Source organism: Peromyscus californicus, unplaced genomic scaffold, assembly GCF_007827085.1.
Source record: "Peromyscus californicus insignis strain IS unplaced genomic scaffold, ASM782708v3 Scaffold_18__1_contigs__length_77618521, whole genome shotgun sequence".
Lineage (NCBI taxonomy): Eukaryota > Metazoa > Chordata > Mammalia > Rodentia > Cricetidae > Peromyscus > Peromyscus californicus.
This window is the reverse complement of record NW_026294480.1, coordinates 50,697,077-50,841,255: the sequence shown is the minus strand read 5'-3', so window position 1 is coordinate 50,841,255 and position 144,179 is coordinate 50,697,077. Positions and strand designations below refer to the sequence as shown.

Genomic DNA, 144,179 nt, shown 5'->3' with positions numbered 1-144,179 from the left:
AATCTAGAGTCTGAGGTAGCCAAGAAGGTCAAATCAACTCACAGCTAATGTTAATCACTTTTACAAAGTACTTGCATAACAACATCTGGATTAATATTTGACAAAAAAAAAAAAAAACTCAGCAAGGTAGCCTATCCACATTGAAACATGAAATTAGGACAGTCCTGGACACTTGGAACTAATCAAGCCCCTAGGAATTTTTCTTCAGCCAAACATCACCTAACACGATGACTCAGCTACACCCAACCACCCTGGATTTATGTGATTTAATAAAATGGTTGCTGTTACAAGTCATTAAAAATGGCGTAGCTTGTTGGGTACAGCAGATTAAAAGGAATTGAACTCCCAAGCCTTGAGGACATGAGGTGGAGCATCTGATTTGAGTGCCATCTCTGTGAGGAGGCCACTCAGATGACTCAGCCTCATTGACTTCAGAGCCTGTTGTTCAACGTCCTTCAAGCATCTACCAGACATTTACTTATCAACCTCCCCCTCAAAAAAACACCTGGATTCTGTTTGATGAGCCAAGAAATAGACTCCCTACATGGCCTAAACGTATATGATTTTTGACTACAAAATCAGCACCTCCCTGGTCAGAGTAATTGATTCAAGAGAGGACATGTGATCTCTGGCTGTTAAGGGCGATTCAAGTGAGGGCATGTGATCTCTGGCTGTTAAGGGCGACAAAGATATTCTTTCTGCCTGGCTGAGTGGCAGTGAGGAAGCATTTAGCTCCTTTTAGAAGCCAGTGGCAACCGTGGGTGACCTTGATGGGATTCAAACATTAATCCAATAGGCTGGGACCCAGAACAGAACCGATGACCCACTTCCTGTGCTACCATGCTGCTTCCTCCAAGTCAGCCTGCCCTGAAGCTTCCTTTCTGTTGGCTTTTCCTTTCTATGAACTGACAAGTTTCCTTTATTACTGAAATCTATTTAGGTTGTGCTTTCAAGGCTTTGCATCTGAATGTCTCTATGTATCCATCCCAAAAGAAGAGACCACTACTAGGAAGTGTCTACATAAAGGAAAGCAGTCTCTTCCACTCTATCAATGACTGCTTCAGAGTCAGGTAGAGGTGGGGATGATGTGTGAGAGTCACATGACGTCGTCTGTCCTGACATTACAACTCTGGTTTCCACATCACCTGTTAGGAAGGGAGGACATCAGAAAAACAGGACTGTGACTAAGACAGATTGACCACTCATTGTGTATGAAGTACTAACTAACCATGTTTACATGTATTACTTAGTGAATCTCTACAGACACCTCAGGTGGGCCTATTCTAAATCTTGGGAATGTGGGAGCTGAAGCTGAGAAAAAACAGTTCAATTGACCAAAGTTATGGTCCTCAGTTTCAAACAGGCTTCATTCTCAGCTCCACCTGATTTGAGCAGCCCTCCCCAGCCCTTTGCATCTCTAAAGCAGGCTCCCAAATCAATCCCATTATCACCACAACAGAGACAAACAATAGGGCAGATAAGGAAATGAAGACATAAATGTTGTCTGGTTGTTTTTTATTCTTTGCTCTTTACTCTTTGGGGCGCCTACCACCCAGCTCCCACATAAACACACGGAAGCTTATTCTTTCTTATGAATGCCCTGCCTTAGCTTGGCTTATTTCTAGCCAGCTTTTCTTAACTTACATTATCTCATCTATCTTTTGCCTCTGGGCTTTTACCTTCCTCTATTTCTGTATATCTTTTCTTTCCTTCTTATTCCGTGTCTGGCTGTGTGGCTGTGTGGCTGTGTGGCTGACCCCTTCTTTTCTTGCTCCTCGATGTCTTTTTTTCCAGATTTCTTTTCCTGTTTATTTTCTCTGCCTGCCAGCCCCACCTATCCTTTCTCCTGCCTTGCTATTGGCCATTATTAGACCAATCAGGTGTTTTAGACAGGCATAGTAACACAGCTTCACAGAGTTAAAACAAATGCAGCATAAAAGAATACAACACATCTTTGCGTCATTAAACAAATGTTTCACAGCATAAACAAATGTAACACATCTTTATTATTCTACAGCACATAAGAGCAACTCAGAGCACATAAACCCATGTGGTGAAGACAGAAAGGTCGGAGAGACACAAGCCACTCCCAGCATTACTCTACTAGCTGCACAAGGCAAATATTGCAGCCATGTGCTCCACTCAAAAATCTCTTGAGTGCTGGAGCAGGGTCTCTTCTGACCTCCTTTTCCACTAGATAGAAACGAGGCCAAAGAGTTTCTAAAGCCTATTTCTAAAGACTATTTCTAAAGCCACAGAGCTAGATGCAAGATGTAAACTAGAACCAGAGCCTGTTTTGGCACCATCTCACTGGTCCACAGCAATGGAGTGTTAATTTGGGAAAAATGGTGACTAGGTTCTCTGTTGGTCCACTACTTACTGAGCTGAGTCATTTAATCATTAAAGGTGTTAATTTCCTTACCTGTTAAATAGGAGGCAATAATAGCACCTGTCATGTACAGAAATCACATAAATCAGTAGTGGGAGCATGGTGAGTGATGCTGTTAAGCACTGCTGAGCCACTCACACCTTATGCCCTACAGTAATGACTCTCTACCCATCCAGCCTTATCTTAAGTGCCCCTTGGGAGTCTTTTCCACTCTGGTTACTTCCAAAGGGACTTCAATGTCAGTTCGTCAGGGATCTTCTCTAAATAAGACTTTCAATTACTGTGCCATACAGTAACAAAGAAGATAAGATGAGGGGCCTAATTCCCAGCTCAATTTGTGCAACCTTTGGTCTTCTTTGCTCTTTTCTCATTGGTAGAAAATGGGGAAGAAGGCCTTTCCACATCTTTCTCCAGCCGTGCTCCCACTGCTGACCTTCGCTGACAGAAAGGGTCTAAGGCATTCAATCAGTGGTGACTTGTGGATCGGTTTAACCTATGTCATCTGCTTTTCAGAGTATTTGGTATTCCACCGATGTCAAAGCTCAATGACACTCCCCAAGGTTGGGATCTGGGTGTCAGTCAAGAGTGGGATGTGTCTGTGTTTGCCTTGGTTCTGCTGGTGTGGGGTCAGGAGAAGGAAAGGGGGGAACCTGGACTCTTTTCCAGGTCCAGATTCTGCCCTCCAGGATAGAGGTAAAGAGGGAAGAGAGGGTGCTAGATTCTTCCTAGGACTTCATGAGACAGCCTGGCTAGGGTAGAAATTGCTTTCATTTGAACCAAGAGATAGGGATAGAAGGGGTAGAAGACACATGCACTTAGAACCAAGTCCTTTATCAAGGACAAAAATAAATAAACAAAGGTTAATAAAAGCAGAATAGGACAGAGTGTCTTATGAACAGCCTCAGGATGAAGGAAGAACCCAGAGCTCACACTTGATTGCTACCCTGCTGTACCATGGGTGTGGACAGATTCAGGGCACCAAGATGGCTGGCGTACTCTATTAATAGTTACTGCCCACTCTTGCTACTCTCAGCTGGATTGGTACACCTTCCTAAAAGGTTGCTGCTGGTAGAGGCAATGACCAATGTCACCAAGAGTCTCCCTTGAACTTGAGAGCATTCTTTCAGGTCAAATCCCAGGCTACAGTGGATTCCTTCTCATGGTGGTTTGTGGTGAAGGGAGGGAGAAAGGGATCCTTTCTGGATGTCTGGGTAGAGTGGTCCCTGTCCTAGGAGTCCTAGGTGAGGAGCAGAGGGCTGAGCATGGGTGTGGGATATGGCAGGGGAAGCAGGGTAACAGTGTGTGTCTTCTTAAGGTCTCAGGACTCACTGCAAAGTTCCTTAACAGAGCACACACTCCACATAGTCTTCATAGACACCTATCTTCACACAGGCCAGCCTCAGGCTTTTCACATGTGCACAGAAGCTATAGTATGAATATTATATGTATGTATGTATATATATATATACATATATATATAATATTATATAATGAATGATCTGGATTTGACAATCCAACTGTAAAAAGACCATATACTCTCTCTGAGCTAAGGCTACAAGTTGTTGACTATAATTTGAAGACTGGAAGCAGAGATAGAGAATACCCAAGTGGTATTAAATAAATCATTTTGAGAAGAATAAATCATTGGGAGAAGTAAGACTGTTGTGAGAGTGATAGGCATCCCTACCAGAAAGGCCACAGTTTAAAGATAGGGTGATTCTATAAAGAACCTTTACAAACTCTGCTTCAGCCAAGAGGCCGTGGTCAACATCTATAGTCATACATCATAGTCAACCGTCAACATACCAATAATGTAATGTGAAAACCTGTCATTGTACTTCTGTGGTCTTCCTCCCCCAAATCCATTTACATCTGCTCTAATTGTGAGGAAAAACAAAACAAAATAAAATATCAGACAAATCCCAGTAGACGACGGACATCTGACCTCTTACAAATCAGTTATCAGGGCTCCTTAAAACCATCAAGGTTACCGAAACTGGACCATCTTCTGAACTCTTAAAAACTGTACAGCCCAGCCAAGACAATGTGACAAGTCAATTTAACATGGGGTTCTACAAGGGATCACAGATGGAGGCAGTGTGGTGGCTCACAACTGCATTCCCGGCATTTAGGAAGCAGACTCAGGAGGATCATCAGGAGCTCTAAGCCAACCTGGGCTACAATAGTGAGTGGCCAGCCTAATCTACAGAATGAGGCCCTGTCTCAAGCCAATCATCAAGTAAAAATCAAAGAAGCAATTAAAATAAAAATAAAAAACAAAGGAGATGTGAATAAACCATTGTTTACCTTCAGTTAGTATATCAATATTAATTTTTAAATTATAACAAATATATATGACTAATGTACCTTAAGGAACCAGGAAGACAGTTTGCAAAGCTCTTTACACTATTTTCTTTAGATTTCAAACTGTTGTAAAAAAATTATTTTCCTAAACTTTGTAAGTGTTTGATTATTTAGAATAAGATCAAACGACCTATTAGCCATGGAGCGCTTCATGCAAGCTCATAAGCCCAGGCTGAGAAATATTTACAGGGAAAGGAGGTTTTTGTCACATGCATAGTTTCCCAGAATTGTAATGTAATTCTCTGTCACAAGAAGAGTAGACAGTGCCCTGTATCTGAATCATAAACTTATTCTGTGTTCCCATGGCCAGGTCACCTGTCCTGGCCATAACCACCTGGTGGCTTCAATGTGGACTCTATGAATTATGAACTTTCCCATAGGAAGTGACGGTTATTTTATAGTTCTACTGCAGCTGGGTTTCTGTCTGGAACATTTATAAACTGTGTAACAAGTTTGGAGAGATTAACCTCTCTGAAACTCTCTTTTGTCTTTTGTTAAGAAAGGAAGGAAAGGCGGGAGAGATGGCTCAACAGTTAAGAGCACTGACTGCGCTTCCAGAGGATCTGGGTTCGACTCCCAGCACCCACATGGAAGCTCACAGCTGTCTGTGACTCCAGTTCCAGGGGACCCAACACCCATGCAGAAACACCAATACATTTCAAATAAAAATAAATAATTTTAGCCGGGCGGTGGTGGCGCACGCCTTTAATCCCAGCACTCGGGAGGCAGAGCCAGGCGGATCTCTGTGAGTTCGAGGCCAGCCTGGACTACCAAATGAGTTCCAGGAAAGGCGCAAAGCTACACAGAGAAACCCTGTCTCGAAAAAACCAAAAAAAAAAAAAAAAAAAAAAAAAAAAAAAAAGAAAGGAAGGAAAGAAAGAGGGAGGGTGGATGAAGGAAGGGAGAGAGAGAGAGAGAGAGAGAGAGAGAGAGAGAGAGAGAGAGAGAGAGAGAGAAAGAAAGAAAGAAAGAAAGAAAGAAAGAAAGAAAGAAAGAAAGAAAGAAAAGCAACAATCAAATTTCGAAGGGCTGTGACCACAGAGGAAATGAATATAAATTCGATGCCTGGCACATAAAAGTTCTCGGTAAACGATATTCGATGATAAACACAGTTATCCTTCCCAAGCAGGAGAAGGTAATCCCCTTTGGTCCTCAGGAAATACGGCCGGCAGCCCTCTCCTCAGCATGTTTCCTAATTTAACTGCATGAGGCATCTAGAAGGCTCTGCCAGCCAGCGGCAGCCTCTGCTTTGTATCTAAGAAAGTCTTGGTCATTAAGCAAAGTCAGGGTCTTTGCCATCGTTTTCATCATCACTGGCCAAGCAGAGAAAGGCCAAGCCCCAAGGGTCGGGTACATCTCTACCCACCCATCTTCTCTGTTCTTGAAACAAAACGCAAAAAAAAAAAAAAAAAAAAAAAAAAACCAACCCAAACCCGACAGTTAGACAGTTAGTGTCAGACCCCCAGCCCAGGCTGAGGACCGAGTGGGAAGGCTCCTTCCTCTGCCTGTTCCCCAGCACCTGTCACGGAGACGGGATGCAGGCCGGCGGCCGCTTCCTCCTGCCCCCGCCGCCCGGCAGACCCTCGGCTCCCGGCAACGCGCCCGCGGCCCACGCCGACTAGAAAGCGCCCATTGAGTGCCTGCAGCTGCCGGTGCCGCTTGCCCAAAAAACTAAATAAAGCCCCGAGTGCAGTTCCAGCGAAGAAGACACTACTGTGTTCTTCCCATCCCAGTCACGGCTATAAAGCATTAAATGCAAACTGCTGATTGTTAACGCTGCCTTTGTTTACACCCCGAATCTTGAATCACTATGGGGTGGCTCTAGGGCTGCCAGGGCCGGCCAGAGCCGGCTTTGTCCTGAATGATGCAGCCTGTTCCTGACCGCCTACACAGAAAAGAAGCTGAGTAAATAGCATAGCGTTTGGGGGGGGGGGGGGGGGGGGGGGGGGGGGTTTGGATACATGTTTGCTCATGGAGACCTCAATGAGATTTTGTTCCCGGTGGGATTGAAGGAAATGTATTGCAGAAGCCTTAACTATATTCGTGGATGTGTAAAAAGTTTGGGGATTTGTAAGATCTCCCAAAGGAGAAAACCTGGTGCTGTATGAAATAGATGCGAATGAATGAAAGGATGGCTGGGATCCTCTTATAGAACGGCAGAACTGAGGGGAAGGGAGAGGGATGGATGACGGGAAGTGTGATTCAATCGCTAAGCTGACTGATGGGCAGCTGCAGTATTTACCCACCCCGAGCGCCAATCATGGCCATATGCTTTTAATATTCAGCAGCCACTCAGTACTCATGAATTTAAAGGATTTTCACTTGGAAATATTGCAGTGGAAAAGGCCCTTTGACCCTCTGCCTTTCCAGGTAACAATAGCTTTTCTTCTTAGTGTTGAAGGTTTTTAGGTTGGCCATGCTGTTTTCTGGTCAAAAATCACGTGACTGAAGTAAATGAGAAAATGTAGGCAAAAAAGTAGTGAGTTGAATTAGAATGTGTTTGTATTTTTATGCAGTTATTATCCATCTTCATACATACACCAAAAAAGTTAAAATGCCTAAGTGAAATTTCGTTCTGTTTTGCTTTGTATCATGCTCTGCTAGCTTCCAGCGATCATTCCCTATGCCATTAGTATTTTTACAACAGTAATTCATAATGAGTTTCAAGTATTTCTGCCCTATGCTTCTCCATGGTAGAAAACAAAACAAAACAAAAACACCTCAGAATAGAGTTTTGCTTACACGGGCTGTACTTGAAACCTAGAATGGGCTACTCACAGCTAGCAACTCCAAGACATTTATCCACACTGGAAACACACCACTGTCTTCAGAATAATTGCAGAACCGTAGTTGGTTTCAGCATAGTATTTGGAAAGAACACACACCGTGGTGAGATGACAACTTTCTCACCTGCAGATGTGATCCAAAGGGAAATGAGAAAGAATGAAAAAGAGCACAGGACGCAGTGTGGGTGTGGGAAAAAGCTGAGAGCCAGAGAGCCAGAGATGACTCGGTCCACACAGGCACATGCTGGCTGCTGGCATCTTGCACTGGCTGACACAGTCTCATAGTGAGGAGCTTAATATCAAAATGCAGAAGGATTCAATGAAAATCACGAAGGGGCCATCTTGGAAGGGCACATTAAACAAAGCAAATAGACTACGGGCACATTAGACAAAGCAGTGGCAAGTGGACCATGGGCACATTTGACAAAGCAGTGGCAAGTGGACCACAGTCACAGTAGACAAAGCAGTGGCAAGTGGACCACAATCACAGTAGATGAAGCAGTGGCAAGTGGACCACGGGCACATTAGACAAAGCAGTGGCAAGTGGACCATGCACGGTGCACTTGGTGGTGATTGAGCACCTGTTCCACGTAAAGCTGTCACTGGCTGTGAAGAAAAGAAGAGAACAAAGGATCTGCATTCTTGGGTGATGCCTTGGGTAGGGGACTTCCTGTCTGATGAGAAGATAGGATATACACAAGTCATATACACACAGCACTGGAGCTGCGTGAATGGAGGAAATCGAAGGGCTAATGAATGGTAGACCAACTGATGAGACACCATTCACAGAGAGAAGATCGGAAGGTCTCCCACCAGAGAGAAATGGTAAAGCAAAGGGAGAAGACTGAGACCTTGCCCACAGGGAGAGTTTTCACAGCTGGGTTAGAAACGCAACTGTAGTTTAAAGTGTCTTCAAAGCCGTGTTGGGATCCAACACTAACACTATTAGATGCAGACAGGCTTTCCTCTTCTGCCATAGAGAAATTTCCAGAACAGCTTGCAAAAGATGAACTTAGATATTTTTCAGCACATTCCATATAAGAGTAGACCCACCATGTCAAAGAAACATATCATGAATTTATTACTTAAATAACATCTCTCTCTTTCTCACATGGATTTTACATCCCACCTGTACTTCATGCAATCATGAAACAAGTGTTTCCCGACTCTTCCCATGAATTAGTATCAAACCCACTAGAATCTTGCATAAGGTTTGTGCTTACCCATCCCACCCCCCACGCATGCATAGACATTTGCTTACTCACAGAGTGAATATTCCATTCAGAAGGCAAAGTGTCACAGGTAAATGTGGCCACAATGGATGCAAATTACTAAATTAATGTTTTTGCAAAGCCAATTTATTTCTAATGAAATTTGAAAGCTTACGTATTTGCAGAGATGGTTTAGTATTTAATTCTCAGACTCTTCCTCTTAAAGCCAGTTTGCTTCCTTTTCAAACCTACATGGTGACTCTTAAGGTCATGCAAAAATGCAATTACAGCTCTTCAAATAAGGAAGCCAAAAGGAAGAGGCAAGGATAGCTACATTCCCAAGGTAGGACCTTAAACTGTCCCCTATTACACAGCAGACAAGAGCAATCTATCTAGTCATGGAGCAGTCATTGTGTGTGTGTGTGTGTGTGTGTGTGTGTGTGTGTGTGTGTGTGTGTGTGTGTGTATTTGGTTTTTCAAGACAGGGTTTCTCTGTGTAGCCCTTGCTGTTCTGGAAATCACTCTGTAGACCAGGCTGGCCTTGAACTCAGAGATTAGCCCGCCTCTGCCTCCTGAGTACTGGGATTAAAGGTGTGTGCACCCCCACTGCCTGGCTGAAGCTGTCATTCTTAGGGGCTGGGTCATGGTCTTTCCCTAGAGCTTTTGAATCTTTTTTTTTTTTTTTTTGAGTTTGTCTTTTTTTTTTCTTAAGAGACTTTCTATTCATTTTACATGTCAACTTCAGATTCCCCTGTCCTCCCTCCTCCCACCCCCCAGCCTTCCCCCCCAAGCCACTCCCTATTCCCAACTCCTCCAAAGCAAGGTCTCCCATGGGGACTCAGCAGAGCCTGGTACATTCAGTTGAAGAAAGGTCCAAGCCCCTTCTCCCTGCACCAGGAGCCTTTGAATCTTGATGACACTGAAAATATCTGTTAAGATTTTTTTTAAAAGATAGAATGCATCTATGAATTTATAATGGAAGGATCACATACCACAACAATTGCACACCAGGGTAGGAGTCTGTTCTTATCTTTAAGTAGTTTTAGTCTCATCACCAGACCAGAATGTGTCTCACTGTGGTTAGAGTAAATAAAGACTCAGGGTGACATTTTTTTTTTCCAAATACAAACAAAATGCCCAGTCATCCTAAAGCACACTAATAATGTGAAATAGAAAAATAACTGTAATTTAAAGACTCTTTTCCATTATTAAGTTGAAATGTTCCCCTGAATACTCGTATCTCATTTGTGCATTTCTAGTTTGAAGAAACATGAACCATGTTCCAAATTTGCATTTTAAGAGGTACAGGATGTTTTAAGACATAGCATAATCCTATGTTCAGAAGTTTTAGGTCAATGAATGATTTTTTATCGTCTATCCATCTGTCTTAGGATTTCTATTGCTATGAAGAGACACCATGACCACGGCAACTCTTACAAAGAAAAACATTTCATTGTGGTAACTCGCTTACATTTCAGAGGTTTAGTCCATTATCATCATGACAGGAAGCAAGGCAGCATGAAGGCAGACATGGTGCTGGAGAAGGAGCCGAGGGTTCTTACATCTTGATCCCACAGGCAACAGGAAGTGATCTCTCACTGGGTGTGGCTTGAGCATGTATGAGAGCTTCAAAGCCTACCGCCACAATGGAACACTCCCTCCAACAAGGCCATACCTCCCATTATCGCCACTTCCTTTGGGGGCCATTTTCCTTCAAACCACCACAGTATGTATGTATGTATGTATGTATGTATGTATGTATGTATGTAGGTATGTATGTATCTGTCTATCTATCTATCTATCTATCTATCTATCTATCTATCTATCTATCTATCTATCCATCCATCCACCTATGTATCTATCTGTCTATCTATCTATCTATCTATCTATCCATCCATCCACCTATCTATCTGTCTATCTATCTATCTATCTATCTATCTATCTATCATCTATCAGTATCTATTATCTCTGAGGGGGCTACACCTCATCATTAAAAATTTCATGATAATGTGTTGCAACAGTATCTTTAATTCCGGGTTCTTTTTTTTTGTTTGTTTTTTGTTTTTTTGAGACAGGGTTTCTCTGTGTAGCTTTGTGCCTTTCCTGGATCTCGCTCTGTAGATCAGGTTAGCCTCGAACTCACAAAGATCAGCCTGGCTCTGCCTCCCAAGTGCTGGGATTAAAGGCATGCACCACCACCGCCCGGCTAATTCTGGGTTCTTTTAAGAATAATATTGGTGAAGACATTATTGTAGTTACAATTAGTGCATAATTAATTAACCTCAAACCATCAGCTTAGGTCTGTCCTTTCATTTTGTTCTCAGCTTTATGGTTGAGAATTCAAGCAGGGCTTCGTAGGCTGGTCTCTCTTAGGACCTTTCGTATAGATGTATGTAGTCAAACAGGATCTGGGGCTTCTGCCCCAGATGAGACATGCACTGGGAGCTCAGAGTTGCTACTGATGGCCTGTTGATTGTTGACTCTTACACCAGGCTAGTGTTGAAGGTTAGCCAGACTTCCCATGTACCTAGAATATGCAAGAGAACAAAGCAGGACTTTGTCTGACCAGCCTCAGATACTGCAGTGGCTGTTCTCAGTTGCCACTGAAGTTGGTGAGCTCCCGGTGGGAGGAGTAACAGATTCTTTGAAGGCATGTTTTGAAGATGTGGTAGATTTTCCTTTGGTTGTATTCTTTAATGTGAAGAATTTGGTGCTTGGTTTCTTAAACTAGACTATGGATCTTCTTCAAGACCCTACATATTTGTGAGTTCGCTTTATGCTTCTAGAATTTAGCACAGAGCTGTTGTACAACAAGTACTACACAACAGAACCAAAGGCCTACAGCCCCAAATCCCTGCCATCAAAGCAACAAGTTAGAAGGCTTCTCATGCTAATAATGGCACTCTAGAGAAATAACCAGAATACCTTAGGTTGCCTGAGTAAAAGAGTCTAAGCAATATTCTAATCCAGCTCTCCTGTCATGGCACAGCCAAGTGGCAAAGGGTGCCCAAAGTCTAGTCATGGCTTCTTGTCCACCCCACCCCAAAGCATTGTTTTGTCAGTTACTGTTTGAGGGTACAGCTTTATTAAAACTGAGAGGGGCTGGGCAGTGGTGGTGCACGCCTTTAATCCCAGCGCTTGGGAGGCAAAGCCAGGCAGATCTCTCTCTGTGAGTTCGAAGCCAGCCTGGTCTACAGAGCGAGATCCAGGACAGGCACCAAAACTACACAGAGAAACCCTATCTCAAAAAACCAAAAAACAAAACAAAACAAACAAACAAACAAAAAACTCAGAGGGACTCCAGCAGCTTAGATCATTTTTATACACGAGAATGAGGCAAGACTTATGTTAATCTGCTGCAGGAGCATTTCCCTCCCTGACCTTTCTGTACATTCTAGAAAGATAAAGAAAAGTCCCAGAGGTCTCACCAGGAGGCCTTGGGACTCAGCATTGATCTCTTCAGATATGGGTCTTAAAAAATGAACTTCCTGACATTTTCTTCATGTCCCCCAGTAAGATCTTGTAGTCTGTCTGCCTGGGGCCAAGCTGAGTTAGAAAGGCTGCTTCCTGTGATTTCCACTCGGTTCATGAGGAAGTAGAGGCGTCACGGAGTCCTCCTGCAACCTTCTCAGTGTTATGTTTCAGGCAGGGTCTGTGACTTAGAACTGTGATGTAGGGCATCATCCTGGCCCTTTGGTGGCAGGAAAGCAGAGTGGTCAGTCACCACGTTTGCCTCATAGAGATACAAACTTGTAAGGAAGAATGGAATTGTTAAAGAGACCTTGCAGTTGGCTGGCAGGAGGGAAGAGGTCTTACTTTCTGGCTTAAGGTTTGTGTAATTTCCCTGAGCAGAAGACTTTTGCTTCAGTGTATACTGTGACCGTAATCAAGTCAATTCAGTCAATTCTATGTTTATTGGAAAAGGAGAGGATGACCTTACTCTCTGGGAGTTGCTCTTCCACATTTTTCGAGGTCATAAAATAGAACCTTAATTTATGTCATTGAGTTGATCTTTATGTAAATGACTGGCTCACAGCAAATGCAAACACTCAATTCATGTTAATTCCCCTTTTACCCACAACACCATACAGGAAGTGATTCATGTTCACAATGTTCAGTATTTATCTAAAATACTCTACATCCTCATTAGAAAGAAAAAAATCGTTAACATGTGTCCTCCCGAACTCACTAAAGTGGAGCACCCCTCTAAGCTCCTTGCACTATTAGGGTTCTCCAGAGAAGCAGAACTAATAGTGTGTGTGTGTGTGTGTGTGTGTGTGTGTGTGTGTGTGTGTGTGTGTGTTATGTCTGGTGTGTGTGTGTGTGTGTGTGTGTGTGTGTGTGTGTGTGTGTGTGGTGTGTCTAGTATGTGTGTGTCATGTGTATATGTAGTGTGTGGTATGTGTATGGTGTGTGTGTGGTGTATGTGTTTGTGTGTGTGTGTGTGTGTGTGTGTGGTGTGTATAGTATATGTATGTGTGTGTGTGTGTGTGTGTGTGGTGTGTATGGTATATGTGTGGTGTGTGTGTGTGTGTGTGTGTGTGTGTGTGTGTGTGGTACATGTGTGTGGTGTATGGGTGCAGTGTGTGTGCACATATGCAAAGAGATTTGTTACAAAGAATGGCTGATAGAATTATGGGAAGCTGAGAAAGCTCAGAGTGTCAGAGACGCACACTAGAGCCTCAGGAAAGCCACGTTCATCATTCTGGGTCCCAAGGACTTAGCCAGAGGCCAGATAGAGTATACTGCTCTAGGCAAATGCCAGGAAGGCCAGAGAGCCAGGGTGACTGGTACTGCAGTTAGAGCCTGAAGACAGGGAACGAGGCAAAGCAATGCTTCAGCTCTGAGCAATCCGAGGGGAGGAACCATCTTTCCTGGAGTAGTCAGCCTCTTTGTTCCAGACTTCTGTAATCTGGTTGAGTCTCACTGGCGTTAGAGAGAACAGTGTATTACCAAGTCAACCGGTTCAAGTATTGCTTTCATCAACAAACACTCTCATACTCAGTTAGACTTAATATCTGGGAAATCTCTAGCACAGTCGGTTTGATACAATTAACCACCACAGTTATTTACAATGGAGGGCTAATCAAATAGAAATCTCAGACGAATCTGCACGATTGTAACAGGAACATCCCTCTGTTGACGCTGACCTAATAAGCATGTATAATATATATAATATATATATATAAAATGTTCTTCCTGTTTGCTGTATGCCCACAGCATTTTGATTCAGGACATGTAACTAAATGGGACAGCCCATTTACTATGTTTGACCTTCATTGTCATCTTGAATCCATTTAGAATCATTAGGAGACACATCTGTGGTATGTCTGTGGGACATTTCCAAGATATTTAACTGAGGAGGCAAGACCCACTCTAATTGTGGGCTAAGCATGGGCTGGGGTCCCAGGCAATAAAAGGGGGGGAAACATAGGTTGCTTTCTGCAACTTTAACAGCAGCACCCACTCTTCTAACGTCGATGCTGGAGCTGGTGTTGTCCTCAATGACCACTTTGTCAAGCTCAGCTCCTGGAGTGACCAGGAATTTGGCTAGAGCAGCAGGACAATGGGCCTTATGGTCCACATAGCCTCTGAGAAGTGAGAAAGCCAAGATCACCCTCCCAAGCAAGGACCCGAGAAGAAGAGAGAAGGCCTCACCTGCTGAGGAGTCCCTGTCCCAGCTCAGTCCTCATGCACTGCAATTCTCTCCTCACAGTTCCATCCCAGACTCCTAGAGGAAAAGGAGGAGCTATGGAGCCTGACTTTGTTGAACATCATTAATACATTTCACTGCACCCCATAAAGAGGAAAGCAGATAAAGCCTTCATCTGTCTGTTTCATGACTGCAGCTATGTCTTCCTTCAATTCCTGCCATTGTGGCTTCCTGATTATGATGGACTACTGTGCCCTTTGACTGTGAGCCAAAGTGACTTCTTTTGATAGCTTTTTGGCAGGTATTTTGTCCCAATATACCTCCTTTATCCCTGTCCCTAGAAATATGTTCAGTGATAACAGGGGTCTGGAGGAAATGTTCTGTGTATCATGGTGACTCTGTGGCCATGTCAGGAAGAACACTCATACAGACTCTTATTTGTACAATAGAAGATGCTAGGCTTGCTGGCATGGAGAGTGGAGTGATCATGGAGTAGAGATTTAAAAACAAAGCTTCACAGTCTCAGACTGGAAAATAAGTCATGTGTCCAGTTAGGATCTTTGGGAACTTCAGGAATCATGAACAGCCTTCAGCTTGATCTGAGTCGTAAATCGGAGGTCCATTCTCATCTGATGGCAGGAAGTTTGGCTTGCTCCCCAGAGACTCTGTGTGTGTGTGTGTGTGTGTGTGTGTGTGTGTGTGTGTGTGTGTGTGTGTGTTTTAAGAGTGTGCAGTTGCCAAAGCACCCACCTGTATTCACGGGAACAAGAGCAACAGTGAGGAGACTGATAAGTTACAATACAAAATAAAATTATATTAAGTGGTGGAAGAAGGGGGTTGGCGCTTGTTTAGAAAGAATTTGTTATGTAATTCATTTGTTATGAGTCCATGCCATAGAAACTCCATAGAATATTATGCACATGCTGTGAAATGGGTACTGCTACTGAAATCTATATAATCTAATGCATACACTGTGAGGTGGGGGCTGTTATCATCTATATAATGTGAACATGTTGAGGCAGGTGCTGCTATTGTAATCTATATAATCTAATGCACACACTATGAGGTGAGGACTGTTATCATCTACATACTTCAGTTTGGAAGTAGGAGTATAAGGAACACAGAGAAGCTGCCCTGAGGTCACTCAGCAGAGCAACCTACAGAGATGTGAAACTAGGAAGTCTGGCTCCAAGTCTAAGCCTCAAGTTAGCTACACCACCCTTAGTTTGGGAGTTTTCTCTCTGTCACCAAGACAACCCCACTACATGCTCTGCTGCACCCTCTGCCTTGTGCTGTCAAGTCCAATGGGATGACTGGGATGAATGCTTCCTTTCCGCTGTTGTGCCATATCCCTTTAGTCACAGGCAGAGAACCATCGAGGGCAAAGTGGACGACCAGATCTGACTACCAGGAGTCTCCTCCAGGCCTCCCATCATTCTATGGTCCAGTCCACCAATAGCCCACCTTCCTGTGTCTTTACCCTGTGGTTTAATGGAACCCTCCCTTCCTGTGGACATTGTTGTTACTTTGATAACAACCCAGCTCCTTTTGGGCTTTACCTGTCTTTCTACTGAATACCTGGCTTTTCTCATGGCCATGTTCGTTAAGTTGATGGCAAGAGTCTTGTTGCAGAATTTGAATCCCACAACCAGTGGAACAACTCTTCCTTCATTGAGTCACTTGGGTTAGGGTTAGGGTTAGGGTTAGGGTTAGGGTTAGGATTAGGGTTAAGCCCTTTGCCCTTCCAGCTGGGAGATACAGTGGTGAGGAATGCAAACAGGGTCTCGGCCCTCAGAGATTATAGTCTAGTAGGGAAGTCAAACAGTATTCAAAGAATGACACATAAATGTAGAACTGGGTGGAGACAGGTGTGCTGGAAAATAATCCTCTTGTACACTGTAAAGATTTGTCACTTGAATTTGTTTAATAAAACACTGATTGGCCAGTAGCCAAGCAGGAAGTATAGGCTAGGCAACCAAACTAAGGATGATGGGAAGGAGAAGGGCAGAGTCAGGAGAGTTGCCAGCAGATGCAGAGGAAGCAGGATGTGCAATAATGAGGTAACAAGCCATGAGCCATGTGGCAAAGCATAAATAGAAATATGGGTTAATTTAAGTGTAAGAGTTCACCTAGTAACAAGCCTGAGCTATTGGCTGAGCATTTATAATTCATCTTCAGCCTCTGAATCAGCTATTTGGGACCAGAAAACCTCTGCAGACACAGGTCTTACCAAGAAAGCATATGACTTGGGATGAGCCCACTCTGGAAGTGGAGGTAATAAGGAAATGCAAGCAGGAGCTACCACCACAGGAAGCACAATCTTCAAGCAGGTGGAAGAAGGCTGGGCATAGTACAGGACAGAGGATGGGCATGGTGGGAGAGGGAGACAGCAAAGACAGCCATGCTTGGTATTTGAGCACATTTCCCTAGAGCTGTTTGTTCTCTACTCAGGCTGAGTACTTTAGACTATCGGCAACAGGGTCCCACTCTGAAACTACTCAATCCAAAGCTCTACAAATGAGAGGAAGAGGCATGGTTTGCCATTGTTATTTTGAATTTTCCAGGTAAGAATACAGTAAAGGAACAGGTGAGGCTCATTAGCACTCCACAGAGTTGTCCAAAGAATACGTGATGTATTTTGGAAGATAGATAGCACCGCTTTAAAAAAAAAAAAAAAAAAAGACTTATACTTAAAAAAAAAATCCTTGGGCTGGAACTGCAGAGATAATGGGAATGTGGAAGATTTAGGAGTATCAGAAAAGATGCCAAGTTGGTGACTAGTAAGCCACGTGAGTTTGGGCTTGGGTAGCAGTAACAATGTCTAGGAAAGAACAAACACATTTCAGATGCTTCTGGTTCAAACTCCTGAGAAGAATGATAATTCCAGAATGGCCAGGGCCACATAGAGAAACCCTATCTAGAAAAACAAAACAAAAACCGTGGCCAAAACAACGTAAGAAAGAGTTTGTTTGGGCTTGTAGTTCCAGAGGGCGAGAACCCACTATGGCAGGGAAGGCACGGTATGGCGGCAGAAGCAGAGAGCTGAACACATTTCATCAAAACCCAGGAAGCAGAGAGAGTAGCAGGAAGTGGAGTGAGGCTATACACCCTTAAAGCTCACCCCTAATGGTGTGCCTCCTCCATCAAGGCTCCAACTTCTAAAAGAGCCATCACAACCCCTAAGAGCATCACCAACTGGCGACCAAGTGATCAAATACATGAACCTATTCAGGACACTTCTCATTCAAACCATCAGAGATGCAATGACAGAGTGACTGAAATAACAGACTCTGTGAGGAAAATGGGAGTGAAAGGCACTGGCTTCTGGTGAGGCTCACGTGTCCTTTGTTGAGATAGGAGCAAACATCGGAGCCAGAGAGAGCTAATGGATGGACTTTGAGTTTAACAACGGTACCACGCTATTCATTTTATTTGTATATTATTATAAAATTTATGTTTATATATTATTTATATAATAATTATAAAATATATAATTTTATATATTATAAAATATTTATTTATTTATTTATTTTGAGATGAGATCTCATGTAGGCAGGTATTGCCCTTTCATTCCAGCATACCTTCTTTACTTTTCTCCTTGGGTCATCAATACATGATTTACAAATCCTTGGTTCTTATTCACTAAAGCAAACCACCACAATAACATCGGCAGAAGCAGCGAATATGACTGAGCTTGCAAAGCCCTGGCCTTGTGTCAGCCCTCAACCGGAACAGGAAGGAGTTTATTGACAAGTACATTTTCCACACACTACACATATTTTCTTAGCATAATTGTTTACCCCCGTTTTGTCTTTAAAATTATATACAACATCTGGTGCCAAATATTAGAAATTGTACTTCAATGAGCTAGAAGATCCTCCTACCTTAAGGGCATAAAAATATTTTATACACTACATTATAGGAATTAATGTACAGGTAAGACTAACCAGAAACCAGCACTCTGAACCCATGATGTTCTCTCTCTTCATCTACCCTTCTCTGTGCCTGTACCGTTCTTTCTCTCCTCACAAATCAGCTTCCATTACATTTCTTGACAATATAAAAGAAAACATAGCAAGTGACAGCTGCCAGGGGTTCAGTCCTAGACTTCAGACATTTTGTCTTTTGCGGCATGAAAGCCACACCTGACCTCCTCTGGACCGATCAACTGTGCCAGGAACTGGGCCCCAGGAAATGTGAACGATCACCCCACTCGGATTCACACACCTTGATAAACTGTGGCCAAAATAAACGCTCGTATGATAGCTCCAGCTGCCTGTGCTCGGACTGGGAGAACAAGACATGAAAAAGAAGCAGCAAAGAAATGGTGAGCGCTGGCCAATGCATCCTGCTCTCGTCGGGTTCTTCAGTGTTGTCTATAAATCCACGAGTAAATACGTGCTCCTCAGGGCAGATGAGAGAGGCCTGTGAGAGACAAGGCCTTGTGGGAAGTCTTTACACCGTTGGGGGCGGGCCCTCAAAGGGAATCATGAGACCATGCTCCCCTTCTATCCCCTTTGCTTTCCAGCCAAGCGGTTAATGGTTTTGGTGTGTTACATGCTCCACTGTGATGGATTACCACTCTCCCAAAGTGATAGGGCAGCCTATCATGAACTAAAACTGCCAAATATGTGCAATTGATTGACTATTTGACAGAAAGTTCACCCATGCAATTCCCACTGAGTAAATTAATATGTATAAGCCATATGATTTAAATGAATATACCTCTAGGAATGCTTGAAATTTTACAAAATATTTCAGTTTTTTTAAAAATTATTATCATGGCATCTAATGTTTCCAAAATGTCATATGAATGCCGAGAGAGTGGTATTTATATGATTTGGACTATGAGGTTAGAACTGATTCTTTCAACAAAGAAAATTCCTCATTCTGAAATTATGCTGATTTAAAGTATCATTTGCATTTCCATAGACAGAAAATTGTATAACGAACTCCAGTTCTTTTGGTTCTCATTTGATGAACATGAAGACTCCTCAGCATGCTGAGAGACACAGCAGACAAATTCCAGGGCTTTTGGGAAAATACGGACATGTGAGATAACAAGTCTAAGGATGCTGGTGTGGATCCTGCATTCTTTGATGCTCTAAGATAAGATGAGGGCTGTACATGCTGTGTGTGATGGAAAGGGTTGTAAATAAAGATCTCCTGTGGGTTGTTTTATGGACAGCATCGGAAAAAAGCACACACACCAGAAAATAGTTATGCCAGCATTTCCTTCTGGCTTCCAGGACATGGCTCTGGGAAGGACAAGGAGACAGATGGCCTACTCCAGGTGTTATTGACCAATTGACCTATGGACTTTCCCCCAAGGAATCCATGGCCATTGTGGGGAACACATATATGAACAAAAACATTTATAAAATAATCTATTGCTGAGTGCTCAGTAGGCAACCTACATTAGCATACAGAGACCTTAGGAACTGAGACACCAAATAGGCTTGGATAGTCCTGCCGAGGGTTAGCCTGGGCAAAGCTATAATTTGTCTCAGTGCCTTGTACCCTGTTACCAGCAGAGGCTGCAGTCTCTCCCTTTAGTCTTCCTGCATTTACCTGATATTCCTCCCAGTCTTACTTTCTGAACTGAAAGGGGATGATTTCCCCTCAATGCTGTCCTCGACGGTGAAGTGTGAACGTAATAGACGTGTGGTGTCCTCTCCCATAACGTAACTCAGGGGCAGGTTGTTTTTTTAATCTTTCTCACATTAGTCTAAATGGGTGAGGAATTAGATAGATGATAAACTGTCCCCAGTTATTAAACCGCTGCCCTATATAACAGGAAGCCAGCAGGATGGGTCAGCAAATAAAGGCACTTGCCTTCAAGCCTGATTACCTGAGTTTGATCCCTGGAGGGAGGGCCATTTCTCACAAGTTGTCCTCTGACCTCCACATCCACACTGTGGCACACACTTCTCTTCCCCCAAATAAAGAAATAAATGTAAAAAAAAAATAGAGAAAAAAACTGCCCTCAGATGTGTTTGTACCTTTGAAGGTTGACAGAGGGACTGTCTCTATTACTCCATAGTATAAATTACGGCAAGAGTCCGTGCACTTCCTGAAAAGAGCCAAACAGTGTCGATCTTGAGTGTTGGGAGTCATTGGTGTCCACTGAAACCACTGACCCACTGCGCTCAGTTCTTTGGCGGCAGCAGGAAAGCAGCCGTCACATCAGGCCAAAGCTGTAGCTAAGTGGAAGGTCACTTGCTTTGCTTTAGGGTCTGAATCTGATGTCCAGAACTGCAAACATGAAGCAGGCCTGGACCTAAGTCACTCTATGTGGCATATACAGTATGCAGACCCCTGTCTGCAGCACATTCGCTTGAGCTCCATCCAAGTTTAACTCTTTTCCTTTGCTGTAAAATGAGAAGATGGCACTGTAGCACCCTCCTAGAACATTGGTGGGAAGGAAATGAATTAATATATGCAAAGCATTCCTCTGTTCAGGAACTTTCTACTTGAGAGCACAGATACAATCAAACTTTCTTATTACAGCAAAGTGCATGCCTCAAACGTAACGCTTTAACGATCATGTCACAATACCCCTTTGACTCCATGACACAGGGCCTTACAGCCTTTGGCAAGGTACCCTCATAGAAAGCCAAGATGCTCCCGAATCCCTTCCAAGAAAGAATGAAGGAGAAAAAAAAAAAACAAAAAAAAAAAAAAAACAAAAACCAAACACGGTGAAGTTCCCTCTGCCACAGTGCTGACCACTGGTTGGGAAAAGTCACTCATCTTGTACTTTTACCGTTAGTGACAGTGGGCTTTTGGCATGATACAGAGCTTGTAAATGAAAGAGGAGGATGTGGGCAGGAAGTTTTAATGGGGTCTGATCTGGGTTGAATGATAGAATTGGGAACAAGGATGTGTGCGAACATCCAAGGTCACATGCATGTTTAGGGAGGAGGGATGGGTATTGTCTTTTCCTTTCCAATTCAGCAGCTGAGGAAAAGAGCAGGAACCCACAACTCCTTTGCACAGAATTCTGTGGCAGAGGCTTTTATAGCATTTCAGGTCTGGGTAAGTTTTACCTTGGATTGCATCATCGGTTCTATTGTTCCTTGTGTTTTTCTTGTGGCACAGCGCCTGAATTTTGTACACAGTTATTAATCTTTTACAAGGGCATTGTTGACATTTCTTGTAATCATTTATTTGAGTCATAAAGCTCTTCTTCGGTAAGTTGATGGTGCCTGCTGTGTTCAAGTATTGCCAGGCACTAACCGATCCAGAATGGTATCGTAAGGCCAGAGCTCACACAGCCAGATTGGGGGCCAGAATGGACTTAGCTCTTGTCAAGGTTCTGCCACCAGCCAGTTCTATGACTTGGAAGAGCAGCAAATACCTTGGTAGCAGAGAGACCGTTGTCAAACTTTGTTAGAGTTCAGTTTCCTCATCAGAAATCCTAAAGTCAAACCAGTAACGTATGACATCTGTCCATTATACAAAGATGGGGTGAAACCCCCGGAAGCCCTCTTAGAACCCCTCAAAGCTCCCTCCCCATTTGTGCAGACAGTAAGCTAGTTAATAATGGTCTTAGATGAAAGTGTCTGGATGTGACATGGCAGCTTACAGATGCAGAATTGGGAACAAACTGGGCAGCAGGTGGTGTGGTCTTCAAGCGGGAAGCAGAGGTTCTGTTCTTTCATGTACATCCCTGGGACCAGGGCCCAAAGATGTAACCTCCTTCCTCTGTGAGGTCATCTTCAGAATGAGAATCGTCATACATTTTCTGCTTATGATCTAGGGCCAGTGCATCAAATAAAACAGTTTTTTTGTAAAAGCCCCTTTAGACATTAAGTATTAAAGTATGCTATGAAAGCCATCATAAATAGAGATCCCTGAAGACAAAAAGACATAAAGTACCCTTTCAAACACTGCAGTAGTTAAAGAGATCAGTATCTCATGAAACATTCTAAATGACTGTTAGTCACGCCTTCAGAACACACTTTATTTATGGCTGCGGGAAGCAAATCCTCGTTAGCATGATGATGCATTCCCCCAGTGAGGACCTCGAGTTAGATTCTAACGCTGTTGGAGAAATCCACGAAGTCAAAACAGTCTCACCTGGTCTGAAGTGTTTTCTCAGCATGCATATCATGGCGGGACGAGAGAAAGGCTATGTGATTGGGACTAGATGGAGGAGGCTGATAGTCATGTGTTTCCTGCATCCCGAGAGGCTGTGTGAATACTCCTGACTAGGTTGTATCAGCAGTCCCAACAGCTCTGGGTCCCATCCAATGGTGGGAACAAACACTGGGGTTTCTTTTAGAAAATGTCTATGAGCAGTGACATTGTCCAACACAGTTTCTTTGATAAAGGGCTCATTATCTATCCGTGTGACTTTGCTCTTGGTTTTTATACTGGCAGTGCCAACAAGAGCATATTTAAGCAAATCCTTTTACCCCGACAGCTGTAGCAGCACCCTAACAATGTGTGCCAGTGCTCAAGGCTTGGGTGTGGAATACAATCAACCATGGGCTAAATTTCCAATTAGCTGAATCACCAAGGAATGTAATTTATTAGCTTGCTTTTCCTTGTGCTCGCCTCCCTGTCACTTTTCTGATGCAAGCTCATTTTCAGATTAAAAAGAGGAGAGAATGCCTTGGAATTGTTTCTGGAACTGAACTGGCATGCTCCCTGTGATCTCAAGGGGTTGCTTGGGTCAAAATAGGGCCACTCTAGAACACTGGGAAAAAAAATGACCTCAAAGAAAAGACATCAATATAATAATTAATACACAACGGAATCGTTCTGAGAGATGGTCTGTGAATAGTAGTGGGGAAAAATCTTATACCATCCCAGTCTGAAAGAAGTAATTAACATTTCGTCTCTAAGAGGTGGGACTGAAATCTGATGGTAAGTCAACAAGCCCGAAGCTAGGAGAATTGCAATTTTTGTGAGAAAGGTTTTAATTAAAGTAAAGTAACTGTGTGCCATCCACAGGATAGGAAGGGAGGGAACCGGGACATGTTCCTTTTCCTCAGACAATCTACAGAATATGGTCCTGGGCACACTCCACCAGGAACTTGGGAGATTTCAACAGAAGTTTTCATAGTCAGGGTGAAATATTCAGCAAGACCTGCTACCACCATTTACCTGTAAACAATAAGCTTTCAAACCAGTCATGGCAGGGCAAACCTGTAATTCCACCCCCACCTTGGGAGCCCAAGGCACCTGGGCAGCTAATCTCAGGCCAGCCTGGGCTACACAGTGAGACCCCTTCTGAAAACAGCAGCCACAGAAAGAGCAATCTCCCGGTGAATCACTCTGCTTCTAAGTTTCCCTAGAATCAGGAAGGGATTAAGGTGAACAAGGAGGGTTTTCAGGTTGCTATGCAGGCCATGTACTAAACGAGGGTACCATATCAAAGAGAACATCAGTAATGGCATGTACTTTGTAGATGTGAATATTTATGACGGCAATTTTATGGAAGACATTAGAAAACTCCCATTGTTTTCAACAAAATCAATAAATCATCGCACCTCCTGGGTGCATTGAGAATGCTACGAGGAAAGATATCCTTTTCTTTTTTCTTATATTGCAACTATGGTATAATTGACACAATAAACTGCACATATTTAAAGTGTAAAATTTAGTGCGTTTTAACAGACACCCGAGGCCAAGAATCCATTAGCATAACAAAGACAATGAACATAGTCCTCATGCCCCCAAATTTCTGCATGCCTTTGCTTAGACTTTCCATCTCTCCACACCTGCATCACCCAGCAGATCAGCAATCAGTCATTTATCACAGGTTAGTTTGTATTCTCTAACATTTTAAATACATTAAATAAGCCCTTTTAGACCACTTATTTTGAACTTTTCTCTCGGCATCGTAATTTGAAATTGATCTGTGTTGTGTGTATCAACAGTTTGCTCCCTTCTCCTTCTTCTTCTTCTTCTTCTTCTTCTTTTTCTTTTTTATACCTGTTGACACTACTGACAAGCAGGAGTGAATAAGTGAATACCAAAGTCTGTTTACTCACTTACCTTCTCATTACTAGTAGTACTACAAATAAAACTTGCACGACCATTTACAGTCTTCTTGTGGGCCTATGCTTTCATTTCTCTTAACTAAATATTTTGAGAGGAAGAGCTTGATCTTATTGTAGATGCACATTTAACTAAGTAACCTACTTCACTGTTTTCTCGACTGGTCCATCCACATCACCTCTGCCAGTGTCATGGAATTACACTTGTCCCATATCCTCGTCACCACTCGGTGTAATCAACTTTGGTGATTTTAGTCATTCTACTAGGCATATCAATAGTATCTCATCAAATATTCTTTTTCAATCCAATCGTCATTTATTGAGAACTTAGAAAATGCAAAATTGTGGGAGCCCGTTCTCGGGTTCCTCGTGGCTTTACCCAGCAGGTCCGCATAGAGGATGATTAGGACCACGGGCCTGGGTGCAGGTGTCCCGTGTTGGTCTGCACTTGGCTGTGCTGGGGGAGGAGGTCTTTTGCTCCACCCCTTGGCATCTCTATAAAAACCCTGGGGCAGAGATAGTCAGGGGCCTTTGGAAAAGGTTCCAGGCCCTCTCGAGGCTATCCTTTATTTTCTATCTGTTTATCTCCGCAAGATTCTCTGCAATAAATCTTTCTATCTAATATTTCCTGCTGCTCGCACTCAAGAAAACTCTGGGGAACTGTGGGGGTGGTGGGTAAACGCCCCCCACAAAATAACATTTCTTAAATAAATTTGGTCCTTAATTTTGAAAAATGTGGTGGTGTTAAGATGGATACAATGTAAAGTTAATCGTTTTGTCCACTGTAAACGTGCCGTGCAGTGGCATGAATTCCATTTACAGCATTATGCAGCCATCACCAGCTCGCTTCAAATGGAAACATATGTACCCACTAAGCCTTTCCTGCCTTCCTACTCTGAAGCCTCTTGCTCTCAATGGGTCGGCCTATTCTAGATATCTCATGTCAATGGAATGATATTTCTGTGTATTTTTCTCTCACTAGGCATGATGTTTTAAAAAGTTCACCTGTGTTCAGCAAGTTCACCAAAAAATATTCTACCTTATGTATACGTACATGTGCATTTGTTTTCTGTGTTACACGGAGGTGTTTATCCACTTATGTGGTGATGGTGGTGATGGACATTTAGATGGCTTCTGGCTTTGGGCAATTGTTAAACATTGTTCACAGCTCCTGTGAATATGATATGTACGTGTCTGAATGGACATTTGTGGTTTTTTTTTTTTTTTTTTTTTTTGGTTTTTCGAGACAGGGTTTCTCTGTGTAGCTTTGTGCCTTTCCTGGGACTCACTTGGTAGCACAGGCTGGCCTCGAACTCACAGAGATCCGCCTGCCTCTGCCTCCCGAGTGCTGGGATTAAAGGCGTGTGCCACCACCGCCCGGCGACATTTGTGGTTTTAATTGGTACTTGCCCATGGGTTTTTATATGTGGGTTGGTTTTTCATCCATCTATTTTTGTTGTGGTTGAAATTTTGTTCAAAAACTTTTGACCACTTTTCAAAACCACAATTTTTATTCTTCAGTTGTAAAATTTTCAAATGTACTTTTACCAAGTTTAGTTTTTTTTATTTTCATAGTAGTATAATTTTGGGAGAAAAACTTTGAACTTTGATAGGGTCCAACACATTAATTTTCTTTTCCTTTCATGCAATTCAAATTTTTGTGTCCTAATATTTGGAAAGTTTTTCCAGGCCTTCCCTAAACTTTGAGATGTTGTTTTGCTTTAGCTGTTAAATTTAAGTTGATGATCCATTTCAAGTTAAATTTTAAGTGGTGAGAGGTAAGGTTAAAGCTCTCTTTTCCTTGTCCATAACTTCCCACATGTCCCATGCCCGATGATGGGTGACAACACGTGTAGATTGGTGGTATGTTGGCCCCACTGACATGTGCTCAAGTCTGGATCTGGTTTATCAGCCTTTCAGATGTGCTGCCTGAACAGTACTTACAGTGTAATATTTTAACAGTCACAGATATAGGAATTTAGCAGTGTCCTATTTAGTCGGACACAAGGTACTAGATACTTTATCATCTGATGAAGCCATAAAAAAGAGAAAATGTACTTGGTTTACAAGGAAATGCATAAAAGTTACTTCTTTTATATTTATTTACTTAACTGGGCTTACTGCTTTGAAGTCCTACCTTCTTACTGAAGATGGTTTGGAGAGAAAATATTGTGCAAAATGTTATTGAAATGCTCACTAGAGTGCCTCATCACTTCTATTTCATACCTGTGGGGTCAGTCACAAAGCATGAAGCCCTGGGTTCCATTCCCAGTATCATATATGCACTCATGCATGATACACACACTTACAAAAAAGCCAAGGTTCCCCGGAGCATACGCCATTATCAGAGATCTGTAAGCATGCAACTATGCATCGATTCGTTCTCTAGAATACAGTGGGAGGTTCCCTCTTTCAGAACTTCATGTGTAATAGCTTTTATAGGCTCACTACCACTAAATGAGAATGCCGGGAATGCTAGCTTCTTGAAATCTTGCTCTGATATTAAGCATCCTGGTCAATGATTGCTTTCAGAGACCTGTATAACATGTATTTAACCTAGATACTGTAGCTAGAGTTTTCCTGCCTGGCCCACAGTCAGGGCAAATCTCTCTCACCTGCCAGTCCCACAGCAGTCAGACCTGACCAAGTAAACACAGAGACTTGTATTGGTTTCAAACTGTATGGCCATGGCAGGCTTCTTGCTAACCATTCTTTCAGCTTAAATTAATCCATTTTTACAAATCTATACCTTGCCACATGGCTCGTGGCTTACCGGCATCTTCACATGCTGTTTCTCATCGTGGCAGCTGGCAGTGTCTCTCTGACTCAGCCTTCCACTTCCCAGCTTTATTCTCCTCCTTGTCCCGCCTACACTTCCTGCCTAGCCAATGGCCAATCAGTGTTTTAATTATTGACTAATCAGCAACACATTTGACATACAGAACTTCCCACAGCACTTCCCCCTTTTTTTTTTTTTTTTCAAAAGGAAGGTTTTAACCTTAACAAAGTAAAATTACATACAATTTGGGAATTTGGGCGTAGCTTCTCTTACTACTTCCTGCTGGAGGGGGGCGCTGTATCTTATGGGGAAACAAAGAAAATTTTAGGATTATGGAATAGTCCATGAGGGTGTATCGTCTGAGCCAGTTGCCTTCAAACCATTCTGGATGTTGGATCATCTGGGCCATGGTGTCATCGGAGACCTTTCAGGGGGTCTTGGCTGGTCAAACCTGATGTATCTTAATCTGGAACAAATCCATAGCCTCTGGCTTTCTGTGGGAACAAAAGCAGAGTCTCCTTTCCAAAGTAACATATCCTTATATTCAAATTTTGAAGTCAAGGTACCTTTAAAATATACATATTGGCATAACTCAACAGCTTTTACAATCAAATGTTTTTCTGCAGTTAAAAGTCCCAAAGACAACACAATGCAGATTCTCTGTGTAATATCCATTTTTACGTGGCTTATTTTTTATGCTACCTTTACTGTCTCTTTAAAGACTTTATTTTTTAAAACTATGTTTCTATAACTCTATATATCATCTTTTTTGTCTCTTTCAAGCCTACGTATCTTTTACACACATTGTAAACTATTACATCTGAATCTGTCTTATTGTGAATCTATTGCCTTAAACTGCAGCAGCTATAGCTGCTGGCTCCACCCACCTTAGCTTCCCAACATGGCATTTTCCACCAGCTCTGGAGCTATCGTGGGTCTCTATGCTTTTATCCAAGCAGCGTGTAGCCCAGAAACCTCTTTTTTTTGTTTTGTACCTGCAAAGGCTAAATCCACCATGCAGCTTAATGTGCCACTTGCAGAGGTCTTATTCCCGCCATAGGCAGGTCGAGCAGTAGCTCAAACCGGCAGCTGCCGCTCATTTGAGAGAGACAATTAGGAACTGTTTTTAGCTCCGTTTTAGAATCTTTTCTCAGGTTTTAGGTGGAAACTCTTGCCACCACGTTGGACGCCATTTGTAGCTAGAGTTTTCCTGCCTGGCCCACAGTCAGGGCAAATCTCTCTCACCTGCCAGTCCCACAGCAGTCAGACCTGACCAAGTAAACACAGAGACTTGTATTGGTTTCAAACTGTATGGCCATGGCAGGCTTCTTGCTAACCATTCTTTCAGCTTAAATTAATCCATTTTTACAAATCTATACCTTGCCACATGGCTCGTGGCTTACCGGCATCTTCACATGCTGTTTCTCATCGTGGCAGCTGGCAGTGTCTCTCTGACTCAGCCTTCCACTTCCCAGCTTTATTCTCCTCCTTGTCCCGCCTACACTTCCTGCCTAGCCAATGGCCAATCAGTGTTTTAATTATTGACTAATCAGCAACACATTTGACATACAGAACTTCCCACAGCAAGATACTCATAATAGTTTGGATTCACCCCAAGTATTTTTCAACTATCAGACAGGAAAAGGGGGAAAGAAAAGTACTAGGCAAAAGGCCATAGTGTTTGATCCCAAGACCATAAGCCATGGTCCTCACCAGTCACTAACTCTGAGTCATCAAGTGCCTACAATGTCCATGGTATTGAAGAACAGAAGATGTGGGATACATGCATCTTCAGATCAGCATTGGAACAACCTGAACATTCTTGGCCTAACTTACTTAATTTAAATTCACAAAGTCGTGACCATCATACTCTTGGCTTAACCCACATTTAAGAAGACAAAAATCAAAAATGATGATTTAATTGTCACCATGTAATAATTGGGATATTTCCCACAAACATAAATTTCCAGTGTCTCTCTGAAAACTGTGTAGAAAACCTGGGCTTAGTGTCTAGCCTCCAACATCAGTTGCTCTTCATGAGATCAGATGTTTCGACACCTGTCTGCACTCCTGAAGACAGTTTTTCTACTTGCATTCTCCACGGTAGTGGTTCTCAGAAGCTGTCTTCAGCTTGGTGTTATGTGAGGATACTTAAAAATAATTGATGCTCATGGCTCACCTCTAGACATTTTATATGTTACATCTTACATAATACATACAGGGCAGATCCTGGATTTGGGTAAACTCCCTAGGCAATTTTGTTATGTGATCAAAATTGAGGGCCACTTAGGTACATCATTTAACCTGCATATGTATCACCTGGCCATCTTGTTAACTGCAGTTTGTCAGCCAGTCGGTCTAAAATAAGATCTCGTATTCTGCATTTCTAACATGCCCTTAATTCTGCCAGTGCTGCTAGTCTGTGGGTCCCACATTGAGCAAGACTCCAGGACATTTGTATTCATTTGGTTTGTGTTTGAATCCCTAAAATCCACACACATTTCAAGCCCAGTGGAAGCATATTCTAACATCACAATTCTAACATCACAGTTACAGCAGTGGCTGGAGTACAGATGGCCAGTAAATGCCTCCTGCTGGCTTTTGATTGTTGAGGATATTATCTCACTTTGTTTTGTCTCTATAATGTAGGTCCTTGATTGACTCTGATTTCCAAACCATCTTTGCTGCTATGCATTATAAATGACATTCCTGTATCCCTGTTGGGAATTGCACATCTTCTGATACTTTTAGGCACCAGTCAACGCCAATGCCAAGTTTGACCAGTACCAGTTGAACTGTGTGGGCTGGTTAGTTTTTGTGTGTGTGTGTGTGTGTTTTTTTTTCTCTTCTTCCGTTTTTGGTCAGTTTGACACAGGGTGGAGTCTTTGGAAAAAGGGAATCTCAACTGAGACGATACCTTGATTATATTGGCCAGTAGGCAAGTCTGAGGGACATTTTCTTGATTAATCATTGATGTGGAAGGGCCTAGCCCGCTATAGGTGATATCACCCTGGGAGGTGGTCCTGGATTGTATAAAAAAGAAAGCCAAGGGATGAGTGGAGAGCAAGCCACAAACAATTCTTCCATGACCTCTGCTTCAGTTCCTGCCTCGACTTTCCTTTATGATGGACTGTAGGATATAAAGTGAAATTAGCTCTTTCCCCTAAAGTTGCTTTTGGTGGTGGTCTTTATCCCAGCCATAGAAAGCAAACTGGAACACTGTGTCTATATGACATAGGAGCATTTTATTGGGTTCCGGTATGTCCCAGAGGCCCCAGGGCAATCATTCTCAAACCCCAGGATGCAGCAAATGGCTTAGAGAGTCTCCTAAAACAGCTTTTCTTCACTCCAATCTGACATCTTTGGTTTAGTGAAGACACAGAATTTTTTATTTCCAGCAAATTCCAAGGAGGTGCGCATGGTCCTGACTCCAGTATCTAGAGGTTTGGTATAAAAGAAAGGCAGGCAAGTGACACAATGGGCCCCTTGCCTTATCATATCAGCTTCTTGCTTTATAACTGTTACATTTTGTGTTTCCAGATAAGATTTTACTCAAGAGAAGTTTACCAAAAAACACAAGTTTAAGGCTGAGTCTCAAAGGCTAAGAACTTGTCATGCAAGGGTAAATCCCTGAGTTCAGATCCTAGAATTCAAGTAAATGCTGGGTGGGCATAGGGGCTCAACTGTAATCCCTACGCACCGGAGGTAGAGACAGACAATCTTTGGTGCCAACTGGCTAGCTGGACTATCTGATGGGGTGCTCGGGGTTCAACTGAGAAACCTAGCCTCAAAACATAAAGTGGAGAGTGATTGATGAAGACTTCATTGTCAACTGGACACATGCACCCACACATGCATGCATATACATGTGAGCATGCATAGATACACACACACACACACACTCCACATAAAATACCGATCTTATGTTGTCATTGCTTTTAATTCATAGAATCTATGGGAACTGAAAATAAAATACTATACTAATGATGTGTGGGAAGGTACTAATTTAATACACAAATGAAACAGACAGGCTATTTGGTGCTGTGTATGGAGAGATAACTTTCTCTTCCTCCCATGTGACCCCCCTCTGACATTAGCTGTGTGTTGTGTTCAGCTATGATGGAAACAGGTCAAAGGAAGTCTAAGCACACAATAAATTGCTGAAGACTTGTCTAAAAGAGAGAGTGTGATTACAGATTATGCGCTGTTATTGGGTTGAAGAGACCCCTATGGTGGAACCTCTGCCCAAGACTCTGGTGAGCACAAAAAGAGGAGCTAGCTGCAATTTCAGTTTCCTCAGAGGTAAACCTAAGGAAAACATCATGAATGTTTTATTATTTTAGTCATCTTAGTTTGGATTAGATCCAAGGACTTCTACCACAGGAAAACACATCATTGCTATCTACCAGAAGGCTCTTCATTTTACACAGTACCAAAAATGTACCCTGGTATCTTATGGCTGTGATAAAATACTCGGACCAAAGCAACTTAAAGGAGAAAGGGTTTAGCTCACAGTTCAAAGTGGTCTGTCATCATGGGTAAGTCAAAGTCACAGGAGTTTGAATTAGCTGGTCACATTATGTCCTCAACCAGAAAAAAACAAAAAGAATGTGTGCACACATAGTACTTGGTTTGCTTTCTCCACAGGTATAGACCAGAATCTCCTGCCCAGGGAATGGTTCTACTCATAATTAAGATGGATCTCCCTCCACAAATGAATATATTCAGTATTTAGAGAGATTCTACAAACTCTAGGCTGCCTTGAACTTCAGACTCTGTGGCCTCAGCTTCAAAGTGCTGGGATTACAGGGGTTTGTCACCACATCCCACGTGACTGGTGGATTCTTAAATGTGCCTGCTTTTGTCTTCAATAGATACCAGGAGTAAGAGGAGCATTAATTCCTGAATAGTGTACCAAGGAGATCTCTGAGCTAGTAGAATGTGAGTCACCTTTAAAAAAGAGATTGCATTTGCTAAGGACAAGCTGTGAAATTCATTTTTCCCCCTTTGCTTCCCAACACTCACACTAATACACTCCCAAAATGAGAATTTGACAAAAGACTAAGTTCTTGGTTAAGAAAAAGTAGGATTCTTGCCAGAACCCTGGAGAAGAGCTGCAAAAAGGAACTTTAGGGCAAGAAGGGTGGGTGGCTGCTGATCTCTGAACTGCAAAACAAGCCATATCCTGGGAGCAATTTTTTTTTTTAAAGTTCAAGAGTTCTTGAACGTTTTCTGGAGAACAAAACACGGGCTGGCATCTTCTCATATCATGGGAAGGTCGAGCCAACACCACTTTTTTTGTTTTTGAGGAGCTTCAGGTGTGGTTACTCCTCCAAGGATCTGCATTTTTACGTTTTAGAAACCATAGAATTCATCTGCGCTCCTGCAGCCTGTCAGAAGCATTAAAGGGCCTTGGGCTGGCTGGCTGACCTACATAGGCTCTGTGGTCCAAGGCCCGCCAGAGATCCTTCCTCACAGAACTCTTCCTTTTCCCCTAGGTCCCGCCTGGGTCCGGGAGGCGGCGGTGCCAGGGTTTTATAGGCGGCCTCAGGCTGCGGGGACTCTTTGCTCCGGCTCACCCTTTCACCCCTCCTTCACCCCGGGAGTGCCACGCTGGGTGGCGCGGTTTTTCTGACCACTAGGGAAGCTGTGCTGGCGAAGCCAGGAATTACAGGGCCTCCCTTCTTTGGCGAGCGTTGGCATCTGCGTCCTCCTGACCCCAGGCACTGTGCTGAAGCTCTAGCGGGTTCGAAAGACGCAGGGTCTCGTAGGTAGCAAACCCGGGCTCCCCGGGAGGCCTGAACTTATCTTCCACCTCCCTGGGCCCCCACCTCCACTCCCTGCTTCGGGCCTGGGAGACGCCCCGCAGACAAACCAGCTGCAAGCGCGCAGAGGTAGAGCGCTCGGCAGCGGAGACCGCCCGCCGCCCGCCCCCCGCCCGCCGTCCGGTCGCCCGGGGCATCCCTGTGCAGGAGGCGGAGGCGAGGGCAGCGGGGGAGGGGGTGGGGGTCGGGGCGGTAGGCACCGAGTACAGCGCCTGGACCCTGGTGGCCCGCCCGGAGACTGGTAGAGGCGGAGGGCGCGGCTCGGGCTCTGGGGGCGGGGTCTCGGGCGCTGATTGGTGTGTGTCTGGGGGCGGGGCGGAGGGGCGTGTCCGGGGCGGGGCTGGCGCCAGGCGCTGGAGCTGAGGGCGCACGCACCGCCAGGAGTAGCGAGCAGCTGAAGCCGAGTTGGAAGGAAGCAGCGGCCGCGGCGAGGACCGCTGTGCAGCCGAAGAGCCCGGACAGCGAAGCGCCGGCGGGTCGCAGCTAGATCGCAGGCGCCTGGGAGCTGTAAGCCTGAGAGGACGCTGAAGCCCAGGCGGGCCAGAGGAAGGAAGCGAGCCGCCCCGGAGGTAGGTGGCGGCGGTGGGTCCCGGTGTGCCCGGGAGGGGGAGGCGGTGCGAACGCGCTCGGCCGCTGCTCTTCCTGTCACCGGCAGCCGCTTCTGCTGCCGAGCCACTCGAGGGGAAGCGACCCAGCTGCCAACCCCCAGTCGCCAGCATCTCTCCACCGCTGGGAAGCCTTCTCGGGCCAGTGGCTAGCCGGCGTGGTCGCGACCACCTCCTGCTCTCGTTTCCTCGGTGCTACCCCGGTCCGGCTTTGCTCGCTGTCGGGCGCATTCGGTCCCGGAGTTGCCAGCGGTCGCCGGCTCCCCTCCTCCTTAGTCACCTCACGCTTCCGAGGGTCCCCTATTGCCCTGCAGCTTCCTGGAGCCGGGAGCGCGCGAGGAGAGCGTCTAGGTCGCTTTCTTTGCATTAGCGCGACGTCCCCTCAAGGCCCGGCAGCTGCAGCCGGGGTCGCCGGCGGAGCTGGGCCACGGGGGTCCCCGGAGCTCACCCCCAGCCCCCGCCCTCCGAAGTTTGCCGCCCTCCTCTTCCGGGGTGGGGGAAGTGCGCCTCGGGGCGGTCGGTGGTTGGGGCTCTAGCTCGGCGTCTGGCGCCCGCGGGGCTTGGGCAGGTTGCTGGAGGCATAATGAGTGGGATCCTGGCACCGCCCGGAAATCCAGCTTTTCCTAACGCGGGGCAACCCTGGAGGGACCTGCCCAGCAATATGCGGCCGACCGGGGAAAGCCGGCCCGCGTGCAAGCCTAAGCTAAAATATCAGGGGGGGAATTGTCTGCAAGCCACTTCCTTCCCAAAGGCAGAAACTGCCCGGCAGATCACGAGACAAAGAGAATAGAAACGCTCTGACCAGGCACGCATGTACAGAAATGCGTTTTGGTAACCAGCTTTCGCGCACAATAACGCAAGGGTGTGAGCAGAGTGGCTGTGACATGTTGAATGCTTGTGCCCGCACTGGATTCAGGGGAATTCTGCTCCCAGCGCTGGTAATACCGGAAAGGTCTCACTTCCACCGTTAATTCTCGGAGGAGCTGCAGGCTCTCTTAATGTACTGGCGTGAGTTTATGCTTTATTTAGCGGTTTCATGGTTTTTAGGGCTTAAATTTTTTTCCCTTTCTTTTCCTGTCTTTTTCCTCTTTGTCAGACAGTGCTAAGTAGGAAAGGATGAAGCAGTTCCGGGTTTTGAATGTAGCATGAGATTGTCATTTCAGTGAGATCCAGTTTCAAGTTTTAGGTGGTAGGAGCACTACCAAAGCTGATTGACCTAGACTCCATGTGGAAGAACATCTTAATATTTCGTTAACTTATCCTATGTTTTGGGCACCTTAAAGATGGTAAATTATGAGCAAAGAAAGCTTGGAATAGTAGGCAGATGGGGTTATTTCTGCCACGGATTAGCAGATTAGTAGATTTCTAAAGCAGAAATCATTAGGATTTAAGGGCCTTCTGCATAGGTGAAGTGTCCATGCATCGTTTGTCACTGAGCAGGGAACCAGCACATGTTCATGAGCTTTTTTGTTTGTTTGTTTTGTTTTGTTTTAATAGTTGCACTCACTGTTTTTGAGATAAAACACTTAATGGTAAGCAGGTCGTTTTCTTAAGCACACAAGTTGCTTAAAATTTGGGAAACAACTGTTTTTACTTATTACAGAGAAAATGATCAGGATTTTTCTTGCACCTCTGGTAGTTCAAAGTCAGGTTTAAATGGAGAAGGCCCGTGGGGGAAGCTCCTTGCCTTGCAGAAGTTCCCCTGCAATGCCACTGCTGGCCGCCTCCCTCTAGTTGCCTGTTGCAGGCCACACTACTTTCCCATAGCAATCTGTCAGTTTTATGATTTGAAGAAAGTTGGATGGAGCTGATACTGCCTCTCAGACTGTTGTGGGAGTTCACTTTTAACTTTCATCTTGCACTGGGACCTGTTCCTAGTTGCATAACAAGTCTGCCATGTGCACATTGCTATCTGCTGTTTTATTTGCGTTTTTTATGATAGCACTCTGCTTTTTTCACATCTGTGGTGTGCTGTAGCCATGTACAAAAGTATTTCACTGTCCACTGATTCAATATGTTGTTTTCTTTAGTTTTTTGTTTTGTTTTTCGTCTTTGATACATTGCCAGTATAAAGTTGGTATGGGGAAACTGAGCAATAGAACACATTACAGGAATATGTAGTTTGGCTGTTGGTGGTGGGTTGTATGATGTATCTTTTGGAAATGTTAATTACACTTAAGCTGATGGATTGCTTTTTTTTTTAATTTTTAGGACATTTTTATACATGCATGTTCCATATTTTAGTCATATCCACTGCCCCATTACCTTTTCTTGTCTCCTTTCCCCTTTCAATTCTCAAAAGGCTTTGAATCTTAAGGACAAGTCTATTCAACTCGCACAAACTTTGTACCCTTAAAAGTGTTGGCTATTCCTTTAAACTTTTGCCATGAACACCATGAGCTTTAAGGTTATAGTGTTGATTGAAATTTCCTTTCTGCCCCCCCTTTCTCCTAAGTACTTCAGGAAAGTGTTGTAAAAGGCATTCACTTTGAAAAATTATCCACCTACTTGTTAAAACAGCAACAATCCTGGTCCAGCTTTTATTGTGTTTGCATTTTTGATTTGCAAAATGAGTTTTATTGGATAAAGAGATAGTGAATTAGCCAACTAGGGGGAAAAAGGGTTTATGGTCAAGTAGACCATAGCAAGCTGAGCTAACGTTTGCTTGAGCTTTTAATTCTCTCATAAATAAGGTGTACACACACAGAAGAAATTAGCCCTGTCAGTCCGTTATGCATATTAGATTGGCCAAGCACAGAGCCCCTTGCAAGGTACAGGGCTTTGCTAGCAAAGGCAGGAAATGAAGTATCCTGGTGAAGCTTTGACAACTAGAAAGTCACTGGTCAATAGAAGGAATTAATTATCAGGGGTGTGTGTGTGTGTGTGTGTGTGTGTGTGTGTGTGTGTGTGTGTGTGTATGTATGTATGTATGTATGTATATACTCATTATTTTGGAGGCAGTGTCGAAGTTAGTCCAGACTGGCCTTGAACTACCAATGTAGCAGAAGTTGGCTTGAACTCTTGAGCCTTTTACCTCTACCTCCCAAATCCTGGGATTATAGGCTTGTGCCACCAAACCCAACCGTCAGTTTTGTTTTTACTTTAAAATGAGACCATGTAAGTTGTGTCATTTTCTCCTTCTTGAAACATGGGTTGTGATGAACTCTTAAAGCATTCATATTATTTATTGTGCCTTTTAAAGCCTCGTTTGTCTCCTCCCTCATGTGATTTTTTTTTTTTTTTTGTCATGGCTTTGCCAATACTTTTATTGAAATCACTTGCCTGACGTAGTGGCAGTTAAAGGCCATCTCTTGTACACTAAGCTAAATGAACTGAAAAATAGACTGTGTAATTACTGATAGCTTGTTTGTTTGGCTTATGCTATCCCCTCACCCCCACCCCCAGACCTTTTTCTGGTGAAATGAGGAATAAGTGTAGTACAAGCTTACTGAAGAAATAAGAAAGGACCGGAGAAACATCGTTGGAGATTTTGTTCCTCCACCACGGTTTTCCTTGAAAGTCAATCAAATGTATACCTATAAAGCACCTGGAGTCAAAATAGTTCTCAGGTTAATGATCGCCTGGGAGAGCACTGAAGTCATAGGAACCTGGCCAAAGGGTCAGGAGGCTCCACCAGTGGGTGGTGTGGGTTGGTAGAGGCGAGATGCCTTGCCAGTGGTTCAGCCTTCATCCTGGAATGCCTCTGTGGTCCTGAGGGCTGGGCTCGTCCCGTGAGGACCCAGCTGCCCTCATTCTCCTGAGCATTGTGTTACTGCACTCAGTTTGTCCTCTCTGAGGGCAGCCTGAGGGAGCAGCCATGAAACCCAATTAGACAACAGTGTCATGACTCCCACCTTGTGCCCTGCCGCCAAGCATATTCATGTCGCCCTCCCACATAACACCGCTGACCTCTACAGAGCCGCTTTCCCCCTTGGGTCCGGAGGGAGAATTACTTGGGCTAAGTCCACAGGCAGACTCTATCTGACTCTATTTACAGCAGGGTTTTATTTTAGGTAGCTTCAGGCTTCTTTTAGAACTGCTTGCAGCATTGAAAGGCAGCGCACAGAGAAAATTCCTGGCACCTGTCTGCTTCTGTTTTAAATCTGCATTGTGTAAACGGCGGTTGACATTCAATGCTGATATTGCTCGAAGACCTATTGTTCCTAAGAGCAGTTACGAGAATGCCATCCCCGCAGTTGACTGTCACTTCAGTCACGTTCACGTTTTAACTTTGCTTGTTTTCTCATCTGCAAAATGGGGCTGATAATAAGCTACAGCAGTTTGTAAGGGTGCGTGCAAAACTCCAAGAACTGTGCCTGGCACACAGCGAGCACTGAGTTGGGGTTAATTATATTAAGCTTGCACTGAGAAGCATGGTGCGACGTGCTTTGTGAGTGTAATTGCCTTTAATCCTCATAATGACCTAGTGAGGTATAGGTCTGCTTCTTCCACCGGCCTCACAGGTGATGAAATGATGCCTGAGGGAGGCTTCAGTGACTTGCCAAGTTACATATCTAGGCATGGGTCAGGGCAGCCCTTGTTAGCTGCAACAGAGAATTCACCCTTCTTGCCATGAATTTTAAGGGCCATTTTTTTTTTTCCCCATAAGAAGAGGCACTTTAGGGCACCTCCCTTTGTTCACCCCTCCCAGGGCTACCATTTCAGTTTCTACTGTAGTGGTGCAGGGACCCAGGCACATTGGCCTCATAGCCTCTTCTCAATGGGAGGAGCTCCTCTTAGTCACACGGCCCTTCTTCCTAGCCCTCTCTCTATGGAGACCCTCTCTCTCTCGTCTAGAAGGGCTGCTGTGGGTGGGCCGGGGTAGCCCTCTCCTCTCCTTCTTGGTGTGCTCAGGGAACCAGTGCTGTGACTGCTTTGCAGTCCTGTCTCTTAATGTGTCACCTGGGTGTGTACTCCCTCCCCCCCCCCCCCCCAAAGGGCTTGCAGGCAAGAATTACAGCCTTCACACCCTACCTACCCACATTTGCTACCCAGCCTGGAGGGTGGCGGCAGCAGGCAGCACATTCTGCTTCACTGTCAGTCTGGAAAGGAATGGAGATATTAGATGCCTGTAACATTGGGCTTAAGTTGAGCCCACCTCTTCCATCCATTCTATTTTAACCGAGGCTGTTCAGTCACTTTACATATAAAAACACGGTGTCTGCTAGGATCTTAATCAGTTTTAATGGTTCATGACTTCCAGAATTGTGAAAGGTAGACAGATTTTCAGACCATGGTTCTTGTGTTTCGAAAGACCGTAAGTTGAGGTGGGACATGTATCCTAGACGCTGAGCTCGCGTGTTCAGGGACAAAGGGTTACACATGGTGGTGTAGTCAAGCCCTTGTCTTGACTATAGACCCTTTTGGTGCCACCCCCCAGGGTCACACTGCTAATGTCATCACAGGATGGCAATGCATGAGTAGATATCTTGTTGTTGTTGTTGTTGTTGTTTTAAATGCAATTGGAGGAGGTCCCTTATTTCTGCCTCCCCTTTATGTTCCCCAAATCCTGTCCTTTGTAAAAGGTGAATAGAGTAAGTCAACAAAGCCGGAGGGCTTTTCAGAGACTTTGGTTCTTTCTCATTCTGCCTGCAGGTTAGAAGGTTAAACTGAAAAAAAAAAAAAAAAAGACTATTTTCAAGCCATTGCACATTGAGCAGTCAGGGATTGTTATTTGTCAAGCATTAGGAACAATTTTACCTGGGCAGATTGCATGAGAATTGCTCAGTCTGCTAGCAGGGAAAGAAACTTTACATCCAGTGAGTGGGACTGTAGACAGCCATGCAAAGGGTTGAAAGACCGGAGCAAAATACTTCCCATAAGGACATTGTGGGCAGTTGCATGTGGTCTCGTATAAAAAATAAGTTATTTTTTAATGTCTTCACAGAATTCCTTTTTGCTTTTTTGGGGGGAGTATACAGTATCCTATACATGCCTTAGCTTACAGCTTATATCATAAAATTGCCTGAGTTACCTGCAAATAATAGTTTGTTGGCGATGACTATGATCCACATATAAAATGACCTTTACTCTGAATCTGGGTTGAAGTAGTTTGCTGGGCAGGTGTTTGTAGCCAAAGAGAATGGGAGGCATAATTTGGTGAAAGTGGGAAATACCTGTTTTGTCAAAACTCCAAATTGACTTCAGGAGGCTCACAAAGGTGCTCATGATCCCGGCTGCTGGGTGGTCTGCAGTCCTGGGGACAATTTAAGGGGGAGCTTGCCAGTCCTCTAGATGTGACAGCCCTTGTGACTCTGGATTGATGCTTCCCTTATCTCCCCAGGGAGGAGCTAAGTTGTTAGAAATTGTGCAATGTGGGGCCCAGGAGAGTTGTAGCACAGGGCAGACTGGTCAAGAGGGATACAGGTGGCAGAAGCTACATTTGTAGGACAGAGAAGGGCAGTCTTCCAGAAGTGGGCAGTCTTCCAGAAGCGATGTACTCAAGAGTCTTTTAGTCACTAGTTTATGGACTTCGTAGGCAAGGATGCATTTTAATGAAATCACTTTGGAGGACATTTGCATGATTGAGGTGCTGGGTCCTGCATTTGGCTGGAGTGCTGACCAGTCATCCTGGCTTCTTTTTTGTGCCTGTGTGTTAGAGAGCCAGTCGCACTTACCTGTGTGGCTGCTGTGAAGGCAGATCCCCAAAATTCTCCTGGGGGACCAGCCAGAGCAGGCAGGATACTGCGTGTTGCTGATGCTCCTGCTGGGCCTAAGCTGCCCCTGGGCATCTTAGCTCACGGAGTCCAGAAATAAGTTATGGTGGTCTCAAAAGTGGGGGCTCCACACACTGGCTGGATCTGAATTTAGAGTCTACATCTGATGCTGAGTGTGGTTATGCCCGAGATACCAAACTTCCTCCATCTGTCACATGAGAATATCTACAACACCTTGGTTGTTGTGAGGATGGAATGGGTTAATGTAGGCACAGCTCCCAATACGTATCATGTGATGATGATTGGGCTAACACGGCCTCATTTAAATGGGGATGGCAGGCCAGAGAAAGTGTGCAGAGTGCAGCCTGAGAGGGCTGCGTCCTGCTCGGTGTGCCCAGCCAAGGTCTTGCTGAACCTTGTCACCACGTGATCAGGTCCCCACCCAAATAAATGACTGGTGTGCTCGCCCTCTCTTTTTACAACATAGCTTTCAGACTGCTTCCCTGACACTCAGTCATTGCTGACCTTGACTGCCAACCTTAACCATCTGCATTGATCTTCCTGGCCGGACTCTACCTGCAGTCCCCGAGTAGACAGGCATGCTGTATTTGCAATCCCCGAGCCCTAAGATATCTGGGGTTCCTTTATCAGACTAAGACCTGGAGTGCTGCAGAGTTTTTAAGATTCACCTGACACTGGCTGGGAGAGAGCATTGGCCCAATTTTTGAGGTCTCAGCACACAGGGTGGGGATTGCTTCTCAAGAATCTAGCCTCCTACAGCTATCAGACTCCTCCCAGAGTTTCACTCCCTTGTGTGGACTTAGCCCCAGGCACACTCAAGAGGCTCTCAGGTTCAGAGAGCCCTGCAAAGGCACAGAGTAGTTTCTGAGTCGCTGGTGTGGAACCTGCCTAGTTATATTGTTGTGCTGTGTGCTAGGCCTTGTTTCATGGTTGCTGGGGGCTGGAGGCATTGTATTTCCTGTTCTACTGAGAATCCCACCAAACTGGTCCTCTGGGTGGTTGAAATTGAGGAAGTGCAAGGCACCAGCTGGCAGAAAGATCTGCCCTGGCTACTGACTTAGGACTTTCCCCTCCCCCTAAAAGACATACATTGCCAGGAAAAGCTAACAAAAATTTCAGGGCAGATTTGAAGGAATTAAATTATTCTTAGGCATATTGCCTGGTTTCCAAGCTTTTAGGGATATGTAAATGTTCATGTTCTTTGGAGCTCTGTGTCTCTTTTGTACAGAGCACATTAGTACCAAAAAAAATGAGATTTGCTAGTTCTACATTTTTGTGTGAATTTATGCAATGAATATTTAATTTGATTCTGGATCTTTCAGAAGGAGAGGTTTTCTTCAAACGTAATATAGCTTATTTTTCTCATACGCTCCACTGGCTGCATTAATTTTTTTCCCTCTGATGCCTGAAATGCAAAGTAGAGTACTATCCCAAATTAATATTCTTGCTACACAAAGATTTCCAGTGTTTGTTTTTACTTCCTTTTAATATGCAGCCCTCCTTAGAGTGTTATTGTATAAAGCTAAGAGGCTTTAGCCATGTGAAGTTGAATACTTTACACTTCTGAATGCCAACATAACAATTAATCTGTGGCTAGATTGTGCTTCTTAAGATGCCTACACTGACGAGTGCCTGTAACACTCAACTGCTAAAGTGTTTCTCTCTTCTAAACTTAGGAAAGTCTCTTTGACACAGACTCATGTGGCTGTGCTTGTATTGTTTTATTGTACAGGTTGGTGAACTGAAACCTTTAGCTAGAATTTAGTCTCTACAGTAAAGGTAACACTGAGAAATAAATGAGGTGCAGCGTGGATCTATGTTGCATGCTGCCCTATCAGCCATCCATGGTGACTAAAGTTCTCTTAACTTGGGCTCTTCAATTGCTCTGCACCCACTATGCCTGGCAATGGAAAGAAAAGGGCTTTCATTACCCTGGCCTCCCCCAAGCCTGTTTTACATAGTACTTCCGCAGCAGTAAGCGTGACTACTTCCTTTCATATCTTAACTCCGTAAGATCTAGTTGCTATCCTCACTACTGGCCTGCAATCTGGCATCCCAGAAAGTCGGGGATGGTTCCCATCCCACTGAAATCAGTTCTACTTTAGTCAAAGCTTATTACAAAACCTCAAGTGTGCTCCTGATTTCAGCTGGAGTTTTTGGCCAGTCACTAGCACATCTGCAGTGGATGTCTATATCCCGTGAGCCCATCAGGTCTCTTGGTTTTCCTTTGCCTACTATTGGTATGGAATTGTCAGTAACACGGGATCAAACACTTGCCCTTCTTGCTTCCGCCGGTGAGCATTTTTCACCCTCCACACCTTTTCCCTTTATGCTGTACTTACTTCAGTTTGCACCTTTACGTACCTGCTGCTGCCTCTCTGGTCTCTGTCCTCACCTTTCTCAGCAGCCCTCACCTCCATTTTCTCTCTGTGCCAGTCCCTAGTGGGCATTGAGGTCAGATTGGGATGCCTTGAGTACAGCCTTCTTGAGTGACTGAGTCCCCAACATCACCATGCCAGGCTCACTGTAGTGGACGGACTTACTCACACTCACGGTACACGTGTGCATTCCAGATGGCCCTTATTGTCTTCCCAGCCCAGGTTTACTGCTCCCTCTTTGTCTTCTGATGGGTGAGACTGCCTGTGCTTCTTTCCATAATATGACATTTGGTCTGTCTGTGCCCAGGATCATGCCACACATTCCATTCTGTCTGCAGATTCCTGCAATTTGATGTGGTCTCTCACTTGAACCCCGTGGCATTTTGTGTCAGCGTCTATCATGGCAGTTACCTAATGTTTTGGTTCCTTGTGTACTAGTTTTATCTCCAGAACATTGCCACATGTTAGCACATCGACTCCTGTCCCGCCCAGTGTTCTTAGAAGGCAGGGGCTGTCTTACTAATCTTGGTTTTGTATACTGTGTCAAGCAGTAGCACACTGGCCTATGTATGTCATCTGCCAGAGTGATTAAGTACTTGTTGAATGGAAGTAGAAATTCAAATCCCCACAGATGGCAAAGTGTGATGTTCATTCATAAGCCTTGTTTTTGCTTTGCTAGGTGAAGCTGAGAGTGGAGTGTGACAGTAAAATCAGACGACAGATGGACGGCGTGACGAGAACGTCAGAGAGGATTGGGCCTCGCTGTGAGAGTCAGCCTGGAGTCAAGGTGTTGACAAGTCGCTGAAAAGGACACCAGGGAGGACTGTGGCTCGCAGAGGGTGTAGAGTCGTGTCTTCAGTCACACCATTGATGGAGGACAGATGGACAGCCGGATGGCCAGTCACCTCTCTTAAACCTTTGGATAGTGGTCCTTCGTCCTCTGCTGGCCACCTGTTAGGGGTTTTAGCCCATTCTCTGAACTCCCTTTCCCTCCGAACGTAAACTCAGACTGCGGTGTACAAGCAGCCCCCTCCATTGCAGGGTGACGGAGCTGCAAATATGAGTGCTGAGGGGTACCAGTACAGAGCCCTGTATGACTACAAGAAGGAGCGAGAAGAGGACATCGACCTGCGCTTGGGGGACATACTGACTGTGAATAAAGGGTCCTTAGTGGCGCTTGGATTCACTGATGGACAGGAAGCCCGGCCCGAAGATATTGGTTGGTTAAATGGTTACAATGAGACTACCGGGGAGAGGGGAGACTTTCCAGGAACTTACGTTGAGTATATTGGAAGGAAAAGAATTTCCCCTCCCACTCCGAAGCCCCGGCCCCCTCGACCTCTTCCTGTTGCACCAGGTTCTTCAAAAACTGAAGCAGACACTGAGCAACCAGGTCAGCACGATGAGTGTTCGGTTATTTAATGACCTTTTGGTTTTAGTTTCTTTTTTAATTAGTAAAATCTTAGATTTGAGCGAGGACAGTAAGCTTTGAGCAGACACCATCTTGGCAAGTTGACCTGAACTGATACATAGTGTATAAAAGTCTGGTCAATCATGACATGGCTAGAAGTTTGCTTCTGTGTGGTTGGGAGTTTGTATGAATTGGGAGACGGTGTCTGAGAGCCTGTTTAGTGAGTATCATTAAACACTATTATTACAGTGGCCATTGAATTAACACAGGCGTCCCGTTCTTGGGGATTGTTACTGCTTTGGGAAAGCAAAGGGTAAGTCTAGTATAAGCATATTTAATGTTAATGTGGTTTGCATGGAAAAATGTAGGGTCTTAAAGTGACCACAGAACTCAGCGGAGAAGAAACCATTGTTTTTCTAACCTAGAATCTGCCCCTTGGTTTCCTCTCGAGGCTTGGGGTTAGCATAAAAGGAAAGAAGCTTCTGTTCCCACAAGGGCAGTGCCATTGCGGCAGAACGCTTGGACTCTGCTTGGCCCCGTGAGGAGAAACTCGGGTTCACTGGGTACTTGTCTTAAATGGAAACTGCCCTCAAAATCCATGTGCTGGAGATGGCGCATGCTTGGGCTTGGACACAGCTGTTCCTGGGTAGATTCTCTTTTATTCAGTTTCTCACTGAGACAGCTTCGTGTTTAGCTTTCGTGAGATCTGTTTTGTTAGATACCGTTTCTCACTAGAAAATCTCGCTCCTCCCCCCCCTTTTTTGGGGGGGATATATGTGTAGAGGGTTGTGTAGTCTTTTTCCCCACTCCCAGAGACTTAGAAAGGAATAACTAGGTACATTAAACAGATAAAGCTGTTGAGCCGTGGTTGCACACTGAACAGAGCTGGATGGGGGCTGCGCAGGAGGTTTCTGCGAGGAATTCTGATCGCACCGTGTCTTCAGGCTTTCCCAGATGAAAGACGGAATAAGAATTAAGAGGCAGATTCATTTTAGCACTGGGAAACAAGATGGAAAATGTGGTGTCAAAGAACAGACTTGAGATATGCCTCCCACATTGGACTCCAAAGGGATACTATATTTAATAGGAACAAATAATGTGGTTTTTTAAAATTACAGTAAGTTAAAAGCATTTTTTTTTTGCAAGCAGACCAAAAAGGCTTGAACTGTCCATGTGTTCTAGGCACATACAATTTTCGAAGTACTGCATTTCTTTCCTATTTTAGTTTAGCAGACTGAAAATAAACAAGTCATTTTTTTTCTCCATCAAATAACATGCTTTCTGACCTAACTTCTCTTTGTTTTTGTTGATTGAAAGATTTACTTATTTGTGTGTGTGTGTGTGTGTGTGTGTGTGACTGTATATGTGCACTTCAGGCATGCAGGTGCCCACAGAAGTCAATAGAGGGCACCAGATCCCTTGAACTGGAGCTACCTGAAGTTGGAAGCTACCATGTGGGTGTTGGGAAATTGCAGCCAAGTGGTGTTAGTTGTTTAACTCTCTCTCTCTCTGGTCTCCTGACTTCGTCTTTTTTTATGTTAGAAACAGTTAAGCAGGTTCAGTTAAGAAGAAAAATGACCTCATTGCACCCAAAATACAAAGGGCTGCAGAACCATAAACAAATAGCTCAGTTGAATTAGAGATGACTCATAAGGTGGAGTTGAGGGTGCCAGGTCATAATTACTGACAAAAAGACTTGGTGAAAATAGCTTCTAAGCAAAATTATATTTGATAACTGTTATCCGGTGTAAGTTTCTCCAGCTGTCATACCCAGGCAAGGAATAAGACTTACAGGAAAATGACTCTCTTTTTTTGTAAGGTGTTGCACTATTTACCATGCTTTCTTTTCTCTGGTGAGCACTGAGATTTTTCATAGCCTTTTCATTTTTCTTTTTGCTTTGTGGAAAGAGAAAAAAATGAAAGATTTTAGTAGGATTTGAGAAGAGACCCATGATAGCGTACACGGAAGTATTTGAAAGAATGGGCCTGGACATAAATGAGAAATTAGGAATGACTGAAAGGTTGGGAAGACCGTGGAAGGAGGGGTCACCAGGAGGGCATTGTACTAAACATTCATCAGATACTCTAGGAACGTTAACCTCAGAGTCTCATTTAAATATGATTCATGTGACGTGGGAGGTCAGCAGCTCCTGTGTTGGTTACAAAGAGCTGTATCTGTATTCATTTCCAAAGCCTTTGTAGTGGAAAATTGTGTGGCGGCAAGAAAAGGGAGTTCTTTTCTCTCTTCTCTTTTCTCCTCTTACGTAATAGACTTCTTCAGTCTTGTCTTTTTTCTTTGGACCCCCTCCATCTAATATGGCTTCTTTTGAGTTCTCTGTTTTCTTTCTCTCGTTTATATGGCTACTACTCTTCAAGCCCTAAGAATTGTGCATAGTTCTCTCCTCTGGGCACCTGGACACCAGACACCTGTTGATGGGCAATGACGTAGACAGAGGAAGCTTGGACCAGTGTGCATGCTAACCTTGTTTCTTATATCCTGTTGATTCTCCATAACCACAGTCATCCCCTTCTCTCTGCCTCATGTTTGAGAGGAGGTCTTGAACTCCTAAGCTCAGGCCACCCTCCCCACTCTGCCTCCCAAATACCTATGACTACAGCTGTGGAACACTGCTCCTGGCTGTCCCTCTGTGTTCAGAGAAGACTGTCATTCAACTCTGGCCCGAAGTAGACTCTTTATGAGCAGTTCCTCCCTATGCAGTAGAATCCACCTTTCTCTTTCTTTGAAGTGTATTCATGTCGAGAAGACTATGAAATTTAGTTGTGGGGTTGAAGGAAACAAGCACTTGTGTGAGGATAAGCTATGGAGCTAAGCTAGCGAGTGCCAGGTACATGATCAATGCTCAGGAAATGTCAACACCAACAAAACACAACCTATATGAACATCTGATTAAGGAGCTCCTCTCAGGAACAACATACCTTCTACCATTACGTTTTGCATGCAGTTGTTTAGAACACCCTGGCCTGTGCGGTGAATGAGTTTCTTTCTTGAATGATCTTGGACTGGGGGCATCACATTCATTCAGTAAACACAGATGGGGTTCCTAGTTTGTGCTCGAAAGCAAAGCAGAAGATGAAGACATTTTCTGTTTTCCTTCCCTCATGGCTGGGTGTCCTCTCAGCTCCGACAGTTCTTCCCTAGGTCCCTGCTTTGCTGATCCCCTCCGCTCCTCACTGAAGCTAGCCCTGCGGCAACCTGCCCCTCTGCTCCTGCCTTTCTCATGGTGAGCTCTACAAGAAGAGGGGTCCTGGTCCCCTGTGATGCAGCTATGCAACACAGTGCAGTAGAACTTCGTCAAGTGGTGGAGACTCATGCTGGAGCCTCATCCTCCAGCTACAACACACGCCTGAAAGGAGCCACTTGCTCTGTGTGTCACGTGTAGTGGACAGGCTGACTAGCTCAGCCTGCTTTTGGCCACCATGCCTTATTTGCCCTTTGCTTCATTCACCTCGGAGGTACACTGTCGCTTTGGCCTTCAACATTGCTTGCTGTGCCTCCAGAATGCTTGTCTTCTGCCACAGCCCCTGGGACAGGTTGTTCTGCTGCTAGAAAAGTAGGTGAAGCTGATAGGGAGTAGAAGGTGTATCCCATCAGCAGGTGGCCTGGGGCCCAGATTTTGTATTATTTTAATGCTCCCCCACCCCTTATGGCTTTCTGTTTGTGTGAAGGCTGCAGTTATCCAAATGAGGTTCATGTTTTATTTCACCTTCCCATAACCTAGTGTCCCACTTGAGCGTCTTCGGGGAACACGTTTTCCTTGTTTTGTTGGAGTGTGCAAGGTGTACATTCCACACCGAGGCACACATCAGCGATCTGGCCCCTCTGCCTTACTTGTTGGGTACAAGCATTCTGACGGACACACCACCTGACTTTGTTGGGGGGTCTCGCATTTCCCCTTCTATACAAGGAAATGCCTCAACTGTGAGTGAGGGTTTAGGGATGGGGAATACAAATCACATTCGTCTTGTGAAGAAGTTGTCTGCAGCGCTGCTTAGCAGCTTGAACACATACTTTGCAGTCCTCCAGTCGAAGTCCAGCATTGGCTGGATATTTAGTCTTGTGAGCTTCTGACCAAGAGTTTGTGTAAACCTGTAAAATCTGCCAACTTGAGAGGACACTTGGGCACCCGACTTTACATAAACCTCAGTATGCCCCATGCACCCATGACCCTGAGGACTCCTGACAGCAGGTCCTAGCTGTTTTCACGTATAAAACAAAAAGCAGACATTGACCTGACCTGTGTTACATTTTGATCAAAATCTCTTCTAAATACGAAAAGAAAGGAGCCTGCGTTCTGGGTTTGTTTTCATGGTTTTCCCGGGCATGTTATCTTTGCATTTTTCATACTCTGGCCTTTGAGTGCCCCTCCATGCTTGTTACTCCTTGTCTAGAAAGCAAGGGTGCAGTAAATCACATAAATCAACTGCACTACACAGAGGTCACAGAAAGTAGGGACCTGATCCCGCATTACACACCTTGGTGGGGTGCCATGTTCTCAATGCATGACTCTCTGCTGGAGACAATAGGCAGGGAGGCATTCCTGTTTGTGGGAATTACATTTCAGAATAGGCCTTTTCTTAACTCTGTCTACCTTCTCTCTTCCTTTCAAGCAAGGCATTGCCAAGAAGCTGGAGGACTGTCTCCAGCATCTGACTTCAGGTACTGGGGAGAAAGCAGGGCAAGGTACAGGACCTTTGATGAGAGGGCCTTTGAGCCTCCCTGCTTCCTTGCATCTGGATAGTCAGGAAAAGCTTGAATGTTTGCCTTCTGTGTTTTCCTAGGAAATGGAATATATTTCTGAAAGATCAGTGTAATTGATTAATCACAAATATTTATTATGATTGTTGTTGTAATTTTATGGGTCAGGGTGATAGTACTGAGAATCGAACCCAGGACCTCGTGCATGCGAGGCAAGTACTATGTACCTAGCCCACATACGCAGTTCTTTTTTGTTTGTTTGGAGATACAGTCTCACCGTGTAACTGGCTGGCCTGGAACATGCTATATAGACCAGGCTGGCTTTGAAGTCACAGAAATCTGCCTTCCTCTGCCTCTGGAGTGCTGTGATTAAAAGCATCTATCACCATGCCTGGTGACAAATGTAATTCTTACTTTTGATAAAATGAGATGACCCTAACCACTTCTCTTGTGATCACAGAATTTATTACTTATAAATTATTACATATTATGATATAGCCCTCCCTTCCATGAGAATATAAACAATTAACAGTTAATATTCTTGTCACTAAATTCTTGCTTTGTTAAAGTATTTTTCCTGTTAATTTAAAATATAATCACCCCCCCACCCCACCCCTCTGGAAATGTTTGCAAGGAAGGACTGGAATCCTAAAGAACAATTTGCATATTCATACCCATTTGTAAAGGAAATCCAGAAGAGAAAGGACTCTTCCTTTACCGCACTTTCCCAGGAGGCCTCAGTCCCTTCTCTGAAACAGCTAGTTAGAGCAGCTGAGTCAAGACTGCCCTGCAGAGCCCAGAGTAGCTGAGTCAAGGCTGCCCTGCAGAGCCCAGAGTAGCTGAGTCAAGGCTGCCCTGGGCATCCCCAGCCTGGAGGAGGGACACACCTCCTTCCCCTGGGTATTACTCACAGTGACAGAATGGTGCCTCTTTACCCTGTGACTGTGGAAGCAGTAAAGTTAGGTGCCTGGATAACAGGACCGGTGTCCTTGAGAATCAATGGCCGAGGCAGGCAGCTTAGGTTTGTCCTTTCTAGATTTATTTCTGTTTTTGTCTCTCTCTATATGTTTATGTGGGCAAGTATTGAATTTTCCTGGAAGTGGAGTTACAGATTGTTGTGAGCTGCCTGACGTGGATCCTGGGAATTGAATTCCTGTCCTCTGAAAGCACAGTACCTGCTCTTAACCACTGAGCCATTTCTCCAGCCCCACATTTTTTTTTCTTAAGTGAAATGCAGTAGGTGCCTCAAACCCCTGGCTTCGCTTCTCTTGGCTATCTGAGATCAACTGGAAGCTGAAAACATTACTATACAACTAGACATTTTGAGTGAGAAAGAGGTCGTGACCATATGTATTTGACTTTACTAGGTATTTGTTATGATTACTGGAGTTTTTATTAGTTGTTTATACATTATACTCTTATCTTGGTGTATATGTATAGGAAGAAAATAGAGAGAGATTGGTACCATTTGTGTATTTAGGTACCCATTGAGGGTCTTGGAGCTACTGTATTCCTTCACATTCTATGTTAAATTTCTGGGCTTAGCAGTTTTTGGTTTGGTGTGTGTGTGTGTTTGCAAAGTATGTGAAGGGCCACAGATCTTACCTGTTCATTGAGGGTGGTGCGCTCCCACCTCTGATTTGAACGAGTTATTTAAGCCAAAGGAGCCTATTGTCTTCATTAAGGACTAAATTAATGTTACTAGCCCAAGTTTTCTTTGTCAAAAAGATAAAACCCCATAGACTATAAGTATTCCCTTTACCTTAGTTGTCATTGGGGTTTTTGATAAGTTTGATGTCTAGTGCGGTTTCTAGGCGGATGTATGCATCTTTGTCCAAAAGGGATTAGTAAACATGTCTTCGGTACATTTGGGTTTAAGAAAATAAACATTAGAAAATTTGAAAGTCAACAACAAATGGTGCCTTACATCTGCTAAGTCGCATCCCAAAAGGAGAAAATTTCGTACCTGTGGGAAATGCACATGCCAAGTGTGTCATGTCATTTGCATATTCAAATTTTAGTTGGTACCGAACAAAACAGACAGTAAATGTTAGTGCAGCTGGCTGTTGCTTCTATGTGTATTTTTGTTGCTAACAGATTGCAACGAGAAAGGATGTAAAATGGACCGAAGACCAAGATGGGGGGTGGGGGGATAACTTGGTGTACTAGCTAGACACAAGGAGTAGGATAGCTTGATGACAGACTGTACTTAATGTTTTCATGTCTTAGTTTAACTTCTAGCACTTAATATCAACGCAATCTTTAGGCTTTTAATAAAACAAATCCAAATAGAGACCGACAAGATGAAGGTAGAAATTGCTTTTTTTTTTCAGCAACTTGGATACAATTGCCCTTAATTTAACAAAGTAGTGTCAGAACATTTTCTAAAGTATCCTTCTTTATTGTTATTTATACACAAAGTATCCTTTTAATCCTTATTCTACTGCTGCGTCAGTCGAAACATTGTTAAGTAACAATCTTGGAACTACAATACTAAAACTCAAATACAGTGTACATTGTTAAAATGCAGCTTTGTAGTGGGAAGGTAAAGAAGAGGCAGAACTTTCCATTTAATTATGGATGCGGAACTTTCTCCCTGTGGCCCTCTGCCACACCAAGTGCCTGGATGTCATTTTTAGGAATACCTTCCCTGGACTATTTCTTGTGTGGAGGTCTTGGCAATCTATTTATTATCATCTGTCTTATCTGTTCTCAGCTAGTGGCATGCATTATGCAGAGCTTAGATTATTCTGTCCCGTCAGCTTGATGCATATTGAAGTTAGTGTAGAAGATTATCTGTAATTTGTTGATCAAATCTGATATCTAGGACAGGAAAGGATATCGGCATACTTGAAATATAAATTTTTTTTCTGATAGGCTGTTTGGATCAGAAACTCTGCCTTGCTTCCCAAATATTCCTTAGCCACTTTACTACCAGGGCACACTAATTATGAAATGAAAAGCTCAATACTGGCTCTTCCGAGATGAGGCTATGGTTTTGTTGCAAACTCTCGATTTCTGTTGCTAAGAATTGTTGGAGAGCTAACTCCTCCGCCCCCCAAGGATAAGTTCTTTCACTAGTAGTACCCCAGTAATACTACCCTGAACCCCTGGATGTGGGACAAATAGGAGAGTGTTTATGTGGAGGAGTGACTTGGGGTAGCTGGATAGAAGAAGTGCTCACAGGCCCTCCTCACAAGATCTGCTTGGAAGCTGCTCTGGGGATGATGTGGATTATTGCTAATTTAGTGTCCAGTTGGTACTTTTTTGCCAAATTATATGGCACACGATCTTAAGACATATATCACCAGTGTATAACAATGTCTGTACTTTTATTAGCGGGCACTTGGGCTGACCACCTATTGGCCCATGATTCTCCAAGGTTCATGTGCTGTGGTACAGGAGCAAATTAAATGGTATCTGAGGAATGCCGTCTCATCCTGTGCAGCCTCTGGATTTATCGTTGTCCTTCAAGATTTGTTTAATGAATATTTGAATTAAATTCTCCAGGATCAGTAAAGGATAATGATAATGTGTATAGAATATGAAACTTTGCTTATTTGGACTTCACATCTGTAGAAGAGGTAACGAATTTGCATATTACCAGGCAGGGGCCTGTCATGAAGCCAGTGACTGTCTTGTGTGGCCATAGTCTTGGTCCAGCTTTCTCCTCAACAGGAAAATACCTGATACTGGTCTCCACACATGGGATCAGTGACCCAGCAAAAGAAGCTGTCTTGGGTTCTGCCTTGCTCTACTTACTTTGATAAAATGCAATTTCCAAAATTACTTAAAGGTGCTGAGAAGGCACTATTTTGTGATATTAGGTATTTTCCTAAGATGTTATAAACTATTGTGACTGCACTGAATGCTGGTAGCTTTAATTTTATTGTATTTTTTTAAATGAATTTTTCTTTTTGTTTTCTGGTACTGGGACTTGAACTCAGAGCCTTGTGGATGCTAAGCAAGCTCTTTAGCACTGAGCTATACCCAGCCCTTTGATGTATATTTTAATTAAGCTTAAGAATGTTGTTTCTTCACTAAACAGTTCATTTGAATATTTTCTATCTCTTGCTTATTTCTATCCTAACTATAGACACACAGTTGGGTATTTTGGTGTCATTGTTAAACTTGTTATGTACGATTATTTATAGTTATTATATATAACATTTAAAAGCTATGTATTTAGTTTGTATATTATGTATAGTTTTAAATCATTCTCTATCAATATTGGGTATATTGGTGTCATTGTTAAACAGTTATGTGTAATTATTTATAGTTTTTATATATAACATTTAAACATTTTACATATTTAATTTGTATATTATATATAATTTTAAAGCATTGTCTATCAATAGCAAGCTCTTCTAGGTTATTATTTATTTATTTTTTATTTGTTTTTGGGGGTTTTTCGAGACAGGGTTTCTCTGTGTAGTTTTGGTGCCTGTCCTGGATCTCACTCTGTAGACCAGGCTGGCGTTGAACTCATGGAGAGCCACCTGGCTCTGCCTCCCGACTGCAGGGATTATAGGCGTGTGCTACCACCGCCTGGCTCTACTAGGTTATTTTAAAGGTAGCCCAAAATGAATTTTTTTATTTTTGAAAGAAACATATTTAAAGAGGATAAAACACTGACTTTATCTAAATCCCAAGGAATGAGATGAAACAAATGTATTTAGAATATATCAAAGTATGTATAACAATCACTGTCCCATACTTCCTCATAAATATGTCTACTAAAAATATCTTTCATTTTTACGATGAACTTAAATTTCTATAGACACAAGTGTCTGCCAGGCATTTTATATCTAGGCATTTTATAGCCATTTTTGATGTTACTTGCTTATCCTACAAAGGTAGGTTCTTAAAACCATTTTGAGATAAAGCATAAGCTCCGATTATTGTGTGAATATTTTTTTGGAAAGCAAGGGGACTCCATAGCCAAAGAGCCATGCTGAGTGGAGAGCCATGTCCAGCAGGGTGGCAGCCACAGCATGGGTCTGCTGTCCTCTCTGAAGCTACGAGCCGCTGAAGTCTGCTTTGTGAATGATCTTCATGTGTATTTATCTGCTAAGTTGCATTAGTCATTCCATTCACACAACTACAAAAGAATTTACCTTCATACTACATACCTCTTACAGCATTTTCTTATTTCTGATAAATGTGTCAAAGGATTGATTTACAAAGAGATGGATGAGACTTCAGAAAGAAGACCATGTTTGGGGTATATGCCTATATATGGCCCACCCCCATCCCAGGAAATACGTACCTTGGTCAGATAGTTTACAAGTTACATAGTCTTATGAACATACCGCCCCCCACCCCAGCCCTGCCTCTGTTATTTTTGAAGATGCCAAATCCTGCTTCACATGCATCTGAGTTTCAATTTTTCATATTTTGAGCTCATATCCTTTCTATTAGAAGGGAACACAGGCTGGATCTGACCTGCTTCAAAGCCAAAATCCTGAGAATATCCAGCCTAAGAGCTGTGTGTTTTGGCGGGTGAAGAACGGCCGCTTGGAGTCTGTACATACAAGAACTCTCATGTTGACTCAAATGAATCCGGAGCCTTGTTCCCTGAATTATGTCAAGGTTAGCAGTAAATATCGCTTTAGAGGGCCGAGTAAATTACTAAATTCCTGGGAATGTCAAACTTTATTTCTCAGCAGAGTAGGCCACTGCCAAGTTTGTAATGTAAACATTGTGTTCTGTTACCTGACTTCCAAGGACAGAAGGGTGGCTGAGGGCATGTGTAGGGCACAGGTGAATTTTATTTCGAGGTTCTTAACAAGACAATGTGATACGATGCTGTCGCTGGAGCAATGAGTGCCAGGAAGACTTCTTGAATACTTTAATTTTTGCTTTTTTCCTCCTTCAGTTGAAAAAAAAAATATTATGTAAAAAGTTCCCTGAGTTTAAAAGGCCCTAACTGGTAGCTCTGGCGTAGCCTTTTGAGAGCCTCAAAGAGGACCTTGCTTCCTACCACGGTCATAAGAGGCAAGAACAAAAACACATTCTCAATGATTCCAGGAATTAGAACTAGTTGGAGGGCCTGCCTGTTGTAAACTCAGTGGACCCAGGTTTCAAAACACAATAGAGTAAGGTTTGACCCCTGCAAGGCAACCTCCTCGATTCAGGCAGCCTCCCCACCTCCCTCTCTCTGCTTCAACCCTGGGGTGTTTCTCTCCTCTTCCTATCTCTCCAACTGTACCTTTCTGTGCAATAGGAGGTTAACAGTCCCAAAAATAACCAGGAGGGGAGGTATGGTGGCTCAGACCTGTAATCCCAGTGCTCAGGAAACTGAGGTGCAAGTTCAAGGCCAAACTAGATTACATAATGAAATCTGTCCCACAAACAAACAAACAAATCCCATGCAGTAAGCCAGGGAGTGGCGCAGTAGGGTGGGGTGTATACGTGGAGTGCTAGAGGTGGCTTAGAACATCGTAGTTAGCTGAAGATTTGTACATTCTAGGCTTTTGATCAGTCAGGGCCTGGGACAGCCAAACTGACAACTGGAAAGACTTTTTCATTCAGACTAGCAAAAGTACGCTGAAACCAACATCTGTTTGGGAATTTCCTGGGAACTGACGGTTTCACTCCCCCATCTGACTTTAGACTTGAAACCAGCACCCAAGCCAATGGAGAAGATGGGCAAACAGCATGTCTGTGAGAGATCTTATTCACTGGTCCACAGGAAGAACATCCTCAAGCCTATAGAAAATGGTCATTTTTGTGCACCCAATGGGTTGGAAGGCAAGAGAGACTTCTAAAAGTGAGGGGAATTTCAAATTTCAAGCTTGCCCCGCTCAAAGTGGAGAGAAAGCAGCTGGGTGGTTATGAGCCAAGGAGACAATAACATCTTATTGTCTGAGATGAAAAGGGAATTAGTTTTTTAAGAACATTTTTAATGATTTATTTATTCTTATTTTGTGCACATTGGTGTTTTGCCTGCGTGTATGTCTGTGTGAAGGTGTCAGATCCCCTGGAACTGGAGTTACAGACAGTTGTGAGCTGCCATGTAGGTGCTGGGAATGAAACCCAGGTCCTCTGGAAAAGTAGCCAGTGCCCTTAACCACTGAGCCATCTCGCCAGCCCCCAAAGGGGAATTACTAAAGAAACTAAAAGTGTTCTAGTCATATCCAGCAAAAAGTAGAATGGACACTGCTAAAAATAAGGTGTATGTTGAGAGGGATATAAGAAGAAAGATCCTGCAGAATCCAAAGAAAAAGAATGAATGTAAATACTGGGGGGAGATACACCAAGAGATGTGGTGTGAGAACTTCAAGGGTTGAAGCTTCAGGCCTGTGTGCAGATCTGAGTGTTCTCCATCGTTCCCCCTGATGTAACTGTAAAACCACTTCTAGATATATTTTTGAAAAAATTTTTGATTATAAGAATGATTGTCAGAATAATATTAAAGTTCTTTGCCAAAATACATACAAAGTGTTTGTTACCAAGCAACAAAATTACCCTCCATCTCTAACAATCAGCGCCCAAAGCTGTTGAGTCTCAACCCCGTTTTTAGGAGAAATGATGGCATCCAGGGCATGAGCTGCTTCCTTAGACCTTATGTTGGCTACATTGAAAAGATGTTTTAATACACAAGTCTTCCGAAATAACACATTAAACCTTTAGTGTCATGTCGGGGCGGGGCTTAAAAGTTATATTTTCATCCTTGAGTTCACAATTAGAAAGTGCATACATTAAACTTTTGATTAACTTAAGGATTGTTAGACATATACAGGGTACATCTTCAGAATTCCTAGAACTACAATGATACAACAAAAGTATATAAATGTGGTTAGAAAATGCTTACTCTGCATAAAAACTTTAAGGAAATATATGTCTGTCTCTGTGTATACACACATAAATGTAAAGCTAGATTTACACCTGTCTTTGCATGTTACACATGTTTTGGGTACTCTGTTAACACTTAGTAATGTGTTAGCTTTCTACTTTTCATGACAGCTCTGTGATGGTGGCCTTATCCATACACCTGTTATAAAACCAAAGTGTAGTTAAATGGTGTCCCCAAGTCACACAGCTAGTGGAAAAGTTGGGATTTGATCTCATGGTACTCTCAAGCAGATATGCCATGTTAACAAGGGCTGATAGGTAAATCATGTTATAGCTTATGACTCACCCACTCCTGTTCAACCAGGGGTGTGTCCTGGAGCCAAAGACAGATGACTCCTTGGCTTTCCAGTGACCTCTGGTCTGCCAAGACAAAAGGAGCTAAACAAAGTGGATGTTTCCTGTCTCAGGAAATGGACCCAAGAAAAACTAATGTATGAAGCAGACATGGGAGTCATTCTTCCTTACAGCAGAAGAATGCCAGATCAGCAAGCTGGGAAGAGGTGGTTCATTCTAAAGATAGTCTATCCCCTCTGCACGCTGAGGCCTGTTGTTGTTTTTAGTATGTGTTATTTGGGAGCCAGGGGATAATCTTAGATGACATCCTAGGAAGGCCATCTATCTCCATTGAGACAGGGTCTCGCAATGGCCCGGAAGCATAATGTTTAGGCTAGGCTAGGCTAGGCTGGCTAGTCAGGAAGCCCCAGGGACCTTCCTGTCTCTGCCTCCCTGGGACTGGGATTACAGATGTGAGCCACCGCGGCCAGGATTTTTATGTGGATTCTGGGGGTCGAACTCAGATCTTTGTCCTTAAAAGGCAAGCACTCCAGTGACTGAGTCTTCCTTCTCAGCCCAAACCTGTGAGTCTTATAAGATTGGTTGAAAATATTAGCTGTCAAGTTAGCCTTCACTTAACTAATGCTTCTTGGTGTTATATTTCACATTTTTGACTTATATATCCTATATACATTTTACATGTTTATCTATAAAACATATAAACTAGAGTTTATATACACATTATTATGTACTTATACATAATATATATGAAATTATATTTACATAAATAGATCCGATAGTACAGCTTATAAGGTTACAGGCAAAGCTTTGCTGGGTTAATTATACAAAAGTGCCCTGCTAATGGAGCTGCTTGCTCCATCAAGCAGGCTGTAACTTGCTACTTTACTGGCCCTCATTGTTTGGAGTTTTATGGACAGTTACATTGTAACTGTCACTTGTGGTCTAATCTTCCCCTTAAGGGAAACTTGAGTAACACTGTCAGCTTTTTTGAGTAGAGGAAGTTTAAACATACTGGCTCAGAAACTACACAATTGTTTAGCTTAAACTCCCATTCTTGTCAGACCACATCTCCCCAGCCCCTCTGTGGCTGGAATCGGCTAACTTTGGCTCTCCCTAAGGAAAAGTTTCACAAAGTGCAAAAATGTTTACTCTTCTTTCCTTTGCCAGATCCGGGATCTGTGCAGCAGATCCGAGAACTGGTTGCCTATCACACTTTGGTCAAATAACTGAACTGTCATCAGTCCACAGTCTTTAGTTGTATGACTGCTTTTGACCAAGCCCAAGTTAATTTGAAAACCTAGATAATACTTGGAGTAATTTTTTTTTAGAGGGGAAAACAATCTTTCCCCCTCTCCCTCCCTCCTTCCCATACTTCCCACCTGGCCCCTTCCTTCCCTCCCTGTCTTCTATTCTTCCTGTGCCTGTATTGTCTGGCTGTGAGAGACTTGTCTTTCATATACTTCATAAGGGGATGGGTCAGTTTCACAACCGTCTTTCAAAATGCAGAACTGTCATCCCGCCTCCCCTCTCCGGCAGCCCTGCTTGTCCCATTTTCTAGCACACACAGAAGCTCCGGTTTCTGCTTAGATGTTGATGTGCCCCTCAATTCAGTGGGTCCTCCAGGAACCATCTTTTATCAGCATTAGATACTGTGTGTAGTTCACAGTTAGAAATGTATTTGCTCTCACAGGAAGTAGGAAGGTTAGTTAATAGTGATTGTAAACTCTTTTGACATGAGGGTAGACGTACTTTGCTTACAGAGGATGAAAAAGGAGTTAATGTTTGGCAACTCTGTTGAAGGCAGGGCAGGTGCTAAGGAATGTTGTCACCTGACTCTGGACCTCTCATCCCTGGGCGTGCACCTGAATAATGACATGGGTTTTTGATTTGCTAGAAAGGTTCTATTTGTGACTTCATGATCCTAGATCCCACATCCTCATTTTCATATATACGTCATATATACAGGAAACGTCCTGCTCTGACGTGCAAAAAGTTCAGCTTCAACGTGACTGTCCTAAGTCTGCAGGAATGCCTGGCGTGTATGTGGTGTGCTGGGCATTGCGCACTGCCCCCTGGTGTAATTCCCGAGTGCTGTTTGCAGGTTGAGGCTCACAAAGGACAAGAAACTAGACCAGGGTCCCACACAGCTGGTGGAGGGTCGGCCTGCAGTCAGACTTGCTTCCAAATGTGTGTTTCTCAACACCACGCTCAACAACCTTCAGGCAGCCAGTGTGGAGGACAGGGACCTCTAGATAGTCGTATTAAGAAATAGCAGTGTCTAAACCTTAGAATTAAATACAGTTTCGAATTACTGTAATTTTTGTCTACCCTCCTTTTAATCTCAAAGTAATTTACAAATACCACAGGTATGGACAGTCACATGCTAGATTGATTGATACCCTGTTTGTGACAAAATCATGTACTTGAAGCTTGTATTAAACCAGAGACCCATAGGAGGCAACTTTTATACTCATTACTTTTAAAAATTTATTTTAATTAACTTTATTATACATGGTTACACAAGGCTATTTTCATTCATATATATAATGTACATGGAACAGATTCCCCACCATCCCCCACTATTTCCCCACATACTTGTTTTTATGAGATATATCCATTTCTTTTAAAGTTCGTTTGTGAGATGTTACAGGTTACCCCATTTATTTAGCAAAGGTGCAATTAGTTCATTATTAGTTTTGGAACCTGGGTTTGAAATCCTTAATAGCAATACCAGTCTAGAAGGCTATTTGTGCTTTATCTGATTGGTTAGGGAAAAGTTCAGTCTTTGCTTACAAAAAGAACAGTTCTGAGCTCTTGGGTCAGGATGGGAATGTTTTTCAGGTGGCTTTGTTCTTTGAGTCTTGCTCAGAGAACATCATGGTCAGGCTTTGGTTCACATCTTGGGCATAATTTGTGAAGGCAAAACTTTTAGGTGTTGGGTGGTTCTATGAGGTCATCAAATGGGTGCCATGTTTATCTCTGAAGTCCTAATTTCAGGGGACGCCAGGGCCAGGAAAGCACGTGCTTCTGTGGCATGCCAGTGTTTTCCCACACTGGGCCCATGGCACAGAGTAGGTAGTTGTCTGTGGGATACCATAGCCTCAGCACTCTCATTCTATCCTTCTCAGGAGTGAGGCTAGCCCAGTGCTGTGATTAGGGTCACCCTCACTCCTGTGAGGCAGGAAGTGTGCTGAGTCCAGGCTTGCCCACACAGCTGAGCGAGAGCGGAGGATTTCCCACTGTTGAAGGCTCTTCCTGAGTTTGTCATCTTTGGATTAAGCCCTTAGTGTCTGGATAAGTTGTCGTGGGTCTAGCCAGGGAAAGCCCCTGGTTTGACAGTGGAAACTGGGCCTAAGTGGGAATAAAATCTGCTGACCCCTGCCTCAGAAGGTCACATTTTTTAATTTATGTTTCACATTACTCATCGTAAATTACAGTGCTTACAGATAGAGAACCCTTCCTCTTCCCACACCCTCCCCAGACACCACATAACGGAAAATTCAAGTTTTCTACAGAAAGCGGCGGCTGCTGCTGCTGCTTCTTCTTTTTAAATAAACTAAACAAAATGTCAGTCTTTGATGAGACTTGCTTCCTGCCAGAATTCCCACTGGTCTACTGTCACGGTTTCCACAAAGGGCTGAGATGAAGGAGGGAGACCCGTTTTGAACCCCTTTACAGGAAACCTGCATTTCTGCCTCAGCATGGGGAGAATTGTTCTGGACCTCAGTGACAAGCACGTAACACCTACTGGACTCTAACTGTTGAAGGATAATTTTGATTAAGACGAGAATTCTGCTGCTGTGATCAGACACATAAAACTTTGCAAGGCTATGTTGTTCATTTCCTGTTTTTTTTTTTTTTTTTTTTTTTTAAAAGCACCCTCTCCTATGAACTCCCAGATGATGAGATTTTCCTCAGAGAAAATTCAGCTCTGGGAAGAGCCATCCATAGAGGTCATAACCTAAAAAATTCTTCAAGGGAAGTTGAAGTGGACTAAAAGAGGGCAGGGTTTGGAAGCCCTGAGTTCTCCAGTGGAAAAGTATTAAAAAAAAAAAAAAAAAAAAAAAGGCAGCATGAAGTTGGAGGAAAAGTAGTTGGGGAGGGAGAGGGAACAGTGGGTGGACCTGACCAATGTATATGCATGTATATAAATATTAGATATTGAAAATCGGATTTCAGTTCTCAGTGAAGGGCAGAAGTAGACTGGCCCACTAGGAGTTTGTGGCAGCATTTGTCTCTTTCCCAAATGGCTACTGGAGAAAATCGGTGTAAGGCAGCCATGGCCAACTGGTTGTCAAAGAGGTGGTTCAGGATGCTGACTAGAGAGAGCTCCTGTCGAAGCAGGCCTGGCCCCAGCCTGGGCCTTCAGCATAAATCAGATGCTGGATGGATTTTGATAGCTCAGGATCAGACGCAGGTCATCTTTGGCACCCAGAGTGAGCAGTCTGCCGATCGTGGCACAATCACACGGACCCGAGTGACAAAGGACTGCTTAATTGAAAGTATATAAAATGGTTCCTTAAGCTTCATGGACAACTGAGTAACTCCAGTTTCTTTTCTTTACCCGTGTTCACTTCCTACTCCTCTAGAGCCAGGCATTAAGTATTCTGCTCTTTTACTATGAAAAGATTAGGCAGCTGTAGTTTAAATTAAACCATTAATTTGGAGTGATCTGTGGCTGCATTAATTATATTCTCTGTTGAGATTAAGTTCCCGTGGATTTGACAGATACATAAAAGTGACAGTGTATGCTCATCAGGGGGAAATAAAAATTCTGCTAACCACAGCCCTTAGTGGTGTTTTTAGTTCTCCGTTTATATTAAAGCCTTTTAAAATTGAAATGATTTAACTTGGTTTCATTTTTCTGGTTACCTAGAAGAAAAAAAAAATCAGAAGCATGAAGCAATTGAGTGTATTTACAGGGAGACAGGGCCAAGTGATGGAAAATTTCTTTTCTTTCAGTAGGATTTAGCAGAAAGCATGTGTTGAAAGTCTCTTACCTAAATGGGTCATAATTAAAGACGTTGGGGCTTATTTATTTTAATTAGAAATATTAAGCTCACTCAGTGGCTTTATGGAAAATTTTTTTCTAATTGCATATTTTATTTTACGTCAAGTAATAAATTAAATATTTGTGGGTACCAAAAAGACTTTTAGCTCTAACCACAATCGTAACTCATGCTAAATGTATTAATGTGTTGATTAGCTAACTAACTGCTTTTGGATAATTAGCTGTTTAGACCTCTTGTTGATGTTTTCTTCCTTCGTTTTCCAGTAATAGTGATAAGGTAATCTGTGTATTCTGGGAAAAAAACGTACTTGTCTGAATTTTTCAGATCAATATGAATTAGTAGGACTAGAGGTAAAAAGTGTAGCATTTACTGTGTATCCATCCTTTAACATTCTGTCAGATTCTATTGCATTGTATTCCCCATGGGTTTTATAGAGTTTCTGAGAAATCCCAAGAAATGGCAACTTTCTCAGCCTCTGTGCATCCTGTGTACAAGGGGCAGAGCAGAAGAATGAACTTTCTCACAGTTATTGTGGGATGAAACCAGGCACCCAAGTTCCCTGCTTCAGACTGAGTCTTAGACTCGGCTGCTGTCTGTAGGAGGACAGACTGTATCCCTACATCATGGAAGGACTCACTGTATAATATGGAATAGGTCTTGTTACCTGTCACATTTTCTAGCCAAAAAGAATCTCCTGATTGTAGAAAAAGCAATTCAGACTACTTGAGTACACTCAAGCCAGATCCCAGGTGTCTTTCACAGTTCTTTTTTTTTTTTTTTTTTTTTGGTTTTTCGAGACAGGGTTTCTCTGTGTAGCTTTGCGCCTCTCCTGGAACTCACTTGGTAGCCCAGGCGGGCCTCGAACTCACAGAGATCCACCTGGCTCTGCCTCCCGAGTGCTGGGATTAAAGGCGTGCGCCACCACCGCCCGGCTCACAGTTCTTTATTATAGTAAAAATGAACACAGTCAGTGGTGGTAATAGTTCTCTGGGGCATTCGGGAATTTATATAAATTGACTTCAGGGGAAAAAAAAAAAACAGTTGGTTAGGTTTTGCATTATTTGCTCCATGTAGGGCAGGTGGAAGAGAACACGGGATGAAGGTTGGTTTCTGCTGTTGTAGGGCCACCAGGACAACCACTGCACTTTCATTCAGGGTCCCCTCCCTTTGGTCTTGCTTATGTGGTGTGCTTGTGAATAAGCCAGACATCAAGAACTTCCAGTGACATCCTTGGCCATCTGTCCATCTTAGTTACTGTGAGTTATTTGCTGCATGACCTAAAGATGGAAACATACTTGACCTTGGCTTTCTCATCTATGAAATAGAATTGATGGCGAGGGACTGGGGCGTGAGGGAGTTCTCACAGTCATACCTCAACAGAGGACGGGAGTATTTAAAGCTTACTATTTGATGATAGGAAAGGATACATTGGAGACACACACACACACACACAAAGAGAGAGAGAGAGAGAGAGGCTTAGACTTAAGTGATATGTTTAAACCCAGCGAAAACGAAAGGAATTGAAATTGCCCAGCCACAGGAAATAAAGGCCAAGGGCCAATTTAAACAGTTGAAAACTGCCTGAAGCAATGGTTCATGGAAAAATAGTGAATCCTTCACTCCTCTCTTTGCCGACGTCCGAAGAAGAAATGACGTTCAATGACAGCGGGATCACCGCAGTCACACCGGCTGCCTCTTCTGAAACACTCACTCACTGGAGAGTTTACTTCATTTTCGGTGGAAAGTAGACAGAGCCAGCAGTGCTCTGTGGCAAAATGTGTTTTCTCCACAGCTATGTCCACGCTCTCCCGGAGACAGACATCCCTGAACAGTTTAGTTTCTTAACGTAGAGTTTTCATTTGTGTGTTTAAGTCTTATTGCTTGAAAGATCCTTCTGGTAGTCTGCGTTCCTTTGTCTTCTTCCTCACTGGCATCTAGGTTTTTTTGTTTGTTTTTTTTGTTTGTTTTGTTTTACTTTTCTGAGACTGGTCTTTCTATATGGTCCTAGGAGACGAGTGCTTCCTATAAAGCCCAAACTGACCTTAAACTCATGACAAGCCTCCTACCTCAGCTTCTCTAGTGCTAGGATTGTAGGTGTATGCAGTCATGCCCAACTGTCTGTGCCACTTAAGTGTAAAGCATTTAGAGGTCATTGGTCTGCCGGGCAGAGTTTTGTATACGTTATGCTATGTTCAGAGGGCATAGTACTGGCAACATCATGCCTGGAATTGCAGGTCTCTGCTGCTTTGTCCATTTAGTGTGTTTCTTTTTGAGGAAAACCTTCATTTTCAGAACTTCATTTTCCCTTACAAAAATCAGCATTACAATGGGAAAATAACTTAAAAAATATTTTGTTTTCATATTACTAGTTCATTATGAAATAGCTCATTAGTAAAAGAATAAAGTGCAAGGCCTTGGTTGGAGGGAGGAGACGCCTGCTCTGAATCTGATTCATTTGCCCAATAAAGGTTGCCACCTATTGGTAAAAAAAGAGAAGGAAAAGGAAGTGCCCACGCTTCAGGTGGTGTGATAGTCGGAGGGGAATTCTTTCAGTGATGCTCTTGGCTAAACTATTTGAAAATGCACAATTTCATTAGGAACCTAAAACTGGGCATTTAGATTTATCGTAGCCAGCCTCTGTAAGTCATGATAGGTATTTAAGGAGAAGGGGGTACATACCTCTTTTAAATGCATATTTCTTGAGACCATCAGAATTCCATTTTAATGGAATAGTAAATGGAGTTTTAATTAGATGAATTGATGGCTGATTTTGTAACTCTGTGGTTGGTTTGGGCTTTCTTTCAAAATTTCAGATTCCAGCCTTTGGAATCTGGTATTTCCTGCCCAGCTGACATGGGACAGGCCCTGTGGAATGGGCAGCTGATGACTCTTGGTGCTGGGATCTGGCTAATTTGACCATGGGTGCTGCTTAAAGACCATTGGTTTAAGCAATGGCATCTATCCAGAATTTTTTAATGCCATAAGGTGCATTTGACAAAAAATAAAGGGTTTTGTTGAAAATTCTCAAGCAATTGCAAACGGGGAAAAGAGTTCCTTTATTATCAAGTGGTTTTATATATATATTCAATGATTAAGATAGCTTGAACTTAAAGAGAAAGCAGCAGTATAGCAATTTTTATTATTAATAAGTAGATTTTAAGTGATAAATTATTATCCCAAATATCTATAAATAAATCTTATAAATCTTGAGAGCTAAATTGTATACGCAATAGTGCTTTACTTGTGGACTCTGTATAAGTGTGTGTGTGTTGGGTAATAACCTAACAAACTATGAATAAGACCCATATTCTAACCTTGTGGCTTTTTTTCTTTCTCATGTGCCTGCTCATCTTTGGAATTATGAGCATTTCTAAAATGCTGTGGACTACCCAAATAATCATTTGATGCCCTTGTTTTGATCAGTTAATTAATTCATGTGCCTTCCACTGTGAACTAAGTACAATGACAGAAAAAGAAAGAGGTGGTACAAGAGAACCAGGGGAACCCATATGTTATTTGCTTCCATTTTTACATACTACACCTATATATGTGTGAAGCAAATATATAAACTGTTACAAAGCAACATATTGATTAAAATGAGCAGAGCATAATACAAGGAAGAAGCAGGCAGGAGAATGGTTGGAGTAAGGCCATGTATAAAGAGAGATGTTTTTTGAAGGAAGTGAAACATGTTTGTTTTCCAGCAGATTCTCACAAATGTCAGTGTTAGGCTTACCCTGGTTGACTTAGTGTGATCGAAAGGAGGAGAGAGGAAGGAAAAGGCAGTATTGTGGAAACTGTGGAGAAACTCAAGGCATGAACATCTCGTGTAGGCCAGCTCAAACACATTGTTGCAGTCGGACTGTGTAATTTCCTTCTGAAAAGGCCTGCCCATTTACCAGTAATGATACCTTTCTTTCCTTTCTATTTTTGTCCCTTCCTTTAGGAAAAGGAATATATGCTTACTCGTTATTTAAAATTCAAAGTCATTTTCCTGTTCTGGTTGCTTTTGTTCCCACTATTTAAGAAGAATCGAATTAGGTACATGTGAAACTCGCAGTCCCTCTTTCAAGTCTACATTTTCCAATTAGCTGATGTGTATCCCTTTTTAAAACTCTCCCCTCTTTATCCCTCAGAACTGTATCTTGGTGTACCCCTCCTCAGTTTTTCTCTTTTGATATCATAAGTGCAGATGTACTGGGCTTTAAAACCCTACTTGGACAGATTGTCCACCCTGGCACTCTAAGTGGCCCTGTTAGAAAATACAGAATTGAAGCATACCCTGTTGACCTCTAAATCAGTTTCACTTTTAAGCAATATTGACCTGGACTGTTGGACATCATCATAACTAAACTGTTTTCTCCAGGAGCCATAGGTTAATCCACTATGCCCTCCTAGGAATTCTGTTGCAACTGGTACCCTGTACTACTGGACTACCATCATCATGATTTAACCTCCCGTAAAGCTGCATTTTAATAGGTGTTTATAGGCATCACTTACCAAGTATTTCAAGGGCTCTTTGAATGAAAACTGCCAGGGAAAGCAAGGTAACACTAGCGTCTTCTCAAGTAATCATTTGAACGTTCTCACACAGAAGGGAGTTGATGAGAGAACAAGTAACTGAAATAGCAACACTCCATCTCCTACTGTTGACTTTCAGTTGTTTCCAAGATAACTGGGGAGAGTTCCCTCTCTACAGGCTTGTGCATGATGTGCTTATTCCATAGCCAAGTGCTAGCTCGGATTCCCCTGAACAAGGCTCATAATGTAATGGCAGGAAGCGGAATGCATGCCACCCAACCGAGCAAGGGGTGTCCCTTAGGATTGGAGCTGCGTTGGGGGCACGTGGTTTTGAGGGTGGTATGCCTTCCTTAGCCCCCCATGTGTTCCTCCCAGTGGAACACCGGCTGCACTTTTCTTTCTGGGGCTAGAGAGCTGGGATTGGGTACCCCCTCTTCAGATGGCTGGGACAGGAAGGGGTAAGGTCTCCCGTGGGATCTAGACTTAAGTCACAGGCCCCATGAGGCAAGGCAGTGGAGTCCCATGCATTGTTCCATGTCATTGTCATGGCCTCCTTCTGCCTCTTCTGTTTGGACAGCTTTGTCAGCTCCTTGCCTGTTATAAAGGTGGCAGGAAGAAGTCTCGATTATTTCTGTCAGGCTTTGCACACCTATCTATGAAATGGAAACTTCCCTACGTGTGTTAGGTTTCTATATTCATTTGCTAAAATTTATGTCACCCATAATGCCATTGGTGTGCCCATTGGCAGTCATGAGTGCCATCATTAAAAGTCACGCTGATGAAGTGGACTTTGGTGCCCTAATCTAGAGCCTGAACCTTCAGATATATACCATTTCTAGGGGAAAAGTGGGTTTCAGGCTTTACACAGCCAACTTACAAATGAGCTTGGGAAATAGTATCCACATGTAGGCTGGAGGCTTCCTGTGGCAACAGTCAGTCAGCCAGTGAGGAGAGCCTGCCTTGGGAACATGGCTGTGTTCCTTGCTTCCCATTCCTAAGAGCAGCAGTACTCAGGAGTGTGAATGAGCCGCCTTGAAATTTTAAGATTCTTTATGAGATTTCAAAATTGGGCTTACCAACATGACTCCCTTGAAAGAAACTGACTTTGTGTCCTCGAAGAGGTCCTTAACTCAGTCAGTATTGTGCAATACTACATTAATCCTGTGCTCTGTCCACCTGGCTGGTTGTGACCCCCAAGGGGAAAGAGCAGATCGGTATTAAAGGCTCAACCTCAAAACCAATGGCCTCTTCTGGCTCTCTGCTTCCACTGTTGTAGATGTCTTTTTTTTTTTTAAGATTATAATTATGTAATTTTTCTCTTACCCCTTTTCCCTCCAAGCCCTCCCGCGTAACCCTTGTTCTGTTTCAAATTCATGTCTTCTTTTTCTTTAATTGTTTTAGGAATATATATATTCCTAAATACATAAATACAACCTGCTCAGTCTGTATAATGTTACTAGCCATTTGGTATTGGATAACCAATTTGTGTGCTCTTCCCTGGAGAAAACGATTTCTCTCACTCTTAGGATTCTTTAGCTACCCGCAGTTCTTTCTGTATAGTTGAGGCCTTGTGAGCTTTCCCCCTTCCACATGAAGACAGTGTCTCCTCAATATGTCAGAAGCTACACCCATCAAGTCTCATCAACATGACTACCCAAACACAATCTGAACAAGGATGACACCCAATAGACATTTTTGGTTTTTTGTCTTGATGGGATTTTGCTGTGTAGCCCAGGCTGGCCTTGGATTTGAGATCTTCCTGCTTGTGCCTCCTAAGTGCTGGGATTTCTGGCTCTGTGACCACACCTACTTCTTGTTGTTGCTGCTGCTGCCCACTGTATTTGACAAGATAGATAGTATGATGATTGTGCTGACTCACATTGCCCTTGTTACTGTGGAAGTAAAAATTCTAGTGTGGAACTCCTATCACTTGGAAGACTGGAGCAAGAGGATTTTGAGGCCTGCCTGCTCCACATACTGAGTTTAGGGCTAACCTGGACTGTAAGATCATTTCTCAAGCTGGGTATGATGGTGTAAATTTGCAGGCTCAGCACTGAGGAAGTCAAAGCAAGGAAGCTCGTCAAGAGTTCAAGGATAGCCTGGGTTAGAAATTGAGACCCTGTTTCAAAAGAAAGGAAGAAAAGAAAATAAAGTGATAGAAGAAAAAGAAATCTAGCATAGATTTTGAAATGGCAATGTCAAAATGTATGAATGACATTGTACTTTTGATAAAAATCTGCAAAACATCTCTGGTAGCCTGTTGTGCCCAAGTCCACTCAGGTTCTCAGCTCAAATGGTGTAAGCACCATTTCTGAAAACTCATTGGTCGTTCAGGGCATCTGGTTCTATTTAGGTCATCATTTTTATAATGAGTATGTCCTTATACTCCCTTACGACCCTTTAAATTATCACTCGTTAGGCTGTACTGAGGACTCTGAGCCAGAGCTGTGGCACATTGCAATACCAACTGTTTGGGAGATTGAGGCAGGAGAATCACAAGTTTCAGGCCTGCCTGGACTACAGAGCATGTTTGAGACCCTGTTAAAAAATAAAGGGAGGAAGGGGTGGGGAGTAACTGACATATGTAGTTTAGTGGTTGTCTTAGGATTTCTATTGCTGTAATAAGACACCATGACCAAAAGTAACCTGGTGAGGAAAAGATTTATTCCAGGGAAGTCAGGGCGGGAACTCAAAGCAGAAACCTGGAAACTGGAACTGATGTATAGGCACTAGAGGAAAGTAGCTTGTGGACTTGCTTCCCATGGCCTACTCAGCCTGCTTTCTTACTGCGCCGAAGACCACCAGCCCAAGGGAGTTACTGCCCGCAGTGAGCAGGATCCTCTCTCAGCAATCATCAATCAAAAAAAAAAAAACCACTACAGGCCAATCTGGTGGTGGCATTTTCTTAACTGAGGTCCCTTCTTCCGAAATGGGCTAGTTGAAATAAAACTAGCCAGTATGGTGGTAGAGTATTTGCCTAACATGCAGGGAGCTCTGGGTTTAATCCCAGTACCACAAAAACAAAACAAAAAAGACAAAAAACCAAAACAAAACAAAAAACAAGAAAAACTCTGGGTGCTTATAAGCCATTGATGGGTCCAGTCGCCTGTGGGTGGGGGCAGCTTTGAGTTCCTGTGGACTGGATGAATCAGCCCTTGACCATGACAATGTCAGCCGCAGAGGGTAGGTAGGAAGCAGTTTTGTGGACTAACATCACAACTTCTGTCCTTTCTTTCTCCTTTTTAGACTTTGCACGGTTTTGAAATCTTTCTAGATGCACAGATCAAGGCACATGGGGGCCAGGGGTGGGGGGGTGGGGGGGCGATGACAGAAAGTGCAGCCCCAGATTAAGAGTCTCCGGGGCTTTGACCCTGGTTTGGGGTGGGTGGGGCCTTGGCTGTGGGCAAGAGTGACCCACTGGATGGATTCTGCTGATACCTGGTGATCCAGCTTGGCTAACAGTGCCCAAGTTTTGTCAGCAGGAGGGAGGAAGATTTCAGGGCTTTGTATCTTAAGTTGTTCATCTGCCAAGTATTAGAGCAGCTGGCCTTCCGGTGTCTCCTTTGAAGGAGCAGTGCTGGTTAGAAGCCCTGGAGAGACCAAAAAGTTTGCTCCTGGGTCCCTTCTCTGCTGTTAAGTCAAGGGCTGTATTCTAGACCCTCTGGACCACACCTTTTCCAAGCCTGAGGATCAGCTGAATTATAGGCTCAATTTCAGGCAGAGGTTGAGCTTGCTTGTATCTGACGACAGCAAGGGCCTACATGTGTCTTTGATTATCCTGTTGCCCTGGGAGATGCTGTTTAAGTTGGCAAATGTCCCTACTGAAAGCAAAGCTTGTCACTGGTGAGGTTACTGACTCCCAACCCCCACCCCCAAGGGGAAGGAGGGAAAAGTGTACCATTGAAAAGTGTGGTGAAGCCATCAAGTTCACCAGAAAAAGTAGGTGTGGTTTCGGTTTCTTTACTGGGCTCGGGATGACAATATCTCAGTAGCAGACTGCAGAAGTGTGTGTGTGCGCGCGCGTGTGTGTGTGTGCGCGTTGCTTGCCTGCCTGCACGCATGCAGATGTGTGCATGTATGTGGCATGTGCTGCCTGAATTCCAAACTCTTAGAAATCATTTAAAGTTCTAATTTGTTTTGGTCTTCAGTTCCATACTTGGATAGTAGTTTTCAAGAAACTTATTGAAAATCAGACAGAGGTTTGTGATTTCTAGGTCAGAAGTGTCCCCAACCTTTCTTTGTAGAAAAGAGCCTTTTTTTTTTTTTTTTTTCCCCTTTCCTAATATCCTCCAGGGCCTTGGGGCCAGGCATGCTGGAGAAAAGACTTGAGTCACCCCTGCTCACTGAGCACTTTCCCGAAATAAAACCCCACTGCCATCCAGTGGCGGTTGGCTACACAGCACAGGAGCTGAAAACCAGAGCCACTTTTTTGTCTCCCAAGGCCAAAGCTTTTGTATTTTTGTATTTTTTTTTCCTCTGCTGTTCAATTTTTTCCTCTTCTGCTCAATTTTTTTCCCCAGATAGTACCTGCACTCTTTTTTTTTTCCTTCCTCTCAATGCTAGGGATTGAACCCAGGACCTCAACCATGCTTGACAAGCACCTACTGAGGTAGCATCCCAGGCCCTACAAATGTATTTGACAAAACAGTTAAGGACTTAAGGAATTCAGGGTAAACGTGAATCTATATTTACCTTGTCCCATCTTCCTAACATAGTCACGGCCATTGGCTACCTACCAGTCTTACTCCCCCAATTGGTCATAAAATGTGTATTTTCTCCTTGTGTGTTTCTGTTACTTTGGCTTAAAGAGTAATGCTCAGTGGTGTGTCTGCTTGCCACACTCGCTTTAGAGCTAGCTTCCCATCTCGCTTTGAATTTGTACTTTGAGCTGTGGTTGACCAATATCCTAGCATGGTTCATGACACTTAGCCTGCATTTCAGTCAAGGGTTTATGTGTCCCATAGGATCCAAGTTGGACTCAGAGAAGGAGCCAACAAGCAAATGGAACTATTTTGCCTTGTGAAAAGTTCCAGCCTTTTAAAAGTGGGCTCTGAGAAATTTAAAAAAAAAAAAAAAGCAAATATTCTTGGGAAGAAACAGGGTTTGTGAGTACTTGGCTAGAAAGTTTGGGAAAGGAAAGACCATTTCCTCTGGCCTCAGGAGCACATTCAATGTGAAATATGACTGTTTTTAAAAGAGCCCAGTTTAAATTTATTTTGGGGTTATTTATTTGACTTGAAAAATAAATGGATCCAGTGCTTATAAAAAATGTTCAGAATCCTATTTAAAATAAAGTGATATTTTGCTAAGTTAGGCTAGGTGCTCCCAGCATGTGCTATTAATTAAAAGCAGCTGGGGCTTTTAGGCATGCTTGCAAGTACCTACCATGAGCAGAGCTGTTGGAATCTGGTACACACATTTGCCTTACTGGAGTTCTTTATGGTAACTGGAACGCATGCTTCCTGCCTACTTCAGTGAAGTCATGTTCACACAGCATTGGACCACGCAGGTGGGACATTTGCTCCCTGGGAAGAGTGGCTGACACAGAAACCGCTGAACCCGTCTGTGCCCACTCTAAGAAAGTGGCATTCTGTACCCCCAAGGGTCACAGTGTTAGGTTTTATACTTTTATAAATTTTGTTTTGTTTTATTGTATGTGTGATGTATGTATGTGTTTGTTTTGTGTGTATTCACATTCATGCAGGTCTCTGTGTGTGTTGAGGTCAGAGGTCAGTGCCTAGTGTCTTCAGTCACTTTCTACATAAAAAATATGTATTTATGTGTATGAGTGTTTGCCTGCATGTATGGTATATGCACCATGTGCATTCTAGGTGCCTGTGGAGGGCAGAAGAGGGTGTTCCATTCCCTGGAACTAGAGTAACAGGTGGTTGTTAGTTGCTATACGGGTGCTGGGAACTGAACCAGGGTCCTCTGCAAGAGCAGTTAGCAGTACCGACCACTGGGCCATCTCTCCAACCCTTCCATCCTATTTTTTGTGACAGAAACTCTCTCTCTACCTGGAGCTCACTGATTAGGCTAGGTTAGCTGGCCAATGAACTCCAGGGATCCAACTGCCAGAATCACAGACAGGTTCTTCCAGGTTTTTAATGTGGGTGTTGGGGATGCAAACTCAGGTCCCGTTGCATGTACAGCAAACATTTCATGGACTGAGTGAGTCATCTTCTCAGTCATGTTTCCAGGATCTCAAGAGATGTTCACATGTTGTCTATTTGGTCATCAGTATGGCCAGTCAATAGGGAATCTGCACATCTGAAAGAGATATGAGTCAGTATCTATCAGTGTCAGAGCAAACTTCTGGGGAGTCCTGTGAGGTCCCTATTCATCGGGCACAGCTACCAAAATAAAGCTTAGCCAGGAGGGATTCCTAAGAATGCAGTAATTCTTCACCTACGTGATCCATTGCTTTGTGTGGCTGCTTCCTCCTGTCTTCTCCTATCAGAATAGAAAAATGGAAAGTTTAATGAAAATAAATTTAAGTTATGGATTTCAGATTGGAAAAGGACTGGAGGGGTTATTGATCCCCACTTACACTCTCCTCCCTGAAAGAAAAAAGTAAAATCATAGGAGGAGGAATGACGTGATGTAGCGCTGAGATGTTGGGATCTTTTGCGTGCGTGCGTGCGTGCGTGCGTGCGTGTGTGTGTGTGTGCATCATCTGGGTGTTTTTCAGTGTAAAAGCTATGTAACAAAGGCTTAATTTTAGTGAAATTTTCAATTGAAAAATGATGCTGTCAAGACCCTAAGTCTAGGACTATAGAAATATCAGTTTAATATGTAAATCATGGTTAGTCTTGGGTTGGTCTGAATGGACCAAGAAGTGTCTTGATTTCTTGATTTCCAGTTGTAACTTAGGTTTTACTGTAATTCAGGAGATGACACCTTTGGAAGAACTTAACTGTTTTTTCAACCCACAGTCTTTTTTTTTTTTTCTTTTTTTTTTGTAGGTCTTAAATTTTATGCAATGCAGAGGTGCAGATTACCTCAGTTGCCTTTTTTACTTTTTTCCTTCCACGAGGCAAACAAAACAGTATCTTAAATTAAATCAGAGTTTCCTGAGATTCTGGAATCTTATCCCTAAATTTTCCACTGGGTAACCTCCAAGGCCCTTTTGCCAGTGTCCCCGGCTGACACAGGCAAGTCGGGCCCTGACTCCAGGGATGGATTCGATGTGGCTCTGAGGCAGCATGTCTGGGGAGAGAGCCTTTGAGGGGAATAAATCCAGAAGGACCTGGAATGCTTTTAGCCATTGGGTTGCTACCGAGCTTTTTAGACCTTCTAAGGTTTTTAAATAGATGATGAAATTTAACACCGTTTGATTGTCTAAAGTTAGCAGAGAAGCATCAGTCCTTGGCTTTCGAGGACTCTTTCAGTCATCCTGAATATGTTGTCAAAGATTTTCCAATGCCACACATGTGGAAAGCTCACTTGTAGCTAAAAAAAAAAAAAAAAAAAGGAAGTTAATGTGTTCAGGAACAAGTTCTGAAGTCAGGACCTTCCCAAAGACTTGGTTGGTATTCACTCTTGACCACCAATATTGGAATAATTTGATTACTTGGGTCAGCCTCCAGAGCAGCCTCACTGTCTGCTTTAGCAATGGAGCGGAGAACATCACTTGTTGGGTATAGCTTTGTGACTCTTATGGGACCAGGAGTTAATGGAACTCTGCCCTGCAGAATCATCCTTGGGGAACATGAGGCCGTGCTTAGTGATGGGGTGGAGGGAAATGCGTAAGTGTGTTGAAGCTGTCTACATCTTCATCTCAGCCTCTCTGTTTACACAGCATTCTTTGAGCTTCTCGGGCTTACTCAGGCCCCACTGTGCTTCATCTGAAGGGAGGAAGTCAGGATGAAAGTGAAAGGAGTCAGCTGACCCGCTCCCACACAGCACTGGATCCTGTAGTCACTCACAGCTATTGTCGGGGAGAGAGTCTAACTCGGACGGAGAACATTCTTACCTCACCTTTTGGAGTATTGGGCTTTGCAAATTAGACAGAAAGGGTGAAGTTAGAGGGAATTTCATGGCTCCAGCGATCTACATTTCCTTGAGTTCCCAATTCTGTTACTTGCAGTCCTAACTGATTGGGGCCTTGATGGCAGGGGCCTGGGCTTTGCAGCCTGAGTAACTCAGGGTCCTGGGGGGGTACAGTTTTAGTATTTCTCTGAAGTACCTGCTTTCAGGAAGTCAGACCCTGAATTTGTAGAAGAGGACTCAGAGAAGTCTTTAAAAGCAAGTATCTGTTGATTCAAAATGGCTGAGTTCACAGTAAACTGATTTTTTCCAACTAGATGTTTCCTGTTCCTTAATGGAAACAGTTTGAAGTTGCTTATTAGCTTAGTGTTTTCCCCATCCCACTCTGTGTTTGTCTTTAGTTTTTTTTTAAGAGTCTCTAAACACAATATATATAAAATCATTTTGTGATGTTTTACATGCAACATCAATTTATGGCTTGCTTCTTGTACTCCTATGGTAGTAAAGTTGATTCTGGTCAAGTGAGTAGGATTGCATATCTTGATCTCTAATATTAAATCCATTGTGTGGAGTGTTGATAATCTTAATTACATTTTTCCAGTGATTCCTATCGGTGAGCAGTCGTTTTTTTCAAGGGAGACTGTTCCTCACATCCTTACAGTGAGAATTGGGCTTGATACTCTGTGAAAACTGACCATGTTCTTGCGTCCTGGATCATTTCCATTTCATATTTCCTGTATCAGTGTGATGGATTTTTCTTTTAGTCAGTTAAAGAGGCAGGCTTTTGTGTGAGCAAAGGCCAGAGAGTACCTGCAACCTTGAGCTTTCTCATAGACTGGGGAGAAAGGTCACTGGGAGGAAGGGCCAGGGGGCCCAGGGAGAGAAAATGAAAGAATGAATATGAGACAGAGAGAATATGAATGAGTGAATATGGAAGAAGGAAAACATTGGCAAGTTAAAAGGGGTCTGGGAAAGAAGGGCAGCTGTTCAACAAGCATAAGCCCTGTGTTCTGCCTCATTGAATGGCAATTGCATTGAACTGTATTCACTTGGATATTTGTGGCTCAGTGACCCTGCAGGATTTTGGGAGAGGTGGTACGTTGGGACCTATCTTGCAGTATAGAGCATTCTCAGGTATGGCCACTGTAGGGAGAGGTCAGAAGTACTTTATAGAGGCTTCTTGGCTACTGCTATGCTAGGTGTCACAGAAAGCTGGGATGCTGGGTGGTCTGGTCCAAGGCGGGAGTGGGCCCAGATCACCACCACATCTGGACTTGCCCTAACCTCCCTTGAGCATCCTGAGTTAGAGGAGCAAGTAACTGAAGTGGGAAGTTAGTGAAATACAGATGGGTGGATGACAAGCGGAACCATGACGTTCCCTCCAGCTTCACCCCTTGATTCGAGCAGAAAGATGGCTGACACTGCAAAGTTGGCCTCTTGGCTTAATGCGGTCATGGCAGCCAGGTGGAATATTTCATGGACAGGGTGTAAAATCCTTTGAATGCATTATGTTCTGCTTCTGCTTTTATACATATGCTGCCCAGTTACATTCTTCCTTCATTAGATGATTTTTGCAGAGTCCATTAACATTTCTAACCGACCATTTACCGCATAGCCTTTTTTTTTTTTTTTTTTAAATCCAGAGCTGTCATTTCTGGAGGAGACTCCATGCCTGGAATATCTACTCGCTGTTCTCTGTTAGTTGTACCTGTTCAGGCACTCCATGCACGCAGCATCTGCCACCCAGGAAGGGACATTTCTAAGGGAGATTCCCTGTGGAAAACACAACTTTCTGTTCTTTTCTTGCTGCTTTCCCTGAATAATCATTTTTTTTTTTAACGTGGTGTCTTTTGTTAATTTATAACATGTGATCCAAGATGAGAATTGTCTGTGATTCTGGTTTCTGCTGCCCCGCCCCCCACCCCCACCTCCTACAAACACCTTGCCCTCAGAGAGAAGAAAAGACACTCACCTGTTTAAAAGAAACTCTCTTCTGGGCCCAAACTATGAATAGATATTTGAGTTATGAAACTCATCGTTTCTTAGAAGTGTCGATGAGGAGCTGGGTCGACGCTTCGCGGCCATGTACTTGTAAAGAGTCAGGTTCGGGGAGAGAGCAGCAGGCAGCGCTACCTCATGCGAGAAGACTGTATTGCAGCGTAAGGAGCGGCAGCATGGCTCTGCTGTTCTCTTTAGCCATCTCTTTCTTCTTAGTGTTTCCAAACTTCGTGCAGCTTAGACTTAAGAGTGTAACCACCACCCTTGAAAAATAGTTCCATGTCTTTTTAAGAATGAGGTCATTAACCTAAATGGTCTATAAAGACTGAACTGGTGGCGACTGTGCTATAAAAATGTACACCATTAGACCGTCTTATCAAGAAGCAGCACAGCTCATGAAGGTACCTGACTCTGCCTCTAATATTGGTAGATATTTCTACCTCCACCCCTTTTATATTGTAACCTCTGTTCATTCGTCTTTCAGCCAATATGGGGCATGTTAATGACCCCTAATTTTATAAATGAAATTATTGCAGCTCATATTGTCCAGATGTGAACCTAAGCAGACTGCGGGTTTTCTGGCTTAATGGCTAAGCGATGCCAGCCTTTCCCTGGTAATTGAACCTTCTGTCATCTGCAGTCAGCAGACACTGGTCTCGAAACAGGAGGCACACAGTCAAACTTCCTGCTCATTTTAAGGAGAAGCCAGGAGCAGATGGCTGCATCATCAGATGCAACCACTTTGTTAATCAGAGCATTTCACTACAGCCCTGCTGATGGCCTGACCGCATGCTGGACACCATGGCAATCTCTGGGACAGCTGATTTAGTAAGTTCTTAGTAGGTTTTTTTGCTTGTGTCAGGTGCTGTGGGTGCTCCCAGCTCCCACTCAGCTCAGCCCAAATGCTTGCCCAGGAGGGCTGAGCCATTTTGAGTGGTTATGTGCCATCAGTAAAAGTGCGCCTTCCTGTTTGACCCGCCTGTAACACTGCAGTATAGTCCCTCATTTGTTTGTCTTAGTAATTTTGATTTTTAAACGACTACCTTCCCAAGATAACCAAGGTCGCCCTGAGGAAGACTGGAGGGCTTTTTGAAAAAGCACCACTGCCCACGCCAGGGCCTCCCATGCTCAGGTCACAGCCACATTGAGCTGCTGGCAGGCCGCTGCTCTAGACTGAGCTGGTTCTGAGGATGACGTGGGTAGAAATGTAGCCTATACAATTCCTACTTAATTCTTTTTATCTGTTATATGTTGAAGTGGCCACATTTCATATTTATGAGAGTAGGTGAAAGATTAATGTAGCTACTACAAAACTCGCTTACATACCTGCTTCCATTCACAGCCCCTGTTGCAGGGGCCTCCGACTCCTCCCTGACGTGGTCTGGAGTCTACATGGGGACCGTGTGATGTGTTCCGTTTGATTTCTTTTCAGATCCGACTTTTCCCTTCCAGAGTGAGTGGTCAGTTGGGAAAGGACAGAACTGTGCCCACAAGCTGTTGTCATGTTGTGATTTTCAGGAGTGAGGAGAGGTGAATGTCACCATGATGGGGCCTGTTCCCATTGGGTAGCCAACAGTCAGACATGCTGTGCGCTGTGTGAACTCTCAGGAAAAGAAGAATGTGTTCCGTAGGGAGCCAGACCAATCAGGGAGGCGTTCTCACCTTCCCAAGTCAGTTTTTGCCCACAGAACCCTGTCTAACCTTGCCGTCTGGCTCCGGCCTGTCCCTTTTTTGAAGGCGCTCGGTACACGGGGAGTCCCTTGAATTGAATGTTGGCTCTGACTGGTTCAGTTGTGTGAGACTGAACTCAGTGAGTCAGCCGTCTCCCCCCTCCTCATAAATACGGGGATTATAGAGCTCTCCTCACAGGGTGGTGGACGACTGCAGTCAGGAATTTCAGTTAAAGCTGCCCAAGCCCAGTAGTGCAGAACACAGCACATGTTAAAGGCATCACAGTGCTGGCCATGGGCTCTTGTCATTTGTCGTCCCCACAGCTCAGTTGCTCTGGGCTCAGTGGATTGTTTCTCATCTTGTGTGGCTTGGGATTATTTTCCATGACCACATTTTAAAGACGGTACGGTTTTTCTGAAGAATTCAATAACTGCACGGCAAGTTTCCTCTGGGGGACACATAAACTTAGAGAAAGCCCTAGGGCCTGGGGGGCAGGGTAGGTTCCTCGGGGTCACCCACCTCTACCTACCGTCACTGACTAGTTCATAGGCAGTTTGCCCTCCTCTACTCCTTTCTCTCAGAGCCCAGCAGTGCTGCTGGACATGCATTGGTCGGAAATCCAAAGGCATCGAAAGAGATGACTTTGAGAAATAACTCAAGTGTGGAAGAGGGAGGGCGAGAGAAAGAGAAAAAGGTCCTATGGAAAGAGAAGCGCTCTTGGAGCCGTGACCTCCGCTGTACCATCAGGGGCCCTTGGTGCCCACACCCGATCTCTCTGAGTCCCTTTCCCAAGCGCCAGATGAGACTGATGGACTTTTCCAGGCTGCTGTCACCCCCTCCAGGAGGTACCCCGAGTGCGCAGTGTGGTTTCCAGGTCAGAGACTGCTCCGTCTTCCCTCCCTGGCTGGCTTTTTGCTCTTCTCAGTTCCCCGTTCTTCCCTCCCCACGAGTCAGCACAAGCACAAGCTCCACTGTCGTCGAGGTCTGATTTGGAGCAGTCACCACTTACACACTGGCCTGCTGTCTTCCACGAGGTCCGGGTAGGAAGCCGCCAGAATCCTTCAGTCCCTTTGTGTGGACTGCTCACTTTGCCAAAGCGGAAATGTGTACCTAGTTCGCAGACACCCCTTTGAGCCCCGTACCCTGGGTTCAGAATGACAGGGCATTGTAACGAGATGATGTGTCAGGAACTGGTTACCACTCTCCCGCTTCCTCATGTGCGGTGCGCACACACATCTGAAGTAACCTGGACGGGGTGCTGACGCCAGCTGTGCTCCGGGCACCTCCCATTGTCGCCAGAGTTTCAGTAGCACAGCAGCGACTGAGAACACACAGAGTTACTTTTTAAAGTGATTCATGGACATGGAAAATACAAATTTAATTATTTTGTATTTAGCTATGTTGTTTCCTCTCCAAATCCTAGAATTTAAGAACTAGAAGCCGTTGAATACAGATGATCATATTAATCCTCGGTCATTTCACTCAGCTGCATGAATGTGGCTCAGAGATACTGAATGTTTGGTCCAGAGTTACCTGACTCTCATTGCCCATAGAGAAACCAGGAAACATCAAATACATCCTTCACTTCTTATCTTTTTGGAATTTTTTTTCCAGGATGTAATGAAATTGTGCCCAGAAAAGGACCTAAGCATGCATGCATGCATACATACATACATTCATATATATACATACATACATATACATACATACATATACATACATACATACTTACATACATAAATAGAAGCCACAGAGAGGGTACAGCTGTTTTTTTGGTTTGTTTTTTAACCCCTTCCTGGTTTCTTTGTTAGAGTCTAACAGTTTGTAAGTGGCCTCAAACAATAATTTGTGAATGAAAATATTTGTCTTTAGAAGGCTGTTACAAAAGCGACCAACAGGCGGAGCCCTAATGCAGTCGTGGGGCGATTTCTTTTAACTTCTCTCCTTTAATAAAGTTGCCGAAGCGCTCTTGGAGCCAATTGAAAACATCTGTTGTTTTATTTATAGCTACAATTTCTAAGAAGCCTATTCTATAGCAGTTGAAAAAGGAGTTGACAGCTCATAATTCATAAAGTTACCGAGGCTAATCTCATAGAACAAAATGTACAAAACTCCTTCCCATGGTGCGGGCACTGCCACTTCCTGTTCAGCCCAACACAGAAGTGGTGGCTGTAGGGAGGAGGGCGGGGTATGTGTGTGTGGGAGGGGGGCGGCATGGAAAGGGTCTTCTCTGAGATGCTAACGGCAGAAAAGAGCACCCCACAGTGAAAGCAGTGCCTGCCCCAATGCCTGGCCACCAGACTGAGTCATGGGTACTTTTTCATTAACAACATCCCAGGTATTTCCATTTATAGAAAATCAACATTTCCCCACCGTTCCCACTTGCAGCCAGGAAGTTTCAGCTGTGTCCTGTCTGCAGGACACCGTGTTTCCACTAAGAGCCAAGGTGTTGATTAAAACGCCGGACTGGTTACCTCGTACCCGGAGTCGGGCTTCTTTTACTTCTTCTCTTCTCGCAGTTAGCTCCTCTGTATCGACTTGACCACTTCACCCCCTGTGGACTTTTAAGCAGTTATTACAACGTGCACACTCCTCAAATGTCCCCTCCCCGTTAGTTGGCTTATTCTGAGAATCTCTGGTGGAACAAGGTCAGATGTAATCAATATATACTTAATATTTTGCTACAATTCTAGCTGCAGTGCTTCCTGGTAGTGCAGTTAAGAAGAAAAAAAAAAAAAGATTAGCCTGACAAAAATAACTCCCCGTAACTTAGTACTAATTCCAAATGGAGGTGTTTTGAAGAGGATGTGTTGATACACTCCATCCTCTGCTTCATCCTGCTCATTTAACATTCTCTTTCTTTCTTTCTTTCTTTTTTAAAGATTTATTTATTTATTATGTATACAGCATGTATTCCCGCATGCCAGAGGAGGGCGCCAGATCTCATTACAGATGGTTGTGAGCCACCATGTGGTTGCTGGGAGTTGAACTCAGGACCTCTGGAAGAGCAGTCAGTGCTCTTAACCTCTGAGCCATCTCTCCAGCCCCTCATTTAACATTCTTAACACCATAACCAAGCTAAGTCCGTCCGCTTCTTTAGTGAAGAGGTGGATACATTTTTGTTCATTTATTTGATGGCATCTTTTGAAATGGGAAAATGTATTAGCCCCTCCAGAATTAATGGCCTGGAACAGAGGTGGTAAAGGCATATTGTTTCATTTCTTTCAAAGCGTAGCCTTCATGCTATTAAGGTTGTGTTTACTTTTATCTCAAGATTGTTTGCCTTTATTATATGGAAATAGCACAGTTTTCTACCTGTGATTTTTTTAAAAGGTTCTGTTAATGAAGAAGTCTGACTTACAAGCTTGTTTTCTCATGTATTTCTCCCATTTTATAGAGAATTTTCCATTCAGTATTTGAGTCTTTCATCTTTCTTGCCCATTCCACACACAACCCATCTTTCTCTTGCTCTTCCCCTTCTGATAGCCTAGTCACTATATTATTATTTCATTTTTATTATCTGTTTTACATGGATGAGTGTTTTGCCTGCCTGCATGTCTGTGTACCACAGGCATATACTGCCTTCAGAGGCCAAAAGAAGACATTGGGTCTGCTGGAACTGGAGTTATAGTCATAATGGACTATCATGTGGGTACTGGGAATTGAACCCGAGTCCTCTGGAAGAGCAGCCAATGCTCTTAAACACTGAGCCATCTTTTCAGACCCTGGTATTATATTATTTACTGGACCTCTCCTCCACCTGATGATTCACAAAGAGTCCTTCATATTTTGCCAAATATGATAAGTTGGCCAGTTATTTTTAGCTGAATAAACCCAATGACATTCTTGAGGAAGAATGTGCTTAGTTTAGCCTTATGAGAAAAATATTTAATAAATGCTGTCCTGAAAATATTTAGCCTGGCTGAGTGGGCTGGCAAAGTCTCAAACCTGATAAAGCAGGAGCAGTGGTGAGAGCCAGCCCACCACCCCAAGCCCAGTTTGAACAAACATGCTCCTTGTCACCAAGGCCTGTGAATGTTGCTAGGGTCATTTGCATCAATCTCTTGCAGGGCTCTTTGCACCCTCTGCCCTTGGCTGTGTAACCTCCAGAATGCACAAAGTGGACCTCCCAAGAAAGCAAGCTGGATTCAGTCAAGTCCGTTTGCCATTTCCTGTTGTAGTGACTTTGGGCCAATCGCTTCATTTTTTTTAAAAAATCTTACTTTCCTCATCTATAAAATGGGGGCAATTATAGGACCTCCTAAGGCTCTTCAGATTCCCATGGAGAAAGTGTCAAGCAGTTTCTCACACTAACTGTTTAATACTTGGAAGCCATTGGTAGCAGTGGTGACTGGCCTCCACTGCTTCTCCAATGCCCCATTTCTCTCTGCCTGCTCTCCAAACCACATACCAAATCTAAGGAGTCTTTTCCTTGGCTGGAACTTACCTTGGGACCTCAGTCAGGTTGTGACTCATGTCATCCTTCCTCACAAGTTGAGGTCCTTTGTCACCGAGATCCATTGTAACACCAACCTATGAAGAAGTGCATGTAGGCAAGAGTTATCGGTATCAGAAACCAGAGCGTCTAGCTCTTAGCATGCTTTTCTCTCTACAGTTGGTACACTCATCCTCAATTCTTGCTCCTTGAAAGTGTGGTCTGAGATCTTGCAGCATGGGTATCATCTGCAAGCTTGTGGGAAATGCAGAATCCCAGGCCCTCCGCCACACATACTTAAGAATTGTCGGTATGCGCGTGAAGGCTTGGACAGCACTCCCGTAAATCACTGTCAGAAGCATCCTGACACACAGAGATGTTTACTAAATACTTAAAGAGTTTGTATTTTGACTGACTTTTCCTAGACAGAGGGACTTTTTTTTTTTCACTTTATGTATGGTTGCTGATACATGAGCTCACATTATCATAGAACTTTAGTAAGGTCTGGTAACTGGGTGAAGACCTAGTCTAGGAGCCTCTTCCTGGCTTGGACATGGCCTCCTTCCATGCATCCATCCTCCCCTGGAAAGGATGATGAGAGCACAAATCTCATCGTGAAGGACCTACCCCCATGACCTCTAAACTCAATAACCTTCCAGAGACTGTCTCTGAGTATCATCACTTTGGGGGGGTGTGTTGGTACCTCAGAGGGTTTCAACCTATGAATTAATGGGGAACATGATACAGTCCATGACAACTAATTTGTGCCTCTTACCTTGAGATGCACCAAAAATATTTATAACATTTTTGGCAAAATATTAATTGTAGGGTCTAGGTGGAACATAGCCAGGCATTCGCTGACCAATTCAAGTTTCCAGTATATTTTTCAGTATGTAAATGTCAGAGAAAAGGCCTGGCTCCCTGGGGTTCCTAGGGTGGGATTTGAGGGTTCCTTTTTGCCTCTAATTTCCATCCAGGCTTTCTTAAAACTCTCAGTACTGTTCAGCTGGACCACTCTGCCTCTTTGGCAGTTTTTCCTTCTCAAGCTCTGCCCTCCCTTGGCCTGCCAGCACCTGCTTCTGCGTGGTCAGTGGTTGCTAGCCTAGATCAGATGTCTTTCTGGCCTCTGCTGTCACTGTGATAACTTTCTGTCCCATCCATTTCCTCTAAATCACCTTTGGGGCTTTTTTCTTATGATCGGGCTTCACTGTAGCATTTGTAACGTGTTTTATAAGTGTGACTCTGAAATTGATTATCAGATTTATGTGGGAGAGACATGAGCATTGCTGTCAGCTCCCTGTCATCTAGTTCTGCTCTATGCCCCTTCCTCCATCTGCTGCCAAGGGGGGCTCCTATTGCTTCACTGTGCACGGTGCTGGTTATCTGTACATCACAATAGCATGAAAGCCGAGGAGAACGTATTTACTGTCTAGCTGGGGGAGGATATAAACCCACTGATGCTGCCGTCAAGGTGGCTGTGCTTAAACCCACCAGTAAATATTATGGATGTTGCCTTATGGGATTGAGTATCACATGTCTTATGCAGCTCTTAAGTGCAGCTACCACTGAAATTTGGGAACCTTGAAAGGAAATTTTGGGAAACATGGGTTTCTTTCCCTAGCCAGAGACCAGTGGAGAGAGAATAGGCCCAAGCGGAACGCATGTGCACTACTTAGGAGTTTATGACATTGACCAAATGACTTAATTTCTCTACATCTGTTTCCTTGCCTTTAAATCAAGAAGAATAAAGACTAGACATCTTTGAACTGCTGTGAAAAATAAATAAGAGCATGTGTGTGAAATGGTGTGGGGACACGGCTCCTAACTGGTGTCATTAACAGTCCTTCATTCACTCATTCAACAAAGAGCCAAGTGCCCACCATGTGCATGAAATGTGATTATTTTTTTTCCCTCCCCATCCCCATCTCCTCATTCTTTCCTTTATGGGACATCTGAGTCATGCTTCAAATGACATCTTTCTAAGCCAACGGACCAAAAGACCAACTTCCTTATAAATCACTGGCCTCTGGAATTCCTTGGATTCAACTATAATTTATTTTCTGGGTAGGAAGTGTGTGTGTGTGTGTGTGTGTGTGTTCACTTTCTTCCCTATTTACCTCCTGCTCAGCATTTTAATTTGCTGTGCACTGTGAGTTGTCATCTTTACATCAGATTCCAATTTAGGTGATAAGGATCACAATTAATTAGCCTGCCGGTCAGAGATTAAGTGTAACCTTGTGTGGGCTTCAGTATTCTTTCTAGTCACTTCAAGGCTTTAGCAGAGGCAGAGCTGTGTGCCTGCTTGTTCTTCATAAGATCTTTGCCTGCCATTTCTTTCTGCCAGTCTGTTATGTAGAAATAAAAGTAAGTGGGCGGAGTCTCCCATTCTCCCCTTGAAGGGATAGGGGAGATGAACACGGAGTTAGGAAGAACTGAGAAGTGCAGGGTAGCTAGCTACAAGGACTTGCAGACTTCAGTTTAAATCTGTGGGCAGTTTTGAAAAATTCCATGTTAGCAGTTACCTCTGAAAACAATGTGGCCATGCCTGAAGATTTCATTTCGTATCAGTTCCCATTTTTCATTGCCTGCACTTTTATCTTCCCGCTCCTCCAAAGAAAAACCCATCTTGTTTCTGGAAGCTTAGTATAATTTATTACACCATCGTTCCAACTTAGTTTTTCCTTCACACTCAGAGAACTGAAGTCAAAGAATTCAGACAGATTAGTGTTATGGCCCTTATTGGGAGAAAGTATGATAAATTAAAAATAATATAATATTTGAGTTGACTTCTAAAGGTACTGAGTATTATTTATAGAGCAAGAGGCAAAATGTTAATATCTACTCTGTCAGACATGTTCCCCTCCTTTAAGAAGTACTAAGAAAAATGTCTTAATATTATATAGAGATAGTTCTGGTCTTAAATTTTGTCATCGTGAATGAATATTTAAAAATCTATTAATGAGGCTGGAGAGATTGCTCAGGAGTTAAGAACATTGTCTGCTCTTTCAGAGGACCTGAATTCAGTTCCTGGCACCCACATGGCAACTTATAACCATCAGTAACTCCAGTTCCAGGGGATCCAATGCCCTCTTCTGGCCTCCTTTGGCACCAGGCACACAAGTGGTGCATATATTGACTGACAGACCAACATTTATACACGTAAAAACAAAACCTTTTAAATCTGTTAATCATAGGAAAGATCTCTTGAATAATTCCAATATTAATAACGATTGTGCTTTCTATACCCTGAGTACTGTGTCCACTGAGGATATGTTGTTCACTAATCATTACTAACTCATAAAATTACTCCCATTTTACAGAGGAAAAAACTCAGGTCCAAGTTAATTAACTTGTCCAAGATTACTGTCGGTACGTGGTACCACAAGGATGGAAACCCATGTCTCTGTGCTTTTCATCATAACAGCAATACTGATGAAACCAGTGTGTACCAAAATCAACGAACCTTTTTTTTACTTTGTTTTTATTTTTTAGTGTTAACTGTCTTGCTCAAAGAGCACACCAGCTTTTGATGTGGTTTGCAGCTCACAGAGCTTAGCAAGTTTGAAGTCCGAGGTATTCGCTGTTACAGGTAGATAGTATGAACGTGCTTATAGAGTTTGTTTAAGGAAAGACTTGGGGTTGCTTTGATTTGTGGCCACTATTTTTTTTTCTTTTGAAGTCACAAGAGAAAATTGTTTCAGACAGAAATAAAGCTTGGATTCAGCAAGTCAGTAGACAATTTAACATCTTGATTTAATATCAGTTCCCATTTGCATATATCCTTTCTTTCCTGTGTATTTCGAGTTACATTTTGAGTGGTAACGAGCAGTTTTTTACACACTTCCAAGCTGCTCCCATTAGGAATGAAATCCTTGGCTTGGGCAGTCTCTGCCGTTTTGATGTTTCTCCTTAAATTTTCCACTCAGTCCTGCCAGGCACCAACTTTAAAATGTCTTTTTCTTTTCTTTCTTTTTAATTTTTTTTTTAATGGAGAATGCCTCCAAAAGGTGCAGCTGTGTGTTGGTTTCATCTTGCACTTAGTGGTGTTGGCACCATTTAGAGCACACAATGCTCCTATCTCCCACACACCGCTGGTGCCTAGGAGTGTTGAGGCTTGCCCGAGTAAGTAGTTTGGGCAGGGCTTCAGTTTGGAGAGAGTCTCTTCTGTTCTGTGTGATTGGTTGTCACCAAGGCCTGCAGAGAGAGCAAACAGAAAATGCAGCCTCCGTTGAAGCATGAGTAATTTCTTCTATGACCTAGGGCTCCCTGGTTCATCCGAGTTCTTGTGAGTGTGGAAGGCAGGCTGACCCTGACCGAGTCTGCCTTTCCTTAGAAATTATACATGGGTTAGATTCTCCCCTTTCAGACCTTTTGGCTGTTTTCACATTGCTTTTTCCTTGCACAACCTTGACTGCTTCCAGTGAAAAATGATTTGGCTAAGTGAGAAACTGGGCTTGGATGTGCCAGGAAGTCCACAGATGTTTCCAGATGCTTGAGAATGAACGTGGTTCCGCAGACCTGAGACAATGCATTATGTCGAGTTTCCGAATCAAAGTGCATTCCTTTTCAGGTTAAGAATATCTAGAAAAATCACATCAAATGGAATTTATATGTAAAATTTAAAGGTTCGTGCTGCTAATTTGCGTTTTGCTTGCTAGCCCCAACCTATATGTTCTGTAGTTTTTTTAAAAACTAACTTTTGGTACCATTAGGATTTTTCAGACTATGATTTGATGATTCATCATGGACTAATCAACAACTTACCAAGCTTAGTCATTCCCAGTAATTGCTGCTTCCTGCTGGAATCTCCTCTGATGAAATCTAACGACAGATATATAGGTCTAGTGCATTGAATGGAATTCGAGAATAGTTGGGTTTCGGATTATTGAGGAAAATAACATTTGTTTTAGAATGTTGTTTAGAATTCTAGTGATAAGCCCATTGTCTAAAGCGGGCGACAGGCACTTGCCGTATTACCTGTGTCTGAATGTTTCAGAGAGGAAGCGCATTGAGTGAGAGACCTTAATACTAAGGAATAGGAAATCCTAGAATTGTTGTTCTTTTGATTGTCTCACCTTGTAGATGTTGCCTTTTAAAGTTTCGATTGCAAAATCTCGATCAGCTTTGGTGATTGACGCCTTTGCACAGTAAAGCTTCTTCCGTCTTTAAAAAAAAAAAATCAGCTAGACATTCACGGGACACAGTGCAAACCGGAGAACTCCTACTTCCTATACATGTGTACAGCGGTTTGAAAAGGCCAGTGTTCCCGCAGATGTTTGGTGGCCATGGCCATCACAGTGGCTTTCAGAAACATCAGAATGAGTGAAACAAAAGGCACTTTGTAGCTCAGGATAACCAAAGACAAACAAAAACGTCTTTGCCAAGGAAATATAGGAAAGACAAAGGAAAACAAGACAGTTCGACTCTTTTTTTCTTTTTTCTTTCTTTTTCAGCTGTAGTAGAGAGAGGGATGGAAACACCTCTACGGGTAGCCCTTGCCGAACTAGCAACTGCTGGGTGCATATTTCAATCACAATTACGTGAAATTTTTAATTATCATTTAATTTAGTTTTCATATTTGCCTGCTGAAGTGATCCTGCTGATAAGATTTTGGAAAGAGATAAACTTTATTAAGCAATTCTGATCTCAGTGCCAGTGGGTGTTGTTTTTTTTTTTTTAATCATAAAAAATACTTGTGTTATATGTGAATGAAAGGGGAATGATTTAACAAGTTAGTTGCATGAGTGCAGTGTGGGTATTCATACTTGGGTAATTACTACTTAGCCGTGGGCTTTTGGGTTTGGGGCTGTGCTGGGGTTCCTTAGCAGGAAAACACAGTACTGAGTCCTGCTTGATAGCATTTCTTTACACCACTTTTCTACCTTCCGTTTCCCTTCTAGTACGTACGTACATGGACAGGATGACCTTCATTTTGTTCAGTGGGGGAGGGAAGGTATTTGTGGGAGAGGATACTGTTATGAGCTGAAACATGAGAGCCAAGGGAAGTGGTTTATAGTTTATCAAAGGAAATGAAATGGTGTGCCCTTTGCCGCCGCTGCTGCTGGTAGGGTGTGTGTGTGCGTGTGTGTGTATGTGTGTATGTGTGTGTGTGTGTGTGTGTGTATGTGGTGTTTGCATTTCTCTTCTAGCCAGTGTCCTGCTGGGTAGCCTGGGCTATCTTTTAGCTTATGATCTTCCTGTTGTAGCCTCCCACATGATGGATTACAGGCCTATACTTCCATATCAGCTTTTTTTTTTTTAATTTTACAGTGCTTTTAGTTAAAATGGTTATAAACCTTTAATAAATACATGTATATTGTAAGCACTTTTCAAAAATGTTTCACATCTTGACATTTAAAATTGACTGATTTCATTGCTGGGTTTTTCATAGAAATCACCTACAAAATCAAACTTACTACTAACTCAAAACAGATTACTACCCCTATTCTTAGATATCTTGGTTCTAGGAATGAAGTCCTTCATCTCATCAGCCTTCTGCATAGGAGCCTTCTAGAAAGTTAATGGATAGCTACTCTACCTTTATTATGTCAAAAAGCTATGAGATGGTGGTGTCATGAGGCAGAGTCTCCCAGGAAGCCAAATGGAGAGATTTGTAGGTTATGGAGTGCAATCAGGGATGCCTTATCTTGGACAAAGATGTCTTCATTCTGGGGTCTGTGTAGCAGAAAATGACTCAGAAACTTTTCATTTCATTATCAGAATTTGCCTTTGCTCAGGTTCTCAGATTGCCGTCTTAAATGCTGTGGTCACCTCCTGCATTTAACTATTTCAGGCCACATCTGTTAATTAAACTTTAAAAAAAATCAGCTGCTAAATTTTGCAGTGGCTCCATTTTAAGTTCCCAGTAGTCATTGTATTGTAAAGCAAGCCGTCCAACTGTTTCTCTCATCACAGAGAGTGTCATTGGACAGTGTTGTGATAGGGGTTTCCTCTAGAATTTAGTTCTTCTTTCATTCTGGGTGGCTGTTGTGGTCAGTATAGTTGAGTGACAAATCCCATGGCATGGGATTCCAACAGGACACAGTGGGACCTGTAGGGGTCTTAGGAGTTTGCAAAATGACTTCCCAAGTCATACTTAGCCCTTTGAGGTCATTTAATAGCACTGCTTTTATGTTATAAATCTGTTACTATTCTGTGTTGATTCTTGGTACTTACAATGGGTTTAATTAGAATTTTTTAATATCATATACATCTTATTATAATTATACCACTGAAACCTCACTGAAACCTAATTATGGCCATTTAGTGGATTATATGAAACTGTCCTAGATAAGATGCAGGCTATGAATCATAAACACCTGAAATTATTGGATTATTGACAGATGAGCTACTCCTGAAGATATTTTCATTAAGATTCGCAACGCTGTATTTTGGAGTGTGAGAAATTTGAGGTGAAATATTTAGCTCCCTCTTCTGGCACAGTTTTGAAAAATACTTTTACTTCAGTTTTTTTTTTTTTTTTCCTTTTTTGAGTGAAAAATATGGTTATCAATCTAATATCAGAGCAAGTAACTTGTGACTGTCATTCTATTAGATATTTTTGTATCATTACAACTGGTAAAATGTACTCATAACATATGAAAACACAGTTTATTAAAGTATCATATTTCTTGGGGCTAGAGAGGTAGTTCAGTGGTTAAGAGCACGTGTTGCTCTTACAGAGGATCCAGGTTTAGTTCCTAAACCCACATAGTAATTCACAAACATCTATAACTCCAGTTCCAGGGTTTTCTTTCCTTTACAAGTTCCAGGCACACAAGTGATACATATACATATACATATACATATACATATACATATATGTCAGCAAAACACTCATACATAATATGAAATAAACCTTAAAAACTTTTTTAAGTGTCTCATTTCCCACACACACACACACACACACACACACACACACACACACACACACACACACACGCGCGCGCGCGCGCACACGCACGCACGCAGACATATGCAAGCAAAAGTTTTGATAACAATTACACAGGGGCTTAGTTTGTTGTGAGGTGGCCGGTGGTCATTGGTGTTGCCTTGCATTGATGCCTGGGCATTGACAGAACTCAGTGCAAGGGTACAAAAGAATGCCCAACTGCTAGGAGTTCAGCTCTTCAGTTACGTATCAGGATAGCACACTATCTCATAAGATTTTATCTAGTCCCGCCTACCTGAACAACAGTTCTTTCAGATGTTTGGAGAGCTCCCCTAGATTGCACTCTTAAATAGCAATGTGCCCAGGACATGGGAATGAAGGGAGCTGTACCCGGAAGCATCTCTCGATGCTCCCTGAACATCCAAGCTCCAGTCTAGCCTGGAGCCCCTCTACCTAACCCAGCCTGCACTCTGAGGTGCCCTAAGGCAGGACAGTCTGTCCTAGGAAAGAAGTCCCCGAGGAAAGACCATCCAAGGCCTGTTGTCAGGGGATTCTGGGATTCTTGGTGGGCATTGGGAGAGTGTTCTGGAGAAAAACAACAGGTATGTCCTGAGGCCCCAATAATGTGTAGTGTGGTGTAAGGAATCCCTTTAGCTCCACTCTGAGTTTGCTATGGATGAGAGTAATTGAATGACTTGTATTTAAATATTCTTCATTGTGGTCGAATGCATTTGACTGCTGCCCATGAAACCCAATGTCGGGAATTTCTTTTTTTCAGCTTTGACCCTTCCCGATCTGGCTGAGCAGTTCGCCCCTCCTGATGTTGCCCCACCTCTCCTTATCAAGCTCCTAGAAGCCATTGAGAAGAAAGGTAACCAGACTTCTAGAGGGAGTTAGTGTTTGAGACCTTCAATTCATGGCTATTAAAACTGATATGCATCTCTACGCCATTCAATGTGTGACTGTCTTACTAACTGCTGTCAATGAGGCTGTTCTAACCATGCTAGCTGTGTGGGTCTCTGTACTAGGGGAGGAACCCTGGCTGATAATTTCTAACTCTAGACCAGTAGTTCTCAACCTGCCTAACACTGTGACCCTTGAATACAGTTCCTCATGTTGTGGTGACCCCCCCCCAACCATAAAATTATTTTTGGTGCTACTTCTTAACTGTATTTTGCTACTTTTTTGAATCGTGATGTGAACATCTGTGTTTTCTGATGGTCTAAGGCGACCCCCTGTGAAGGGGTCGTTCAAACCCAAAGGAGTTACAACCCACAGGTTGAGAACCACTGTTCTAGACTAACGTGTAGTTACCATGTGGGAGCTGTTCAATTCTTCATAATTTAATAAATCTGAGTAACCTGCTTTTTAATGGCCCACTGGATTTGCCAAAAACTATTGACATAGCAGATAAAATTAATTGTTGGGATTGGCTTCCAAGAATATTTAGTACACATCTAGAGTAGGTACTGGATGGAAATTGGAATGTCCCTCTGGCAGCAGGCTCGCAGGTTCTCCGGAGAACTGTGTTTTGCATACATGGTCTGTTTTGTGTCCTAGGACTGGAATGTTCGACTCTCTACAGAACACAGAGCTCCAGCAACCCTGCAGAACTACGACAGCTTCTTGATTGTGGTGAGTGTCCCATAAACAAGGATAGAGCTCACCTTTCTGTTTCTGACGGCCCACCCCCGCCCGACCCCCACAACACTGTAAGTCTCAAAAGAGTCCTCAAATCACAGTGTTTCCTCTGACCCATTGAGTTAGCAGTGCACGCCTTGGCTGTGTGGCTCCGGAGTGAAGGTGGGAGTGTGAGCTCTCAACCTTTTCCACACACATGAGCCCCTGGGTTCTGCAGGAATTTCAGAAACCATTTCTTGGCATTCATCGGATACTATACCTCGGTCATGTTCCTTAGCCTTGCCATTGGTCACATCTCATTCACTTGAGTCAGCTGAGAAGATTCTAAGTCATTTGACAAATATCTCCTGGTGTCTTCCTACTCCTTCTGTCTCTCTTCCCCGCCCACCTGGCTTGCTGGCCTTCTTCCTTGCTCAACTGCTTACGTCTTCATGCCATATGTCCATCGCGTAACATCATGACCCTGGGAGCTTTATTCGGTAGCGTGACGCTAACTGCACTCTCTGCAGAGGAAAAGTACTGGGTTAGAGTGTTAGCCCCGCTGTGATGTAAATATCCCCACTGTGGTTGACTTCATGCTAACATGATGTCATTGAATGTGGAGTTGGGAAAAACTGAGAACATTTAGTCTTCTGAACCAGCACCAGCCAGCTCCAGCGCACCATTACTTAAGAGACACTAACTTATTCTGCCAAATGGTCACTTTAAATGGCTTCCTCTTTCCTTTTCCAGGGAAAAGTAGTAAACGCATCCCAGCAAGCAATCTTCTCATACCAACTTCTAGAATTTTTCAAATCCTTCATTCATTTATAGTATTCTTTCTTCCTTTTTTGTTTTTGTGCGTTTCTACCTCATATCATTTGCCTGAATTTGGATATTTAAATGAAAGAGTTGTACATGCTATTCTTCTTGTTCTGGACAAGGCTCCTTCAGAAGTATGCTTGCACAGGAATGCCCATCTGACCCTCACAAAGTAACCGTTTGAAGTGGGAAGTAAATTCAGGATTAGGCAATTTAGGGAATTTCTACAAAAGACGTTTCTTAGAGAAAAGACGAGACTAGATGTTTATCAGTAAGTGATTTCACTTGAAGCAAACCCAACCAAATGTCTCAACTCCAGTTCCTGTGTCTCTTGAGCTCAGCCAAGCACACACAGGGCAACATACCTCTGTGCGGATGTGCCCCATGCTTCTACCAACGGGGTCGTTAGAAGCTAACTGGCAGAAAAGTCAAGAGTGAGAGGCTTTTCTGTTTTCTACGTTTCCACCAACCTTACCAGGGTGTGAAGGAAACACTGAGTTTTGTTCTTTGCCAACTGAAATAGAGTTACATGTGTTGGTTACAAGGAAAAAAAAAGTAAAATTGAACACATGCTAAAAGTCACAGGAAACGTGAAGACATCAGAAACTGATGAAATTATGAAAAACTGTAGTTAAGGTTTTTAATGTGACCAATACAAAAGGATCCAGGTTAGCATTGGAAAAAAGTTTGTTGTTTTTTTTTTTTTCACACCCCTCATGAGATGGCGTAAACCACCAAGATTCACTCACGTCAATAATATATTTTGATGGGCAGCTTTCCTTCCCCACTGCCATCAAAACCCACACATAGAAAACTGGCACATTTTCATAGCCACAAAAGAACACACATTAAGAGTGCATTTGCAAAAAGTGTCTCCAGGTTGTAGACTTTTCAATACATCAAGTTATTATAATATCCCAGAGAAAGTTTCAGTTTCACCTGACAAAGAAAATGCTGGCTTTTAAATAACCTTGTAAATTTGCGATGCCAGACAGGCGGGACAAGCAGCCCACTTCTCTTAATACCCACTATGTCCCTTGACAGCATCTCATGTTAACCTGAAGTGTTAGTGACTCTTCCTCTCCAGCAAGGAAAGCCCAACTTAAGCAAATTCATTTAACATGATTTGTGGGAGGGCAGCAAGGCTGTGGTTTATACCCAGATTATTCTGATTGTCCCTGCCCTCCCCACCTCCTTCATTTTACCCTAAAACAAATTGCCGTGTGTGTGTGTGTGTGTGTGTGTGTGTGTGTGTGTGTGTGTGTGTGTGTATGTGTGTATGTGTGTGTCTTACTTGAATTTTAATGGTCCAAATTTTCTCCTGACGCCTTTTGGTTTCTCATAACCTGAATTGGGCTTTCTCAACCTGGCGCTCTTGATGTGTTCTGCTGATGAAGAAGTGGAAGACTGTCATGTTCACTGCAGAGTATTTTTGCCACATCCCCTACCCACGAGGTGCCAGTAGCATTCACCCCCCAAGTCACGACAGTCAAGAATGTCTCCAAATAGTGCCAGTTGCAGCCTACTCTACCCACGTGCCCTAGGAACCACTGAACCAGATAGAGATCAGCTGGTGGCTGGCTGGGGGTTGGGGGTGGGGCTTCCCAGGGAACTGGAGTCGTGAAGTATTGAAGGAACTGGTTACACATTGGTAATGCAGTGAAAAGTGAAATGAAGAGAATACTAGCTCTTTTCACTAAAGACAGCTGTGGGTAGCTAAGAGCTGCCAGGGTAGTGTTAATTCAGAAGAGGAATCTTGTATTGCACAAGTCAGAAACCCCAGGGCACATGGAAAGTCACATCACACACAAAAAAAGTAATAAAACCAAGTATACCTCATCATCAACTCCTGTGGACTTTGACATGTGGTGAGTTTATCCCAAGGCCTGCATGATGTGATTTAATTCAAACACTGTCAAGACTTGAGTGGCCCACCCTCCCTGGGTTCTTAAGAAGGTCTCTGAAATGAGCACCAGCCTAAGGGCTCCAGCCCTTAGATACCTGCCGTTTGCCTTACGTTGGCTGCTGAAGAAGGCAGGAAGAGCAGGGGAGAGGCACACTCTGTCCTCGAGGCTCCCCAAGTATGATGTGAGATACAGAATTGCCAGACTGCTTGCCAAGTCTCCTGCTGAAGGAATTGCTCATCGGCCCTTGTAGGTGCACCAAGGGGATTATGCCCAAAAAAGGGACATGTGACCCTCGAAGTCTACAGACATCATCAACGAATGGTGAAGCATACTTTTTCAGGATGAGAAATTCAGTGATTTTTTCAAGGCCAAGAGATGAAATGAAGCACACAAGGGCATTGTCTAGAGGGGCCAGAAACTTGGAATATTTTTGGAGTTCTGTAGTCTTAACTGACACTATATAATTTCACTAACAATTACTTAGTTTCAGGCTAGACCCTTTATGCAAAGGCCTAGTATGGCCTTGCACACTTATTATAAAGTGCTGTGTGTCTGGTTAGCTCTTTAGGATATTTAAGTGGCACAGCGTTTTGCCACCTTATCCTTCAACTTCTATAGTTTTTTCCCCTTTCCTGTCTTATGTGTAGTGTATACCAGACTGATTTTCTGAGAGGGTAAAAGTGGGATGTGATGATCACTTACATCTGGCTACTTGGTGGAACAAGTTTTGCTTAATGTAGTGATGTGTCCGAAGAATTTTTGTACCTTAGTCTCAGCCTCGATTTACCACAGCTTCTCAGTGTGTGGGTCATTTCCCATAAAGGGTCGAGTGCCTGCATGTGGTGGTCAGGAAGAATTTGGAACAATGAAAGGTTTCTGAACCAAACTTTAAGTCAAAACCAAACATGGAATAGCCTAAGACATTTTTGGCAGCATTTACCCATGAGCCCTCCTTCACTTTCACTGTGTCAGTCGTTCTGAACATAAAACCTTCACACCTTGCGCTGTGTATGCTGTCTATGCCATGCGCCCCCCGCCCCCCCCCCCCCCCCCCCCCCCCCCCCCCCCCCCCCCCCCCCCCCCCCCCCCGCCAGCTCAGGTTCAACACCGTTGTATGGTATGAATTACTTTAAAAAGTTTCCTGCTTCATAGAAACACTACAATTGAATTATGGATGACTTTGACATGAATTTTCCTATTATCCCTCTCAGCTTTTGTATCTTTAGGATATTGGCATGCATTTACGCACACATACACACACACACATATATATACCACATGCATACATGTATGCATGCACACATATTAGAATATCTTTGGATTGGATTGTATAAAAATGTTTGATTGTGAAAACTGTTGTTTTTGATTTGAGTTTCATTAAAAAAAAAAAGTTACAGAAATTTTGGATGAGGTTAGAACAGAATTTCCAGAAAGTTTTGGAATGACTCTTGACGTAATTCTGTCATTTTATATCATGTATTTATGCAAAGCAGCATGCCCCTATTCACAATTTTTAAATAATAATATTGATTACCACTGAAGGTGCTGTGTATCTCACAGTATCAAATACTAAACTAAGATTTCATTCTGTGGAAGAATAAACAAGGAAATCACTCATTAGTAGGCAAATTAGCCTTCACCTTTAATCAATGGTAAAATTATATGTGTACTTAAGAATACTTTTAAAATAAACTGATCTATAATTTCAGTAAGTATTTGCTTTGTGTGCCTATTTTCCATATTTTGGGTCATATAAAAATTTCTTGGCTACAAAGAGATCATGAATAGGCAAAGGTTTTCATTTGTTTTTTTTTTTAATTGATTGGGGAAAAGTTTAAAGAGCTTACTTACAGTATCCATCTTTCAGGGATAGCCTAAGTACTGGCCTTTCCTTCTAGAATCATTGTAACATGACTCTGGTGTTTTCTCATCTCCTAGACATTGCCTGATCCAGCCATGCACTGAGTTGTGTAATTTCTTTATATTATCTTGCTCCTTATATCTCCTTCACAGAAGAACCCTCAGTGCCATAACTGGAGACAGTAAACAACATGTAACGTCAGTCCACCTTCTGAGCACACCCTCCCTAGATAAGTCTCCTCACGCTCCTTCCAGCTGCCAAATGGCTGTCTTTTATGGATGCCCTCGGCCATTCTTGCTCTTGGTGCCCTTGATTTCTATTGGACCTCATTTCCTTTCCTATCCCAAGGACTGAGCTACATACACCTTATGTGTGCAGAAAAGTGCTTTAGATTACCGTTACCCCTTTACTAAATGGCTTGACCTCCTTTTTAGCTGATGGATTTATCAGAGAAATTCGTTCCCCTTCTCTTTGTTCTGAGCTAGTTGGATGCTCACAGGTTAGATAATGACAGCATTAGGAAAAGCTTTCTGGAACTGTTTAGATTATTCTACAGGCAATCTTGAAATTGATTGCTAAAATGCTGTAGTATCTTGATATTTAGTTGAGCATTCTGTTAAGGTTGAATTTTATGTAGCATTTACCAGTTCAGATTTGAGAAAACCTGGAATTTTCATTTCTCATCTTCCTATTGTGGTACGAGGAAACATTGGCTATATATATGTCAGACCCTTCTCAGTCTGGGCAGAACTACTCCCCAAAACTGAATAAAATTTATTTCTCACACAGCCGTAGAGGCTGGACATCCAAGACAATGAAGGTATAGACCTGTCTGCTTTCTTTGAGGCCTCTCTTGGCTTTCCAACAGCTGCCTCTCAGTGTGTCTTCACATGGCCTTTCATTTGTTCATGGAGTCCTGGTGTCTCTGTGACTTTATCTTTTCTTATATCGGACTTAGGGCCCACTCTGACAGCCTTGTTTAACCTAATCACCTCTTGCAGGATCCATCTCCACACAGTGTTTCTGTATAGAGCATTGGGGCTTTGAGTTTCAACACAGGTACTGGAGAGGGCACTAACTTATCAATAACAGTGGCATTATTTCTTGTTGCCCTAAGGAATATGGTGCTAGCCCAATAGCAAAAGGCTGGGCATGCTGAATGCTTCTAGTACATGAGACAGAGCTACACAAAGAAAAGCCATTCTGTCCCAAATTCAGGAACTAGCCCTATGAGGAACAGCCGCCACCACGCCATGGCTTCGATTTTCCTCACATTGCTTCCTTCCCTGTATCTTTTTTTAAGTCCCACATTTGGAAAATTGGCCCAACAGAAGTATGAATGCCTGAAATATTTCTTAAATTATTTCTCTCATAGATGCCGCCTCAGTGGACTTGGAAATGATTGATGTACAAGTTTTAGCAGATGCTTTCAAACGCTATCTCTTGGACTTACCAAATCCTGTCATTCCAGTAGCTGTTTACAATGAAATGATGTCTTTGGCCCAAGGTTGGTTTTATTTTTTCAGACCTCTCTGAGCAGATACTGACATGTAGATATGCTTGTCACTCTGTGAAGTGCTGGGTATAAGTAGAAGGCATTGAGAAAATTCTAAGCTGTCCCCCAGTGCTTTGCCACCACCCCGATTCCCTCCTTAGCTGCACAGCAACCAGGCATAGAAGGGACTTGGATTCCTGTTTGCTTAGAAGCCTGCCCATGTGTTGAACTGGCTAATTAACTTCTGATCACTATCTGCAAAGATCACTGCAGATGTGAAGGTCATGATTATTCAAGCACTGGCCTCAGACTCAGAGACCCAGGACCAGAATGCATGGTGAGAAATATTCTTGCCCTCTTCCCTGTACACCCAGAACAAAATGTATTGAGGGTGGAGCACTCAGCATCAGCAGCCGAGGCTCCTCCGTTCAGTGCTTTGGGGACAGGAAATTGTGGTTCGTGACCTTCAAAGTTTAACCTGTGATACTTATCTGATGCTCTGAGGAAGTAGCCAATCATGCTTGGTGCTGCTTGATGGAGGCCAGGCTTCTGAGAGCACACCCTGAACATTGTGGTTTTTTTACAAGAAGAATGTCTTGCATTTCATTTGGCTGGAGATCTTTACTTTCTCACAATGCATTTCTTAATAAGAAGGACGAATGTCCTCAGTACCTCTCCTGAAGATTTCTCTATGGGCCTCCTCGTGTAGCTAAAGCAGAGACAAGAAATGGTTCAAGCATTGGCTCACTGGCACCTTTACATCGCCTTACTCAGTTTCCTGTATTTTTTTTTTCCATAACTTGTAGAAGTACAAAGCTCTGAAGACTACATCCAGCTGTTGAAGAAGCTCATTAGGTCGCCTAATATACCTCATCAGTATTGGCTTACGCTTCAGTATTTACTTAAGCATTTCTTCAAGCTCTCTCAAGCCTCCAGCAAAAATCTTCTGAATGCAAGAGTCCTCTCTGAAATTTTCAGCCCTGTGCTTTTCAGATTCCCAGCATCCAGGTAAGTGAAACATGAAAAGGAGATTTGGGGGTAGGGGGTATGGAGAAGGGTGTGATGAGTGGCCCTAATGGTTATTTAAGGGTTATCTAAAGATACTGGGTCACAGATGCACATTTTATGTGGACTTGCTTTACACCCCTCAGTAGAATGATGAATGGATGGAGACAGTACTGTTTTTAGGAACTCTAGTTCTCACAAAACCCTCTTTATTGCAGCTCTGATAATACTGAACACCTCATAAAAGTGATAGAGATTTTAATCTCAACTGAATGGAATGAACGACAGCCAGCACCAGGTAAGGCTTTGTGACGTTCGACATTCACTTAGCTTTTGGGGCCTTTTCTTTGTACTTCTGCAAGTTAAAAAAAAAAAAAAATACAAGAAACAGAGTAAGTTTGTGTGTAGTAGATACCATTGAGCCAATGCTTGAACCATTTTGTTCTCTCTTCCTTAGCTACAGAAAGAGGCCCATATAGATAGAAACAGTGGTTTCTATTTCCTTTGAATTAATGCAGGTTTCTGGTACAGTTGTAACCCATAGTATTATGTTAATTTATGGTTCACAGAAAAATAACAGTGGTAGTCTATGTGGTACAGTCAGATGTCAGCTCTTGCAGAGTTTAAGCTATTTTGGTTTTAGCCTTTTTTTTTTAATTTTTTTTTTTTACTAGCTCAATACAAGGTCTCACCATGTAGTTCACACTGGCCTTGAACTCGCTTTGTAGCAGGGGTTGGCCTTGACCTCAAGCCTCCTTCCTGCCTCTACCTTTTTGCCTTAGATGAGCACTGGGAGAGCTCCCTGGACCCGACACCTCTTAGGCTTCAGTCTGCTGAATAAATTTATGGAGTTTGTTTTACCTGTTGACTTCTTTTTTGGTTTTTCTAATGCTTATAAAGCGGGGGGATTTATAATTACTATATAATTTAAAGTATTTTGGAGTGTGTATTTTGGAAGTGACCATGCCGCTAAACGTCTGTCCAAACAGACACTCTCAATAACACTGACAATATGGAAGCAGTGTTCACTGAACTTGTTAGAGCAAGCCAGAGGCCTCTTTGAAAGCAGGTGGTCTTCGAACCGTTTAACAGGGCAGAGTGTAGAGGACTCCCCTAGAACAGCAGCTTTTCATTTAGAGAGTCCAGACAGCCTGTGATCAAGTAGCAGTTAGCACACAAGGCTGGTCATTTCGATGACTAATCAGCCCTTAGTAGGTGAGTGTAGGTGCAGGGCCAAGAGGAAGTTTTGCTTGCATCCTTTCTGCCCAGCCTTTTAAACTGAAGCACCCTGTTTCTACTATCTGCAATGGGTAACACTCATGCAGATTAGCATGGCTGTGAGCAGCCGCTGGGACAGAGCAACAGACTGTGCTTTTCTGTCAGTCACTGCCTGGCCCACTGTGTTTCTTTGCATCTGGAGGCAGCAGACGGAGAGAGGGCTTGGCCTCAAACCCCAGCCTGAGATGATTGGATATAGATGAGCACTGAAGATGCAAGACTTGGGAAGACTGGCCCAAAATACTGTCCCTAGTGAGAGAATGATCATAGAGGAGGCAAGCAGGGTATATTCTAAAGGTTCCAAACCACAGCAAACAGCATTTAATGGGGATGCCCAGAGCTATAGACAAGGGCACTGAGGAACCTATCTGTAAGCATTGCCTGGGACTTCAGGCCAAGGGCAGCACAGAGGTTTGGGCCCATATGAATCTGCTGGATAGTGGATTCAGGAGCCCTGGGTTATGTCCAGGAGCCACCTTTGGCGGTAATGGGAAAGGAGGAGAGTGGGGAATGGATGTGGCTGTGAGCCATAGACTAACCACACCGGCTAGGAAGGAAGGGAGGTACCAAGAATAGGCAGGCCCCAGCCAAAGCGCCCAGCTGCAACTGTTCACTTCCTCCTGACTAGCATTGAGAGACACCCTGGAGAGGAGGCACAGCTGAGCTTTGTTTGCCCTGAAGGACTTAGAGTGGGTAGGGGTTGAGAGGAGCTGAGGAGTTGGTCATCCTGGGTTCTCAGTAACACCCCCTGGCCTCATCAGGCAGGAGACATGGAGGCTCAAAGCCAGACAGGACTTTTACAGATGAATTGATTACTAAGGGCTTATTTGTCTGATTGGGGGGGTTGGTGGGGGCGGGTGTTCACCACTGGAGTTTAATGTAAATGGATTAAATGTCTTTTATAAGACTGACTCATAAAAGTAAGCATGTATCATCATCAACCATTTTCATAATGTGGCCTGATACACAGAAGAGCACTCCAGTCCCCCACATAGCAATTGGTATACTAATTTCAGAGGAGGATTAGTTCCGTCAGCTCTGCTGCTGAGAAATGACAAAGATTGAACGTAGTGGATTGTCCCAGTATTTGTGTAGGCCCTTCACCAAAAAAAAAAAAAAAAAAAAGAAAGAAAAATAATTAAACCCAAGTAATTCTTAAGCCCTATCTGAGCCATTTGCACGTCATGTGGTACTTCTCAGCCACCCTGAGCATCATCTAGGTCCCTTAGGATTAAATGGATGCCTCAGAGTGTCTCACTTCACTCTCCACCTACAAGAGGGTAGAGGAAGGAAGGCACCTTCATCCTGAACACCATTGGGCTCCAGGATAGCTCCAAGACAGTGATTGGCAGGGCATCCCAGGAAAAAGAAATGACTTCTTCAAACCAGTGGGAATCCAGCGCCTTCCCAGAGGCCTTCCCCACCAGCCAGCCCAACATGCCAGAGTCCTCAAGGGCTTTGGAAACTCACCTCCAGTGCATCTCAAGTGAATGCTCATAAATCAGTCACTGATAGAAACTGCCGCTATGAACAGAAAGGAGTCTTTGAAGGACCCTTAAATGGGGACTACAAGGAAGTGTATGTTGTGGGGCAGATAGACATCTTCTCTGAGTTTTATTTACCAGGTAGTAGTTAGAATGAAAAGGCAAAATATCAACTTAAATAAGGCCTGTTAAAAACATAGTGCCTAAATACTAGCTGGGAGTGCCCTTCTCCTAAGACAGAGCTTTAGAGGTACAGTTGGTGACTTTTTAAGGTAACTGAGTAGATAAATAATGGAAGAATACACCTTGAAAAGGGCCTTGAAAACAGGTCCAATTTTAACTGGAGAAAAGGAAAATGGCATTTTGACGCAGATGGACAGCAAACCAGCTAATCAAAGTGTTTTAGGCTGTTTTCTTTAGGTTGTGCCCACTCAAGCTAGGACATTTGTACATCACGATCTCTTAAGAATGGGTTTCTCCAAACTGGTCCATCAGGCACCGATCCAAGATCACATTTTAAGTGACAGGGTTATAAGCTACCACTGGGACCCTGAAGAAACGGAGATGAGAGGCTCACTCTTTGCTACCTGACCAGTGTATGCCACAGCTGGGTCTGCCCAGGAGCTACCTTTGGGTCCGGCCTGTCCTCTTTGTGATCTTTGTATGACTAAGTTGTTGGAACCATCTCGAACCATGGGGCTGTTTTCAGTGTCCACTCAAAAAGCCTTCTGAGGTTACCAGAATGTAAGGAGCTAAAAATGAAGGAAGTAAGATCCTGTGGACAGCATAGAGCAAAGGGCCACAGTGCCACGTGGGTAGGTTTGGGGACAAGGCCCCATCAGATGTACAGTGGAAAGAAGAGTGGGTTGCTCTCCCAGGATTGTTAGGATTAAATGAGCTTGGTGGGTGGAGTGGCCGGGATGTCAGTGCCACGCCCCCTGACAGCTTGCCAATGTGCCTTTGTACAGTGCACAAAATGTACGACCGTAGACAGCGTCCCCTGTGTCTTCCACTTCATGTGTGTCCCAGTAGGTCCCAGTGTGCTTTCTGAGCAGGTTAAAATGGCCCATTCACTATGTGTGTCTTCATCAGGCCCTGTTCCCTTACCTTTAACTGTCCTGTGTTTTTTTTTTCTTTTTTTCAAAACTGTGTAATTAGTTTGCCTACATTTCTAAAAGGCAAAGACAAAAGCAATTTTTCATTTTGATCCACTCCAGTTACAGATAGGAGCACAGACTAATAATTTTCCAATGATACACATCCATTGATAAACTTTGGTTTTCAAAGAAATGTTAGAGACATTTTGTGCATCCAGCAGCCCTTTGAGGTAAAGATTCCTTGTGTTTACGGAAGGAGGTCCAGATGTGGGCAGGTGATGTGGACAGTTTTTTTCCAGAGCTCTCTTGTTAACTTGCCATTCCCTCCACTATAAGAAATCCTTGATATAGTTGAAGATGAGCAGCTGGCTTTCTGGAATTCCTTACACTGCCCAGACAAGGTGAACTAAGCTGACCTCGACAGGGCAACCGCCGTAGGAAGAGATCCAGTGAACCCAGGGTACCTCTGAATAGCACCCATGATTTGGATTTCATGGATGTATTCAGAAACACTAATGTGGCATAACTGGAGTCTCACTTTGCACCCTCAAGCCTGGAGGAAGCAACAAGTGACTTTCTCTCCCTGCCCTCCTACACCCGTCCAAGTTAATTTTTAACCACTGATGCATTGCATCCCTCTTGAAGAGCTTAATTCATGCATCTTGTTTGGAATACTCTGCCCTGGGTTTTCAGCTGAGACGTAAGCAAATGCTAAGGCAGAGGGAAATAACTTTCAGAGTTTATGCTTCTCTCTCTCTCCTTTTTCTTTCTTTCTCCCAGTTGGGTTTAAAATGTGGTCTGACATAAGTTGTTTCAAAGGTAAGGAACGAAACTTTGAAAAAGATGCATATCCTGAGGTGGAGGTGAACAGGGGGAGAGCCCAACTCCATCTCATTAAAACTAGCCAGTTTTACTCAAGATCTACTACAGCATTGGGAGCCTTGTGCCTGTGCTGGGGGATGGTTTTACTTTTGTTCTCATGGCACAGCCTTCTCTGTCTCTCAAGGGACAGGATGGGGGCGGGGGAGGTGGCAGTAATCACAGGGGAAAGAGTTCCCCTCTCTGCTAGACAGTGGGCGGGCCTTTGCAGAAAGCCTGTAGCCCGTGTCTGGCTTTTTGCATATGTAAACCTGGGTTTGTTTACTGACTGAAAAGGGTGTCCTTCCTTAGTGTGTGTGGTTCATTGTGATCCCTGAACATGGAGTTACAGATTTGCTTCATACTGGATGGCCCTACTTTCTAAGTTGTGGTACATTAAAATTGTGAAGGAACATGTTCCTTTTACCCTAGATAACTGTGATTCTTTAAGTTTCTTCTGCTGCCTCCTTTTTCATGTTTTTTGCTCATTAATAGTGGCACACGAAAGCCATTGAGAAGCAAGCTTTCCAGGTCTCAGGCTATGGCTCACTTGATGCCGGAAGAGGACTTATTCAGGGCAGAAACCATGTCACACAACTTTCAAACACATGTTAATAATCATGAGAAAGTTTTCTGATTCTGTGAAATCTGCTGAAAAGTAGATTCATGGCCTGTCTTTGCCTCTGAAATGAGTTGTACTAAACCCCAGAGGAAAGGGATGCATTCTAGCTTGAAACATCCAGAAGGTGAAGTAAGCTTTCCTTCAGTTATGCTGATAAGGTTTCCTGGGTGCTATGGGACATTGAGAAAGCACAGGATTTCTTAAAGGGGTTTAACAGCCCAATGGAAATTATTTCCTAGGTATTGTGACGTCTATGCCTTTATTAGTGAATTGTCTATTCAGTAGCACTTTTAATTATGTCTATTAGTTTTGGGAACATCTTGGATCCAGAGAAGATGAAATGTGATGTTGGTTTTCTCTTAAGCCAGAGTGATTTACTCAGTTCTGCCAGTAGAGGGCTCCCTCCTTAAGCTTATAAAGAGCATGAATCTTCTCAGTGGGGGAAAAATTCTTCTCACGCAGTCACATAAGAGAGCCTCTATGGTAGGTGATTGTACATATTGTGAGGAAATTGTTTGAAACAAGGTGTTCATGGCTCTTTGAAGGCTTTTCTAGAGTATATTACTTTACTGTAGATACTTTTGTTCTGAAACTATCAGATTTACATTTAAATCTTCTAGGAGTTTCTGAGGTAGGTCCAGACAGGTATGCTTAAGAAGCCATTGATTGTGTCTGTTTCTCCCAGAGGGGCTCTTTTTAAAGCAGGGCAATGCATTAAAATAAGAAAGCTGGTTTTTTTTTTTTTCTTTCTTAAGCTAAAAGGGAGAAAAACAAGAAGCTAGAGTTTTGTTATAGGTATTTTTTTTTCAATGTGGCCTAAAAGAAAGCAAATTCCATCTTACCAGTTTTTACTTTTCATAACCAAGGAAAGCTAAGAGCAGAGAATGGAGTTTGGGACCAAAAGTCTGAAAGGTTGGGTTCCTTTTGTCTGGGGCTTTTTCTCCCCTACAGTATGTAGGAATTGCCTGGGGTAATATCTAAATTACTGTTACGTTTTGAGGTTTAGGGGCTTTTGTGACTTTTATTTATGGTTCAAAAGGTTAAAGTGGGGCTTCTGTGTGGACGTGGTGGGAACATATCCTAGGAAAAGACATGAATTCTTTTCGGGCCAGCCAACAATCCTAAACCTAGTTAGTTGCGACTTTCTGAAATAAAGGACTAGAAGCCACAGGAAGGAAGGTGTGTCCTTCTCTGTCCTGGGCTTTGCCGCGCCCAGCCAGCAGTTAACCCAGTGCAGACACACCTCTTAGAAAGTCTGATTAGAAAGTCCTAGGACCATTTGAAGGTGAGCTGAAGTTGACCTCTGGAAAATCTGGGCTTGCGTGGAGGAGGATGTCCTCCTGGTGTGCCATGCTGTCAGTGAAGGGCTTTCCTGTCACACCTGCGGGGCCAACTGTGCCAGTGTGTGGGAAGAGGTGGACACAAGAGCGAGGCACCCCGTTCTGGGCTGTTCCAAGAGGTTCAGGCCTTCACAAACGCGGCTTTGACTCAGTTTTTTGCTGAACTAGCTGGGCCGTTTCCTGTGCCGCTTCACTGTGAGCCACTTGAGCCCCCGGAGCGGGGGCTGCCAGCGCTTACGAGCACCGTGGCCACCAGGGAGATCTATTTTCAGCGCCCCCTTACAATGCCCTTCTCATTTCCAAGGCGAAAATGAGCAAGTCAGTCTTGCCTCGGCCACTTGTCAGCCTGATGACAATTTTGACTTTGACTTGGGTGCTCCTCCCCGCCCCCCCCCCCCTCCACAAATCCCTAGCTCAGCAAATATTTGAACCTGCCCAAGTTAATCATGAAGCCGCGATCTTTATCTGAGCGAGACGTGCGAGCGCCCGCCAGGGCTCCTTTCTTCCCCGGTGCAGTAGCGCGACCCAGGGGGGCTCTGCTCGCCGAGCCGGGGACGTGCTGCCGGGGCGGGGCGCGGGGCGGAGGGACCGGCGGCAGCCTAGCCTGGGGGAGCCGGCGGCCGGGCTGAGAGTCGCGCGCCCCCGCCTTGCGCGCTCTCCTCCTGCTAGGCTTGCTACTGCCGGTGCCTGGCGGGTGGGGGAGCCTCGGGGGCTGGGCCCACTTGCTGGAAGAACAGCTTCTTTGGATTTTTTTTTTTTTTTTCTCTCTCGGTGGGATACTGGCAGTTCAAAGCGAAACCGCTGAAATGCATAACCTACAAAGTAAGTCGCTTTTCATTTATGCACTTCTCCGCACCGGGCTCTTTATCTGCAAGCCGTCCTCTCTAGTTTGGCTGGGGCGGGTGTGTGTGTGTGTGTGTGTGCGCGCATTGGGAGTGTGTGCGCCTGGGTGAGTGCTGCCTGGGGAGAGCAGATGGGAGATTAGGGGAGACACTCCCTTCTGTCCTCCAGGGGGGGACACTGCGGGGAAGAGATGGGGTTTTGGTTTGGAGTTGAGAAAGTAAGGGTCAGGAGATTGGGACCAAGCCAGAGCTTGCAGAGACTACGGAAAATCACCTGTCTCCCTGACCTGCCCCTTAGGTCCCCTTGCCACATGGCAGCAGCAGTCTGCAGCTAGACTGCCTGCCTGTCGGAGTACTGCACACTGTCCCTTTGGGTTGACCCATGGGTTATGCTGCCAAGGGGACTTGTCTCTTTACTTTTGGGAGAAGATTCAACATTTTTATTCAACTATTATTATTATTATTATTTTAATCTTGTCTAAGGATATACTTCACCACCACTTTTACCATTTTTATTTAAATTTTACTTTAGGTTTAAACTTCAGTTTAGATTTACTTAAACCTATAGGCAAATAGAGAAGCGTGAACTGAAAGGGATAGATAGGGTTGAGTCTGCTGTCTCCAATAATGCAGAAATGCCCTAGAGAGGGGACTCAAATGCACAGGAGCCAGGGAACAGAATGCCTTCCTCTGCTTTGAATGCTGTGTGACTCCAAATGGGATAGAAATCTAAAGGGGCTTCTGTGTCCCATAAATCTCCACACGGCTACATACCCTCCATGCCCACGAAGCCCACTCTAGTTTTTAAAATGAAGTCACATTTACACGGGAGCAGTACCCTCTATAATAATGTAAATGTCAGGAGATCCTGGCTCCCAGTGCCAGTGCACATCATGCTCCAGTTGTGGTGACAGAATTACATGCAGAATGATTTAAAGAACCAAGGTAAATCATTAGATTTGTACGGAAATTGATTTCTTTATATTGAACACTGCTAAGAAGGGGTATTGTCCCCCGAGTAAGCACTGAGCTAAAGGGGGGGGGGGGGGAGAGAGAGAGAGAGAGAGAGAGAGAGAGAGAGAGAGAGAGAGAGATTACATCACCTTCTTTAAAGCAGCTCGCAGTAAGATGGGTTCCTGAGTGAGACACTTGGCAGAGAGCACCTGAACTCTGTGTTCTGATATATGTATGGCCTCTTATTTTGGCAGAAGCACCATGCTGTCCAGTGATGTTAGGTAGAAACATTGAAACCCACCGATGTTGACCATTATGCTTATCATTTCTGCAAATAATAGGTGTCTTCATTCCTGGGCTGAGTTTTCATGATTTATTCTGTAAAGTCTTGTGTTGACCTTGGGATATTCTGGTAGAGGCATTTTGCCTGAGTCCTGTCTTTCGACTTCCCGTTTTAATGTGCTGCATTTATGACCGTGTTTAGGAACTGTGGAAGACTGTCTTAAATATCCAGAGCGCTCGATCCTTTCTGCTTCTAACACACATGGGCGATCTCTAAGGACTATAAAATAGAGCTTAGGGGTAGTAGTCCCGATGCCTTTGTAAGGTTTTTAGACCACCGAATAGCCAGGCTATCTCTAAGCCCAGATGCACTGAGGGACAGAGCTAGAAGCTGCAGTTTATCAGCTGTTGTCAATCTGCCAACAGCGGAATGTACCACGCTGCTGCAAGGAGTAATAAAAAGGGAATTAGAGACCTCACTGCTGGAGGAGAGCAGGCAAATTAAACACCTTTCGAAAGGATGAGCATGTAGACCTCGCAGCTGTGTGGCATGTAGGTTCTCGGAGAGAGGCTGGGGCTGTGTGAGGCTGGCATCCAGGAGAACTGATGAAGCAGGAGTGGTCTGGTGACATTTTTCTGACTTGATTGGCTGGGGCGTGTGATGTAATAGGTTACAGTGCAGCCCCGTATAGGTTTTAAAATGAATTCCAAGACACCATTACAAAGAAAGCCGGACTCTTTTCTTATAACTGGGCACAGCCGAGGAAACTCTCGCACAAATGTACACCACGGTTTGGACTATGGAAGACCTGGACTTAGAGTGTGCCAAGACAGATATAAACTGTGGCACGGACTTGATGTTTTATATAGAAATGGATCCACCAGGTAATACTGCAGTATTAATGGAGAGAGCTAGTTAATTTTGTGACTTTAAAAAAATCTTTTTTTTGGAAAGCTGCTGTTAACAGATCCTCTCGAGGCTGCTATTTTTACTGATTTGTTTCACGGTTTAAAATTAGTCTGATTAGAACTTTAAAATTAAACAGATTGTTTGACTGTAGCAGCAAGCAGCTCGGGCTGTATTTGATACTTGCTGGGTCTTGCTGAATGGATGGGAACTAGATTCCACTTTTCCGCTGCCGGCGTCTTTTGTTAATTATGATCCTTGGCAACTTGGGCTATATTGTTGTATATTGTTACTTTAATTAAGGGAATGTGTCCTTTGTGCTGTTTTCTCTGCTGGCTGTGGACTCTGGCAGTGTGGTACTTTGCTGGGATAATGCCGGGTGCTTTAGAAAGCATGTGAGATGTAGCGGTGACTCAAACTCACGTCTGATGACCTGAAACTCTTCGTAAATCAGATGTGGGGACTGGCTTGCTCTCTCCTGCTGAGATACTACAATGGAAAAAGAAGTTGGCTTTCTGTGCCTTTGGAAAAGTCTTGCTAGACACCTGAAATCATCTGGAGCATAAATTAAAGCACTCAGTGCTTTCAGAGTTAATGGTTTCAGATTTGGCTAAAAATCCTAGGCTTCTTTGGTTATTCCCTCTGGGGTCAGCCCTCCCTGTAATGAGGAAACTCAGAAATGCTGAGGGCTTCTTGTCACTTTTTTTTTTTTTGGTCACTGTATACATACTGATTTGACATTGAAGAAGGGGACAGGGGTGTTAATCAGACCTAACATGTAGAGCACCGTGTCCCCCAGCAGAATAGTAACATGAAGACTAAGGAGATTTAGGTCACAGATGAGTTTCCTAAAGTGGCGTTGGCAGAGCTGTGCCTGAAACACTAACATAGAGAAACCCAGTTCTTAAAGCATACTGCTGTAAATGAGGACTTTGAAAAATGTGATTACTGCGCTCTTGCAGGACAGAGCAACCAAATTTGTCTTTCATAATTAAAGAAGAGAAAAAAAAAATGAAAGGCAACTCCTGTTATTTCTGCTGCTCAGATGTTCCTAGTTACTTACTTTAGCTGGAGCTGCCTGGGCGCACAACTTTCATACAGCTACAGTCTAGAGGGAGAAACGTTGACTCTGGGCTGGCCTTGAGATTTTCTCCCATAGTCAGCCCCATTTATTTCTTAACCTCTAGGTATGTCTGTCTGTCGTGTCATCCTTTCCCTCCCCTCCTACTTTTCTCCTGTTCAGTTTTTGTTTTAACCATATTCTGAGATGTCTTTTGAAAACAAGTATCTGCCGTGGTACATAGAATTGTGAATTCCTGGTGTCCACTCCCCCTCCTTCCTTCTCCCCCCACCCCCACCGCTCCTCCATTGTAAATGTCTTAGTAAATTCAATTGCCTTTGAACTGAAAATAGGATTTTTATGCATTTTTTAATGAAAATAAAATTGGCTCCCTTTGCCCTTTCTCTCCGTTGTGATGAAATGTTGTTCATCTGAAATGATAAGAGCCTAATTTTAAATGTGCACTTGGAGTTAGGACGGCAGACAACTTCTGTTTCCTCCTTTGCCTGCAGCACTGCCTCCGAAGCCACCCAAGCCCGCCACTGTAGCCAACAACGGCATGAACAACAATATGTCCTTACAGGATGCCGAATGGTACTGGGGAGATATCTCGAGGTAAGGCCGGCCATGGGGCTCTGCGTGTCCACCAGCTGCAGGGAGGTTTCCAGGAAGAACAGAAAGCACCAGCTTGCTGAGTCCCATTTTTAGGATGTCATCCAACAGAAGCATGAAGCACAGTTGGTTCTCTTCCAAAGACAGCCAGAAAAGTCACTGAGCGCTGGAGCGCCGTGGGTGCTGGGTGACACAGGAAATGAAAGACCCAGGAAGCTTCCCAACAGACAGACAGAGATGTCAGGGGTGCACCAGGGTGATAGAGCACTGCCTGAGCTCTCTCTAGTAAGCGGGGACTTTAGGAATTCAGGTTATTGCTCTCCTTGCACACCCTTTTAGATTTTAGAGTGTTAGTGAGTGGGCTGGAAGAGCCTCTGTGGATTATGACTTTCTGCGCCAGTTTGTCAGAAACTGGTTGAAAAGGAAAAAAAAAAAATAACAACTTTGTATTATAGATATACCAATAGTGTAAATGGGTGTGTGCATACATAAGTACATGTACCGTGCACTTATTTTTTTTTTTTTGCAAGCAAAGAGAAATTATTAGTTACCTTTGAAAATGTGCAATACTGACATTTGACTCTACAAGGACAGGAGGATGTAAAGATATGGAACTGCTGGATTTTTTTTTGCTCTGTGTCTTAAAGAATAGTGTGTGTTCAGGCTAAGGGTCTGGTCCAGTGGTCTAGCAATCCTGAGTGCAGGAGGGAAAATGGTGTGTGTGTCTGTCTGTCTGTCTGTGCAAGAGTATGGTTACTCAAAGTTGAAGAGTAAGCATGGTCTTATATTGTGTTGATTTCAGGGAAGAAGTGAATGAAAAACTCCGAGATACAGCTGATGGGACCTTTTTGGTACGAGACGCATCCACTAAAATGCACGGCGATTATACTCTTACACTAAGGTGAGCCAGGAAGTCAGCTGTCATGGGGATGTCTGGGTTGTCATGAAAACATTTCTAATCTTCAATCAGCCCATAAAGTAATGGGTTTCATGATAGAACTTTCAAACCATACTTGTTCCCCTCCCCCACTTCCTTCTCCTGTCTCCCTCTTCCCCAAGAGCCCCCCACTACTGCATCAGACCACTTTAATAACCGTTCTTTTTATATTGTATTTACAGGAAAGGAGGAAATAACAAATTAATCAAAATATTTCACCGAGATGGAAAATATGGCTTCTCTGATCCATTAACTTTCAACTCTGTGGTTGAACTGATAAACCACTACCGGAATGAGTCCCTAGCTCAGTATAACCCCAAGCTGGATGTGAAGTTACTCTACCCAGTGTCCAAATACCAGCAGGTAATTTCTCAGAACTCCTCACACTGCAGTAACACAGGGCCGAGCCACTCTCCAATGTAGAAAAGGATTTGACAACATAGAAAGTCAGCTTTTGACAAACTCTACCCCATGACTGGAATTTCACAATGGCTGAGTCAGATAACACGTTGACTATTTCATTAAGGATTGTTATTTGAATAAATACCTTACCAAATGAGTTGTGTTTTCCTCCTTGTATGTCCTTCCAGGATCAAGTTGTCAAAGAAGATAATATTGAAGCTGTAGGGAAGAAATTACATGAATATAATACTCAATTTCAAGAAAAAAGTCGGGAATATGATAGATTATATGAGGAATACACCCGTACTTCCCAGGTGAGTTTAAGATATTTTGGACTAACACATGTTATAATCAGATTCAAAAGAAGAATTGTCTAACCCTTTCCAGGGTAGCCATGCTTATAAGAATCCTACATTAAGCTTGCTTCTAACTGGCAGGGTCATTGTGAGCTTTCAGCTGATGCAATGTAATTCCTGGCTGGAGACTTCTGTCCAGGCTAGACATTAATAATAACTGCTAATGCCAGTTTGTCCAAGCTCTGGGATGGAAATTTCATATCCATCCCCCTTGCTGTGAGGAGAAGTGGCTGTGTTCACTGTGCTGATTGCCAAAGGAGAAAGCAGCATGGATATAAAATAAAATTGCCTTTTAAAAGACTGACCAGTTTGTGTTTACATATTTAGGAACACACACACACACACACACAAAATAGTTAGTGAAGAAGAGGACATGAATTTGAAATAGAGCAAGAAGGGCTATATAGGAGGATTTAGAGGGAGGAAATAATACAATTATACTGTAATCTCAAAAAAAAATAAAAGAAATAATTTCTAAAAGTGAAGGTAGACAGAAAATTCTCCACAAGAAATGTCTGTTTCCAGATCCTTTTGACTAGAGGTTGTGAATTCCTATCCAGCCCTGCTAACGGAGTACACACCGGCTTTCCCTATCTCCTGGTCCTGTATGGAGGATGTACAGTGCAGACTTCTCCCCACCCCTACCCCCTTGCTACTGTAGTCTAAGCAATACCACACAGCTGTTTGCATAGCATTGCTGTTGTATCTGGCTTAAGCAATTTAGAGATGATTTGAAGTTGATGAGGAAAAATTGCGCAGGCCCCGTGTGGCCATTACATCATCTCAATAAGGAACTTCAGTATCTGGCTGTTAGTGGCCAGTGGGGCTCCTGTGACTAAGCTTACGGTGCCCATGGATGACTGTGCCGACTAGCAGCACGCTTGCATTACGTCACGAGCTAGCCTGTCTCTCACAGGAAGAAGTCGTATTCTGACAGGGATGACATTGTCTTCTGAAACTTGTGTTGCAGGAAATTCAAATGAAAAGAACAGCTATTGAAGCATTTAATGAAACCATAAAAATATTTGAAGAACAGTGCCAAACCCAGGAGCGGTACAGCAAAGAATACATAGAAAAGTTTAAACGTGAAGGCAACGAGAAAGAAATTCAAAGGTAGATGAGCCATGAGCATCCCAATACCCCTGTGACAGAAGTATCAAAAATTGTTTAAGATTGGTCACTGATGCTCTGCCTTCCTGTCATTTGAGCAATTTTCAAATGGAATAAACAAAGCTTAACTTTGGGGACCTGGCATGGTGTACCCAGGTACTTAGCGATATGTTTCTCCTGCCTGCAGGATTATGCATAATTACGATAAGCTAAAGTCTCGCATCAGTGAGATCATTGACAGTAGGAGGAGACTGGAGGAAGACTTGAAGAAGCAGGCAGCTGAGTATCGTGAGATTGACAAGCGCATGAACAGCATTAAGCCAGACCTCATTCAGCTGAGAAAGACAAGAGACCAATACTTGATGTAAGTGTTTGAAATAGAGCCTGAAGAACTGCCAGTGGCTGACATCAAGGAGGAGTCCTCAATGCCTTCTCTCTTTTGCAAAACTCTTTCAGGTGGCTGACGCAGAAAGGTGTTCGGCAGAAGAAGTTGAACGAGTGGTTGGGAAACGAAAACACGGAAGAGTAAGTAGCCGCAGGAGGTGGGAAGCCAGCCGGGAGTTTTGTGAACAGATTTTCACTGACCTTAGGACGTCTCTCAAGCAAAAATGTCTAAACTCAGTAACGTTAACCAGAGTTATCTTTGCAAAGGGAAAGTTGAGCCCAGGAAGACTGGAGTGGTTTTTGGTTTCATTTTGCTTTGTTTTCCCACAACTGTGTAAATTGACCCTTTGTGTCCATAATGATGTCCCTGAACATCAGAAAAATCCCCAAATATTTTTGGAACAATGAGAGACAAACAATTACATTTAGTGTATCTTGAAGGCTAAGTCTATGTGTGGTTGGAATTGAGAACTGACAGTCTTCTCAGTACTGTCCTTGTCCTTGCCCAGGCACCTAAGGGTGATGGCTGAAGTGAAAATGGAGCTAGGCATGACTTTTGCTAAGCCTTCAGCCTGGGGACTGGTGGGGAGGCGGAGTCCTCTGATGCACCTGCTTGGAAGGAGACCTTGGGGCAGGCTGGGGTTCCCACCCATTCACTCACTCACTCACAAACCTTCGCTTCTGCCCGTGTAGCCAATACTCACTGGTAGAAGATGATGAGGACTTGCCCCACCATGACGAGAAGACATGGAACGTTGGAAGTAGCAACCGAAACAAAGCCGAGAATCTATTACGAGGGAAGCGAGATGGCACTTTTCTGGTCCGGGAGAGCAGTAAGCAGGGCTGCTATGCCTGCTCTGTAGTGTAAGTAACCCCCGAAAACTAACTCATTCATTAGGTTTCACTCATTCAGTCCCTGGAGGTCAGGGTTTGAAAACATCTTAACCTCAAAGAATCACACAGTGCAGTTAGCCTAGGCCGATAACTGAACCTGTTAAGAACCTAACAGACACCTGTCACCATATGGTAGGACAATTGGGACTTGGGGTCCATTGTCGAGACAAGTTCATCTCTAGTTGTCTTGAGGTCTTCCCCGCCCCCCCATCTTAGTTATAAACAGAAATGGCCATGCCTTCCTGCTGTCCCCACCCCTCTAAAAGTCCATATAGTTAGAATACAAGGTCATTTTTATGAGACCGTCACCTAAAATAGATAAAGTAATCCTTCAGGGACTGATCAGAGCAAGAAGAGGAAGGACCCCACTGCGATCCTGCAGAGATGCGATCCTGCAGAGATACACCCCGAAGGAGACACATTTCTGTCTTGTAGCCTAGTTCCTTTTTATTTCATAATAGTTTGGGAAGTGCTTTGAAAAGTAAAACCTGAAGACTGAGCATGATGTCTGTAATCCTAGCACTCTGAGTGACTGAGATCAGCACAGGCTGTATATGGGGATCCTGAGTCAACCGAAAGAACAGTGGGTTTGGAGTCACTAGCATCCTTGGGACAGAGAAGCAAATGTCCTCTTGTGTGGAAAGACACTAAAAGTACCTTATAGTCTATGCCAATCACTGCTTCATTTAAGAACTCTTCCGCCAGGCAGTGGTGGCGCATGCCTTTAATCCCAGCACTCAGGAGGCAGAGCCAGGCGGATCTCTGTGAGTTCGAGGCCAGCCTGGTCTCCAAAGCGAGTTCCAGGAAAGGCGCAAAGCTACACAGAGAAACCCTGTCTCGAAAAACCAAAAAAAAAAAAAAGAACTTTACCTATAAGACGGACAGAGGGAGGGTTTTGAGTTAGGACGAGAGACTAGGAGAATTCCGAATAAATGCCAAGATAGATGGAGAGTTGTGATGCCGCTTCAAGGAGAGCCTGGATGGTTATAACCGGAGCAAAGCTAGCATGGGGTCCCGCAGAGACAGTAAGACCAGCACCTGGGAGGTGGGAAGCTGCCTTTTGTCACATGCTTGCCACATGTGACGTGCAGCCACACATCTGTCACACACTCGTGTCTCATATGAACCCTAATACACAGGCCACGCCTCTCCCTCCTTTAAACCATTGAACCATCAAACAGTCCACTACTGAAGCAGGCCCAAATGCTTAACCCTTGCGCGGGTGTCACTTGACCAGTAAGAGCGGCACTCATAGTTCACCGTGGCTCCCCGGGAGTGACAACACAGACCCATTCACTGTGCCCTGCCACGATGATGGCTTTGTTAAAAAATACCCTGCGGCATTCATTCCGTCTGTCTGAGACCAGCTCAAAAGACTTTCTTTTTTTTTTTTTTGGTTCCCTCTCCAGGGTAGATGGCGAAGTCAAGCATTGTGTTATCAACAAGACTGCCACCGGCTATGGCTTTGCCGAACCTTACAACCTGTACAGCTCCCTGAAGGAGCTGGTGCTACATTACCAACACACCTCCCTTGTGCAGCACAATGACTCCCTCAACGTCACACTAGCATACCCGGTATATGCACAACAGAGGCGATGAAGCGCGCTGCTGCCCTCGGATCCAGTTCCTCACCTTCAAGCCACCCAAGGCCTCTGGGAAGCCAAGGGCTCCTCTCCAGCCCGACCTGTGAACTGAGCTGCAGAAATGAAGCCGGCTGTCTGCACATGGGACTAGAGCTTTCTTGGACAAAAAGAAGTCGGGGAAGACACGACAGCCTAGGGCTGTTGGATGACTAGACGTTTCTAACCTTATCCTTTCTCTTTTTTTTTTTTTTTAATTTAAAGCCACAACACACAGCCAACACACAGAGAAAAGGAAATGCAAAAAAAAAAAAAAAATCTCTCCGTGCAGGGACAAAGAGGCCTTTAACCATGGTGCTTGTTAACGCTTTCTGAAGCTTTACCAGCTACAAGTTGGAACTTTGGAGACCAGAAGGTAGACAGGGCTGAAGGGCCTGGGCCTGGAACCGCTTGGTCCAGCCTGGTTCAGCCTGGGTGTCGCTGGGTGTGGTGAGCCCAGACACATCGCGCTGTGGGTTATTTCCTTTTTAATGAGCGAACGATCTGGAGCAGAGAGGCAGGTCTGCTCACACAGGACACTTTGAGAGAATATCGATGCAGCATGTTCGGAGGAAAAACAAAAAGACCGGAAAATGTTTTGCTTAAAACTTGTCAAATCAACCACCACCCACCCACCAACAGAAAAATGAGTGTGGGCAAGGGGACTCGAAGTGACATTCAGTATATAAAATATGTACATAATATTGGGTGACTAACTATCAAATAGATGGATTTGTATCAATACCAAATAGCTTCTGTTTTGTTTTGCTGAAGGCTAAACGTGCTGCGCTATGCAATTCTTAATTTTTATTACATTGTTACCAGTTTCAAATACACCTTCAGAATAAGCTCCCCTCATCGCAGTTTTCGTTGCTTGAAAATATTGTCCCTCATTTTTGTTAATATTTGTTTTTGTTATTTTTTTTAAAGAAATGTACAGGATGCCAGAAAGGAAAATGGCTTAAGAATTAAAACTATGAAATATTTTACAGTTTTTCTTGTACAGAGTCCTTGGCTGTTAGCCCAAGGTTAAAAAGTTCATAACAGATTTTTTTTTTTTTTGACTAAATGTTGGGCAGGGCCTAATAAGCTTCAAAGCTGCTTTATTCAATAAAAATGAAAAAGAAAATGATATATGATATGACAAAGTATTGCTGAGTCCAACAGTGTTAAGACTCTTGAAATACGGTACCTGGCAATGTTTGTTTCCTAATGAATTGTGAACTTCTTGAATCTGGAGGGGAAGGGAGTCATGGGTTGTAACAGGTTGGGGGGGGGGGGGGCAGGAGCCGGGGGCAGGTAAGGTGGTGAGCACTTTCTCGGGATTCCAGAGGAGGGGAGAAGAATTGAAGCGGGGATGTGCTGTCTCCATCTTTCCCTGTCTGAATTTGGTAATCATTACCAATCAGCAGCAACTCCAGACCTATTGTGACTCCATTGCAGCGGAGCTGGCCAGCATCTCCATTCTCATGAAGGAAGTGCTGGGTTTGTTTTGGGGGTTCCTGGAACGTGCTCTTTTTATTGTTGTTGTTATTGTGGTTGAACACACTGGTCTCAAGGTTGAATCCCTGCATTTAGAAAATGTGCTCTTTCTCTTTTTAATATTGGACTAGTTACAGCAGCCGGCCACCATCCATTTTCAGCAAAAGCATGACCTGAAAAACAAGCCTTTTAGCTGTACATTTGTTGTTTTCCTAGCTCTCTGTTCACTTTAGAACAGAAAGGGAGTCGACCCATGTAGATGGTGACTGTGCTTTGTGGAAATTGTTAGAAGAAATACAAAAAGCAGTTTTCTCATTCACATCATTGTGCATGTTGTACTTCATGGTGAGGAGAGGAGCAGTTGGTGGCATCTTTAAGAGTTCGAGCCTACCCTGATGTACATGTGCAGAAGCTGGTGTGTTGATCGGGAATTGTCACGTGCTGTGAAGTGTGCAGGCTAACCAAAGTCACAGTCACAGCCCTGGTAGATTCAAGGGACATCTTCAGTTTCCCTTTCTCAGTATCAGATGCACAACTTGATTTCTCTTCCCTTCCTAGACTAAGGTGAAGGTATTTTGTGTCTTTTAGTGTTGCTGTTTTCATCTTTTGGAATTTGCAGCCTAGTGGCTGGGTTAATGGTCTGGAGAGGGTATTGTTTTTCTATGAAGCCACTGCTCATCCTCAAGAGCAAAAGTCACTCAGCCAGACTGTGAGCCCACAGACTTTACTCTTCTAACCTACCGTCCTTACTGCCAGACAATTGAGGATTTCCTGGGTTTCCTCTGGGCTTTGCAATCTCCATTGGTAACATTCTGCCATGCCACATAAGACTGAATAGTTAACAGTTGTAAGCTAGGTTTAGTGGTTGGGGTTTTCTTTCTTTTTCTTTCTTTTTCTTTCTTTTTCTTTCTTTTTCTTTCTTTCTTTCTTTCTTTCTTTCTTTCTTTCTTTCTTTCTTTCTTTCTTTCTTTCTTTCTTTCTTTCCTTCCTTCCTTCCTTCCTTCCTTCCTTCCTTCCTTCCTTCCTTCTATCTTTCTTTCCATTTTTCCTTCTTTCCATCTTTCCTTCTTTCTGTAGCACATCATGTATGCTATCAAACACAAGTAACTTCCTTTTCATTCTAAAAATGGAACTGAGATTGGCCATTTCATTACAAGTTCTGTGTTTTTTATTCAACACTCGGCAAGATGACTTGCAAAAAACGTCTCATCTCATGAACTGTGGTACAATAGATTTTCCATTCATCAGAAGGTCAAAGTCACTTGTTCTACACAGTAGTGAGCTATGTCACACCTGTCCTGCTGAATGCCTTTTTGATGACAGGTTAGTATGCCCACCAACTCTGTCCTTAGAGAAGTTTGATCATTAAGTTTCTGTGGATTCCATCAAGGCAGTCATCTAGTAGCATCCTTTAGGTAGCTCATGAGTGTAGATGGATACAGCACTCCTGATATGTAAAAATCCCCACATAGTTTTTTCTCACCAACTGTCACATCCTAAAGACAGCCAGACACTAAGCTGCTGAGAGGCTGAGCTGAACTATAGAAGTGAGAGGGTTGGGACCTCATATCCCACACCAGAGCAGTCATAACCACATGAAAAGGCAGCAAGAATATGTTTGCAACGTTTGACAACTTCACGGCCCTGGATATATGTATATATGTATATGTGCATGGACTGTGTTTCCAGGACACCTTTCAGCCACGCAGATCCACAGTCGAGTTCAAGTACATAACAAGCAGATGTCTAGTACAGGTCTTGTATATGTGTGTGGGTTGTTTTCCCTTTGATGTTGCTTTGTTTTGTCTTATAAAGGTGAAAATTGTTGGCCAATGAAGTGAGAAGTCCATCGTTGGACATTTTTTCTGTTTTGGAGCTATGCCCTTTCAGGGAGCAGGTCTGGAGGACTTGCTTACCTGACGTATCCTCGTTCTCAGTGTTGTCTAGTCAGAGTGTGTTTCTGTGAGCTGTCATTGTGAGGAAGCAATCGTTGTGTCATCTATCCGGTTGTGAACTAGTAACTTGTTTGGGAAGTCCTACTGATGTTCCTTATGGGGAGAAAGTTCCTGCTGGTTTTCCCAACTGTGCTTTGGCAATGCATGGTATCTAAGTCAGTTGGAAAGTGGGCTTTGCTGTCTGTTTGAATTTAGGGTCATTTAAGAAAGGGGCAGTTAAAAGCACAATGCCTCACATGGGACAAAGTTCCAAAATGCCAAATTCTCCTATTTTTTACAAAACTCTATAGTTACATAAAATAACTAGTACTGGGGGTTAGGGAGCAGGTGGCTCAATTGGACAGATTCTCCACCTTCACACTGAACTTGTCACCATGAGATAGCATTGGCTGCCCAGGATGCTGCTATTTAAGAAAATAAAAGCAAAACAAAATAAAAAAAAAAAAAACCCTCATTTATATGTGTGTATTTTTTAAAGCTACACTCTGTTAAATGTTTTTACAAATCTGTTTATATGACATTGATAAAATAAAGTTGGTCTTTTGACGAGAGGGGGGAGGATGTCATGGTCAGTTGTAATTCTGCCTTTACAAGGTAACTGGGGTGGGGGAGGGAGTGTGCCTCCTTGACATTTTGTTCAAGTTAGATTCAGTGAAGCTATGTACTGTTTTAAGTTGCTTAATGCGTTGTATTAGGTCCTCAAACAGAATAAAGGTTGTTTTGAAACTTCAGTTTCCATTTGAAATTTTAGTTTTCATCGGAGACATTTCTCAACTTCCACCAACTCATTTGTTTCATTACCCCAACTCAGTTTTATAAATAACAGAAAGGTACAGATTGGTCACTTGAATGTGCTCAATATTATTTATGTAGCATCTGAATGCTTTAATGGTAAAAATAAATACTTCTAGGTGATAGCATTTCTTTCTTTTTCTTTTTCTTTTCTTTTTTTTTTTTTTTTTTTTTTTTTTTTTTTGGTTTTTTGAGACAGGGTTTCTCTGTGTAGTATTGGTGCCTGTCCTGGATCTCACTCTGTAGCCCAGGCTGGCCTCAAACTCACAGAGATCCACCTGCCTCTGCCTCCTGAGTGCTGGGATTAAAGGCGTGTGCCACCACTGCCCAGCTGTGATAGCATTTCAAGGCATGGTCTTGCTATTAAAAAAAAAAAAAAGTCTCATTTTCTTCCATCTTTCCCATCCTCCACCCAACGTTAACAACGAGCTACTAGTACCTATGGTTTTTGACGGCTTCCGGTTTTGTCTTTTGTACACTGGATAACTTAAGCTCGTGGTACCAGAAGAGAATGCAGTGGTGTGACTTGAGGCTCTAATTAGGGCCAAGTTACTCCCTAATGCCAGTTTGCATGGCACCGCCTGCTCAAGAAGCAGCTCTTACTGTGAAATAACTTCCCCACCGACACTTCCTGCTAGTTGAACCTGTGACCATACTACTGCGTATGTATATATGTGGGTCCCATGTTTTATGTGTGAGCACAGTGAGGCTGCTAGAGAAGAAGACATGATCTAGGAGTAAGGGGGGAGAGAACCCACATTCACTGCCATGCCAACGATGGCTGGTGCATTAAGCATGGCGGCAGCTCTGAGGTTCGTGTCCTGTCTTGTTCTAGCTCTGTGCTATCATAGACCTCATTCCCTGGGTTTTCTCACCTCTGGTTTCCATGATCGCGTCCATGGCTGCAGCTTCTGCTGTAGGAATTGTCTCCTCAGGTGTCAATGCTATTCTATGCACTAGCTCTCAGACAAGGCTCTGGCCAAGTCTTCCAAAGGTCTGCAGCCTCATACCGCTTCTAACCCTCTGTTTTCTCAATATAGCCTCTTTGGTTTCTGAACCCTTTTATTATCTGCTGAGTAATTCTTCTCACTTAATTCTGCCTGTAAGGAGCATTGACATGCATTACCTAGTGGCAGGTATACATTCTGGAAGGTGAATGCCTGTATAATTTTGTCATTGTGTGAATATCATAGAGCGTGTTTCCATGCACCTAGCTGGCATAGCCTATTATCCTACACCTGGGCTGAACAGCTCGTACGTATGGGCTCCTAGGGCCCAAGTAGACTAAAAATGTGAGAATAGGTGAAGCACAATAGCAAATGGTACAATCGAGGCACATGAACTTGAATGTCTGGGGTCACTGCTGGCACTGGCGGAACAGCAAACTTTTACCGAAAACATTTTATAAGTAGGAATGCACTCTAAAATATATCAGCTACATAAGCCGATAGCAACTGTTGATTGTCAGGTCTCAGGTCCTGCCCAGGCTACGACTTTTCACACCAGCATGCATGGTAGGTTTGTTTGCATCAGCTTTCCCACAAGCATATGATAATAAGTTATGCTTGTGGGGGGAGGGGTGGGTTCCCAGATCCATTTAATCTTAGGGAGCCGCCATTATATCTGTGACCCAGAGTCGGCTGAGATGTCACTATGTGGCACAAGGCTATACTCTTTTCCTGACTGGTCTCTGACATACCAAGTAATTATTAAGCATTAAGCTCTCCCTATGCTTTATCCAAAGCAATCCCCCAACAATTATATATGAGTTAGAAGACATTACCCCTATTCTACAGATTGGAAAAGCCTAGGAAAAGGACATGACTTATTCAAGATCTTGCCACAAGTTAGATAGAACACAGAGTGCCAAGGTCATCTCACTCAAAGCCAAGGCACCCTCCCCACTCAGGATAGACTCTAAAGACTTCCCATGAAAAAAAAAAAATGCACAGAACAGTTCAAAGGGGTCACCAGTAACTTCCTGCTAGGGAGTGAACAATGTAACATACCTGGTAGACAGAACATGGTGGCCAATGATGAATGGCCTGAAATCACAGAATCTTGCTCAGAACACATCAGCGTCAGCATCCGCTGGTACTTTGTGGAAATGCCAACTCTCAGACCTCATCCCTCACTAGGTAACTCAAGAGTAGAGCTGTTACACTACCCAAGCAAACTCTGCAGACTATCTTCCTGGGTACACAGGGTTGAAAATGGCTACTTTATGTCACCTCTTCAGAGTACTTATAGTGTTTTCATCAAAAAGTATTAGCATGAATAAGTTCTAGAAATGTTACTTTGTGGTACAATGGCTGTTCATGGTACGGACCCCATAGGGAAAGGAAAACAGTCCAATTTGCAGAAGGATAGGCCCAGTTGGTCTTACTACTGACTCTAACCAGCTATAGGAACCTAGCCAACTCACATACCCATCCAGGCCTCTAGTTCCTTCTCTGTGGAAACAGTCTGAATCTTGAGCCTCTGTTTAGGATATAGAGAGGAAATTTGGTGAACCGAGAGAAACATCTCCACCCTTAACACGCCATTTACAATCTGACTACAACTGGAGCCCACAAGCATAACTGTTAACTACAGGGCTACGGTCAATTTGAATGTCTGTCAGCCCTTTGTATTGTCAACAAGACGGCGGAGGAAGAGCACTGCAGAACTGGACTCTGATAGTCTTGCTGACATCTTAAAAGCTATCCTTCAAGTGAACCCAAACTGGCAACTGAGTTCTTTACAGTATGTATGGAAGTATATTTCAAGATGACCTTTGACCACCTCCTGACAACAGGAGGCATGGAGAAGAGGCCTACCAAACCCTCTACACCAGTGGTTCTCAACCTTCCTAATGCTGTGACCTTTTAATACAGTTCCTCATGCTGTGGTGACCCCCAACTGTAGAATTATTTTTGTTGCTACTTCATATCTGTAATTTTGCTACTGTTATGAATAATAATGTAAATATCTGTGTTTTCTGATAGTATTAGGAGACCCCTGTGAAAGGGTTGTTTTAACTCCCAAAGGGGTCGTGACCCACAGGTTGAAAACTACTGCTCTGGGTTCTCGGTGGTTAAGTACAATCTTTTAAGACCTGATTGCTGAGCCCATTTTTTTTCAAACAAACAAACAAATGAAAAATTATTTTCTTAACCAGTTTCTGAAACCCTCTCTAGAAATAAGAATCTTGTGATACATTTGGCATAAATAGATATAATAGATTGTTTCCTACCCAAAGTTCAGATTATGCTTTCAAAAGATGCCACTTTGTATCCTCTAGCTGGGTATTGATATCATAAATCAGCCCAACAGAAAACTGCTGAGATGCTTTCAAAAGGGAAGAAAAAAGGATAAATGAGTAGCCACCAACACACGCTTGCTTATCTGCATTTGGCTCTCCAGGAGGAAATGGAGGAATCTTCTTCTCTCTACAGTACTCAATCACGACAGTCTAGTCTGAGCATGGCCTCGGGCTTAACTTGCTATTAAATAAAAAAACTCCAAGCTAGACCTGCCCTGACACATGTAAAGATCTGTCCCATAATATAAGGACAGGACAATGAACCTCCAAGACCACCACTCACTGCGTTAAGGACAGAGTGCCACGAGAGCTCCATCCATCACCAGGACGGCTCATTAAAATTGTAGCTGTGACTGAAAAATACACCATCCGTCGTATGGCTAGCCCACTGGAACCAATTTATTTATAGAGCTTTCATTTCAGAGCTCACTGATTTACTGTCCAAACCTCTGCAAACCAAAAAAATATGGAGAACTTTATCACAATGGAGAAAACGTACTGGTCACTTCATCTCGTGTCTGCTGTCATCTAGAGAGAGGCCCTGTACCACATGCTGTGTAGTTTTAAAGAGCTGCTAAAGACTCAATTTGTTCTTCCCTCTGGACTTAGGAGTTTAAAAGTTTGACAGTGCTTGTTATCCACTCAACAAAACTTCAGTGAGAGGGCTCCATCCAATGACGATGAAGGGAAATGACTGCCTTCAAAGAGGCCAGTCTTCTACTGGAGGCAAACTAGAATGACTGTCCTCTGTTGTTTGAAGATTTATAATAGTAATGAACAATTTGCTTCAAGATGGCCAAGGGAGAGAAAAGCAAAGCTTTACAGAGCAGGAGACACTTCAAATGTCACCTAGCAAAGAAAAGCGGGCCCACACACTCCTGGTGATGGCTTTACCCAGCCTGTATACTGTTGAGACACGAGTCACTGTATTTCTCCCGTTACCCTTCAGGTCATGCTAAGGGTTTTAAGTACTGTCAAAGGCATCATCTCCAGTATGAGTGTTGTGGTTTAAATGTGAACTGTCTCTTGTAGGTTCACATTGAGCAGTACCCTAGCTGGTGGTGCTGTTTTAGAAGGCTATGGAACCTTTAGGAGGTTGAGCCTTACTAGAGAAAGTTGGGTCCCTGGGCAGTAGGCCTTGAGATTTTTCTAGCCAGGTCCCATTTCCAGTCCACTGCTTCATGATTAGTGTGACCAGGTGCCTCATGACCCTGCTGTCATGCCTTCCTATCATGACAGGCTGCACCCCATCAAACTATTAAAACCTTCTCCTTCAATTGCTGCTTGTCAGCTGTTTGGTCATAGCAACAAGAAAAGCAGCAAATACAGCGAACTCTCTCCTAGAAACAATTGTCTTCATCTGTGGGTCCCATGTTGCAGGGGGGTCAGATGGCTGACATCACACAGCTCGACTCCAGGCTGGCCACTGTCCTCCCTACCCAGGGACAGCTGCCAAGCCTTCCTTGGCTCTTTTGCCTTGGCATATTAGAAGGGAGCTGCATTCAATTGCACATGCTCCTTCTGTTCTGGATGAGAAATCCTCACCCTTGCTGCACAATAGAGTCATTTAAGTCCCAATTTCATAGGACGCACCTGACTTATTAGTTTCTGGGGGAAGGCAAAAGTCAAACCACATGCCACACAGAATGCACCTAACACATGACTGGCATCTCAATAACAGATGCCAGTGAATATGCTCAGTGGTAACATCCCCCCATCTAATAGAACTGTATTTCCCAGGAATGTATCCCCCACTTTTCATTTACTGTATTGCTTAGCATAGGGCTGAATATGTAGTGAATAATGAAAAATGTATTTACTTGACTTTTAAACTACATACATTATGTAAAATGTTCACGATTACTCATACCTATATCTAGCACATTATTTTGTTTTTATTGGATCTTTGGCATGCACTCTTAGATTTCTCATAAGCCAACACAAAAAAAATCACTGATCTGTGCATGGTTGGGTGTCTATTAATTATTCTGAAAAATACATTTAATTATTAAACACAAATATAGCGGAAGATTTTAAAAAGTGCCTAACACACGATAGACACAAAACAAATAAATGAAGGGAAAGGGGAAGGCTATTGATAATAAAACAAGATTTATATTGGGAAAATCCCAATAACTGAAGGGAAATGCAGCCTTCTATCAGCCAAGAAAAAGAAAAAAAAATAAGATCACAGAACAGCTTCATAGCTTAACGCTCCCATAGAAGGAACTTGTTAGCACATCAGGAGATAACATTTTCATCCCCTAAGGAGTCTGTCATGAGGTCTCTGTAAATGATAGGGGTCCTTGCACAATATTATTTGTTTAAATTTTTTTTTCAGAAAAATTCCTCTTATGATGCTTTCTTATCCAACCTGCAGTAAAAACCAAGTATGGTTCTAGAAAGCTTCGATGGCTCGACTCAAAATCTCCTTAGGGTCATCCTGTCCCTTTCCCAGCATTCTTTGTCTTTGGGCCACACTCACCTCACCCTGTCTGAGAAAGCCATTTGGCAAAGTATACAGAAAGAAAGAGCAGCAAAATCAGGGCCCACGGCTTGAATGTTGTACTCTCATGGACCAAAGGCTCAGTGATAAATGTCATGCCACTTGATGTTAGTTTTGGGGTGCACATCAATAAAAAGTGGTGTAGCTTCTGTTGATGCTGTGGAATCTGGACTCTATACTTTCCCACTAGATATCAGCTGGGTCTGGTGCCCAACCTCATGTGGCCCTATAGTCCACTGTTCCCCCCTACAATCCACTTCTGGTTTAATTGCTTTTACTTCCTTTGAAGGATGACAGCCCTGGGGAATCAAACTCAGGGGCTTGTACATGCTAAGCAAGTGCCCCCCCCCCCCCCCCCCCCCGAGCTTCGTCCTCAGTTTTACCCACCTGTTCCTTCTTTAACTCATTGTTTTAGTGTTCTGGTTCTGGGAAGAGACACTGTGACCAAGGCAACTCTTATCAAAGAAAACATTTAATGGGGGACTCACAGTTGAAGAGGTTGAGTCCATTATCATCATGGTGGGGAGCCTGGCAGGGTGCAGGCAGGCATGGTGCTGGGGAAGTAGCTGAGAGCTACATGGTGATACATAGACTGAGAGAGTGAGCTGGGCATAGCATGGGCTTTTGAAACTTCAATGCTCAACCCCAGTGACGTACTTTCTCCAACAAAGTGATATCTACTCCAACAAACCACACCTCCTAGTAGTGCCACTCAAATATATGAGTAGTGCTACTCAAATATATGAATCTTGGGAGGCCAATCTTATTCAAACCACCACACTCATCTATAATGAGAGATTTCAATGAAACATTTTAGTAACATCCATAGAATTTGGAAGCCCAAATTTTCTGAAGGAGAGGGACTTTATCAGCCTATGGAATTTTTGAGGCGTGACTACAAATATTTGTGAGCATAGGACAGGATTCAAGGAAAGCATTTGAAGAAATCTCTGAGAAGTAAGACATCTCAGTGCTTACCAGAGTCTCACAGTATCTCTCCTCTTTCCCCCAGCTTAAAGAAATGGAGATATGAGGGAAGAGTGGGCTAGCAAGAAAATGCTAGAAAATATCCAAGCACCGGACTATCTGTCCATTAACCTCACCAGAGTTAGAACTAAAGGTAGGTACCCACATAGCTTCTACTTCCCCTCTCCTCTCTACCATGTTCAGGCATCTATGACAGGGCAGGGTAGGAGAGATACCACAGTGCCTGTGATGGCTGTTCTTGGTTGTTCCTCAGTCCATGAGTCTGGATGCCTCCAATGGTTTTCAGTATATGCTGGAATCCCTAAGAAGTAGGCTCTATTGCCAGTGAAGGAACGGACTTGCTACTGAGTGTGAGATCAAGCAGGTAAAGAGGGAAAGCTTCTTTCTTCCATGTTCTTTATATGGGCCGCCAACAGAAGATGTAGTCCAGATTAAAGGTAGATCTTCCCACCTCAAAAGATCTGGATTAAAAGTTTATCTTTCTACCTCAAAGATTTGGATTAGAAGTGGGTCTTCCCACTTCAAATTATCTAAGTAAGAAAAAATCCCTCACGGGTGTGCCCAGTCATTTGGGTTTTATTTCATTCCAGATGTAGCCTTTCATTCATAGGCAGCCATTGTTGGATTAGCTGGACCGGAGCCTGTATTCATTCTAATAAACCCCCTTTCTCACTACACATATATAGAGAATCATTCTATAAGTTCTATCACTCTAGAGAACACTGCCTAATAGAGTGCCCATTGATGCCCCACCCACAGGACTGTTTTGAGGAACCTGACTCAACTTTGTTTCTGGCTGTCACCAACCCATGGGCACACATGACTTGGAGAAACAAGTACAGTTTTGCCTAGCTCTGGCAAATGCCCTGCTCTTGGCCTGGCACTCCCACTGAGGCAAGGAATAGAAACATAAGTTTCTATGGCCACCTTGTTCCTGTTTTCATACATTGTCTGACCAAGGTGAGTTTATGCTCCATGGCTGTGACAAAAACAACCTAAGGAGAAAGGGTTTATGTGGCTCACAAGTCCAGGTTAAAATCCATCATGGCAGAGGAGTCACAGTGGCAGGAACTTGAGAGTCCTGGTCATACTACAGCCACGATAAAGAATGGAGAGCAATGAATTAATGCACCCATGGTAGTGTTTAGCTTACTTCCTGTACTCCTGCACAATCCAGAATCCCCTTCTTTAGGGGATGTTACTACCCACAGTAGAAGGGCTTTCCCAACAACCAAGACAATACCCCGTAGACATGCCCACAGGGCAACCAAATCTAGACAACCCCTCACCTCATAGAGACTTGCTTTGCAGGTGATTCTAGACTGTGTTGATTTGAGGGTTAAAACTAACCATCACAGGATGTGAGGGCCCCATAGGGAATGCCACAATTCCTACCCTACTTCTCCCCAGGTTGCCTGTGAACTTCTGCCACTGATTGGTCAGAAGGCAAGTGTCTCAGGCAGCCTCATCACTTCTGAGGCTGCCAATCCCAAAGGCCCTTGTGAGTAGCATGCTAACTAGCATCGATGGTCATCATCATATAATTGGGGGAACACCATTTTCATTGTAGGGGTAGGCAATTGGTGAATGGCCCACATTAACTGTTGTCTCTACCAGAACTCTTTCAGGGACCACAAGGACAATGAGTTTGATTTTTCCACAGTATATACTTCGTCCAAATCATTAGTGACAACCAAAGAAGCTACAGGTAAACTACTGTAGTGCCTGGCTAGACACTAAACCAAAACTGTATAATAAAACAGTACCCTAGATACATCTTCAAGAGAAAACCACCTCTAAGTTCATCCCAAAACGTAGCAGAGAATCTCAATCTAACAAATGCACAAATTTCAATGTGAAAGCAAAAGAGTGTGAAAAAAAATAAGATAGTATAAGTCTACTAAGAGAACACAGTAGCTCTCTAGTAATGGGTCCCAAAGAAATTAATATGGGGGAAATGTGTGATAGACAGTTCAAAAGACTGGTTATTAAAAAGCAGAGCACGACCCGAGAATATGCAGATAAACAGTTCACTGAAAGCAAGATAATACAGAATAAAAATAAACCAGGTAGAGTTTTTGAAAAGGACCTAACAGAAAATAAACATTTGAAAACTAACTCAATAAATCAATTCATTAATCAACACCTTCAATAATGGACTAGATTAAATGGAAAAAAAGAATCTGAACTAAAATCTAGACCTTTTATAATGTCTCAGTCAGGCAAAATGAATAAGTAAAAGAAATGAAGGAAGAAAGAAAGGAAATAAAGAGAAAGAAAAAGGTGAGAGCATTCAAGGCTTTTGAGGAACCACTAAATGAATAAAGATCTGCATTTGAATACCCAAAAATAACTAGAAAAAAGTTAATAAGCATAGAAAGCCTAGTTAGGAGTAGTAGAAAACTTCTTCAGTCTTAGGAAATTATATAATCATATACAGGAGGCTTATAGAACTGCAACTAGACGTGATCAAAAGAGATCTTCACTTCAGCATATTATAGTCAAACTGTTAAGGTAAAAAGAAAGATTCTAGAATCTTAAAATGTGCCAAGACACATTTTAAGGCTAACCCCATTATACTAATAGCAGGTTTCTTAGAAGAAACCCTGAAGGCCCAGAGGAAATGGAATTATGTATTCCAAGTTCTGAAGCAAAGTAAGTGCCAGTCAAGAATGCTATACCCAGCAAGAAAGACCGTCCTTCAGAATGAAGGTGAATAAAATCCTTTGGAGAGAAGCAAACACAAAAGCTGCTTAAGAGAGTCCTACATTCAAAAGTAAAATAAAAACCCCAGTCACTGTGAAAGTATAAATCCCCACCAGGAGAGTGGGTATCCAAGAAGTGGAAAAGTCAAACCTAACTATTAAACCAAGGAGATAAGCAAGAGAGAAAGAACAAGAATATCTGAAACAGCCAAATGAGAATGGGCAAAATGGCATCTTTAGTTATCAGTAATGAACATGAACCTGGATGAGCAAATTCTCCAATGCAAAGAGCCAGAGTTATTTCTCTGAGCCCGGGTCACCTCACTTAATATAATGTTTTCCAGTTTCATCCATTTTCCTGCAAATGGCACTTTTCTTTTTCTGCATCTTCTCTGCTCATAATGGAACAAAAAAAAGGGAGGTCATTGATGAGAGAAAATGTTAGAGCAATTATACAAATATGTAGAGGTTGGACAACATACTTTCCTGTAAACAGTGGTCCGTGGAAACAATCAAAAGAGAAATTCAATTTAAAAAACTTAAAATGACAATAGAACATGCTCCAACTTAGAATACAGCAAAAGCAGCACTGGGAGTCATGCTTAGAGCAGTGAGTACCTGGGATAAAAATAAGCAGAATTCAAGTAAATGATCTAACAGTGCACACTAAGGATTTTTAAAAAGCAGAAATAGACCAATCTCAAAACTATAATTAATAATCAGAGCAGAAATAAGTGAAATAGGGCTGGGTAGATGGCTCGGTGGCTGAAGGCACTTATGGTACAAGCCTGATGATCTAAATTCAAACCTTGAAACCCATGTAAAGGTCGGAGAGAACTGACTCCACAAGCTGTCCTCTGGCCTCCACACAGATACTGTGGCATGCACATGCCCCTCCCTATCATACACATATCATCCCTACAAACCTGCATGCACACATAAAATAATTAATACAAAAGTTAAAAGAAATAAGTGAAATAGAGACAAAAAAATTACAAAAGATCAATTGGGTTTTTGTATAAAGACAAAAAATCAACAGAACTTCAGCTAACCATGGGGTGGGGGGAAATAGACAACCCAAAAAATTAAATCAGAGATGGAAAAGGAAACATTACCATTAGTGTCACACAAACACAAAGAACCATTAGGATTGTGAAAAACTCTATGTTAACAGATTGGAAAACCTTCATGAAGGTATCAGTTTTTGGAGACATATGCTTTAGCAAAAATCAAGTCCTGAGAGCATTTAAAACAACTGAATGGACCAATGACCAATAACAGGTAATGAGATAAAATCAGTAATAGAATTTCTCCCAACAGAAAGCCTAGGACTGGATGATGGTTCCACTGCTGACTTTATCCTTCCCAAATCATTCTGAAGACCAGAAGGTCAAGGAACTATAATACCAGCATTGCTCTATTCCCAAAACAGACAACAGTGAAATAAAATCACAGACCAATATTCCTAATGCATATAGACACAAACATTTTCAACAAATTACTAGCAAATGGAATTCAGTACATCAAGAAGATCTCTCACTGTGATCAGGTTGAATCCATCTTAAGGATGGTTTCACATATTAAAATCATTAAAGATAATATATCACATCAAGAGGATGCAGTATAAAACAATCACATGACCAGCTGGCAAGGATCCCAGAAATAAACCTACCCTTATATAAACAATTGGTTTTCAACAAAGGCATCAAAAACATATGTTTCAGAAAGGGCAGCCTTTTTAATAAATGGTGCTAAGAAACCTTAATATCTCTCCATGCAGAGGACTAAAACCTGATCCCTTGTCTGTCACTCAGTAAAGAAATTAACTTAAGAGAGATCAAAGACCTAAATATAAGAGCTGAAACTGAAAGGAGCTGAAGAAAAAGTACAATGATTTTCTGGATAGAGCCTCATAAGCATAGAAACAAGCAACAACTGACAAGAAAGATTTGCATCAAACTAAAAAGTTTCTATACAGCAAATGAAAAAAAAAAAGCCAACACCAAGAGAAACTACAAAATCTGTAGAAAATATTTACCAACTATTCATCTGGCAGAGGGTTAATAACCACAATATTTAAGAAACTTAAACTACTTAAAAGAACAAAAAGAAATCCAATTTAAAAATGGGAAAATGATCCTTTGCTCAAAACAAGAAATACCATTTGTCAGCCGGAAGTATATGAAAAAAATGTTCAACATCTTTAGTCATAAGGGAAATGCAAACTGAAACTATGATGAAATACCATCTAAGAACAGCTATCATCCAAAAGGAAGTGGTTGAGGATACAGATGAGTGGCGGAGCATTTGCCTCATGTGTGTGAAGTTCTGGTTCAATCTCTACACGTGTGCAAGCGTGTACACACACACACACACACACACACACACACACACACACACACACACACTCCTACACATCCTGTAGGATGTAGGAGAAAAGGAAGTCTACACTTTTGGTGGGAATACAAATTAACATAGCCACTAAAAAGGACCATATGGGGCCGGGCGGTGGTGGCGCATGCCTTTAATCCCAGCACTCGGGAGGCAGAGCCAGGCGGATCTCTGTGAGTTCGAGGCCAGCCTGGACTACCAAGTGAGTTCCAGGAAAGGCGCAAAGCTACACAGAGAAACCCTGTCTCGAAAAACCAAAAAAAAAAAAAAAAAAAGGACCATATGGAAGTTAAAAAAAAAAAAAAGCCAACCCACTACCAATAAAATATTTAGGAATAAATCTTACCAAAGGTGGAAGAACCTCTAAAATGAAAGCTTTAAAACACTGTGAAAAGAAATTGGAGACATTAGGAGGTAAAAAGACCCCCACACTCATGAATCAGAAGAACCAACATTGTGAAAACAGCTACACAATTGAAAACAATCTACATATTCAATGATTGTCCATCAAAATTTCAATGATATTCTTCACAGAGCTAGACAAACTCTCCCAAAAGCCTGGTGGGAGTGCAAAAGGCCCCAACTAGCTAAAGTAATACTGAATAGAAAGACCAATGCTGGAGATGATCACAGCACTGAATTTCAAATTATACTACAGAGCCATAGTAATAAAACCAGCATGGCACTGGCATAGAAACAGACACATTACCCATGGAATGGAATAGAGAGAACACAAACATAAACCCATGCAGATAGAGCACTTGACTTTCAACTAAGATGCCAGAATCATACATTAGAGAAACTATAGCTGTTTCAACAAACAGAATTGGGGGAACATGGGAAATGAGATTAGATTCCCTTTATCCCTGTAAAAAAAATCAGTTCAAAATGGATCAATGTCTTAATGTAAGACTTGAAACTGATAGAGCAAATCAGAGAAAATACTTCCAGCTAGAGCAAGGACTTTTTGAAAAGGTCTCTAGTAGCCTAGGAATTCATAGCAAGAATCAACAAATAATATAAAATTAAAAGCCTTCTACACAGTGAAGGAAATAAGAATGGAGAGGCAGCCAACAGAACAAGAGTAAATCTTGGCCAGCTATACATCTAACAAAGGCTTCATATCCAGAATAAAGAAAAAATTAAACATACTCAAGTCATCCAATCAATAAATAAGAGCAAATGAATTGGATTGACAGTTTTTAAATGGGGCACAAATAGCCTATTAATATATGAAAAATGTTCAACATTCTTAGCCAACAGGGAAATGCAAATGAAAACAACAGCGAGATTTCAGCTTACCCCAGCAGAATGGTTATCATCAGGATAGCAAATGATAACCAATGCTGCAAAGTAGCAGGGGGAAATGGATCTGCATCCATTGCTAGTGGGAATGTCATGAATGCAAGCCCTATGGAAATCAGTACGGAGGAGCTTAATAAACTACAATTTGAACTACCATATGAACTAGCTATATCCCACTTGTGGGTATACACCTGAAGACCTTAACTCAGCATATAGTAGAGATACCGTCCCATCCAGATTTACTGTGGCGCTGTTCACAGTTGTTAATGTTTTGAATCAGCCTACATGTCTATCAACAGACAAATGGATAAAGAAGTTTTACTAGGCCATATCAAAGAAAGAAACTATATCACTTGCCAGAAAATGTATGGAATGGAGGTCATAGTGTTAAGCAAAATAAGCATGCATTTTAAAGATCTAGATTATAATATATATGTACATATATTTAAATATATATAAAATATATGAAATGAGGGGCTACTTAGAAGAAAAGGGGGTAGGGTAATGAGGGATGGATTTTAATAAATTACAATGATATGCATGAATAAAATGTTATAATTGCATCTATTACTTTGCAAGCTAATTTAAAATGTAATTTTATCAAACTAAAAATAGACCTTCACCATGATCCATCATGATCCATTTATCCTATTTCTGGATATTATATATGTATACACATACATACACACATCAAATAAATACTCAAGCTTATTGTAGCATATTCACAATTGCTAAGGCATGGACTCATGTAGATGTAACCAACGGTCTTATAAAATAAGAAACACAGAGCCAATTCAGAGAAGACAGCCAAGAGGTCAGAGCTAAGAGCCTCACCCTTCCTGATTCAGGGATCCTCTCCAGCCAAGAGAGCTCTCCGAAAGGGACCTACTTCCTGTGTGTCTGTCCTTAAAGTCTTCCTGTTCTGCCTTGTCATTGGTTGTAAACCCAAACATGTGACTGCCTCGTCACTGCCTGAATGTACCGCCCTCCAGGTCCTTAAAGGCGTGCGCCACCGACGCCATGCACTTGCTATGACTCTAATAGCTCTGACCCCCAGACAACTTTATTTATTAACATACAATTAAAATCACATTTCAGTACAAGTAAAATACCACCACAGACTCAACCTAGGATTCTATCAACAGATGAGTGGATCAAGTAAATGGACTATATATACATAACAGTATACATAAGCAACTAAATGCTGTCATTTGAAGCAAAATGGATAGAACTGGTGGCTGTTATGTTAAATGAAATAATTCAGAGACAGAAAGGCAAATACCACATGATCTGTCTTATGTGAAAGCTAAAAAAAATAATGGCTGCTGGAGAATGGAAAAGGGAAAGCAGAGTAGAAAGGGGATGTGGTGTTTGATCAGTACATGCTATATTCATGTATGAAAACATCACACTGAAACCCACTAATATGTAGAATATACATTAATAAAAACCTCTTTGAAAAGAAAATAGAGAGAGAAAAAGATAGCCAAGTTAAGTAGATGAGTGGAAGACCTCGGGTACAGACTGGAGAGCCTTTGGGCATGCACACTCAAAGTTCCAGAACAGAGCAGAGCAGGCAAACAGCACCAATGAGACAGCTTTGAGGTGAGGGAGGACCAAACAGTCACATAAGGGCCACCAGCGGAATAAAGTACAAAGGCAGAGACTCAGAGTGAGAGGAGCTCGGGGGTAGGATGTGTGCTTAGCTTTCACAGGGCTGTGAGATCGACAAAAGGAAAACAAGGGAGACAAGCAGAAGAGTTTTAGATTGTTTGATTCCTTTTCTAGGGTTCAAACAAGTATGCATTTCTTATGTCACCAGGCAATAACAATAGGGGGAGCAGAATGTTTTGAGTAAAATGTTAACGCTACTGAGTATTTTAGGTACTTAATGTTATTTAATATTTTTTTTTTTTTTTTTTTTTTTTTTGGTTTTTCGAGACAGGGTTTCTCTGTGTAGCTTTGCGCCTTTCCTGGAACTCGCTTTGGAGACCAGGCTGGCCTCGAACTCACAAAGATCCGCCTGGCTCTGCCTCCCGAGTGCTAATATTTTTAAGTACTTTGAAATGAACCTGGTGAAAATTTGTTAAATATGAGTCTGGTGAAAACTTGCCTTCATAGCACTTACTGGGTTAGGGATTGTGACAATAGCCATATGATAAGCCAAATAGCAAGTCACATCTGAGGACAATTTAAGACATATAATGCCTACAAATGGTCACTCTTTACCTTCTCGGAAGAAACTTTACTCAAGATAAATAATCAGTCCTCCAGCCAAATGAAGAGAAAATCAAAAGGGAGTGTGAGGAAATTCTGATGGGCTACCCAGGCCCAAGCAGTCAGTCTTGAACACATTGAGCAACACTAAGTAACCCAACGAACTGTATTTATACTGTATTTATATACATGTAACAATGACTGAAAAAGAGGTGTTAAATTTGAGAGTGGGAGGGCAGGAAAGGGGTTCGAGGGAGAAAGGGAGGGGTGTAAATGATGCAAATACAGCACTCATGTATGGAATTCTAAAAGAAACCATAATTAAAAACTAGTGGATACTAGACAGTAGAGCTAATATCCAAATAATTGATGTTAACATTTCTGATAATGAAAAGTAACAATTGATTGCTTAAGAGTACATATAATATACAGATAACTTTAGATGTTCTGAGTGTTCTACTAATTCTGAAGGTTAAAGAAGATAATGAATAACTGTGAGTGTGTAAATAAGTATGAGCAAGGATGCTTACAGAGCTTGCCTTTAATAATATTAGACTGTTTCTTAAATTTCATAAATAATTCTCCAAAGTAAATCAGAAGATATCAGTGAAAGTTGGAAAACTGTTTACCCTTCGGGAGATGGTTCACTGTTTAAGGGCATATACTTCTCTTCCAGAAGGCTCAAGGTAGATACCCAGCACCATGTCAGGTAGCTTATAACTGCCTGTAACTCCAGGGGATCCTATGCCCTCTTTTGAACTCTGCAGACAGCTATTCATTTGCATAGACATACCCACACATGGAAATACATACACACATATATATATTATAAAATATTAATAATAAAATATGTAAAGAGCTCTGCACAAATATCCAGTTTGTTGGTATATAAATATGATCATAATCTTCATGTATTCATAACTTGATTTGCTTTTTGTATGGGGGCAGATGTATAGGGTGCACATGTATGGGGGATGTATATGTGTGTGGACATGTGTATGAATTCTTCAGGAGTCATCTACCTTATTTTTTGAAGTAAGTTCTCTTACATGGCCTAGAGTCTCTGATTAGGCTAGTCTGCCAAGACCAGGGAGCCCCAAGGATCGATTTGGGTCACCTCCCCAAGACTGGAGTTGTAAGCACACTCTGGTGCTCTTGGCTTTTTTATGTAGGTTCTGCGGATGGAACCTAGGTCCTCAAGCAATTTACTGCCTGAGCAGTCTCTCAGCCAGCCCTGATGTGTTTTGGACAGAAACTACCTAACTCCATTTTGCTAAACAAGTATGCGTACATCTATTATTCTACAAAGATATATTCATGAAATGCAGCATTCTTTGCAAAAACTTTAAAAGGCTACCTGTTCTTGTTAGTAGCATTATGCAAAGACTGAAGTATACAGGGTGGACATGTGTGCATTTCTTCAGGAATGGGGCAGCTGCTTCTACAACTATCTGGGCAATTGGAAGGTAACTTTGCAAGAGCACAAAGCACATTTACATGGCAGCTCCCCACCCCCCATGTTACATCGTGACGTTGTAACTCTATCCTACCTCAACTTCTCCTCATTCCTATGTGAGAGAGCAATACTCAAGGGTCTTTAACAAAACACATAGTTTCATGCCCTTGATGGTTCCAGAGCTTTCTTTGGAACTTGCCACAGCTTAAGAGGTTTACTCCAGACAGGGACAATGTTGAAATCACCCCTCTATCTAAGAGTCATTGTTTATAAAGTTTTGACCTTCTTGTCTCATGGAATTCTTTCATTTCTGCTGGGAGGGAAAAAAACCCACAATGATTTTTTTTATTCAAAAATCCATGTAAAGGGCTTTTTAAAAAAAACACAAGCTGTTATTTAAACATGAGGCAAATTTGCTTCAAAGAAAACCATTTCTGAAGGACCCTGTTGTGATATACTTTGAGAAAGGATGGTTCTATTTGAGAGATGGAGCAACTGATTCTCTGGTTAAGCAGACATCTCTATGATGCCATGAAAAGATAAAAAAAAAAAAAAATGTGGCAATCACCTCTTACTCATGCTACCAAACACTTACTGTTTACCAAACATGGTGCTTTGTATGTGCTACATTGTTGAATTTTTAGTGCTAACTTGCAGGTGAGGAAGCTGAGTCCCATGGAGTTTGTACAAGGAAGGGCTCAAAGTCACACAGGTAGTCTATGATGGAATGAGGACCCGAGCTCTGCCTAATGCTAAAGCTGTTGCTTGGCTGCAGGACACAGCTGGTCCCTCACTATACAAGTTGCCCCAGCCATGTATCACCTCTTAGGGAGCGGGGACCTGCAAAAACCTTGTCTCTAAAGATGTGAACTCAGGATAATCTGCATACTGTGCTGGTACCTCCTCTCTCGTACATTCCCATCTCTTAAGTGGTCCGTCTGAGCCCATTCCTCTCCAGTCCATCCTTGTCTCTCCAGGTCTCAAAATCACTTCAAACTGATCCTCTAATTGCATTGCCTTTTCAAAACAACTCTTCTTTCAGACAATCAGTATCAGTTGCTAAGAGAAAACCCGCCTGCAAGTGACTTCCATAGTCAGTATCTGGCTGGAGGCAGTAGGAAATACAATGTTATCCAAGACACGGGGCTCCTTTTATCCTTTGCTTCCCTTTGGGGATTTTTAACTACATTTTTGGTTGTCTCATGCCCACAAGATGACTGCTCCACCCAAGCCGTCATGTTCACATCGAAGGAAGTTGGAAGAACGGCAGTGGTAATGAGCCCTCCTTGTACACATCTCTTTTCTATGGAAGAGGGGAATTTCTCACGCCACCTCCTCCTGCTAATGAGTTTATAGCAGGCAGTGGCCAGGACCATGTAAGATAGTGTTGCCAGGAAACACAGTTCTTTCACTTAAAAAAAGAAAAACAAACAAACTATAGTTAGAGGTAGTCAGGGAGAGTTACCTTCAGAATGGCCATTGAATCCATGCCATTCCATCATCAGAGCATCTTGCAGGCTCCTTGGTATCCCCAAGTAGACACTTAATAGTGAGAATAGAGGGGGCCGTGGTGATCTCACAATGTTCTGAGTACCTTGTTGGCACTGTACAAAGCGTCTCATGCATTAAGTATAAAATTCCCACTGCAGACATACAAGCAGTGTTCTTTTCTGACACCATTTGATGAAATCTTGATTGAAACACAGAACTACATTCAGATTTGATCGTATTTCTTTACTGTGAAAAGCTACATTGCCTGCAGGATGGAGTTGGCTGAGCCTCACACTTTGCCCTTGAACAGCTTTTCTAACCATTTCCGGAAGGGATGGCTGACCCCAGCACAGAAAACCAACAGGAAAAGGCACAGGAAGCGAAGCTTACATTTGATATTTTGCTAGCAAGATGGACAGAAGATCAGTTAAGGCAGACATGGGAAACCACCGGCTTAGGTAGACTTTGCTACTGCCTCTTACAGCAGGGACAATGAGGTCTGAGCATGGCTCTGTTGGCTTAAGGTCCGGAAGCTATCCTGAGTCTTTTACTCATGCTTTTTAAAATATCCACAGCACTTCCTGACCTGGTCTTGGCTGTCATCTGCACTATTCGCTACCCACCCCTACTCTTCCAAACAGCCTTTGGAACACACATTTTGGAGTCATAAGTTCAGAACACAGAAAGAGTTGTTGAGCTGAGGGACAGTCTGAATTCTAGCCAAAGTCATCATGGAAACCAGCAGTAGTTCAAACTTACAGCAACATTGTTAGCTAGAACAATAAATCTGACAATATCCACAGCAACCACTTACAGAATGGCCTCTCAGAGGTCCCTAATGATCCTTGACTTCTGCTGTTCATGCTCCATACAGTGTAGAGCTGATTTATGTTTCTCAGGGAAGGCCTGCTGGGAGGGCAGCCGGCTGCAAGTCATAAGATCACTAAAACAGTCCTATAGAGAGATCCACGTGGTGATGAACCAAGGCCTTCAGCCAAAATCCAGCATCAACTTGCCCACCACCTTAAAAACAGTTCCTTAGTCCTAAGCCTTCAGATGAGTGTTGCTTCCCAAGTGTCTTTGAACTTGAACCTCTCAATTTCCCCTAATTCCAGGACTTCCCAAACCATGTGACATAATGATACCCCTGGTAAATTAAAGCCACTAACTTTAAGTCTCCATTCCATATATCATCTCAATTGATTCTGGGATCTATCCTCTCTAAATGAGAACAGGTATAAGTCTACATCGAAAGATGAGAACTCACAAGCTCTGAGACAAAGTCACGCAGCTGCAATCACATTGCTAACACTCGCCAAGACTAGCTAAGCTGATTTCTAGTTTGGGATATGTCCTACTATGGTTATCCACTACAGTGATGAGGAATAAAGAAATGGACTTCATATGATTCCCTGATCAGATTAGTGGACCACTGCCTAAATGCTAGGTTGATTTGCAGTCATGTTAACACCAGCTTTGAAAGCTTCCTGGAGTCAAAGATATTAGCCTCATTGCCAGGAGTACGCCAAGGCCAGGAGGCATACTCCCTGGTTTGAGTGAGAGAATATACTTGTTTTCCCCAGACAATATTTTCTTCATCCCTCTTTAAATGTTCATGGTCTTCAAAAAAAAAAAAGAAAGGATGCTGAAGTGATGGGAAGATGGTACTCTGCCTTGGGTCCTCTCATTGCACATCACATGGCCTCACCTGAAACCTAACATCTTGCTAAAAGATAACTCAGAAAGTACTCTCTCCAGATTGCCCCCATATACCCACCCAAAGCTCACAGTTTCCTGTGTCAGGGTTTGATGAAACCCTTGAGAGTCCATTAAGAAGAATCAGCTGTAGGAATCTGGAAGCCAATGCATTTTACAGCAAATTCTCACTTAACTCCTCTGTGCTTGTTTCCTCTTCTATAAAACAGTAATATTAATGCTATAGAAGAATAAAGGGGGGAATCTGTGTTTAGACATCAGCACAGAACTAGAAACCCAGAAAATGCCTAATAAACATGAACCTAAGGTTAAAAACAAAAACAACAACTACAAAAAAAAACAAGCATACACAGAAAACACATCTAGAAAGTAGTCAGCATTCAGCAGGGAGGAAGGTTCCTATGACTTTCCATCCCTCGGCAGCAGAACATTCAACAGTATCGCATATTGTACTGACCATGTCCAATTGAAAGATTAGGCTAATGAGAGAAAAGGAGCCTCATCAGAGGATGACAGAAGTAAAGAGCCAGCTGGTAGACAAGACCAACAAGACAGGAAACAAACAAAACAAGAACCAGACCGACATGATGCATTTAACCCTTTTATCCAGCAGGAAAAGGCTTTATCCTCTGCCCTGGATAAGTTACTACAGATCTGCTCACTGAGGATCAGGGGATGAAAGACTTGCACACCCATTGCATGGTCAATAAAATCTTTGTTTACTCATTTGCCCACCTATTATGAGGGCTCCTTTCCAAGTACACATAGGACTGGGGTAAGTCTTCAGGTCCTTAGACACCCAGGGCCCTGAGATTTTTCCCATTACTGTCTCTAAGCCATTGCATTAACTACACTCTTCACATGGCCACCAGGCTACTTCTTGCCTGAAATCTCAACACCCAGACTGGCTGTTGTCTGGCTGCAAGTCCACTTGGATCCTGGTAGAATGTTCTTTCTCAGTTTCTGGACTGATGGTAGCCACGTTTTTAAGCCCCCGATGATCATCTAGAGAACTTTTATTTCAAAAACAAAACCTCAAACAAACAACAACAAAAACAGGAACTGGGAAAGAAGTTGGAGGAGGAGAAAGAAAGCAAAGCCAAGGGCCTTGAAGGGAAGAATCAGACTCTTCCCGTTCTCTCTCGTCCACTGTGAATCACATCAGAGTCCCTTTTCACTCACCTCAGTAACACTTCCCCTCAAGAGAACTGCCGAAGCCAGCAAGCCTGAATGAACACATGCGTCTGTGGGTAGTGACCAGGTCTTCATGCCAAGTAATTTGGGGGCAGGTTAAGTTAACCATCCACAAAATGAAGTTAAGAAAACCTTTCCTGCTATTGTCCCAGGGAGCTAGTGTGGATCCATGGATTATTAAAATCACTTGCCTGGAGATTACAGGTTAGTTAAACGGAAGCCATTGTGACTTATTCAGGGGACTCTGTTAGGGAGGAGCAAGGGAGAAGGTGAAGAAAAAAGAAAGCTCCCTAGAAGCTGTGGCAACTCCACATGGGCCGGACTCATCCCCACTCTCAAGAGAAGCTTTGCCTTTTGTTCCCAAGAAAGCTTTCCACAGAACAAGGGACCCTGACGGACGACAGAGGGGGTGTTGAACTAACGGTGCCTCAGATGCTCTAAAGACAATCTCCTTGTTTGGCTGGAAGTAATTATTTTAGGGTTGTTAGACTGTTCTGTGCAGGTGACCAGATGACATTGCAGCTCACGTTGGTGGAGAAACCAAGATGGTGGCATGACTTGCCCTGAGAGACACTGAGGCTTCCTCCAAGTCTTTCCCCTGTTCCCTACTGCTCCAGGGTCTCCAGGGAATGTGCTAGACAAAAGCCCTGGAATCTCTTGAAGGCCTCCAAATCAGAAACTCTGAGATGGGCCCTGGCAGTCTTTGACATAAGTTGGCCTGGGGAATTCTAGCACTGTTCCACTCGCAGGGCTCATGCTGGCCAAACTGTAACATGCGGCGCACAAGGCACCCAAGGTCCTGCTAAGGGCCGTGATTTGAATCAGGAAGTCCAGCTGGGCTGAGATTGGTTCAACTGTCAAGCCCCCACACCTTGCTCATGCTCTCTGCCCGAGATCACTCCAAGAGGCACGAGTCCACAGAGATTTCTTTGGAGAGATTTTTAGAACTCGGTTTACACCTCAGCATTAGTATTCTTACAAAAGGCATCCCCAGGTGGTTTGAACAATTGCTGCCTGCCCTTTCAACTTCAAAGTAGTACATGTTTTTGTTTGTCCATTCATTGTTGTTGCTGTTGTTTTCCTGTGAGCATTTACACCCACCTAGGAGTGTATCTATTTTGTGCCTTCTACTAATAATCACAGATATCGGTGAATTTGCCAAGCCAGTGTATACAGGTGAGGGAGAACCTGAGGCAATAGGAAAGGTGGACAAACTATGTCGAACTGGAAACAGCCTAAGAAATGGGGACATTCTTTGAGAAGGTAGGAGGACTTGTAGACAGCATCAAGAACATTTTAAAGAATGAAATGGACAAATTAATTAATTAATTAAAAGGTGGGGTTACTGGCGTCTGGGTTATCTGTCTTTCAACAAAACCCCAAGCCTAGCAAACTGTAGAGTTCTGGTAATAGCAATTTCGTTTTGTTCTTTGACCTGTGAGTCACATACTTGAGAAGGCCTGTATGTCATGGTGTACATGGTTCTTTGGGAAGGCTGAGCAGGAAATGACCAGAGTGAGCCCTTGTAGAAACGAGCCAAGGAGATCAAAGTCACAAAATCAGAAGCTGGAGTCATGCAAAGTGCTCCACACATGAAGGATGCAAGGTCCCTAGGAGACGAAAAAAGCAAAGCAAATTTCCCTCACAGCCTTCTGAGGGAGTGAGCACAGCTCTACCAACAAGCAGATTCTAGCCCGTAGCACCAGATGACAGATTTGTGTTGTTTTCATTTGTTGCAGCAGAAACAGGAAGCTCATACGGTAGTGAGCAGCAGGCTGCTTCCTGTGCCCATAAAGTGAGTAAGCAGGGTGTTGCCTTTGACATGTAATGATGTTCACAGCCCTGCTCTTGTGGCTGGTAAGTTTTAACCAACAATATTCCTTCTCACCTTCCTTCTGCCTTGGGTTCTAGACTCCAGGCTAAACCACTGAATGACTCCTCATCTCCAATGACCTCAGAGCCCATCACATCACCTCATTCTTCTCTCTCTCTCTCTCTCTCTCTCTCTCTCTCTCTCTCTCTCTCTCTCTCTCTTACATACACACACACACACACACACACACACACACACACACACACACACACACACACATACTCACCCAAAAGCCATCAAAGCAGTAAGCCTTCATTTCTTGGAGGTTCTATGAAGCAATTTACAACCTCACTTCATGTTTCTGGAATATCATTATTATCACTTAAAAACAAAGAAACCAAAAGACCAAACGCAAGTGACTCACTGGGGGGTCACTGAGGGAGTCATCAAGCCTTAGTTGTCCTCCCAAGGACTTCAGCTGCCCTGGATGCCACACTTTCTGCACACGTCATGATGTGAAAAGCTGCTTCACCTCTGAGTTTGCCAGCAGGGTCTCCTGCCCAAATCCAAATATTCCCCTAACCTCGCCAAACATTTGTTAAACTTAAAAATTCCTGACATCGTCTCTCTCACTTACAGAAGAG

The 144,179-nt window shown here is 43.2% G+C and overlaps 1 protein-coding gene and 1 long non-coding RNA gene across 4 annotated transcripts in view; one reads left to right on the top strand and one right to left on the bottom strand.

The window, feature by feature from the left end:
- The window catches only part of LOC128113594 (uncharacterized), a 12,445-nt gene extending 6,055 nt beyond the window's left edge, over positions 1–6,390 (bottom strand). The window contains exon 1 of the long non-coding RNA XR_008219552.1: positions 6,273–6,390. This is a non-coding gene — a long non-coding RNA (uncharacterized LOC128113594). The remainder of the gene's footprint in view (positions 1–6,272) is intronic.
- A 26,976-nt stretch (positions 6,391–33,366) lies between these two features.
- Positions 33,367–120,389, top strand: Pik3r1 (phosphoinositide-3-kinase regulatory subunit 1). Of its 3 annotated transcripts, XM_052743372.1 has the most exons (16): positions 33,367–33,586; positions 43,357–44,070; positions 91,252–91,344; positions 92,034–92,108; positions 98,059–98,190; positions 98,985–99,186; positions 99,402–99,481; positions 110,420–110,522; positions 111,322–111,420; positions 111,639–111,819; positions 112,047–112,172; positions 113,185–113,327; positions 113,512–113,688; positions 113,781–113,849; positions 114,402–114,572; positions 116,012–120,389. In XM_052743372.1, the coding sequence occupies exons 2-16, from the start codon at positions 43,737–43,739 to the stop codon at positions 116,199–116,201; spliced, it is 2,175 nt and encodes a 724-aa protein (XP_052599332.1). In that variant the 5' UTR covers positions 33,367–33,586; positions 43,357–43,736; the 3' UTR covers positions 116,202–120,389. The 3 variants fall into 3 exon arrangements, with proteins under 3 accessions (XP_052599332.1, XP_052599334.1, XP_052599333.1); XM_052743374.1 differs by lacking the exons at positions 33,367–33,586; positions 43,357–44,070; positions 91,252–91,344; ... (2 more) ...; positions 98,985–99,186; positions 99,402–99,481 and adding an exon at positions 106,501–106,684; XM_052743373.1 differs by lacking the exons at positions 33,367–33,586; positions 43,357–44,070; positions 91,252–91,344; ... (2 more) ...; positions 98,985–99,186; positions 99,402–99,481 and adding an exon at positions 108,253–108,825.
- Positions 120,390–144,179: the final 23,790 nt, after the last annotated feature.

Excerpts from the sequence above, each read along its gene's own strand:
- Pik3r1 (XM_052743372.1), top strand. The coding sequence starts at position 43,737 with ATGAGTGCTGAGGGGTACCAGTACAGAGCCCTGTATGACTACAAGAAG. Across the intron at positions 111,421-111,638 it reads GATTATACTCTTACACTAAG|GAAAGGAGGAAATAACAAAT; the intron begins GTGAGCCAGGAA and ends TTGTATTTACAG. Across the intron at positions 113,689-113,780 it reads ACAAGAGACCAATACTTGAT|GTGGCTGACGCAGAAAGGTG; the intron begins GTAAGTGTTTGA and ends AAACTCTTTCAG.